The sequence below is a fragment of the Oreochromis niloticus genome, linkage group LG22 (assembly GCF_001858045.2).
Source record: "Oreochromis niloticus isolate F11D_XX linkage group LG22, O_niloticus_UMD_NMBU, whole genome shotgun sequence".
Taxonomy (NCBI): domain Eukaryota; kingdom Metazoa; phylum Chordata; class Actinopteri; order Cichliformes; family Cichlidae; genus Oreochromis; species Oreochromis niloticus.
Window position 1 is genome coordinate 2,460,597 of NC_031985.2, and position 144,179 is coordinate 2,604,775.

Here is a 144,179-nt window from a genome sequence, read left to right on the forward strand (position 1 = left end):
CAAATATCAGAGCTGTAGTTATTGGCAGTGACCTCTGGTAGTGCTGCTGTTATTAACTGTAAAACAAGTAGCACTCACCTCATTGAGGTGAATGTTAGCAAGATTATCTGAATTGAAACTAAACAAAGCTCTTCACTTTTAGTAGGTTCTGAAATATGTCAGTAAAGCTATTGTTTTGTTAAATATCTAGACATTGCAGTGCAGAAAAGATGAACAAAGATGACAATACAGACATTTATTAAAACGGTTTAAAATCTCGAATCACCAGGAGACCACATAATGTCCTGTGTAACTGTGTTGGTTGGTTTGGGATGGTTTTCAAAGACAAAGTATGTAAATCATTGATGAGAGAATGTTTTTAAAATAACTAAACAAAAGACGATTTCAAAAGTACGAAGGCGAAAACTGGACTTAAAGGAAATGATCTGTCCAAGGTCCTGAAACAAAGAAATTAAGTCAGTAGTTTTCATGACATTTCAAGACTGAGACATGTGTGGGATCCACATCATTTCCTCAACTGGATTTATTTCATTTGTTAGGGCATTAGTGACACATAAAACTCGTAAAAACCCCACTGATATTTACTTGACCTTGTGTGAACTTTTTTTTTCTTTTCTGCTGTCTTTGATGGTCTGATTCACATGGAAACACCACACAGACACAATAAAGAGAGAGGCTGACATATCTTTTCCAACACAAGCTACTTGTAACATAAGGTATGAGGTTAATAGTATATGAATAGCCAAAGCAGCCTGCCCTGTGACACACAATGACTGTACATATCAGATAGATTCACACGATCGTTTTCTTCTTCCAGCTGCTAGAAACCACAAACTAGGTGGGATGAGGTTTACACAACATTCAGAATAACGATGTCACTACAAATTCTATAAAAACATTCCAGACACTCTGGGAAGTTTTTATCTTATTCATTTGGCTTAAAGTTGATTCATATTCTATGTCACTTTAAAAAGTACCAGTGCTCCTGGTGCTCTGCTTGTAGTCAAAACAATGCTTACATTTATTTTCTTTTTTATATCCCTAGGTTGCTATTTTTCATTTCGTTGGCTATTTCAGCGAAGACCTACTCAGGTCACAAGTATTTGAACGATGGTTTTCTGCACCCTGTGTTTGACACCGGTTTCAGGATCATAGTAAAACTGCAGATGCACATTTTCAGGGTAGCTGTGGGAAGATTGGTGGGAAGGATATTGAACCTCGAGTTGCCCCTGAGATGCATCCATCAGCATTTGAGTGTGTGAATGGAAAAGAAAGAAAAAAGGTGTGTGTATGACTTAGTCTTATAGGAAGAAAGGCCCAAATTGAGTAGAAAAGCTATCCAAGCACCAGTCTGTTATGATTTACACATGCAAATGGTGAAAATCAGACTTCCAGGGAACAGCCTGAAAATAGCAGCTGCAGATAAGCAGGTGATGCGGAAGCTAGCCGCATTCAAATTAGGAGTGGGTTTCACAATAGCTGAGAACATTATTATTTATTACCTCATAAAAGAACAGTGGACCTCTGTGGGTTTTCAGGTCATCCCTTAACTGCGTTTATTTATTGTTTATTTTTTTCATTTAGTTTTTGGTCATTCCACCATGCTGTTATCCACTGCTTTGCGTAGTCCCGTTATGTTGCCCTGTTGGTCATTTTGAAGTTGGGTGGTCTTCAACTCTTAAGGCGACTTGAAAAGGGTCCAAAATAAGGCAGAATCATTGAAAATACATACAACATAAAACACTTGCTTCACCCAGCATGGATCGTGCCTTCGGCATCTGACAAGGATGTCAGTTGGCTGACTTCAAGGTCAACTTGGAGTTCAGGCTGAATTATATTATTCTCAGTATAAAATCATCATTTCTTTGTATATGTCATAGCAAGTCATCCCAGAGGAATTTCTTTTTGCCTGGAAACTGGAAATTGTAAAACGCTGTCAAAGGAAGTGACAAATAAACCCGATAAACTAAACTCAGAGCTTTCCCATGATCATCCAAAAAGTCATTAGACATTCCAGAGAAAGGATTATGGTTACTGAAGATGAGCTCATGTAATGCATTTGTAGACATGGGGAAAATGTATCCTTATTATTCAATTTCGGAGACAAAAATTGTCGTTTATCTTTAAAATTTTCCTGATAGGCAGAATGAGGCCTGCAGCAGGCACAATTTTGGTTTAGATGATGAAATCACACTTGTGGTTAGAATTATGCACACACTCGTCATGGGCATGAATGTTATGGCAATCTGGACTTTTAACAATTCCTTTCAACTGAGCTTTAGTTAACTGGAAAAAGATCAGTTCAAAAACATCATTATTCCCTCCATAATACCATAACAGTCATTCTAGTGATGAGTGTATGTACCACAACTATATAAGTAATCACGTCAGAAATCCTGGTATTTCTAAAGCCTTCACAGACTTTAACCAAATATTTGTTTTTGAGTGTTTACTAGTCTGATTCAACCCTCTATCAGGAGCAAAGCTGCTCATTATTTTATTGAAATTACTTTCTGTAGTCAATAGAGAGTCATCAGAAAGCACCTGAATAAACTGAGTCATCTTGCATCATTCTGGGTTGCCTTTACACTAAAGGCATAGATGTGCCTGCTGTTTACACAAATGAAGGTACAAAAGCTAAATTCCACACCAGCAATAAAATCTGCGGCTCAGATTGGATTGCCAGCTAACTGAAGGTCTGGGTGTTTAATTCGTGGGCTCTCTATGACTCCTTCCACCATTTGTGTCAGAGAGCAACGTGGGGTTCAGTATTTTGACGAACGATACTTTGGCAAGCAGCCGGGGGTCAAATGACCAACCGTCCAATTAGTAGATGACCTGCTCTACCTCCTCTGCTACAGCTACCCTGATTCAATTCAATTCAATTCAATTTTATTTATATAGCGCCAAATCACAACAAAAGTCGCCTCAAGGCGCTTTATATTGTACAGTAGATAGCACAATAATAAATACAGAGAAAAACCCAACAATCATATGACCCCCTATGAGCAAGCACTTTGGCGACAGTGGGAAGGAAAAACTCCCTTTTAACAGGAAGAAACCTCCGGCAGAACCAGGCTCAGGGAGGGGCGGGGCCATCTGCTGCGACCGGTTGGGGTGAAAGAAGGAAAACAGGATGAAAGACATGCTGTGGAAGAGAGACAGAGATTAATAACAGATATGATTCGATGCAGAGAGGTCTATTAGTACATAGTGAGTGAGAAAGGTGACTGGAAGGGAAAAACTCAATGCATCATGGGAATCCCCGGCAGCCTACGTCTATTGCAGCATAACTAAGGGAGGATTCAGGGTCACCTGGTCCAGCCCTAACTATATGCTTTAGCAAAAAGGAAAGTTTTAAGCCTAATCTTGAAAGTAGAGATAGTGTCTGTCTCCCGAATCCAAACTGGAAGTTGGTTCCACAGAAGAGGGGCCTGAAAACTGAAGGCTCTGCCTCCCATTCTACTTTTAAATACTCTAGGAACAACAAGTAGGCCTGCAGTGCGAGAGCAAAGTGCTCTAATAGGGTGATATGGTACTACAAGGTCATTAAGATAAGATGGGGCCTGATTATTTAAGACCTTGTATGTGAGGAGCAGGATTTTGAAATCAATTCTGGATTTAACAGGAAGCCAATGAAGGGAAGCCAAAACAGGAGAAATATGCTCTCTCTTTCTAGTCCCTGTCAGGACTCTTGCTGCAGCATTTTGGATTAGCTGAAGGCTTCTCAGCGAGTTTTTAGGACTTCCTGATAATAGTGAATTACAGTAGTCCAGCCTGGAAGTAATAAATGCATGAACTAGTTTTTCAGCATCACTCTGAGACAGGATATTTCTAATTTTAGAGATGTTGCGCAAATGGAAGAAAGCAGTCTTACATATTTGTTTAATATGTGCATTGAAGGACATGTCCTGGTCAAAAATGACTCCAAGGTTTCTCACAGTGTTACTGGAGGCCAAGGTAATGCCATCCAGAGTAAGAATCTGCTTAGATACCATATTTCTAAGATTTTCAGGGCCGAGTACAATAACCTCAGTTTTATCTGAATTAAGAAGCAGAAAGTTAGCGGCCATCCAGGTCTTTATGTCTTTAAGACATTCCTGCAGTTTAACTAATTGGTGTGTGTTACCTGGCTTCATGGATAGATAGAGCTGCGTGTCATCTGCATAGCAGTGAAAATTTATGCTATGTCTTCTAATGATGTTGCCTAGGGGAAGCATGTATAATGTAAATAGAATTGGTCCTAGCACTGAACCCTGTGGAACACCATAATTGACCTTAGTGTGTGAAGAGGACTCTCCATTTACATGTACAAACTGGAGTCTATTAGATAGATATGATACAAACCACTGCAGTGCAGTACCTGTAATACCTACAGCATGTTCTAATCGCTCTAATAGGATATTATGGTCAACAGTATCGAACGCAGCACTGAGGTCTAGCAGGACAAGCACAGAGATGAGTCCACTGTCAGAGGCCATAAGAAGATCATTTGTAACCTTCACTAAAGCTGTTTCTGTGCTGTGATGAGCTCTGAAACCTGACTGAAACTCTTCAAATAAGCCATTCCTCTGCAGATGATCTGTTAGCTGTTTGACAACTACTCTTTCAAGGATTTTTGATATGAAAGGAAGGTTGGAGATTGGCCTATAATTAGCTAAGACAGCTGGGTCTAGATATGTCCCAATATACTGTACTCTATGTTAAGTACAGCAGCGAAAAAGTGCAGTTTGCTTCTGATATTCATATTTATGGAATGCTAGAGCCTGTCCCACCTGGAGGTTCTGGGACACACATAGAGACAGATAACCATTCATGCTCACATTCAGCCCTGTGACCAATTTAGCATCACCAAACCACCCAGTGTACGTGTTTTGGACTGTATGAGGAAACCAGAGCTGTAGAGAGGCCACCCAGTGGGAGCCTAGTTAATGGGCGGATTCAAGTGTAGGACCACCACGCTATCCTAGCGAGCCAGCTCACAAAGCTCTTCTTTGCTAATCTGAATGTCTCCAATTTGTTTGCACTGGAGCACTTTTAATATCTCTGTCTAATAGATAGTAGGGCTACTGTGCTTCGACTTTAATGAGTGAGATTTTAAACTTGTTTCTTGGCATCTGTGTCTGGGTGTATCCATCCAGCTTGCTGACCAAGTTTGATAACCTTAAGTGATAAATAAGTTACTAAGTTAATAATTCCAACAGTTGTGGGGGTAGGTTAGGGTTTGGGGCATCTGGAGATTCCCTAGAGACGTTTTCCCTGGAGGGCACTGCCCAGTGCCTGTGGTCATGTCCTGGTTGGGCCTCGGGTGGTTCTTGGGTGGCCTTTTCCTGGTGTAGGCCTGCAGCAGGGCTGGGGGAGGGTTTGTGCTGGCGAACGAGGGTCACTGGCCTGGTAACCTAGCTGCCCCTGGGTGGTCTGGGGCTGGCTTGGGGGCTTGGGATTGTGGGGGTGCTCTGCCCTTGGGCTGGGGCTCTGGCTGGGCCCTGGGGGCTTGGGTCCTGGTAGGAGTGTCGCCGGGCTTATGGGTGCGTGCACGGGTGCCCAGTCCTGGCGCAGGGGGCCTCTGGTGTGCTGGCGGAAATGGAGGCCTCTTCAACTGGCAGGGAGGTTGTCACATCCTTGCAGGAGGTCTCTGCTCTCCAGGAGTCCCCCCTGCAGCTGAGGGAGAGGTACATGAGAGGTGGAGAATGAACTCAACCTGGGTGTCTATTGTCTTATGTAGTCTGGTAGCTGACTGGATGATGGGGTGGGTGTAGTTTCCTCTGCGGCAGGGTTGGGTGGGCTGCCCCGGGCTCTGCAGGGCTTGGGGCTCTGTGCTGCTGCTGTGGGCCCCGGTCTGGATGGGCCTGAGCCCCCTGGCCTTGGTGGATTCCGGGGAGCGGGGGTGCTTACTGGGGCCAGCGGGGTAGCTGGTCTCAGGGAGGGGCTACTTGACCCCCCATTCCTTCCCTCCCTATCCTCAACTGCCTCCCAACTGCAGGCGGAGTGAGGTATGGGGTTGGGGTTGGGGTATGGGGTTCTCTGTAGACCATCGGGGCAGGTGGCTGGGAGGAGTTGGCAGTCTCGCTGGGGTCTGGGACGCTGGGCCTCTCTGCGGCTGCCGGGCCGGGGGCGGTGTGCTTGCCTCCACCCCAGGAAAAAGGGTAACATCTCCTGGGTCTGGGGGCTGATTGCCCCCCTAGGGGCGGTGATAGCTGGACCTGGGAGTATAGTATGTTTGGGGAGTGTGAATGGGTGTATACTGTTCATTTCTGTTTGTCTTCACGTTGGGCGAGTGCTGAGTATTTGTATTTGTGTGAATGAGGGTGGGAATGCATGTTTGTGTCTGTGTCTATGTGTCAGGTCGAGACTCCACCTCCATCTCTGGGAAAATCTCAGGCCCCCCAGGTGTGGAGGCCTGTCTCCACCCACCACACTCCCTGCCAGTGGCTGATGCCCTCGGCCGTCATGTGCATTGGTGGTTCTACCTGGTAGGACTGCCAGTCCAATGTAAACTCAGAAAATATAAACAATTCCAGAAAAACACGACCCCTGGGTCCATGAGAAAAGATCCCAGTGTGTCTCCCTCTGAGAGTCATGACGTAAATGAATATAACATTGGGTTAACTGGTTCAAAGGTGACTGTAGGTGTGAATGTGTGCATCAGTGGTTGTCTGTCTCTTTCATGTCTTTCACCCCATGACAGCTGACGATAACTGGAGAATGGATGACTGAAACATCCTGTATTGTTACCTCGTTCTACCAGGTTGCATTTAATGAAAGGCTGTCAGTATGAAACTGGGCCACCCTTGGTCTGCATTTGAGTGTCACACAGTGAATCACTCACTAGCTTGTTGTGTGACATTTTATTCTTAGATTTGCTGTCTAGTCTAGTCTATCTGGCTGCGTCGTTTAGGTCAGTGTTGACTTTTACTTTTGAGTCATACTTGTTTGGCCTGCTCGCCAGACCTGCTGCTCTGGTAATGTTCTCACATTCATATCTTAGTAAAATGGAAACGAACAAAAAGATGTGTGCAGAGAGGCAAATGAGAGGTTGCTCTGCTGGAAAGATTTAAATAAGGTATAAACAAGCTTAGGCTATAAATTCACAGATTTGTATATTTTCTCAGTAAGAGTACACAGTGATACGTCACTTATTATAAAAGCTGTTAAACTTTAATTATGTTCTGTTTGAGTCAAATAAAACCGACTTTGCTTCTGTGGAAATTTCACATTCATATTGGCTGTGCAACAGAAACCCATTTGGATATCTAATCATGGAGATAATGCTGGTACAGCAGCAGCTCTTCAACCAAACAACGTCAGTATTTAAATATACTTCCTTGTTTTATCTTGACAGGCATTTTTTTTCCATATTTGCAGCAAGTTGAAAAAGTTTTTTTATGAAAGACAAACACTGATTTCAGGAAAGCAAATCTATGAATCCTTAGTTGTGCAAGTTGGCTATAATTATTATTGAATGACATCCTTTCCATCATTATCTTAACCTGATCTTGATATTGAGGTCTAAAAATAGCCCAGCAGCTGAAATAAAGGCAGTTTAGGGAAATGCTGGTGTAAACAGCCGGCCAATGTTGTTGGATTACCTTTCTGGAGAACTGCAGAACAAGAGAATTGGCACATTTTATAAAGCAACCATTAGGATTCTACTTGTATAGTATGAAGCAATTCGTGGCCGTTCTCAGATTTATACTGCTGACTTGCTTTACGAGCTAGAACGTAAACTCAGGCCCTCAGACTCCAGTTTCTGCCAAATGATGCTAAAGGTTAAAAGTTACTGGGCTCCCAAAATTTTTGCATCTTTTGATACATATTTGAATCTTTTTAAATACATTATATACTATAAATAAATATACAACTAGGTGTTTATGGTCATCCATTTGTGTTTTTGTGGAAGAGAGGAAACCCCATAAGAATGGAGCTGGACAAGCTGCAGTCGAGCTAAACGGCTCATACGTACGTCAGAAACACTATTAGATTAGATTCCACTCTCATTACTGACGGAACACAATCATAGACATTGACTGTGGGATTAGCTAAGTGCATAGGCTGCGTCATTCATGCTCAGCTATACCTGACTTATTCATGGCTGTCTGGGAATCACTTAATGCTAATTGCAATGAAATCCGTGTGAGTGCCAAAACTGAGGTCCAGTGCTCTGTTTAGGGTTAAAATTAGGTGCACATCTACTCTTTCCTGTAACATTCATTTCTCCGGCATTCCCAAAGGGAAACTTAATAGCAGAATTTTAATGGCACTGAGAGAATTTCTAGTTTATTTAGCATGTGGTTAAAATGCACAGTAAACCTAAACCATGAGTGATTTGCTGCTGACTCATTGATGTCAAAACAGTTAGTGTTTGCACCAGATGATCACAACCTAACCTGGAATGTTACCAAATCATTCCAGCTGAAAATGTTTTTTCTTTATAGAGTTACTCATACATACAAGGCCTGATTAAAAAGTTCTGGCACTGGGCCTATAAAAATGAGAAGTCATATCTGATTTCAATTTGTCTCCATATCAGGACCGTCCTCTCAGGTGTGCCCATGTGAATTCCGGCTTTTACTTCACTTTCTAAAAACTTCCATTCTGGCCGCTTGCAGTGCGTGCTCTGCCGTTTTGTGATTTCGCTCAGAGAGCAAACATCTGCCGAGGGAGCAACCAAATCAGAAACATGCTCTTCTGGTTTCTTTTTGAAATTTGACTCTTTTATACTGCAAATTCATCCCGCAAGGTGAACCTGTCATTGTGGAGTTCAATTTGTCCCGCGGCGTCTGAGGGAGGATATTGGAAAAAATGTGTGAACTGTGGCGTATGCCTGCATGTCACTGTGGGGCACTTTGAAAACGGGGGAGGTTTGTGGCCACACAAACACATTTTTCACTTACCACCAGGACAACTAGTCGACCTTGCCTTACTGCAACTTTGTTCAGCTGATTAGAAAAAAAATAACATACTAGAGGACAGCCGGAGGGTAATGGCACCAGTACAAAAGATCATCGTGAGAAGATGATCTTGAACACAATATGGACCATATTCAAATCAGGTAGAAGTTTTTGGAACAATTTTGGATCGTTTCGCTCACCTCTTATGCATTACTGTAAAAGTCATACTTTGCTTCGACTTTGATGTATTGTTTTAAATAGGTTTTCCAGGCAGGCCTTTGAAAGTCTTTCTTTTGACATTGGCTGCCTTTCGCTCATTTTCAGTCCAGTCCTTGAACATTTCAGGGGACTCTATTTCTTTGTGTCTTTGTTTTGTTAAACCACTTATGACCTATGAGTCATTTAAGCATAAACAGTACCTATTCAGTTTCACCTCTACAGACAATAAAGTACCTCAAATGCAACTTTGTTACTAGCAGCCTGGCAAAAAACACAATTTGTTCCCATTTCTTTACTTCAGTCTACAAAACAATGCCAAAGTTAACACAGTCTGACAGGCATAAAATAATACGTTTGTATCATTAAGGTGATTTCCAAAGAGCGATTAGCTGAAAACATGATCTGCGGGGTATCTTTAAAAAATGTGAGTAAACTGGACGAGTGAAGGATGATTCAAATTTGAAATGTTTACTTTAAATCAGCGTCAGATCGTATGGAGGTGGAGGTAACTGCAGTAAGAGTCTACAGCCATCTGAAAACCACGGTGGTTGGGGTCTGCGTTTCAGCCAACGGGGTTAGAAATCTTGTCAGAAACCATTGGCATTTGATTTGCAGTGGTTTCATTTTGCAGCAGAGCGATCATCCCAGATCCACTTTCAGTTCAGTAAAAATATACCTGGATAAAATAAAAGCACTATCACTTTCCCAGAGCTCAGGTCTAAACAGTATTGCAGCAGTAGGGTCATCTTGACAGAACATGGAACGAAAGCCAACATCCAAAGAAGGGCTTTCAGTGCTTTATGACAGCTTCAGAAGTGTTGGTGAGGACTACGTAAAGAAATGACAATGACACTTCAGTTGAAGAATAAAGCTATCATACCAAATATTGATCCAACTTGTTAGAACGGTGGAAGCTCTGTTTCTGCTTTATGTATTAGATTTCCACATATGTTTGCACATTTTTCAGTAGTTTGCTTCTCCTATTTCCCATTTTCCTAACAATATATAAAGAAATGAGAGGCGGCTCAAGGCCTTTGCATGCTAATCTGTTATTTGGCACCTATAAGGCTGCCCTGCCAAATTAGGCTGTACGGTTAGAACTGAGGTAGTTAAAAACAGAAAGTAAACAAGAGTTTCCTAATTGCCCAAACATCTGTGGTCATACAAATTGCTCTTATTAGTGAGAACAGAGGGAGGTGGATTCTTTCCAAATGCTTTGAAGTGCATTATGTGTCTACGACTTATCGTGAATTTTGACCTTCTTGGGTTGATTTTAAGGTTACTGATTAACAGTCAAAATCAATAAAAATCAATGACAGGCAGAACTATAAAAATGTGAAGCTATAATAGCAGATTCTTCCAGATTTAACATCACCATTTTTTTTTTGTTCTTTCCACTTTCATTCTGCCTCTAGGTATAAAATCTGGGATTCCCACGTCCTCTGGGAAATGACTGCATATTCATTTGGAGGAAAAATAATGAACTTAACTATTCATGTGGCCTGTTGCTGTTTTGTTGTGTTTCAGAATATCTTGTGATAAACATCAGGTTTTCCAGGGTATATTCCACCTCTTGGTATATTTCCATGTTATGTGTCTCAAAACCAAAGTATTACATTGGGCTTTTACCACCATGTGATATCAACCTTGAGTTATCAAGGGCAATAAAGAGGTATAATTATAGACATGCCAGACATTGTTACAAAAGCAGCTATGTCGATGATATTTGGATCCACAAACCAAAATGAATTAAATTCGCACAAGTTTCAGCTGCAGTGTTGCTGACCTTAAATCGGACTAGAGACACTGCCCCTTTATGTGGATCAGGATGCTTCCAGGGAGCTTTCCCTTAGAGGTTTTCAGGGTACATCTAGCTGAGTGATGGACACCCCAGTGGTTCTGTCAGAACTTGCTGGGGAGATGATATGTCTCATGTGGGCTGGGAGTCCATGAAGCTCCAGGAAGAACCGGAGATTTAGTCTATCCTGCTGTAAAAAGTCTTTTTGCTGCACGGACCAAACATCTGTCATCACACAGGCTCATCCACACAGACACACTTTACTAGAATAATTAACAATGGATTAATTATGATACATTAAGAGTGTGTCTTATATTAATAGACAGTTTTAAGTGAAGATGCGACAGGAAAGCATGGGAGACCTGCAGCAAGGCACCATGGGTCAGAACCAAACTCAGGCTGCTGCATTGTGGCACGTCAGCACCATCGCCCACGTCATTTTGTTGGAGGTAATCAAACACGAGGTTGGTAATGAGACATGGTTAAATTACTGACTGTAGGTTTGAGTTCCCCAGTCTGAGTTTAATTTACAGCTTTTCCCTCTCAAAGCTGCTGACCATAGCTTGAAGTTTTGATTCTGCACGTTTTACTGTAAATGCTTCTATTTTTAGTTTTCTGCTAAAGCATGTGTATTTTTATCATAATGCTTTTATGCAGTCTGAAGAAGGCTATAATCTGATGATGTACCATAACCAACGCCTTTCTTAAGGATGGTTCGAGACATATCATTTAACGTCTCACCCAGCTAAGACAGGTTCAATGATAGATCTCCACCCACACTTCAAACTAAGGTTGGAATGTTCATCTGTTTGCCCACATAGGTGGAGCTCTTAAGGTTATGTCAAGAACAGCTGGTAAAGCTGGTAAAGCAGCTCATTTAAAACAATTCCAGTAACAATAAACTAAATAGTTGTGCTTCACAAGATTTTCCTTCATACCAAAAACCAGCTGATGGGTAGATTTACAAGAATAACCTGCAGCAGCACATTGTTCACAAGGCAACATCGGAAATGTAACAACTTTACAATTTGAAAGTAGAAAACCACTCTTAATGGATGCTGTTATCCAGTGCTAAACATTGATCTATACATCTATAAATATACAACCACATAGTTAATTAGGCTTATGGGTATAGTTCTTAGGAACAAACACAAAAGCCTGGAGTGTTTATCTCAGCTACGTGCCCATGCCCCAGTCAAGTAAAATACCTGCTGAATGCTTAGCATCATGGCATGATCTGTAGCCGAGAATCTGCTTTAGAGCCACAGCATGCTGCCTCTTCAGCACTGAACCGAGCAGCAGTTAGCAGAAACCAAGGCAGAGACACTTTTGATGTCTAGAAAAAATCCAAATAGAGTTGTTGCTCTGACTTTTTGCTAAATAAATAAATAAAATAAGACATTAAGACAGAGCCACTTTTGCTACAGTTTCAGAAAAATAATCAGACGACACTAATGACCTGTTAATAACAGCTGTAGGAGCCTTCCTCTCATGCAATGATAAATCACACACAGTCAAGAGTGGAAACACTAAGTAAGCTTCTGTAGCTAAAATGTTTCTACAAGCTGGCCTGTTCCAGTTAAGGACGTGCTTTTCTCAAGAAAGACTGGTTGGAGTGAACGCTGATAACAGCAGGATTCACAGGAACTAAAGCTTTTCGAAAAACCTGGATGTTCTTCATCCTGCAGTGATGCAAAGCATTCACAAGTGGTGGGAAGACAGGGCTGTTGCTTATGTCCCTGTCCTGAAAAGATCAACAAGAGCACGGCGTGCAGCCCTAAAAGAGATGAAAAAGGTTCATAGTTCATAATATGTTAAAGACTGTCAATATGAATGGCTTTAACGGGAGAGAACGCCATAAAGGAAGTCATAATGCTGCATGCCTCGAGTTGTGAGAGCCCATTCTCTGGCTTTGCTCCCAGGGCCTGGACACAGCAGGCTTTACAAGAGAATTTCAGGTCGGGGGTCAAGAACTTGAAGCTTACTAAGAGTCAGCTGAGCCAACAAGACAGCATCAGAAAGCACACAAGTAACGACAGTGTTTAGGAAGTAGTCAAGTCAACTGACATCCAGGAGAAATTCTTGTGATTTATCAAAAGGAGTTGTATAAAACTCCCCATCGGCAGCTTCAGCTCTTGTCTAAATGACAAGTTACTCAATTCAGGAGTGTGCTTTTTCATCAATATGTAAATAAAGACCAAATAAAATCCATAAATAAATTCAAAGATCCTGGCAAGCCAAAGGGTGCATAAATTTGCAACCTTATGTCAGTGTTAGTAGTTTCCTGCGGCTTTAGAGTAAAGTCGTGGTTAGTTAATATTTATTAGGTGTTTTGCTCGTTTCATTTATAGTTAGATTTTGTGTTCACAGTTTTTTAAAGGAGGGACTAACTGATGGAAATCGGGTGATTCAGTTCTTGTCATTGTTCAGATCTGTTGATTATTGTAAGCCTGCAGTCTGAAGTTCCTGACTGGAAGGATAAAGTACACTGATTATTAAAACACCAGAAAGTGCTTTGTCATTATGAAACCAGCCAATGACTGAGCTTCCTTGCTGGAAGTGTCACAGTGTAGAGAGAGTTCTTCTCATCAGGAAGCAGCACATTACAGCAGTGATGCTGTGAAGCTGTCCCTGGTTTCCCCCGTTAGCCTGTGGATTTCCTTATACAGGCAGGCAGAGCCTTTCCCATGAAATGAAAGAAGCAGTTCTGTCTGTCTGTTTTTTTTACAGACCTTGTGCAATGCAAAACTTTTCCAATTACCACACAGTGTCTAAGAAAACAGGTGTTTTTAAGTGTTGTCCACACTTCCTTTATTTGCATTGTTTGTGTGCTGTTCAACATGACTGTCTAGAACATTTTTGTTTTCATTTCTTCTGTGTTTGTTATTTAGCACAACAGGAATTAGTGATACAGTGGTTGGGTGGCTGGGCTAGGATGAATAAGAAAATGGGTGGAGTGGGTGGAACCGTTTTCTTTATATAAAAAATTAAAACCACTTCATTGTATGCTCTGTGCGCTGACTGAAAATTAAAAATGGAATAAGGAGGTCACTTCACTTGGGAATTTCTGTCAGCTAGTTCCAAGTTTACCTTTATTATCCATCTTGCACCATCAAATACCTTTTAAAGAACAAATATCACTCTGGCCAGATTAGAACCTGATCTTCTCCAGGACGTGAATCCTGATCTCAGGGTTCTTTCAACCAGTGGAATTCTCATTAACCAGTGTTTATAGAGATGCTGCCTTTTGGAGTTGACTGAATACAACAAATATGTTGGTTAATTTCACTGGAAGCATGTCCACTAATTTGTTTCTCTAGTGTTGTTACCAAAGGAAACACAAAGCCAAACAAACGTGGCCACAGTGGTAAAAGGTGAGATTCTAGAGATTATTTCAACAACTATGTCAAACTTAGGCCTGGCTATATTTGTTTTGGTATATATTAAAAACAAGATAAAGCAAAGAAACAAAAAAGTACTCAGCATTCTGTCTGGATTCAGTGAAAAATGTTTCTCATTTTGTTGCTTGTCCTGTTTCACAGTTGATGTGAGATTTTATCAGACGTGTGCGCATCTGTTTTTTTTTTTAATGACTTGAGTATATGAGGAACTTAAGTGTCAAAAGTCACGTCGGCTTTACGTCGTGCACACAGAGAAGTAGACGGTTGAAAACAAATATTCTGACAGTTTTTCCTCTTCAGTGAAATAAAAATGACATTTATAATGTCAGTGGACAGTGAAAGGTTTCCAGGAAGTGATAACAAGGAATAACACAGTAGTAAATGTTTCCTAGAAGCTCACATGTAACCTTTGATCTTTAAAAGTCAAAATGACTCAGTACATGTTTGCTTTGGAAGTGTCACATGTCATGACATGTAAAGATACAAAAAAACAAGGAGGCCTCTGAGAGCTCAAACGTTATTATTTGACCTTAAAGACTTTGGGGGATGTCAGCCACACTTGAATGGATTGCTACCACGACCACACTCTGCACCCCTACAAATATTTTATCAGCATTCACTCGAAACCTTTCGAGCTACATGCTTACAGACAGAATGCGTGCAAAAATGTTCCCTCCTGGCAAAGGTAAAAACCCCATGTGTAATTTATCATTCTTGGCTTTATATATTTCTTTCTCCAAAGTTACAGTAACACTGATTCAACACTGACTCTAGAATCAGTTTGTGTCTGTCAGTCAAGTGTCCGTTCCATCTTACTGTGGTATTGTGGGCCAGAAGAATTTCCCTCAAAGCTCATTACTGTAAACCTTAGAGAGGTTTGCTTATTCAGTACCAATAACTTTTCAACATTTATGGGAATCTTCTTGTTACGATTACTCACAGTGTTGACCACCAGATTCTGTTGTTTTGGTCATGTAACACAGAGTCAAGGTTGGTGTACAGGATGCAACTGAAACAGGAAAGCAAACTTGCTTTCCTGGTATTTGCAAGGTCACCACACAAAGTAACTGAAGACATCAAATAAAAACAAGAGTGCTATTAAAGCCTCTCGAGTAGTATTGTAGATAATAAATATAAGTCTCAGATAAGTCTCGAAACAGATGGACTATTATGAGAAGATAAATTACAATATTGGACTTCCTGCCAGGAACATATTTGATTTTCTTACTGGCACAATTATCATTCACCCAAAAAGGACTTCCTTTATTATGCTGTTTCTTTGACGGGGGAATTCAACCGAGGAGTTTTGGCTCCAGTTCGTGGTGCAATATAAGCTGACAACAGTAAGGAGAAAAGAAATAACTAGAAATCGCAGTTAAGAGACTGGAAGAGTAAAGCATGTTGGTTCAACCAGTTTAACAGTTGCAGTTCTCCAGTCAGGGAGTGATCTCTCTACACCAACCACCTCCTTTGGCACCACTTATACTCCTTTGCTCCTTTCACACAGAGTTCTGTCGTAATCTGAACAGCAGTACACCCAGCCACTGTGGCTGACCAAATGTAAGCATGCATGTTATTTTACCACAGTGTGTGTGCTGTGTGTGTTTGGATTAGTGGAGAAATCTCCTCAGTGGAATTCAAGCTTCTGTTGTGCACCATGACAAAAAAGCCCCAGTGAGCATGAGTGAACCCTTACGATGGACATGCTTTGGTACACTTTTTGTGCTGGGCCAGTGTGTGGTAGTTTTTTGTGCTTTTAGTGTGTGCCTTAGTTAAACTGCTGTAAAACTGTCAGAAAAAAGGAAGTTGGAAGCAGAAATGGGAAATACATTTAAAGGTCACAAGAGAATAATGTTACTGGCTGACAAACATGTGACATGTGCGCATGTGTATCCTCCTGTGGGTTACAATACTCTATAATGAAGCTCAGACCATCTGACAACATCCCCTCCTTTGCTGTGGATTGTAAGCTTGGAGGGCTTTTCCAGTCATTTATCTTCTTTGTAATAAGATACTGTGCAGCAACAGCTCCTGTAATGCTTTACTTCACATTTATCTGATGTCAAATTTAATTGATTGAGAGGAAAAAAATATCCAAGCCTACGTGGCACTCTGTGAAAACATAATTTCCCCCTAAACCTAAAAACTGGTTGTGCCACACTGGGCAGCAAGAGTTGCAATCAAGTGTCTCTAATAACTGTCAGGGAGTCTTTCATTCTAGCAGGGGGAATTTTGGCCAACTCTTTTTGCAGAATGAATATCCTGTTCAAGGTTATCCCAAAGGAGCCTGATCGGATCAACATCCAAAACCTCTTTTGCTTTTGAAACCTTTCACAGGCAGGCTTGCTGGTGTGTTTCAGCTCACTGTCCCGTCACATAATACAACTGTGTTTGAGTGTCAGGCCACAAACTGATGGACGGACATTCTGCGTCAGTATTTCCTGGAAGAATGGAACTTTCCCCAGCCTCTTCCTTTTGTTTGATTCATGAACTCTGACATAAACTGAGACGAGTGAGGACTCCAGTTCCAGTTATCTTTAGATAAACACAGTGTAGAGCGGACAGGAAAGTGGGGGCAGAGACATGACATGCGACAAAAGGCCGCGGGGCAGACTCAAACCCGGGCCGGCCGCTCTCAGCCGTATGGCATGTGATCGCCCACTCAACGCACCAAGCTAAACCGGCGCCCAACTCTGTTACATTTTAAGCGACATTTTCACTTATTTTTTTGTATAACTGGGACAGTAGATGGCCCTGTAAATTTTGAAGGGGTGGGGGTCAGTTTTTTTTCTTACAGTCTCTGAAGCCAGGCTTGCAACAAAAATGACTCTTGGTACTGGAGAGGCCTTGAAAACTAACTAAACAAATAAATTGCCACTTTTTATGTTTGATATATTAATTTTATTTTGCATTACACAAAGCTTCAGGTAGACTAGCATAGCCAACATAGCTAAAAAAAACTGAACTCATTCTTTACATATAAAAATAAAGATGGCAAACAGGCTATACCACCTTGTCTTTCTACTCGTCTCAGTCTTATAAATAGCAAAATAAATTACAAAGTTCACATATCAAGCTGTTATACATTGTTAAAACTTTAAAACCCTTGAAATGAGCAGAACCATTGCAACAAAGGAAGAGGTAGGTCAATTTTTTTCTCTGTAAAGGTTAATACCAGCATTTCTTTATTAAGTCTGGAGGATATTTCTGTTTTCACTTCCAGAAAAAAATATGGGCATTTTTAAATTCAGTCCTTGTTAGTTTAGAAACCCCGGTGCAACATTGTCACTTTGCTGGGAACCGATAACGTGATACCTAACACAAGTAAATACTAACAGTATCAAATATGTCATAAATGTACTGTTAGTATCACATCATTGACAGAGGATTTAAAAAATGTAACATTTTGTAACTAAAGTGAAGTTACTTTTTTTAATTGGTCCAAAAAACAATGAAAAAACTATCTTAATGTTCAAATAAAACCAATGTTTATGGTAAAAAGTGCTAAAGCCTGTCTTCAGTGCATTTAAACTAAGGCAGCAACTTCCTAAAATAAAAAGATTATTTTAATACAATACACAAGGAAAAGTGGTCCTGCAAAAATTATTTGGTGCCTGCGCAAGATACATATAGATTTCTTTTAATCTCAACCTACTTTACGCATCTACGCATCAACCACCTCCACCTCATTCCGTCTACACTCAGTTTTCAGCTGACTGTCGATTCTTTGCAGCTTTTGGTCTAACCTCTCACCAGCGCTGCTTGCTCCAGCGTTCGTCAGTACTGACGGAAGCTTCCGAATTTGCTCTGCTGTCGCGGATGCTATCCAGGCGTTGAGCTGTTGGTGAAGCTCTGAGGAATTCAGCTCTGTGCTTCTTCCCTGTCTCTTCGCATCCTGAGATGGGAGCTTGTGCACAATTCGACGCAGCCGCTTGATATTTATATTATGGTGCACAAAAAAAGCTGGGAGGATTTCTCTGAGGTAGTCAGCGCCATCTGCAAAAAATACAGACAATCAGTAGCTGATAAAGAAATGGAGCAATGCACTGACAGCAAGACGGTAACAAGGCATTCAGATAAAACCTTCTGCTTGGAAGAGCCATTCTTGTTTTTACTAATTATAGAAACTGAAAATAAGCCATCAGGTACTTTTAGACTAATGCACAGTTATGGTTATGGGTAATTTCCACACTTTGAAATATGAAAATGAAACAGTTTGTGTTTATTGGAACTGTTCCAGGTGGAAGGACAGGCTATTTGAACACAGTTGTTTTACTCCCTCTGATAACCAAAAGCCAAGTCTGTGATTACTCACTAAGACCCGACATAAACACCCGTGAAATCTTTTCAGTTTTTTTTTTCAGATTTAATAATTCGTATGCCTCTTTTTGCCTTTTTAAGCTGCCTATCTCACCTTTGAGATCTTCGCAGTTTGCACACACATTGTTGTGCCAGGAGGAGCCCCTCAGTGCCAGCTGCAGTCCTGCACCACTGCAGCTCTTGTGCTCTGTGCAGTTGTGATGAGCAGAGGAAACCTCGGAGAAGGTGCCGTCAGAGCAAGTCTGGCACACGGTGTCCTCATCAGGTGTACCTGGAAAAGGTAGCGAGTACTTCAATGAAGATACCTGAGATCAGTCATGTAACAAATGGAATATTATTTGAGATAGGTTAACAACTAACATACCATTCAAATGGAATAAAACCAAAACCTTTTGAACTAAGTGAAATCGCCCTCAGCTCAATGTGTTTAAAATGCTGTAGGTGTAACAGTGGTCCTGCTAAGACTCTTTAGTGGCGCTCCACCCTGAATGAATAATGTAGTTGCCATCTTTGCCCCTGTGTGGCAGCAAACTACAGTCTTGAAACAAACTCACAAACTGAGGCTCTGTGCACTTGCTTCAGTTCAATGCTGTCAAAAAAACATCTACAGCTTCTTTGTTGCTGTGTTGGCCTTTCAATATAAAAACCTAAAGCTGTAAGATGGCCAAGAAAACCGAATGGTAGCGGTTGCAGGCAAAATTCAAATTACACAGAATGGAAAACAACAAGCCTGTTTGCAGTGTGAGAAGAATGAAAGTGTCATAAAGACTGTCAGTTTGTGTTTGCTTAAATGGTTCAAATGAGTAGAAACTTTATGTTTACTGTTCTGAAGCTGTCATCTGTGTCAAGGAAACCGTATCATTATTGTAATATACCGGTTTAAAAATAGGCACAGAATTCAGGAAGCAGGCTATTGTGAGTTGTTGTTGCCCTTTTACACAGGAGAGCGGCAGCAATTTCGATGCGTCATAGGAGGAAACTTAATAGTACTGCTATGACACCTCAAAATACGTGCTGCAGAAAACACATTTCCCTATGATGAAAAGCTCATGCAGGAGTTCTGCGCACTCTACCTTTTGCCCGCACTCCTTGTCCGGATGGACACGCGCTGTGTGGGAAGCACATATCGTACTGCGGCTTGTAGTAGTACCCCGGTTTGCACTGGCACTGGCAGTCTCTGTCCGCTGTGCACGGGGTCTTCACCACCTGATTGTGACTGCAGACTCCGCAGCGCAGGCACCTCCCGATGTGGTTCCACACCTCAGTGAAGGAGCCCTGCGGACACTTTGCGCAGTCGCTCTTCTTCTCGGATGAGCACCGAGACCGCAGGTATGTCCCAGGGGGACAGCGGTCACAGCTCACCGGCGACCCGGTGATGGGGTCTCTGCTTACAAAGGTCATGTCCACGCTGTCGACTTGAGCGGCGTGCAGTGAGAGCAGCACCACTGGGAGGACCGATAACATCATCTGGAAGGAAACGAGAAAATTAGCAAAGATCAGGGAAACGGTGAGTGCAAGGAAACATCAAAGTCCGGCAAAATCCAAGAAGGAAAAAAGCAGATAACTTTAAGGAAAACAGAAGCGTCCGACTGACACGTGGAACACATGAATATATCTCTTATTGGCTACTCTTAATAGTAATCAAAATAAATGAAAACTGTAGGTCTCCATGCTAAAAACGTCTACCTCACATTTCTATCAAACTCAAACAAAATCTTTACTAAATGAATAAATGCGTCCACGCGTCCTCAGTCTACGATAATTGGCGTGAGGAGGGAATCCCTCTGACTACGTCTGCAGTCTCCACCTACCATTGCAAACAGCTGGGATGTGCGCGCTGCAGCAGGATTCAGCTCTGTCAGGAGGATGGGACTTCAGCTTCCTCTCCTCGCTATTTAAGCTCTTTATTACGCCCCCGTAATCAATAGACACTTAAAGATATGCGTCATCACCGCATGATTCCAGGTAATTTGTATTTTTAAAAAGCTTTTATTTATCCCCAGTTTAATTACTTCTCACAGCCTACATTTAAAAAAAAAATTATATCATCATACAGGTGTGGGATGAATTACATGTCTGTATAAACACTACCTATCCATCCTCCGGGATGCTGCATTGTCCTTACGGGACTCCCACCACAACGAAGAGCCTTTAAATAAAATAAAGCTGCTCTGATTTTCTTTATTTCTTCTTCTCCTTTTTTTTTACTGTTCAGTTGTTACCTCTTTCCGGTTGGTATTGCGTAATACTGCCCCACATGTTTGCTTTGCCTTTACTTCTAAAGGTGCGTTAATGTTGTAGATCCTGAATTGTGATGTGATGAGTTAAGCCCACACGAGGTTTTGGTTTTGCTAACTAATGATGACTAAATCATGCGTTGAAACGATACTAGGGAAGCAGTCCAAACTGTCGCGTATAAAAGTGGGTATAAAATAAAAATTACAAGCTGAGTGGTCGGAACACTCAGTGTGGTGTCTGCGGAGGGGCTGAACGCTGTCCGAGCTGCTGTAGGGCGAGGAGCACCTTGGACACGCTAACACAGAAAGACAAATAACTATCCAAACCCACATTAACACCTATGGGTAATTTAGAGTCACCAATTTAGCTAACGCCACTAACTGCCTGTCTTGGACCGTGTGAAGAAGCCGCAGTATCCGGCGAGAACCCACACAGACACAGGGAATACACGCTAATATGGAAAGTTGCACTCAGATAGTGGATTTGAGCCCAGGACCTTCTTGCTGTGAGTCAAGAGTAACCACCACACCACCGTGTTGCCCCTCACTTTCAGCCAATCCCTCCTCAAGAAAATACAGTTCTCCCTCATTATTTTATATATTGCAACTCCCAGTAACAAGGCCACAAATTCTTTCCTTGAAAATGTTCAAAGTGTCCTTAAAATATAATCCAAGAGTGATGTTGCTGCTGAGACTAGTTATTAGACTGCACGAGGAAAAAAAGAGGCAGTTATTATGAAAAAAATCTACACTTTAACACTTTCAAATCACTCTTTTTACTTTGATCTCATCTCCGGCAGTAAGATGCTGTTCTTTTTTTTGTGAGTGATGACACCTTGTGGACGAAAGATGCTCTGTTTTAAATTTTGCTCCTAAAGGTATGAATCATTTGAGCTTTAATAAAAACCGCAAATAAGTAGAAACTGGAAATTTTTGGATGTCACGGCATGTGAGAGTCCAAGATCATGGTGATACAGACAGAACATTCCAGTGAGTGTACCTAACAGTGACTTAATGAAACTAGAGATAGCAAGACAAGTTTTGTTTGTTTTTTAATTAACTAACAGAGAAAGTGGATGAACTGGAGTCTTGACGGCTAAGAGAGGATTTCTGGTTTAGTTTCAGCAGCACACCTGTCTAGACTTGTAAAAGTAAAACTGAAATACACACACTCACTCAAAAGAGCCTGAGTCAAAGTATCAGACGCCAATAAAGGTAGCACTGCGTGGGGTTGTATCAGGTACTTCCCCCGACAAAAAATATGCTGATGCTAACACTTACCAGGAAGCACTCCTGTGCTGTCGTGCACACCTGAATCTAATTATTTGAAGCAAACATATTAAGTTACAGCAGGTCAAATTAAACCACAAATACATCACAAATAGCTCAAATAAATATAGTTGTACATAGGTCAATAATAAATTAAACACATTATGACAGTAAATCTCTTAATAAGGAAAAACATGAAATCAAAATTAATGCAATAATATGAATTATATGTTTAAATAATCTTGCATTTCTGAATAATCGCACCAACAGTTGTCACCTTCTCACCAAACTTCGTGCAGATGGTCTTGTTGCCCCCTCCAGCTGTGTGCAGCTGTATAATGTTGTCCCTGATGTAACTGATTGACTGTAATATGTGTGCCACATGGCCACACAGCCATTCTGGAGGGGATCAAATAAATCTTTCACTCACTGACATGCAAATTAGTTTATAACTTTCATGTAATGTGTTTTTTCTCTGAAATAAAGAATTTGGGGCTTTGGGGCTGTTTTTCTGCTAAAGGCACAGGATGACTTCCCCACACTGAGGGGCCAGTGGATGGGCCATGTACTGTAAAATCCTGGATGAGAACCTCCTTCCCTCAGTCACAACAATGAAGAGAGTTTTATGTATTTTTTATTTTTTGGTTGATATCCTTTCTCCATAAAAAAAACAAAAAAATCCCCAAAACTCCTCCAGCTAAACTGGGCGAACATTGAGACGTTCCCAGTATTCTCAAATCTCCCAGTTGGCGATGGTGAAAGCAGTAATCACGAGTCTCTGTAACAGGACTTCAGAAATCAGTGGATGATGTCACAGGAGCTCCGTTCATCTTTTATACTATGTTGGTGCTAGACCTGCATAATCCTGCATAAATGAACCACAAATCCCGCATGACTTCAGTAGCCTCCTCGGCCTCCTCTGCAACAATTAATAATCCTGAGAAAATAGATACAATACTTCCCCACTGAATGTTGATTTAGAAACAAATCTGTTTGTCTTCTCCTCCATGGTTTACAATCCACTGCGTACAGCTGCATGCTATCTTATCTCTGTGACTGTCTTCTGAAAAATAAACAAATGAATTTATTCTCTGTGTTTTTGACTACGGCTTGTTCCTAAGGGAAGAATATCCCACATAATCACTGTTTTGCGTTCGCTCACTGAAGATGATTTCTTGTGTTGCCATAGTTGCAACTGTTTCTAACTACACAACTAATCACCAGGGTCCCTGGGCTCTGTAACAGAAAGAAGCCATAGGCTCTGACTCCACTGAGTTTCCCATTTTAGAAAGGCTGATTAGAATTATTTCAATCAACTCAGCCTGTTGAAAAAACCACCAGTGGCACTTTCATCCTAGGATTCATGACGGAAATGGATAAATAAAGAGGAGCGGTTGTTTTTGGTAATCTTCTATTTAGTAATCCATAATTTAATGAATGAACTGATTTACATTTGAGCTCCAAACCACACTGTTCGCCTGTAACCTGACAGAGTAAATGCAGGTTGTAGCAGGTGAAAACAAAGAGATGAGACAGAGATTACTTAATAACATGTGGTATTTAAACCTGCTAAAGGTGATTCGTGTTATTTTGCAGGGGAAATACATTTTCAGAGGAAATAAACTTAAAACTAACTTAAATTAAAGTAGGAAGCCAAAATCTACAGTGAGCAAAAAAAGGGTATTACAAACAAAAAAGAGGAGAATATTAGAAAATAGTAGATATATTAGATAATAGACACTGAAAACATGAAGTGAGATACACAAGCTTAAAGCAAATCCTAAGTAGGAAGGTGACATACAGGAAGGGAAAATGCTAACAAGGACTGAAGAGATCAAAAATGGAGTTATCAGGGAGAAAGGAAACACCTGAAAGACAAGACGCAGCTAAAACAGCTAATTAAGCTAGTGACCACGGAAATAAAGTAGAATACAGAAGACAAGGGAAAATGATGATGGCCGCCCCTGCTCGAGCCTGATTCTGCTGGAGGTTTCTTCCTGTAGAAAAGGAGTTTCTCCTTCCCGCTGTCCCATGAGGTTGAGTGATTGCTGGAGGTTTTTTCTCTCGAGCATTATAGGATCCTTACCCTATAACCTAAAGCACCTTGATGTGACTGTTGCGGTGACAATGCCAAACAAGTTTCTTTGGACCTGTTCTGAATATCCCTGTAATTACTGAGGGTGTGTTGTTGCTTTTTGACTTTGTATAGACTTTTTGTAAGGAAACTTGTAGGGTCTCATGGTGTAATTAGCTAAACAGTACAGTTAAAGTCTAAATTGTATGAGTGGCTTAAAGGTAATGAGATAGAAAACAACCCTTCCCAGAAAGAAACCTAAGAAACACTACTTAAGAAAAATGACTGCGACTGTGAGACATTGTTTATAGGCCACTGAGTCAAAAGGATTCAGTTTCAGCATTTGGTAAAACCTAATACCTCAAGAATTAGAATAGAATAGATAACAATGTGATAAGCATATTTTTCCTATATTAAATCCAGAATTACATTTTAAATCCTGCTTCTTGCATACAAGGTCTTAAATAATCAGGCCCCATCTTATCTTATGACCTTATAGTACCATATCACCCCAGTGGAGCACTCTCAGACTGCTGGCTTGTGGAGCCTATTATATTTAAAAGAAGTATGGGAGGCAGTGCTCAGCTTTCAGGCCCCACTTCTCTGGAACCAGCTCCCAGTTTGAACTTATGAGACAGACACCCAATCTACGTACAAGATTAGGCTTAAAATTTTCCTTTTTGACAAAGCTAATATTTAGAGATGGATCGAGTGACCCTGAATCCTCGCTTAGTTATGCTGCAGTACAATTAGGCTGCTAATGCTTGAGCATTTGTCCTTTTCTCACCACCTTTCACCCACCATGTGCTTAAACAACACTCTGGATTTAATTATTAGTTATTATTAATCTCTGGCTTTCTTCCACAGCATGTCTTTTGCTTCAAAGGAAGTTTTAACACGAAGGGGTTTTTCCTTTCCACTGTCGCCAAAGTGCTTGCTCATAGGAGGTCGTCTGATTGTTGGAGATTCTCTGTATTATATTATTTACCTTACAATTTAGAGCACCATAACATAATTATTGTTGTGATTTGACACTATATACCGTATTTTCCGCACTATAAGGCGCACTTAAAATCCTTTAATTTTCTCCAAAATTGACAGTGCGCCTTATGTATGATTTCTGGTTGTGCTTACTGACGTCGAACCAATTTCATGTGGTACACGCGCTTAGAAACCTTTCAAAAAATGTTTTAGTATGACTTTGGTAAGCTACGAAGCCGCACTGCTTGATGGATTGTTGGAGCATTACGGCTACCGTAGTCAGGAGCCTGGCAGAGTAATCTGGGTCCTAAACTCCGTCAGCTTCAGGTCCCAAAGTCAAACGAACACTGCGGCATCACTGAGAGTCACAAACTGTCTAAATTCTTTCATCTTTAATAAAATGATCAGCGTTGCTGCTTTACCAGGTGTAACAATGAACTTTAACATCCAGGCATCCATGAAAACAGGATTTAATACATTTAACAGAGTTAGAAGTTAGCAGGAAGTTAGCTCGCTAGCTTCCACCTAAACATGATATAGCATGTTCTGACTGAGAGATTTCTGAAACATTCAAACGTACAGCTCTGCTATCACTTCAACATAAATGAAGACAGAAAACTAAACAGCAGTGACGTTTGTAGGATTACTGAAGTTGAGCTAGCTGGTATATAATGATGTGCTGCATTTGTTTATTTGTTTATTTATAAGGAAACCCATTAGCTTCCACAACAGTGGTTGCTAGTCTTCTGGGGCCCTAACCATCAAATACAATCAAATAAAATATTACACAATAAAGTGGATGCAAAATAGACAATTTGTCAGGTCACAACAAACTTATTACTTGAAACTTATTAACTTATTTTGTGCTAAATTAAGCTAGTCTTGGGTTCTAGAAATCGGGCAGTGATTATCTACAAAGTAATTCCATCCAAATACTAAAGACAATCAATTTTGAATGGTACTGTTAAACCTTAGCAGTTAATTCAAAAGAACCTATTTTTGAGAGCTACTTTTAGCAAAAGCAACATATTTAAATTCAAATCATTGCAGCTTAAAATTTGTTTAATATTGCAAAAATCACAAATTTGAAATATTAACAACATTGTAAGAATAATACATAAATATTATGCATAGAGTATTCGATCACTTACATTGGGTTCTCAAATTACGTTTGCATAATGATATGGTGTCTTTACTGACAATAGGCTCTCAGGACTCATTCCTTAGGGCAGTATCATCATGACATCATTTACCTTGTTTCTGTCCACTGTAATGTTCTTTCAAAGGTGCTTGTGCTTTTGTTATGGGGAAATACCAGCTATTTTACAGCACCAGTCATTCAGTGACTACTTTTGCTTTTACTTGCAGTCTTATTCACACATTCGCAGAGCTGTAGAGTAATCCATCTTCCTGAGAAATTCACTGTGATGACAGTAGCAATGCTTCAAAGGCAATAATAATAATGACCAGCACGCTGGTCACTGTTGATGTACGATATACCAGTAAAGGTTATTTCAAGTCACTGTCACCACTGACGTGTGCAACTCCTCCACACATTACTGTCCTTCACTAGAAGACTGTCCTTGTACTTTTGAGAACAGAGGACAGTTTATAAGTCTGTGAGCAGGAAATTACCGTGTGTCAGTACCGATGAAGAGTGGAATTTGGATGACCCACTGTGCCAGTTAGGTAGGAACACCCCTTCATTTTGATGGAGCAGGTGAATAAACATCCAAAACCAAGAGAACTGTACTGTGTCATCAGCAAGGTATCAAGCTCCAGAGTTTTTATCCTGAATGCCATTTTTATAGTTTCTGGCCCACAAATACAGTGAATAACTTTATTTAGTTGTTAGGCCACTAATCACATCCTTGCCCTGAGCCTTACATTTAAAAATGTTATGCGCATCAGCAGCAAAATGTGCATGCTGTGGTTGTGTTTCCTGTAGAATTTATTGCAAGTTGGACATGTGTGGTATTCGAGGTGTGTCACAAAGGTTTTGTCTCTGAATGAAAAATGCTTCAATTCATATTTAATTTTATTTAATTTTCTTTGTTGACTTGGATTTATCGGGAAGAATATTTCATGGTATCAGCATTACAGGTTTGTGCTAGTCATAGACAATGTTTCATCTTCTCCGTCTCTGCTATTCTCTTCCAAACAGTTGAGGTAGACCGTGACCCACCCCCGAAAGGTTACTGAGATGACTTATTCTATGCATGAAAGGAGTGAATGTAAACCCTTGTTGGGTTTTACGCTTTCCAAAATATATGTCTGCTTCTACCCCAGAGCTTAGAGAAAGGAAACACAGAGGTGTCCTGTGTGAAACTTTGCTTTTACCGTCTTTAACTTTAACTGGTCCCTGCAGGTGGCCTAGTGGGACTGTTTACCTAGTGGGTCATTAATTATGGAAAGTAAAATCAGGTGGAAATTTAAAATACTTACCTGACTGTAAATCTTATAGTATGATACACCTACTGATCAGTATTGTGAAAAATGAAGAAATACATACAAATAATGGAAGCCCTTGAGTAAAATCTTCAACATTTATCAGGTTTGTGTGAGCTAAATTAGTTTAAGTCTCATTCCTCATATTTTGCATAGATTGTATACAAAAGTTGGACAGCCACTGTAATAGATTTGAATGTAATGTAATGTAATGAAGCTTTCAACTTGGCAAACTACACTGTAAAAAAAAATTGTTGCGAAAACGTAAAAACTCAAGGCAACCCACTGCATTTACGTTTTTAGGTTCTGATGGATAACTTATAATTTCAAGTTTAGGAGAAAAGTTGCTTCAAGTAATGTTTTTGTGTTTACAAGACTAATAACTGCTTTTTCTCAACTCATATTTTATTGTCCTTTTCCAAAAAGAAAATGAAAGTTAAATTTGTGTAATAAATGTTACTCATCCAATTGTAAAGGTGTGGTATTGTCAGACAGAATACCAAACATATCTTGATTGATAGTCACTAACAAACAGATCAAACCATCAGATGGCAGGATGTGAACTCTTCGAAAAGGAAAGGAAGAGGACTTTATTTGTGGCTGAACGTTGTCAGTATGTTACAAATGGCTGATCTCAAAACATTGTCAGTGGTGCAGTTGTGTTTGAACACAATAAAGTTATTTGAAAATCAACATTGTGTAAACATTCATTAATACAACAGGGAGCACCTCATGAAAACTATAAAGGATACTTTTTCTAGACTTTAGGAAATTGATTGGCAAAACAAAAAAATATATGTTGTGTAAACTTTAGGAATTACATTGGTAGAACGATAAAATATGAGTTGAGAAAAAGCAGTTATTAGTCTTGTAAACACAAAAACATTAATTGAAGCAACTTTTCTCCTAAATTTGAAATCATAAGTTCTCCATCAGAACCTAAAAACGTAAATGCAGTGGGTTGCCTTGAGTTTTTACGTTTTCGCAACAATTTTTTTTTTAACAGTGTATTCCCATCAATAGACAGGATACAGTTTTGAAGCAACTGGATATTTGACCATATTTAGACACTGGAAGCTACACTGTTGGAATGTGCACTTGGAATGTGTTGAAGTCTATATATAAAAGGCGCCTTGACATTACCTTGTAGAGACACATTATTAATTTTTGGCTATGTTTTGTGCCATTTTTACAGGGAAAAAAAACCTTGGGGACGTATTTTCTTTCCTCCTAGAATTATGAGCAAAAGAGTCTTTCAGTCTGCTTCACGAGACAGAACAAGTCACTTGGATGAGCAACGGAAGGTTTCTCGCACTGAAAACTTCCAGATCAACAAAACCAACTTTTTGGGGATTTCCTCACCTGGAAGATTGAACATGTAGTCAGTTTATCCCAATAACAAAACCCCAAATCTCTGCAGGGTAGATAACACTGGTGATAGGAGAGAATACAATACTGTATATTCTAAATGACTCTTCTTTTAGGATCAGTACCGATGTTTTTTTCTGTTTTGAGAAGACCAAATGACAATGTTAATTCATTCAACTTCTACTTTATTTATTGATGAACTGATGAAAGATGAATTTTAAAACTTGGGGAATAATGAATCACAATAGCAACTGGAGTAAAAGACAACTAAATGAAGAGATTACAAATAAAAGTAAATAAATAAGGTTACTTGGAATGTTTACCCTCAGAGCAGTGCTGCCAGTGTCATGACATGATTAAAGGAGTGCTTGTGGGTTATTTTATTGTTTTCTGTAAATGGCTGCTGTGGGGCGGGTCTTCACCCTCAGCAGCTCTGGGACTGGTCGATTGCTACCCTGGTAAAAGTCCAGCCCTGTGAGCCACTCAACGTCCCTGACCCGTGCCTGGTGGAACCACATGTGATCTTCAACCCACTGAGATTCTGCTTCTGTACTCTGTAGAAGTAAAATGGCAAAACAATTAAAATCATAACTTTGTATGGATGCCATTCACCATGTTTATGAACAGTGTAACTGTTTTGAATATTGTTTGCGGTAGTTGTGTACCAACTGTATCAACACAGTGTCTTTGCAGCCATACAAGCTGTCGATTAAAGCTTAGTGAGCCGTGATGACGATGGACATCTTTGACAACAATACCTTATATGTTCATTAATTTATTATGGTAATCCATCAACACTATTTTACTGTATTGAATTAAAAGAAAGTACTTAGTACTTTCAAGCTATTCAGAGGGTTGAGGGCTTTGGACACTTCTGGGTTCTTTCATTCATCAGTCAGTCATTCTTTGTTGCCAACAATCTTAGAGTAGGGTTCTGTGTTCATAGTCCATAGCTAGTGGGCTTTCAAAATAACTCAACATAAATCGAATGAATATGACTTGTCAGTAAAAAGTACATTTACACAACTTGGGAGCATTTCTGCCAGTAAAACAAACAAATTGTTTCTATTATCTTTGGGAGATAAAAGCTTGTAACACATCATGTTACTCCATCACAAAATCACTCACTCCTCTGAGGCACAAGACCTGCTTGAACTCATATTAGCCAGCTAGCAGAGAGCTAGCTATGCTAGCTAACTAGCATAAAGGAATATTTAAGCCAGTTCTTGATATTGAGCTGATTTCGGACTCTGAACAGCTGGAATCAAACATCTTTCAGGTGTTTGTTCTTGTTTCTTCTTTTAGTATATTTGATTAATGTGAGCTACTTCCTGCTTCCCTTTCGCCTCAAGGGGTCACCTCAGAAGGTAGAGCTGCATATTTCACTAGGCAGATTTTTACGTCGAGGCATTTTAGGCTCAAACCACCGATCTTTTGCCCGTTAGGCGAATATGTACACCACTACATTACAGTTTGTCTGACTTATGTAATCCAGTTTACCCTCTTATTCTTCTATCTTTCCTACACATGCACACGTTATGTGAAACACTGTATATGTCACACTTTACATAACAAATCCATGTACAAAACATTAAAAATATACTTATATGTGACTATATTTTAGTTTATCACAGAAACACACATTGAGTGCTATATAAAGGTTATTTTATGGAAAACAATGTGACACTTTGTCCTGTAGCAGGAAACGTGGGAGCCAACGACAGCTTGTCTGCCAACTTAGGCTGATTTTTCCTGGTATCTTGGCCAAGACTGGTAAATGTTTATAAATGGAAATGATTGAAGAAGAACGAAACAAGAAAGAAAAGGGAACTAAAAAAAACGTGACTAAGTTTCAACCAGCTGTAACCATTCACTCATCGTACCAATAAACATGAATTTTATTGCCATAGCAAAGTGTTATCACTATATGGGAACAGAAGACAATGGAGCCTTCTGAATGGGTTGGGTGAGATAGAGTAGACTATCTTTAGGAGTCAGTTTCACATTGAGCAATACAAACAGTTTCAGTCATTTTTCAGGCTGTGGTTGCTTAAAGTGGGTATTGTTTTATCTTTGAAAAACAATGGCATTAGGCCACTTACTTTGCAACTTTCCAGGTTGTCAGCTCTGTGAGGCAGGAGAAAGGACACAGTCTGCAGCTCGCTGTCACAGGAAGTCACGCTTTGAGCAGAGTCTCTGCAGCTGGTCAACACAATAAAGTAGTGTGTGGGGATGGAGATGTTTGTATCAGGAAGAAACCTAGAGTCCCACAGAAATTCACACAGTCATTATCAAGCTGATTTTATAACAACAGTCACTGTTGATCTATGCAGTGTGAGACAGAAGAGCTCTGTTGTGGCGGTCACACAGGATTACCGAATTGCATTTAAATTACGGTTGAAATCTTGGTCTCAGATACAAGCCTGAGCTATGAACAAAAAACACAAAATCCTACTGCAGAACAAGTAGATGATGCCACTTCATGAAAACCTATTAGGTCGTCAGACGCTTACTGTGTGTAGTCCACTGCAAAATACGCTATGTTTGGAGTTTTATCCTAAGTTACCTAAGGTTTTATCTCCTTTAACCTATTTTCCATAAGCAAGGAAAGAAACATTGTTTGAAGAAACATTTTCCCAGCTTCTGACTTACTACCAGCGTGTTATCAATGCCAAGGATCAGTTAACCGACAGAGCAGAGGCTCTGCTCTGTGGTTTCCTTATCAAGCCGTCTTTTTTACATCCATCCTACATGGTGTCGGAGACAAGTCTGTATTTTGTGGTGTCACACTTCTCCACAAGATCACATCACCACATGGTGATTGTCAGGCCTCCTTTGTTACCTGCTTATATTAGTGCTCTTCAGTCTCTAACTGATATTGTCTCTGACCTCTCCAGTTGCGAGTATGGATTTCATCTTGGAACCCTGCTTGTGTGGAACTCATCTAACCGGAGGACCGTGGGATCATCTGGCTGCTATTACCAGCTCCGGTGTGTTTTCCTTGGAAGGAAAGGACTTATTTGTTCACTTCTTAATTGCAGATTCTCTATCTGGATTCCCATTTGGAAATTCACATTCCTCCAAAGTTTTTCCGTGTGCTTCCAACAAATAAGACTGTTGCAGTCAAGAACAACAATCACTGATTCTTCTCACATGGACCTCAGTTAACAGTATCGCTCTTCACTGGCAGAGCTGATGGTTGTCTCCCTCTGTTGAAACCACTCATCCCTTTCAGTTACTACTTGCTTTTGCCTGCCTTTCAATTAACACGTAAACATTGGTAAAAGTTGCTGGAGCCTATTTTTTGAGTCTGCAAGGGAAATTACTGTGTCACAGCATCACCACTGTAAAATACAGTTCATTCATTACCAGGTTTATCAGGTAAGACCCACGCCGAGAGCATTACAGGAACATTTAAAATATTTTATTTAAGTATCTTTGATTCCAGCTGTTCAGCTATTTGGAAACAAAGAAGAAAAACTAACATTGAGACTTTATTTCATTGTTATGTGACTTTAGTTTTACTGCATTTGAAACATCCATCCATCCATCTTCATCCGCTTTATCCGGGGCCAGGTCGCGGGGGCAGCAGCCTAAGCAGAGAAGCCCAGACCTCCCTCCCCCCAGCCACCTCCTCCAGCTTATCCGGGGGAACACCAAATCATTCCCAGGCCAGTCGAGAGATATAATCTCTCCAGCGTGTCCTGGGTCTGCCCCGGGGCCTCCTCCCGGTGGGACATGCCCGGAACACCTCACCCAGGAGGCGCCCCGGAGGCATCCTTGTCAGATGCCCGAACCACCTCAGCTGGCTCCTTTCGATGTGGAGGAGCAGCGGCTCTACTCTGAGCCCCTCCCGGATGGCCGAACTTCTCACCCTATCTCTAAGGGAGAGGCCAGCCACCCTTCGGAGGAAGCTCATTTCCGCCGCTTGTATCCGCGATCTCGTTCCTTCGGTCACTACCCACAGCTCGTGGCCATAGGTGAGGGTAGGGACGTAGATCGACCGGTAAATTGAGAGCTTCACTTTTACACTCAGCTCCCTCTTCACCACGACGGACCTGTGCAGCGTCCGCATCACTGCAGCCGCAGCACCAATCCGTCTGTCGATCTCCGGCTCCCTTCTCCCATCACTCGCCAACAAGACCCCGAGATACTTGAACTCCTCCACTTGGGGCAGGAACTCATCCCCGACCCGGAGTGGGCACTCCACCCTTTTCCGGCTGAGAACCATGGCCTCAGATTTGGAGGTGCTGATCCTCATTCCCGCTGCTTCACACTTGGCTGCAAACCGTTCCAAGGTGAGCTGGAGGCCATCACCTGATGAAGCCAACAGAACCACATAGTCTACAATGCCACCAAAGGGGGATGGACAACTTCGACAAAGTCACAGGGTCCTACAGCACCAATCGAATGACTGCACGCCAGCCATTGGTCATCTTTTACAACATGATTCATGTATCTGCCTACAACGCATTTGTCATTTGGACGGAGAGCTTTCCTGAGTGGAACGTGTCAAAGCTGTAAAAGAGGCGCATCTTCCTCGAGGAGCTGGGGAAGGCGCTTGTGGTACCACATATACAACGGAGGCAGCACACACCAAGGACCCCAGCTGCTGCAGCTACAGTGAGGGAGATCCAGGAGAGGACTTTACCTAGTACACCAGTGCGTGAGGTAAGTATGTGTGTGTGTGTCTGTGTGAGAGTATGTTTCGTGTGTCTTGGGATCAGCAAAAAACATAGTAGTCACCGTCCTCTTCTTTCTAGGTCTATGCTGGGCGGAAGAGAAGGAGGTGACAGGTCTGCAAACCATCTGATGATGTCAAGACAAGCATGACCTGTAAAAATGTGCAAAATTCATTTGCACAAAACACTCTGTGACAACATGTCCCTCATGTGCTGTGTAGACACATACACAAAAATGAATAGGTGGAAATGAACCAGGTGCATTTCTGGTTGTAAAGATTGCATAGTGTGTACTATCACAACATGTGACTACAAGTCACTTGTGTGCTGTGGAGACTCACAGACACACACACACACATTGTGTTCATATTGCTAATCTCTTATTTAGTTCCTTTCTAGATCAAAAACAGCGCTATAATAACGTTTAGTTTCAATACAAATTGTCATGTTTGTGCTGTGGCAGGCAGAACGTAGGACCCAAACGCACGACTTGGAACGCAGAGGGATGAACTAAAAGAGGCAGCTTTTATTGAACTGTGAAAACTCGGACGCCAAAATACAGGAAACAGAGCATAACAACTGGAAACTAAACTTGGAAACAGAGAACAAGGAACTAAGAAGCTAGAGCCGAAGAGTTTAACAAGTTCCAGTATAATCCAGGAACATGGAGGAGACACACAGCACAGACAACACAGGACTTACATACACAAGCACCACTACTGATTAGGAATGGATGGTGTGGATTAGCACAAGGCCAGTTGGTTTCTGTCTTTTTCCTAAGAAGCATTAAGCTATTTGCCTTCCATTCAGTTCAATCACAACTCAGTCTATATTGATGGAATTTTCTGATAAAAGAAGGATAAATAATTTTTAAAAATCAAGACGTGTCTTTCTGTAAAGCTCAAATGTTCAAATGAAAATATTATCATTCGACTAGAAATAAAACTTACTGCTGGATCTGATCCGGGGTGTCAAATTGTCCGTCATAGTTGTAATCAAACACTGGACCCATTACCACATTTATGCCGTTATAAATGGAGGCATATTTCTTAAGCAAAGTGTTGTGGAAGTAGTCCCAGATCTCTGAAAAAGAAGAGAAGATAGAGAACTGAACCGAAGGCACAAAAGGAGAAAATGTAATTTTTTCTTAGTCTCGGTCGTTGTGAGATTTTCTTTTGTTTTTGTTTTTTGTTTATTGGTTTGTTTTTGGATGACTTATGTCTTTGTTTTGGGGTTGGTTTTTTTTGCAATATTTAAAGATTGCTATTTTCCTTTGTCATTATTACTTCCTCCAGCAGTCAGCTTGTAATCTAAGTTAATTTACTGTGGTTACATTCTAGATGTATCCAAGGGTCTTGGTTTTATGTAATATATATTTATCCTGTTTTGTTACCTCAGCCGTATGTTTGTGTCTGCAGTGTTGGGAAGGTTAGCACTACAGATTACAGAATACATGCCCCAAAATGTATTTTGTAACGTATTCTGTTACGTTACTCTGATTGAATAACGTAACGGATTACGTTACAAAATACATTTCGTAACGTAACGTATTGTGAATACTTTGGATTACTTAATATATTATCAAGCTTTTTTTCTCCATACCAATACCAACTAGCTGTTTCAATCTTAATATAAATGAGTAACAGTAGGTGGACATTAGGTAAGGCTGCACTTTTTGCAGCGATCTCGTATAGAAAACTATTCCGTGCGTATAGAAAACAGGTCCGCGGCTCCGAACCGTAGTAAAGGGACCTCTGGCTAATACGTCGGGTTCATGTAGCTGAAAACTAGCTTTACTTTGTTGTCTGGGTCAACTTTGCTAGCGAGAGACAGAGAGAGGCGTTGAAAGGCTCCAACAGAACTCATTGTTTCGGAGGAAAACAGGAACACAGTGTGCAGTCGAGTCTTAATAGCTTACTTACAGCTGGGCTCGTCAGGCACTCTGTTTGGCTGCAGTGGTTATTATTATATTTACATGCTTCCAGCTCCCGTTTCTACTCGGTGACAACTCGCACTTTTCCGCTCTCCTTTCTCTCCCTCCCTCGCTCACAGACACATAACGGGTATGGCAGTCCATTCCCCCTGCAGCACGGACTACACTGCCCACGAGGCTACATTTAGGGCCTGTAACACTCTGCCTATTGCCTTCATATTAAATCATTTTTTGAATCATTTTTAAAAATATTTCTTCACGTCATTAGTAGAGGTGACATTGGTGCAAGATTGAGCCCCAGGCATTAAAGCCTCTTAATGCGTGTTTTGTTTGGGTTTCCACCAGCGTGGAATTACCAAAACTAGAGAGGACAACAGGAAAATACCGCCGTGTAATCCATTTATTTCAACAAAGTAACTGTATTCTGAATACCACCTTTTTAAATGGTAACTGTAACTGAATACAGTTACTCATATTTTAAATACATAACTGCGGTACATGTATTCCATTACTCCCCAACACTGTGTGTCTGTCTGTTCTCTCTGCGTGCTGTCTTCATGTCTTTGTGTCAAGTTTGTGTTTTGGTGTTCTGTTTCCTCCTTGTAACTTGCGCGTTTGTTCGTTTGTCTTATCGTCTGTAATGATCCCCAGCTGTGAACCCGTACAGTCTATACTCTGTTTGTCTGTCCTCTTAGAAGATTTTTATTGATTTCCAGGACTTCATGTGCAGCTACACAAGATCTCGTTAAAGGCTGAATAAAAATAATTGTTTCTTTCGTGCTGTCTATGAGGCAGAAGAGATTAAAGCAGAGACTTTGGTTTCCGACTCCAGAGACTTAAAAGACTCTGTTTTTTGTTCCTGAGACAAGAGGGAGGTTTTGGAGACTGAGATGAACAATAACAAAACTATCAGAGCGCTGTGTCTTGCAGACCCCAAATCAAACATTGTCCGGTGTCCCAGAGATGGCCCGTGATAAAATGCTTTCTGACTGTTCTGTTGCCTGAGTCAGAACAGCGGCACTCTGTCTTCCACGCTGCTGCCTCAACCTGAGCCAGAGGGTCCTTAGAAGATTTTGTCTGTGAAGGTTCTCAGTCATCCAGGTCATCGTAGTCAAAGGAGTTTGCAAAGAAAAGCGTCTGGACTTCTTTGAGTTGCTTGAAGACGTTTCACCTCTCATCCGAGAAGCTTCTTCAGTTCTAAGGTCAGATGGCCGAGAGTCCCAGATTTAAACCCAGTGGGAGTATCCCCCCAAGGAGGGACAAAGGACCCCCTGGTGATCCTCTAATCACATGCGCCAAGGTGTGAAAGCGGGTGTGGGACCTAATCCCAGCAAGCGTAGAAGGCGACGGAGGGAGAGAAAGCAGAAGAGGGGATGCCGGTCGGGCTCAGATGCTAGGCTACGCAAACAACCACACCGGCCAGCACTTCCGAGCCTTTTCCTGTCGAACGCCAGATCTATCACCGACAAATTAGACGAATTGGAGCTACAGATAGCCACCACGAGCTTTGCACGTAACTGCAGCATTATTCTTATTACGGAGTCGTGGCTTCACCCGCTGATTCCCGACGCTGCAGTTGAGTTAGCAGGCCGCACGCTACACCGGCACGACAGAAACAGCAACTCAGGTAAAAGCAGAGGAGGGGGGCTATGTGTTTACGTGCATAACGAGTGGTGTTGTAACAGCAGGATCATTCACACACACTGTTCTCCTGATCTGGAGGTTCTGGCAGTCTCGTGCAGACCTTTTTACATCCCGAGGGAGTTTACTGTAGTTATTGTGATAGCTGTTTACATACCGCCGGATGCGAACGTTGGCACGGCTCTCAGCCTCTTGCTTAACACCATTAACAAACAACAGCTTGCCCACCCCGATGGGGTTTTTATTGTCGCCGGCGACTTTAACAAAGCGTGCCTAAAGACTGTGCTTCCTAAATTTGTCCAGTTTGTGGACTTTGCTACAAGAGGTGAACACACTTTGGATCGTGTCTATTCAAACATCAGGCATGCTTTCAGAGCGACACCCCTCCCCCACCTGGCTGGATCTGACCACCTCTGCATGTCCCTCACCCCACCTACACCCCCTGCTGAGAAAAACAAAGCCCCAGACAAAGACAATAAAAACCTGGCCTGAAGGAGCCCTCTCTCAACTGCAGGACTGCTTCTCATCTACTGTATGGGATTTACTCTCCAGCCACAACCTCCAGGAGTACACGGACACTGTACTCTCCTACATCAGGAACTGTGTTGATAATGTCACCATCAACAAAAGGGTCAGGGTGTTTCCAAATCAAAAACCCTGGATGAATAGCGAAGTGCAATCCCTCCTAAAAAGCCGCAACACTGCCTTCAAGTCAGGGGACAGGGCTGCGTACAGGGCGGCCAGGGCAGACCTGAGTAGAGGCATCAGGAAAGCTAAGGCTGCCTATAGGAGGAGGATTGAAGATCACTTTGCTGACAATGACCCCAGAAAAATGTGGCAGGGGATTAATCACATTACCAACTACAGAAGCAATAACCAGGCGACATCTAGGATTGATGCCTCGCTGGCTGAGGATCTAAATCGTTTCTTCGCCCGCTTTGAGACGACCAGACCCTCAGCTGTCACACCACTTCCACCCGCCCCCAGCACCGGCACACTAACACTTAGGGAGCATCAAGTGAGGTGTGCTCTAAGGTCAGTGAATCCCAGGAAGGCGGCAGGTCCTGATGGAATACGTGGAAAGGTTCTCAGAGCATGTGCTGACGAACTGACCGGAGTCTTCACTAAAATCTTCAACCTTTCTTTGTCATTAAACACCGTCCCGCCCTGCCTCAAAACCTCCACCATCATCCCCATCGCCAAAAAGACAGCTGTGGTCAGCCCAAATGATTACAGGCCTGTTGCACTTACACCTGTAGTGATGAAGTGCTTTGAGAGACTGGTCTGTCAGCACATCAGGGCCAGTCTGCCTCCCACGTTGGACCCCCACCAATTTGCCTACAGGACAAATCGATCCACCGAGGACGCTATCACCATAGCGCTCCACACTGCGCTGAGTCACCTGGAGTACAGAGGAAGCTATGTGAGAATGCTGTTCCTGGACTTCAGCTCAGCATTCAATCACATCATCCCGGAGATCCTGGTCCAGAAACTGTCTCACCTGGGACTCTCCACCCCCATCTGCCTCTGGATTAAGGACTTCCTGACAAATAGACCTCAGTCTGTCAGACTCGGCCCCCACCTGTCCAGCACCATCACACTCAGCACCGGGTCTCCACAAGGATGTGTTCTGAGTCCCCTCCTGTTTACGCTCTACACATCCGACTGCTCCCCTACCCATCTCTCAAACACCATCTTAAAGTTTGCGGATGACACCACCGTGGTTGGACTCATCTCAAGGGGGGATGAGTCGGACTACAGAGATGAGGTCAACAGACTGACTGAGTGGTGTTCAGTTAATAACCTCCAACTGAACACCACGAAAACTAAAGAACTTATCTTCGACTTCAGGAAGGGCAGAGCAGACCCGGCCCCACTGTACATTCACGGGAGCTGTGTGGAGAGGGTACACTCCATGAGGTTTCTGGGCGTGCAGATCTCTGATGATCTCTCCTGGACTGCAAATACCACGGCGGTGGTAAAAAAGGCCCAGCAGCGTCTCCACTTTCTGAGAGTGCTCAGGAGGAACAACCTGGAGGAGAGGCTGCTGGTGACATTCTACAGAGCCACCATAGAGAGCATCCTAACGTACGGCATAACAACATGGTATGCAGGGTGCTCAGTTGCAGACAGGAAAGCACTGCAGAGGGTCATCAACACAGCCCAGAAGATCACTGGCTGCTCTCTGCCCAGCCTGGAGGTCATTGCAAACTCTCGGTACCTCAGCAGAGCTGGCAATATCATCAAGGACCATTCTCACCCCAGCAATCAAGTGTTTGAACTATTACCGTCAGGCCGACGATACAGGTCACATAAAACCAGGACAAACAGATTCCGGGATAGCTTCTTTCCCAGAGCTATCACCGTAGTAAATAAGCATAAAAACAATTGAAACTGCTTAGCTACACCATACTGTCACCGTCATTTATTATGCTGCTATCCATACTGTCATTATATTAATGCTGCTATCCTGTATATATTGTACTTACTATTGTTTGTTTTAATGTACCTTTTATATTCTACATTTATATTTATTATTGTATTTTTGCACCAAGGGAGTGGCACTCCAATTTCGTTGTACCCTGTACAATGACAATAAAGGCTATTCTATTCTATTCTATTCTAATCAGCCGGGGTTTCGGGTGAGCTCATTGTGAAACCTGGCCCCACCTTGTCATGTGAATTCCTGAGGTCAGATGGCCCAGGATGTGAGTGGGCGTTAAGGCGTCTGGGGAGGGAACTCAAACCTGGATTATAGATGGCAGACAGTTGGTGTCGTAAACCACCGCCTCTGTTCAAAGATGGTCGCTCACAGTGGACATAGATGGCCTCTTTCACTCCTCTTTCAAACCATCTGTCCTCTCTGTCCAATATGTGAACATTGGCATCCTCGAAAGAGTGACCTTTGACCTTTAGATGCAGATGGACTGCTGAGTCTTGTCCCGTGGAGGTGGCTCTTCTATGTTGTGCCATGCGCTTGTGAAGTGGCTGTTTGGTCTCTCCAATGTAGAGGTCCGGGCATTCCTCACTGCACTGTACAGCATACACCACGTTGTTCAGTCTGTGTTTTGGAGTTTTGTCTTTCGGGTGAACCAGTTTGTGTCTGAGTGTGTTGCTGGGTCTGAAGTACACTGGGATGTCGTGCTTGGAGAAAACTCTCCTGAGTTTCTCTGATACACCGGCTACATAGGGGATGACAACGTTGTTGCGTCTGTCTTTCTTATCCTCCCTCGCTGGTGTCTGATCTTCTTTTCTGTGCCTCTTTGCTGACTTTATGAACGCCCAGTTAGGATAACCACATGTTTTCAGTGCTTCCTTTACATGTGTGTGTTCCTTCTTTTTCCCTTCAGGCTTAGAGGGAACAAGTTCTGCCCGGTGGTGTAGGGTCCTAATTACTCCAAGTTTGTGTTCCAGAGGGTGATGGGAGTCAAAGAGGAGGTACTGGTCCGTGTGTGTGGGCTTCCGGTAAACTTCAATGTTGAGGTTGCCATTCTCTTCAATGTGCACAGCACAGTCCAGGAAAGGCAAACAGTTATCCTTTGTGTCTTCCCTGGTGAACTTGATGTTTTTATCCACAGCGTTAATGTGCACAGTGAAGGATTCCACTTCTTGTGTCTTGATTTTGACCCAGGTGTCGTCTACATATCTGTACCAGTGGCTGGGTACTCTCCCTTTAAAAGAGCCAAGAGCCTTTCTTTCCACTTCCTCCATGTAAAGGTTGGCTACAATAGGTGACACAGGGGAGCCCATGGCACAGCCATGTTTTTGTCTGTAGAAGCCTTCGTTGTATTTGAAGTATGTGGTGGTGAGGCAGAGGTCTAACAGTGTGCAGATGTGATCGGGTGTGAAGTTGGTCCTGTCTTCCAAGGAGCTGTCTTCTTGTAGTCGTTTTCTGACAGTCTCCACTGCCTCCGTGGTGGGTATGCAAGTGAAGAGAGAGACTACATCAAAGGACACCATGGTTTCATCTGGATCCAGGGTAAGTTTCTGGACCTTGTCGGTGAAGTCGGTGGAGTTCTTGATGTGGTGTGGGGTGTTCCCCACGAGAGGTGCCAGGATGGTAGCAAGGTGTTTCACAATGTTATAAGTGGCTGAGTTTATGCTACTGACTATGGGTCTGAGTGGGACCCCTTCCTTGTGGATCTTAGGAAGTCCATAAATGCAGGGTATGGCATCCCCTGGATAAAGGCGGTGATATTTGAGGCGGTCAATGATTTTGTCCTTTTCAAGGTCTTGAAGGCAAGCTATAACTTTCTTTTTGTAGCTGCTTGTAGGGTCTCGTTTTAAAGCTTCGTAGGTGTTGTTGTCACTGAGGAGAGTAGTGGACAAGGCTCAGCGGGCCCAACACTCTCAAGGAAAAGAAAGACAACGCAGGAAATTTCACACCTTGCTTTCAAAAACCCACACTCCTCAGTCTGAAACCTCACAACTCAGAGAAGAACACACACCTGAAGACAGTCGGGAGAAATGGGTAAAGAACTTTTCAGACCGGAATCTCACTGACCCTGAAAAGAAGGTTTTAGCCAAAGGACTCAATTTCGCCATTTCTCCGCAACAGTTGCCCATAGTGGACCTCATCACAGCCACAGAAACCGCCATACGGATTAATAAATTATCACAGACCGAAGCAGAGCAAATCAGGATGAAAGTCTCAGCCACCCTCTCCAGTGCCAAAGTCCCTCCGTCTAACCTCACACTACAAGAAAAGAAGGCCGTCGCTTCCCTGAGCAAAGACCACAACATCACTATATTACCAGCGGATAAGGGAAGGTGCACTGTGGTCCTAAACACAACAGATTACCACACAAAGATCACTACTCTCCTCAGTGACAACAACACCTACGAAGCTTTAAAACGAGACCCCACAAGCAGCTACAAAAAGAAAGTTATAGCTTGCCTTCAAGACCTTGAAAAGGACAAAATCAATGACCGCCTCAAATATCACCGCCTTTATCCAGGGGATGCCATACCCTGCATTTATGGACTTCCTAAGATCCACAAGGAAGGGGTCCCACTCAGACCCATAGTCAGTAGCATAAACTCAGCCACTTATAACATTGTGAAACACCTTGCTACCATCCTGGCACCTCTCGTGGGGAACACCCCACACCACATCAAGAACTCCACCGACTTCACCGACAAGGTCCAGAAACTTACCCTGGATCCAGATGAAACCATGGTGTCCTTTGATGTAGTCTCTCTCTTCACTTGCATACCCACCACGGAAGCAGTGGAGACTGTCAGAAAACGACTACAAGAAGACAGCTCCTTGGAAGACAGGACCAACTTCACACCCGATCACATCTGCACACTGTTAGACCTCTGCCTTACCACAACATACTTCAAATACAACGAAGGCTTCTACAGACAAAAACATGGCTGTGCCATGGGCTCCCCTGTGTCACCTATTGTAGCCAACCTTTACATGGAGGAAGTGGAAAGAAAGGCTCTTGGCTCTTTTAAAGGGAGAGTACCCAGCCACTGGTACAGATATGTAGACGACACCTGGGTCAAAATCAAGACACAAGAAGTGGAATCCTTCACTGCGCACATTAACGCTGTGGATAAAAACATCAAGTTCACCAGGGAAGACACAAAGGATAACTGTTTGCCTTTCCTGGACTGCGCTGTGCACATTGAAGAGAATGGCAACCTCAACATCGAAGTTTACCGGAAGCCCACACACACGGACCAGTACCTCCTCTTTGACTCCCATCACCCTCTGGAACACAAACTTGGAGTAATTAGGACCCTACACCACCGGGCAGAACTTGTTCCCTCTAAGCCTGAAGGGAAAAAGAAGGAACACACACATGTAAAGGAAGCACTGAAAACATGTGGTTATCCTAACTGGGCGTTCATAAAGTCAGCAAAGAGGCACAGAAAAGAAGATCAGACACCAGCGAGGGAGGATAAGAAAGACAGACGCAACAACGTTGTCATCCCCTATGTAGCCGGTGTATCAGAGAAACTCAGGAGAGTTTTCTCCAAGCACGACATCCCAGTGTACTTCAGACCCAGCAACACACTCAGACACAAACTGGTTCACCCGAAAGACAAAACTCCAAAACACAGACTGAACAACGTGGTGTATGCTGTACAGTGCAGTGAGGAATGCCCGGACCTCTACATCGGAGAGACCAAACAGCCACTTCACAAGCGCATGGCACAACATAGAAGAGCCACCTCCACGGGACAAGACTCAGCAGTCCATCTGCATCTTAAGGACAAAGGTCACTCTTTCGAGGATGCCAATGTTCACATATTGGACAGAGAGGACAGATGGTTTGAAAGAGGAGTGAAAGAGGCCATCTATGTCCACTGTGAGCGACCATCTTTGAACAGAGGCGGTGGTTTACGACACCAACTGTCTGCCATCTATAATCCAGTTTTGAGTTCCCTCCCCAGACGCCTTAACGCCCACTCACATCCTGGGCCATCTGACCTCAGGAATTCACATGACAAGGTGGGGCCAGGTTTCACAATGAGCTCACCTGAAACCCTGGCTGATTAGGTCCCACACCCGCTTTCACACCTTGGCGCATGTGATTAGAGGATCACCAGGGGGTCCTTTGTCCCTCCTTGGGGGGATACTCCCACTGGGTTTAAATCTGGGACTCTCGGCCATTTGACCTTAGAACTGAAGAAGCTTCTCGGATGAGAGGTGAAACGTCTTCAAGCAACTCAAAGAAGTCCAGACGCTTTTCTTTGCAAACTCCTTTGACCTTAGAAGATTTTGTTAACTTCCCTTCCATGTCTTTTTGATCTGCATTATTTTGCAGTAATTTCAAGTTCAGCAATAAAGTTGTTTTTTTGTTGTGTTTTTTAACTTTTGTTTCCAGATCCTGCCGTCCAACCCTGCCTGCTACACAGCCAAACATTTTCTTTATAACCCCCAATAATATTGTGCATTACAGCTTTTTCAGTAACATTTAACGTTGCACTTACTCTTAAACTCAGGGTACATTGGTACCACATTACTCATCAGTAAAGCATCATACTGCTGGTCCACCGTTGTATTAAAATCTGCAAAAACACAATAAGAAATAATTACTTTTAGACCGTAGCAGATGGTGAGAGGCAGTACCACATCATAGACATTATAAATGAGAGTGACATATAATTAAGACAGTCTTAAATAGGAATCCCTGGAGAATGTGATGCATGTAAAACAACATGAGGTTCACTACAGTTTCACACAGCTACCAATTCTCAAAAAGATGTAGGTAAGTGTTCTTAATATTTTTCTTGCCTTTCTGTAATAACATGAATTATCATGTTTACCAAATAGTGAAATCGTGATAATCTTAAGTTGTCCTGTGTACATTAGAAGTATAATATGACATTTTGGGGGAAAGACACCAATGTTTTTAAAGTGATTTTAACAGATTTGATTAGCAAGCCTACACATTCAGCACTATCCACCTTCACTCACAGCTCAGTAGAATAAAGTATACTTACAGCTGGAACCAGGCTGCATTTTGGTACTTTGCTGAATTGCACTTCACTATAGCCACCATGTTGTTGCAAGGCAGCCACATCTGCTAATGCATGTTTATGGAGGCATTTTTATTTCTCATAGATTTTCTGACTTCCTTTTGCTCCTTCTGAGTTTGCAAAATATCCTTTGTTCAAAGGAAAATTCAAACCAAGTCACTTATTCTGACTAAAAAAAACAGTTTACCCTGCAAATGTTTGAGGTTTCATGCTTCTATGATTCACCCAATGCATTTTCTCTGCCGCCATTTATTGATATTTTACAGCAGTGGTTCTCAAACTGTGGTACGTGTACCACTGGTGGTGCGTGGGCTCCCTCTAGTGGTATGCGGGAAGTCTCCCCCAATTTTTTTTAAGATTAAATACATATACTATATTCTGATTGAAGGATTTCTGAAAAGTTAAAACGTACAGCTCTGCTATCACTTTCGACATAAATGACAGGAAACTAAACAGCAGTGACGTTTGTAGGGTTACTGAAGTTGGGCTAGCTGGTATATAATGATGTGCTACATGGTGGCTAGTGACACAGCTATGTTAGCATAACATAAACACAGTGAAGCTGGAGGATGAACGCTAACTTTTTTCCACTCGATAAAAGTTAACGTGAGGGTTCCTGATGGTTAGGGACAAATGCAATCGCATGGCAGGATGCTGTAAACGGACCAAACTTCAGTCAGGAGAACAACTGAGATAATCCATCCACAATACCAGGTTAGTCATTCATGGGCTGGGCTGTAGTTACATCATAACGTTTTCAAACTGAGCTTTAAAATGAACAGTGGTAATAAGACCGAGAGAGGCCGACAGTGATCACTGACTGTTTTTAGGTATTTGTTCAGATTAAATAGAAAAAGATACAAAACATTAAAACATGTTAAAAACACAACAGCCTTAATAAACGCAGAGTAGTTTGGACCCGCAAGCAGGGTTCATCACATCATCACTTAAAGACCGGATAACCCACCTGCTGTGAATGTTTTAATGCAGTACAGTTGTTATTATTATCCCATGTCACATCCTGTTTATGACAGTTAAAATAAATAACATCCAAGATTCATTCAACATTCAGAAAACTGTCTTGTGTAAATTGTATGTGGTATTAAATAGGCCTGTACTACTGTACTTTAATGTCCGTCATAAGGGTGGTACTTCAAGAACCATATATTTTGCGAAAAGTTTGAGAACCACTGTTTTACAGAATTCAATGCTTCTGGCTCTGGAAATGGATAACTCATGTAGTTTCCACTGAAGCCACTGTCTGTTTTTTTTTCTGTCTATCTGTGAAGGTCACATTGACCTAACTAATGTTTGTGGACTGTGTTCTTGGGCCAATTAGAACAAAACAATAAAGCTAAATAGTTCCATGTCATTGTTTCAGCTCCTTTTGTTATCACTTTTAATAAAGTTTGTTGGCATTTTGAGTTTTTGCTGTATTGTAAATAGTTCAGTCTCCTGAAGAATGACAGCTCTGCATTCACTTTGACTGCTTACCTCCATGCAACCAAAGTCTGGGCAAAGGAGAGGAAAAGGAGTCTAAACATATTGCAAACTCTAAATGTAAAGTTTCATATTTCACTAAATATATTGGTAAAGATGTTTCTGATGCAAGTGATGCAGATCTTTTGTGCAAACATTAAGAACAAAACACACCTGATTCAGATGAAGATCTGCATCTTTCATCACTCGAATAAAACACTTATTCTATATTCTATAATAAAACAGCTATTCTCTGGCCTGCAGAGAATGATGATAAGGATGGAAGAGTCACCGTCTCTGCCATTGTTAGAGCAGTTAAACAATTATTAATTCAGTACAGGTGTGCCAAGTTGTCACGCATTGTATCAGATACTGTTTGCCTGAAATTCATGAGATAAACAATGGCCTCTTCCTGCTACACTCAGCTGGACAGAGAAGTACATCTGGTTGGTAGGTGGAAGTAAGACTAGACAAAAAATAATTTCTTTAAATTTTTGCCTGTTGCTTCATCAGCCTGTTTTCCTCCCGTTAGTGCTGGGTTCGCATGCTTTACTGGCTTCCTGTTTTGGAGCCTATGCTAGCTGTCATATCCTTCTGAGAACCAGCCTATTCATTTATGTCCTGTTTAATGGACACTTGTTTTTGGTCGACATCTTTTGACTTATTTGAGCCACCCTACCAAGTCCCGATGTACTAAATAGAAGATATCCTGGGCTCTCCATTGATATCGCATGTGTTTGGGTGGCCTCTTTAATCTCCAAAGAGGAAGGAAATCACAAAGAAGTTCAATGGGAAGATTCTTTTTTCTTTGATCCTCAGGAGGATTTGGTGAGAGGCAGCAGACTAGTGGCCCCGAGTCTGTTGCAGGGCCAACAGAGAGAAACGAACAACCATTGACACTCACATTCACACCTATGGGAAATTTCTAGTCACCAAATAACCTAACCCCACTGACTGCATGTCTTTGGACTGTGGGAGGAAGCTGGAGTACCAGGAGAGAACTCACACAAACATGGGGAGAACATGCAAACTCCACACAGAAGATTGTAAGGTGTTTCCACAGTGTGGAGAACTTTAAACCTTATCTGATGTAACCTCAATGTTGAATGTCATCAATATCAAGATTTTAACCAGTAGGCTGCAGACTGCAGTCAACTGAATTCTTTTTTCTTTAATCCCACAATTCTGTCTGTAAGCTCTGCAGTTTTACTGTTACCCCACATTAGAGCCACTTCAACTTTCTTTGAAATGGATCTAACAGATTCTCACAGGATGTCAGAATGTAATCAAACTGTTTATCAGAGCGAACGTGTGGTTTTTAGAACATAGCATTAGCTGGAATAATGTTGGCTTTCAAACAGCTGTTGTTGTCAAACCAGCTCATGTCAACCGTCTGGAGATGGGAGGGTCACATGTCTAACCTTGTAGCAATAAGTAATTCTGACAATATTCTGAATAAATAAGCATGTTTATACACGTTTTCATGTGTTAGCGACAGGTGAGTGCTGTCTCTATCCTTTGGGTTTTCCTTCCCCGATGATAAAACATAGGTCTGATGCCTCCTACCTTGAGTATGAAGGTGCATCAAGCTGTTGGAAGATGTAACTACACTATTCAGTCTACATTTATGAGTACAGTATCCTTCTTCTCTCTGTTAGATAACCTCAAAAATTACTGGGAACAACTTCACTATCTTGGACATGCAGACTGGAATCACCAACCATCTCATTAGTATTTAGCTTGTTAGGGCTCTGCCGCCTGAGCTACATTGTATCGACAACTATCTATCTATCAACTATCGTATGATCTTTGCAGCATGAAAGCACATATGAGATCACATTAATTTCCAGAAGTTTTTATGTCTTCTCTTATTTTTTATATTTAACTTGACCACGTGTATAATCAATGTGTTACTGGTGTAACAGCAGAGTAAACGATCATTGGACACTGCAGATTTATTATCCACTTCCAATAAAAATAATAGGCTGCATCTTTTTAAGTCTGCATCTATGGACTGTAAGGCTTTTGTCAGGTTCTCCACCAACTACCCTGCACTAAAACATTTAGCATATATAACTGAAGGGATCACTGTTTAAATAAACCTACACTGCTCAAAAAATGTCATGAAATGAAAAACTTTCTAATCAGAGTGTATGAGGCCACCCCAGGACTCACTGTCAGGTTGTAAAACCTCATGGATTTCTCAGACAGTGACATTATTGTATCTGACCAATCAGTGATGGCCTAGAGTATTTCATACGTCAGTGTTTTTCCAGAATATGGGAAATTGTGTTTTTCACTACCACCTAGTCCCATACTTGCGGTCATTACATCAAAACTGTGGTAAGTTGATGAAATTATATTCAGCTCAATTCAAAGTTATTTATATAGCGCCAAGTCACAACAACAGTCGCCTCAAGGCGCTTTATATTGTAAGGTAGACCCTACAATATTACATACAGAGAAAAACCCAACAATAATATAACCCCTATGAGCAAGCACGTTGGCGACATTGTGAAGGAAAAACTCCCTGTAATACCTACAGCATGTTCTAATCGCTCTAATAGGATATTATGATCAACAGTATCGAACGCTGCACTGAGGTCTAGCAGGACAAGCACAGAGATGAGTCCACTGTCAGAGGCCATAAGAAGATCATTTGTAACCTTCACTAAAGCTGTTTCTGTGCTGTGATGAGCTCTGAAACCTGACTGAAACTCTTCAAATAAGCCATTCCTCTGCAGATGATCTGTTAGCTGTTTGACAACTACTCTTTCAAGGATGTTTGATATGAAAGGAAGGTTGGAGATTGGCCTATAATTAGCTAAGACTGCTGGGTCTAGAGATGCTTTTTAAGTAAAGGTTTAACTACAGCCACCTTGAAGGCCTGTGGTACATAGCCGATTATTAGAGATAGGTTGATCATATTTAAGCAGTCCCTGCTCAAAGACAGTTTGTTTCACTGTCTTTGAGCAGTTTTGTAGGAATGGGGTCTAAAAGACACGTTGATGGTTTGTATAGTTCAGCAGTTGTTTTAAATGCTGAGATGAATATTGTTTGTGTTGGATTTCTAGAAATGAGTGAAATTTGTTGCATAAAAATGGTGCTTATATATCCAGTTCACCTAAAAACTGTAGAGCAACTAAAAGTAAGTAAATTTTTAGACATGCAGCAAATGCATCTAGTGAGATCTACTTGTGTTATTTCTAAAAAGTACACATTATCATAAATGTAGCACAAACATAGGAAACAGTATATTGCCACAGTTTTCTGTATCACTATACAGTAATTCAGTTTAAACCATTTCTAGACATTTTCAGACTAGAAATTGTAAAATGTGTTGATTTGTTTGTTTTAAATCTCTAACCCTCAGAAAGCCTCTCTTTTTTGGTCCTATTCCTGCCAGGCACACAGCCGATCCTGATAACTCCGCTCTTTTATGGAATGCAGCCAATCAAGTGCCATGCCGCAGAATAGCACAACTTGTATAACGTGCGTACACATGCTCAGTTTGATGGATTAACTTAGATGAACTTAAATATTTGATGACAAGTATAAATGTTTACCCGCATTATCTTATTGGACATCATCACCATGTTACAGTAGCTTAGCTAAGTAACATGAGCACTGTAAGTACAAAGGGCTACACTTTAATATATGTATTATATTTGCGCCAGTGTCAGAAATGTAACAGTGTCAGTAACAGTTCATAAATGTTTTTTTAAGTTTGTGTTTTCCCTATATTTTTAATATACTTCTAATATGTACACACTTACAAAAATGTAAGCCCTAAATGGGCCAAGAACCATATATGGTGCCTTCATGAAATGAAAAATTTAGAAAAAGTCACACAGGTAAAGTGCTGCTCCCATAATAATTTAGAATTTGCATGTATTTTAATGAGTGCCCTATAAATGCTTAACTTGTGTATTCCACAGTTGCTTTCTTTCATCTGCACATCGCAGTCTACGGTGACACATTTCTCACTCACACGTGATAATAGCATTAAAATGGTCTATAGACTTCATTGTTGTTGGTTCCAGTCATCACTCACGGTGAGCACTGTGTCAGCCTTTCCAGGAACCCCAGGATCCCAGGTGATTTCCAAGAGATTCCAGGATCCCCCGAATATAAAGCGCCTTGAGGCGACTTCTGTTGTGATTTGGCGCTATATAAATAAAATTGAATTGAATTGAATTGAATTGAATTCTTAAACCTTGAGTTAATCAACTCAAGTTTTATGGTTAGACTCAGACTTTGTTGAACCTGGTTTGTAGAACAGGATCCAGATGCTAATGTTGCTTCCATAGTTAGACATGCTCTTACAAAAAAGTATTGTATTGAGTATTGCTATCAGGATTACGTGCCTGGATCCGTAGTGTCTCTGTCCAAACACTGACTCACTCTTGATCTCAGTGTTTGTTCGATCATCGTGTCCAAGTTTAGATGAGTTTGAAAAATGGTCTATAGACACATTTGTGGGGAACTAAGTGTAGGGGAGTGTGGGAAAGTGAGTGTAACTGCTACGGGAATGCCCATCTTATTATAGATCCATGAGGAAACGTTCAGACAGAACATCACTGTGGTAGTGACTTTGCGTGTACTCATGTGGTCCCTCAACACTGACTCCAGGTTGACTGAAGGTCAGTTAGTGTGGTCGTTTGTCAGTTTGGATTTTTGTGAGGCTAGATACGTACTGGGTGGGTACAAGAAGGCTGAACGCAGGTTTCCAGCAGCAGTGTACTGATCACATCTGGGACTCTGAGATGCTGAAATTCTCGCATCTGCCCGCAAACAATCTGGTGTGACTGGAGGCAATGGGTCCAGGTTATTCTACAAGAATATGAAACATGCTTTAGTCATTTCAATTACAATTTCATTTCAAACAATAATTTTTAACAGTCATTTTTAAATATTTCTGCCAAAGGAAAAATAAAACTCATATCTGAAAACTGGTTATCACACACACTTTGCTGCTTCAGTCTTTTATAGCAAATCCAGCACAGGGAGTACAACCACAAAGTGACCCACAAACTTCATCCTCACTGCATTTCTACTGTTGTTTCATCACTCATCACTTTTAAGGTGATGATTTTCACTGTTTAATTTTCTATTTACATTATACATTTTGTATTGTTTCTATAGTGTATAATTTTGTAGCAGTCTGTATTTATATGTGAAGCCCAAAAGGCACCTCTGCATCTGTTATTGATTACAATTACTGCAGTGATGTCGCGTTTCTTGAATATTGCATTAGTTGACTTCATATTTTAAATGCATTTAAATCTTTCAAGATGTGTCTTTGCCCTTTTTGTTTTAAGGTAAGAAATATATCCAAACAAAATAAGCAATAACACTTAAAACAATGTGATTCACACCTTATAACCTGATAGGTAAAGGCTGTGATGATTATTGCTTTCTCATTATAATTTGTCATTGAGTAATAACTAATAAATAGTTACCTGCCAAATTTTGTGTTGAGATGGTAAATACATACTTAAACTCAGATGACTTTAGAGGACTAATAGTGTGCACTTAGCACTTGTTCATAACTAACTGCTCAATAGTTCACATGTTAACAAATTAAATATTTAATTTAGGGCAGTTTCACATTTTAGAAACATCAGCTAAAATCTTAATAATCATAATTCTAAAATGGTGAGTGTTTTACTCGTAGATCCAGATTTTCATTCTACAAAAGTGAACAGATGGGAAAAAATAATCAGACACACTTCCTCTAAAACCCCCTTGTATTGAATCCAATACAAGTGCTTGCATCGGAAATTTTGAATGCTGCAAGTTCATACTTTTCTCATACTTTCACACCATCCATAATTCATATGGAAACTGCATAATTCTTATTCACTGTGAGTCAGTAAATCTCCAAAAGTTGAATCTGTTCATCTGGACGTAGCGTTTTGTGGGAGAAAAGTTTCGTCACTCATCCAAGTGACTTCTTGGATGAGTGACGAAATGTTTCTCCCATTGATAACATTTCGTCCAGATGAACAGAATCAACCTTGTGGGTTTTACTTATCTAGATGATTGAGCATGCATCAAGACGATGAGTCAGTAATTCTTTTTTGTCATATAAGATATTTCCAAATCGATGCAGTTTTATAGAGCTACTGATTATCTCTGTGTCTTCACATTACCAGAACTTTACTTTTATATCAATCTGAAGCCAAAACTTGTGATTAGGCAACTGCCCCCCCCAAAAAAAAACAAAACAAAACAAAACAAAACAACCCAAAACATTACATCCTATCACCGGTCAATGGGCTTACAGGGTTGTCGATGGTGAAGGAGCTCCACAGGGGCATCAGGGCTTTGTGGCTGTAGGCGCTGATGAATCCCTCCTGGTAGAGGATGCAATAACTTTGGTCAGGTTGAAGCATCCGAGGTCGACCAAAAAGTGCATGCTTCTTTTCTGCAGTGGATGCTGAAAAAGAAATGTCCTCTCATTTTTAGAATAATTGTCTTCATGATGTCCACACCAGTAAGGGCATTTTCATTAATATGTGTTTTTCTGTTATTATCCTTTTCCAGTCAGTTAGGGGATTTTGTTTTTGGAGAAATCAGAATTGAAATTAAGGAGCTTGGAAAGAAAAGCTCCTGGACTTCTTTAAGTCCTTTATGTTTTCGAGAAACTTTCAAGTCCAGACACTTTTCTTTCCAAGCTGCTTAGATTACAATGACCTGGGTGACCGAGAACCTTCACAGACACTATTGAGATGCATGGAAATTCAACAAGGCAGAAAATGTGGAGGCATTTCTGAAAGAGCAAAACATGCCAATGTGATTAGTTTGATCAGCTCTCCCTTTAAAAAATTGTAATGTAAATCAAAAATCCAGAAAAAAAGATGTTTAAAGTAGAGAATAGCAGAGAATCGTGGAGTCAGGAGCGAGTAGAAATGTCTCACCCTCCTCTGCACTCAGATTCAGTCGTTTGTTGATATTAGTTTCAACCTGAGGGAAGACAACATTTTTATTTAGTCTAAGCTGTAATGCTGCTACACTTTTTTCTACTTTGACATGATTGGAAGGGAAAAAAGATTCAAATGAAGTCATGATAAAGGGATTGGTTCTTATATAATGCTTTTCTGCTCTATCTGACCACTCAAAGCACTTTACACAATTTGTACATTTGTACATAATCAGTACACTGAGCTGTTGACAGTTGCAAATTGCAGCAATTAGACATTTCTAGTATCTTTGTGATGGACATGTTGATCTGTTGTTAAGCCAGCTTCTTCCAGCTGAGGGCCCTGACTGTAGTAATCTTTATTTTGGTATCAGCCAGGCTCTGCTCTCTCGTCTTCAGCTTGTTCAGAATGCTGCAGCCCGGCTCGTAAGTCTTAAATGGATCAGCTCCCTTGTACCTCTCTGATCTTTTAACATAAAATAGTACAACTCCTAGGTCAGCTGATAAATTGCATCTGGTTGTTCCTAGAAGCAGATTGAAACACAGAGGAGAACAGACCTTTGTGACTGCTAAACTTTGGAGCAGTCTGCCTCTTCAAAGTAGGATTTCTCCAACACTTGACATTTTCAAATCCCGTCTGAAAACACATCTTTACTCGACTGGAGCTGCCTTGCCACCCAAACTTGAAGAGCACGACTGTGATGTCATTGCTGGTTTCTTGTAAAACCCAAAGATTTTTCCACCATATGACTGCTGAGATTCCATTTCTTACTTTTTCCAAACACTTGTCATAGCTCTTTCCAAACAGTAGCAGCTTTTAGTTGTTCTAAGCTAATATTTTTTAAATATGCTCTGCAGATGCTTAGTCAGCAGCATTGAGGTTCCAGCTGGTGAGAGTCCAGCATGACTTCTAGTTTGATCACTGATCCAGAAATCCTCCCTTTAGTCACAGCTTTTTTGTGCAGAAGGTTATTTGAGTCTCACCAACTAACTTGGTGGATGATTTGGCATTTGCACCTCAGAGGAAGTGAAACTGAATTTCACTCTTAGTGGTTCAAGGTGTGGTTGTGGGAACTTTCCATGTTTTCAACAAATAATGCAGACCCTGTGTCCAGAAAGTACATTTGTCACGAGTTGGATATTGGTCTTTTTTCAAAATAAACCACTTCCACCAAAACCACAATAACACATCAAAGATTGAATTTATGGTAACTTCATAGCATTTCAGAAACAAGACTTGTAGGCTGATGACAGTAATCTAGACCTTGGACATGATTCAGTGGTAGGCATAATAGAAAATACAAAAACATAGAGATTTCCATTAAGATAAACGTTTTTTTTAAGAGTTAGCCATGGAGTATATCATGCTTTAGGGGCTGTGTTGCAGCAAGTTTGACTCTAATAATTTGTGAATAACAGATTTTAAATACAAGGAAATTCTAGATGCAAACATCAGAGTAGCCGTAAAAAGGTTGGTGGCTTCTACAAGAGCATAATGCCTTTATATCCACAAAAGGTGAGAATTCTGTGAATAGACTGAATCTCACTGTGTGGGAAACTAAGCCGGAAGAAGGGACAAAAAAAGCAACAAACCATCCAAATGTTTCTCCAGAAGTCTGGATGCTTTTTTCCCCTCTTGTGTTTCTCGAATGCATGAAAGTGCATTGCTAAATAAAGCACACAGCTGATCTGTGAACTGTCACTGTTTTGACTGTTACCATGGAAGTTTGCTTTCATGTTAACAGTCTTGAGCTGGATGCCATCGCTGCAGTCTGTATTTCTTGTCATAGTTTTGAAAATGTTTGGATGCTTTCCACAGACTTAATTCCCACAGAATAAAAATGATCACATTGGGGTGGCTGTAGCTCAGGTGGCAGAGCAGGTCAGCCATTAATCAGAAGGTCGATGGTTCGATCCCAGGCTGCCTCCTGGCTGCATGCCAAATATCCTTGGGCAAGATACTAACCCCATGTTTGCCTACTGGTGGTGGTCAGAGGGCCCGGTGATGCCAGTGTCCAGCAGCCTCGCCTCTGTCAGTGTGCCCCAGGGCAGCTGTGGTGTGGCTACAATGTAGCTTGCCATTGCCAGTTTGTGAATGACTGAATGCAGTGTAAAGCGCTATACAAATGCAGGCCATTTACCATTATTTTATATATATGCTTTTGAGTGACAGTGATGTACCCACCACCTCACCACAGGAGCATCCCAGGTCGTCTTCAGGGTTTAGGTTGACCAGTGGACACTGAGTGGGCTCACTTTGTTCAGCAGGGTGCACCGGTGTGTAGTAGGGCTGCCGTAAGACGTGATTCATGCTGCCGTGGGTTCCATTATTGCTGGAAGGAGAAACCTCGAGGATATCTGCATTAAATAAACATGAATTTATTTTTGTGCCCTTGATTTCGGCTGTTTGTTCAGTACCAGATGTGTGCAATTAGTCAGTCTGTTCTCATTCTCAGGGCAACAAATATTCACTTCTCAACAAAGCTGCTCTCACGTCATATTACACACAAGGCCACATGTTTTATTTCAACACGTATTGCTTAATCAATGGTGCTGTGAAGTGGTGTGGTTTAACCCGAACCACAATCTTTTCCTACCCCTAATAATTTTAAAGGGATAAACCTAACCTGTCTGTGAAAAGTGACATTAGAAAACACACTGAAGCATGGAGCACAACACACTCCTGACTGGGACTACTGGAACTGATATTGTTACCACCTGTTCAACATCCAAACACAGACTTCCAAAATGATCCTGTATCTCAGAAGCCAATATGCCTGTGGCCATAGGATCAGTGTCTGCCATGTAACAGTTAAATTACAACCACCAGCATTTAGCTGTTGTGGTACTGGATGTTAACTGGCACTAATTAACAACTCTTGACTTAATTGATGCTTTTAAAGGTTTTATATGGGAGACTTTGAGTATTACCAGAGCAGCAGACTTGTTATCATTCAAATTCCTGTTGAATTACCATCATCATTATCTTTATTTCTATCTTTAATTATAGGATTTAAACTTCTTCTTTCCAGGTGTGTTTATTGTTATCTACAGTTTCTTACAGTAAAAAAAAATCACCAGAGAAACTAATACACAAAAAAACATAATACTGTGCATTAACTGTGCTAAATCAGCTAAATTTTAGAAATCACAGCCCTGATTTGGAGGCATAAACTTCACATTCCTGTAAGATGTACTGTAGTTCCAAATGAATTAATGAATAACAGCATGCTGAACAAGGTCCCAGTCTGCATGATATTTTGTTCCCTGCACATTCAGGTTGGGGAATGGGTCCTGACTGTCGTCTACGTGTATGGACTGAATGACAATTTAGAGTACCCGGCCTTCTTGGAGTCCCTGGGTGGGGAGTTTGATGGTGCTCCACCTGGGGACTCTGTCCTCCCACTGGGAGACTTCAATGCTCATGTGGGCTCTGATAGTGAGACCTGCAGGGATGTGATTGGGAACCATCTAGATGTAAACCTGAGCAGTGTTCTGCTACTGGACTTCTGTGCAAACCACAGTTTGTCCATAACAAACACCATGTTCAAACATAAGGGTATTCATAAGTGCACGTGGCACCAGGACACCCTAGGCTGCAGGTCAATGATCGAGTTTGTAATTGTATCAACAGATCTGTGGCCATTGATGATGCTCGGGTGAAGAGAGGGGCTGAGCTGTCAACTGATTACAACATGTTGGATCAGGTGGTGGGGGATGACAGATCTGCCGCATCTAAAAGTACGGTGAGTCAAAGTGAGGGTGCGCTGGGAACGTCTGGCAGAGGCCCTGGTCCACAAGATCTTTAACTCACACCTACTAGGCTTGGCTAGCCCAGGATTTTGGAAGCAGTGAATAGGTACGGAAAGCCCAAGTGGAACACAGCTTGAGCAGTGGCTGAAGCAGGCCATGGAAAAAGACTTTCAGACTGCTTCGAAGAGATTCTGGTAAACCATCAGGCAACTCAGAAGGGGAAAGCGGTGCTCTACGTTCACTGTGTATAGTGCGGGTGGAGCGCTGTTGATTTAGATTGAGAACATTGTCGGGCGTTAGAAGGAATACTTCAAGGACCTCCTAATCCCACTGGCACGTCTTCCATGGTGGAAGCAGTCTGGAAGAGTTTCTGCTTCCAGAGTCTGGAAACAAGCAAGACGACTCGTGAGGTCACTGAGGCAGTTAAACAACTCATTGGTGGCAGAGCTGCTGGGGTGGATGAGGTTCACCCTGAGTTGCTGAAGGCTCTGGATGTTGTAGGGCTGTCTTATGTGACTCGCCTCTACAATGTTGCATGGAAATCAGCAGCGGTACCTTTTGAGTGGCAGGGTGTGCTCCAACTATAGGGGGATCACACTCCTTAGCCTCCCCGGGAAAGTCTATGCCAGACTGCTGGAAAGGAGAGTCCATCCATTAGCTGAACCTCGGAAAGAACAATGTGGTTTTCGTCCCAGTCACAGAACACTGGACCAGCCACTATTATATATATAATTATATAGATTATATATAGATTATTATATAGAGAGTACTATAACATTTTGTAGCACTGCAACAGCACCAGACCAACCACAAAAAAGATGATCGATTAACTAAAGATTCTGTGTACAAAAATGGTTTGTCTCAAATTGATTTCAGCTGATTTTACTCTTTGAAAAATCAGCTGAAACTGTTTTTCTTTTCAACTATTTATGGTTTTGCCGCAGCCCAGATTGCTCTTATTTATGTATTTTTATTATTATTTATATGCAGTTATTATGAGTGTCTTATGTTCAGCAGATTGTGAGTGGATATGATCGAGTAGTGTACAGTGGTGGTAATTTGCAGGGGGGAAAAATACTCACCACACATTAGATTGTAAAGTTCAGTATTGGAGAAGGGGTCAATCTCTTTTTCGTTCTGAAACTTGGGGCCATAACTGATAAACATGGCCTACAATAGACATTAAGAAAGAAGTGAGTGCTGTTATTGGGAAAATGGCCAATGTGTTTCCAATTTAGAAACACAGAACAGAGTAATTGTCAGTGCTTACATGCATGCTCTCAAAGTCATTGTCATAGCCGTGGTTACCACCAGAGCAGAACGTGAGAGACCCTGGATCCCTATGAGGAAAGAGATGAGTTTGCCAGTTTTAATTAAATCAATCTTATGAGTTTCTGAATATATACTTAAACGATTACTGAGCACCATGAAGCGATAAGGGCAAAATTACACCCCACTAGAGTTTAGCTCAAGTGCCAGGATGTGATTATGCCTTGAAGCAGTGTACCATAAACCTTTACAGAGTATGACTTCATGTCCAGTAAATGGGGAAAAGCGTTCACACCCTTCTGGAAGAAATTGAACTTAAGGTTTTCGGAGGTAAACAGTATGTGTTTAACACACTATAAAAGTCTGAAACCCAATGACTTTGTGTGTGGCTAACATTATGAATCACTGCACTGTGTTCTAAAACACATGGCTACAACTGTAACAGAGAATGTCTAAAACTGCAGCACCATAAATACCTCTCAAACAGCCATTTAGTGTCAACCAGGATGCTGACATCTTCAATGCGACGACTGTTGGCAAAGTGAAGGCGCTTTGGTAGGTTAGCCTTCAGGTATGGCTTGATTTTTTGGTCTGGTTTCTTACACTGAAATCATGAAAGACACTCATTTGTAATCCAATACTGGAACATTTTTGCTGCATATCTAGTTGTGTTTATATGTTGTAATTGCCAATATGTTACACTATTTTTCCTTTTAAATGCCCCTATTTTTCATGTAAAACTAACCCTTACTCTCAAGAATAAAGAATTTGATGACATACAGAGGGGGAAATCTGATCCCCTGCTGAATTTGTAAATTTTCTCACTTAAAAGAAAAGATTTTTAATGGTAGTTTCGTTTTAATGGAGAGTGACAGAATATCAGAACAGTCCGTTAAAAAAACACACAAAAAACAATAAAGAAATGACATAAAAATTATAACATGATTTGTTCGCCACTGAGTGAAATAAGTATTGGCTTGCCTATAACCCAGCCAGAATTCTGGCTCCCACTAATTAGCTGTGCCAATCACTTACAGGTACTTCTACTCTCAACTTGTTATATGTTTAGAGCACATTTGTCCAGGAAATTAGTTTCTTCCTTTCCAACATCTCCACCAACTTGGGCAGAACCAAAGATATGTCAAAGGGACAAGACTGTCAGCCTGCACAAGAATGGAATAAATGGGCTCTAAGACCATTAAGAAAAAGTTTGGTGAGAACGTAACAACAGTTGGTGTTGAGTTTTAAGAAATGGAAGAAATATAAAATGGCCATCAACGGATGGTGTCATGTACCGTAAAACCTTGACCATGAACCTCTTTCTGTCAGCCAGAACACTGAAGATGGGTCGTAGATGGGTGTCCCAACACGACAGCGACCCAAAACAACAATACAACCAAGGTAACAAAGAAGTGGCTCAAGAAAAAGCTTGTGTTGTTTTCCGGAGTTTTGGTTGACATTCTGCCTCTCCAGTAAAATAAAACTACCATAAAAAGACGGTCCACTTCTTTGAAAGTGAAGAAACTTACAAATTCAGCAGGGGATTAAATCATTGTTTTCCTCACTGTACATTCTGGTAAGAAATAAAAAAAAAATACTCACAGTCATATTAGCAACAAGTCCAGCAGAGTCCCCTTTTGAAAGGGAAACATTTGTGTCATTGCAGAAAGTTCAAAGCCAAGGCATAGCAATTAAATCGTGTTTCATTTAAAATGTAAATTTAAATTGCATTTTGAAGGAATTTTGTACATATGTTTGTTAGTGATATATCACAAATAGCTTTGTAATCGACAGATTTGTGCTTCTTTTCCAGCATTGTGTCCCAACATAACTAAAGAGTCTTAGAGAGACACAATTCATCTGTGCAGAAGTGGAAAAATATTCTATGGTTCTTTATCCATTTGGCATTGTTGCCTCTTTGTCTGTCTTTTAGTAAAGCTCTGAGAGCGTCTACATCTACAATGATGTGGAGTGCATTTTCAATAAAAACCAAAAATCAAGTTATCGCAATCTCCCAAATTTAAGAACTAAAAACAAGCATTTTATCAAGAGTAAATGAGATATGTTGGGTCAGTTATGGACAGGTGAAACTGATAGGCATCCAAGCCTTTTCTGCTTGATGCATCATGCAGTCTTTTGACTGTCTCATGCCTTACTGCCTCTGAAACAGCCACGGCCTGATGACAACATCAGGGCATGATGTGGCTGAAACCCATGAACATTCAAGTACGACCAGGTTCAAACACAAAAGCATTGAGACCTAGGTAATCTCGTAGATTTCACGTGCTTTAGGAACCATATATTTCCTCACAAGCTCAAAAAGCTTGTGAAACCTATCATCAACGACTCACCCCAACTCTTCATTCTTTGTGTGATTAAAAGACAAGCAGCAGACTAATGCACTTTGTTCCTTTGCATTTACTTACACAGTGCGTCTTTGTTCTTGGCTCTGATGCGTCCAATGGGACCCTCAGTTACCACATACATGCTGGTATCGCCCACGAGTTCCTGCAGTGCTTCCTTTCTTTCACAGCTTGTTTCCTCCATACCTGCAGCAGCATTCAGCTGTTACGTTACACCCTTAATTTCTTCAGTGGAACTAAAGACAAAACTAAACTGGAATGCTTTATTCCTTATGTGGAATACTCATGAACCATTATTATCCAGTTCTAGATGATGGTAGTGTTACTGGATTATGAATGTCCAATTGCTGGAACGTGTCTTTGTTTCAACATGTATTTTATTTCTTATGTAGTAGTGAGCATTCAAGTGAGAACCTGTATTGCTCATGCCTCTAACAGAATAAAAAAGGCTAAATGACCTGGAGCTGTCAGCTAATGTGTTTGGACAAAGATAAAGTAAGATCAAAATGAATGATGCCTTCTTATTTCCCAGTACTGTTTTTAATGCTCTGGTCTTTGTAGCCATGACTCTGAATCATGTTGGACTTTCCCCAAAATAAAATTTGTTCAAATCATTAAAATTTTATGAGGCAAGGCCAACGATTGCTGGCATGGTAAAAAAAAAAAAAAAAAAGTAGGAGCACATGCAAACTTTTCTATAGAGATGATTTCTTTGAACACATGTGACAGATGTGTTTTCAGAGCCACGTTACTCTGAGTGGTTTGTTACCATGATCAGCCACAATAACGATGTTGAGACAGCGGTGCAGATTAATTTGCTTCAGTCCATTCATCAGCTGACCAATGATCTTATCCACACCCTGGAGTGATGCAATAATCTGGAGAAAGAAAATTAAATGTTTAAATAAATATGACGCAAATAATGTTGTTGTACTTTAACCCTGTCATGCATGAATTATGACAACCTCAATCAGGATTTATATTTATCTTTAGGAATGAAAACATGAATAAAAATAAGAAAAAAATCCTGATTGAGGTTGTCATAGTTCATGCATGACAGGGTTATATAACAATAGTTACAATGAAACACGTCATACAGCTATAGTAACATCAAACGGCCAGTGTGTGGCAGGATATGGAGTGACACATCAGTGTCTAATGTAGTGGTTTATGTGCAAGTATACCATCAACACTGACACAAATACAGCAAAAGCCTTCGAATAGCTGTCCACCGTAGTACCACTATGCATGAAAGGGTTAAATTACTGAAAACAAATTGATACCAGAATCAAAGAAGCGTATCCATTTTTATTTTGCAAAATATGCAAATGGATTTGTATTCTTTTGCAACTAAGCTTGGGTCTTACAGTAAATTATTCTAGGGGTCTACGGGGATCTAATTTGGTCGTCCATGTATGTAAAATGTCACTCGGACAGGTAATAAAGAGCATGACACATGACAAAAGAATACCTGGAGGCTTCCAAGACACGTGGTTTGAATATGGTTAATTATTATTCTCCATAAACTGGCTTTGCAAGGTCTACAGATCCAGACCTTTAGCATTTTCTTTTGACTGAGCAATGATGAACTTAATTAGAAAAACGTAATTCAAATCTTGGCCATTGATGTGTTTTCCTCTTTTCTATTTTAACCAGTCCTTCCAAGAGGAACTGTATAAAGTCTCTAATATGTCCCTGTTGTTCGTCCTTTTCTTCTCTAATTATTCATTTATGTGTATGTGTAGTTTAACAACGCGAGAGCTGAAAGATAGGGCATGAGTATTGTCTACTGTTTCTTTCCTTTTTACCCCTAACCTATAATGAGTGAAATTATGAATCACTTCTTCACACGTGAGCCTTTTCAGGCATTTCCCCTTTCAGTGAGTCACTCAACTGATTCTTTAATTACCCTGCAAACTGTGTTCAAAATAAAGGTCACAGAGGTGTCAGATGGTGCAGAGCAGATGTCTAGTTGTTTGGATGAGGCCAAGACTTCTACCAAATATTGTCTGGTTACTTTTAATTACTTTCAATGAATTTCAATGCAAATTTCTGGAAATGTATTTTTCTAAAATAAATAAAATAAAGATTCCATTTTAAAATCCGCATGTTGGTATTATTTTGTCATGAAACGAACAACGTCCACATCTAAAGATTACAAGTATTTGAAATGAAATTCAGCTGAACTCTGCTGAGAGTTATCTCCAGACCCCTTATGCAATATGCTTTTTTCATAATTTCCTGCATGGCCAAATCCTATGACAGTCAGAGCTGATTCACTAAATCCGTATTTTTTGATGCTATTGTCATCAGTTGTCTATCTTTGCTGGTTTGTTTTGTTTCATGAACCAGAAGGGCAGAGCAGCTTTTCAACCATTTCAGGGAGCTTTCCCTTCGTCTCTTTCTTATCTAAATGAGTCGAGTGACCTTACCCCTCCACTCACAGGACCATAACTGTGTCCAGATTTATCCGGCTCCTCCAGATATAGTGTAAAGAAATCCGGCCTGGAGGGAAAGAGTTGTTTTACTTAGGATTGAGTCAAAACAAACATAGTTCACATTTATCTTTTTTATCTTCCTTTTATGAAGTCTTTGTTTTAAATCCAAAAATAACCAACCTTTCATTAGCCGGCAGCTGCAGCCACTTAAGCACAGTGAATACTCTTTCTTCAAATGGCACTGTACTAAAACAATGAAGAATAAATAGAAAGTAGAAGGTCAGCGTAAAAATAGTGAATAAGCTTGATATCACTGATGCACAATTTAGAAAAACATGCCCATATCACTGTGGTAAAGCTGACTATCCGAGTTTCCAAATATCCGAATTTCATGAATGTGCTTACAACATTACCAGTGCACTTTAGCACTTTTGAAACTAGGCATGTGCATGTCTGCATCATCAGTGCACTGACTGCATTGACGCTGGTGGCAGTAATATGTAAGAGATTTCATTAGGCAGATACTGTGGTTTGCTTCCCATTGGTATGTTGGTTTCATTAAGTGTTGTTTTTACTCACGCTTTAGTACGTGCTTGGTTAGGTCTTGGTTAAAAATACACCTCTTTGCAACAGTAACTCTGTTAGGTTTTGTATTGTGATTGTCATTTATGCTTAGAAATATTTAACCATATATGCTTAGAGGTGTATAATCGATTGTGTAGTGATAGGAGGTTTGATCCTTAATAGTCTACAACAGCATTGTGTGCATTCCAGAGTGTTCTGGTTTTCACACCCACACTCTGGGAGCATGGGAGAGGTCGTACCTTGTTTTATTGTTCTATGGTAGGATAAACTGTTTTAGTCTAAGTACCTTTTGTTTAGATGGACGGCTCTGGGGAGTCTTCCTGGGGTCACAGTTTGACCCCCCACACACAGATACACACACACACACACACACACACACACACACACACACACACACACACACACACACACACACACACACACAAAGTATTCTTTGTTCACATGCATACCTATGTAAGATGTCATATGTTAATGAACCTATGCATATTCATGTAACCACAATAAAAGAGCAGTGTTACGGGGGAGCGGACGAGAGCAACTGGGGTCAAGCAAAGGAACGGCGCCTGTCCAGTTCTCTCCCGTGCACGTAAAACATAGAGAACTTGCCTACTCGTGTCTTGCTTGCTGTGTAATTAAATTGTCTTCAACGTTCCAGCGAATAGGTTCAAGCTACTAACCTATCAAACTCTCTTATTGAAAAATTATTTATTGGGAATGCCTTCTTACTAAGGCTGTAATGCATTATTGAGATGAAGCATAAGAGGTTTGAATCAAACAGTCAAAGACGGTTACAACCTGGCCTGAAAATGCACTTTCCAAACTGCAGGACTGCTTTACACAGACAGACTGGGACATATTTGAACACCAGGAGCTGGAGGAACATTCAGCTTTTTCCAAACCAGAAACCCTGGATGACCAGCGAGGTCTGCACACTCCTCAAAGCCCGTGCTGCCGCCTTCAGGTCACGCGACAGAGCTCTGTACAGGGCTGCAAAGGTGAATTAAAAAAGCTAAGACAGACCATAAAAGGAGCATAGAGTCCCACCTATCCAGCAACAACACACGGGAGGTGTGGCAGGGCATACAAGACATCATAAACTACAGAGGCTGAGCTGTGAAAACAGAAAACCTGACTGCACCACTGGTGGAGGAGATAAATTGCTTCAAGGCCCACTTTGAAACACCACAACAGCAGCCCTCATCTGTTTCAGCCCTGCTCCCATCCTCATCCTCACCTGGTTCTGCACCACTCACTGTAACTGAACATGATGTCAGACGTGTGCTCCTAGCAGTGAACCCCAGGAAGGCTGCCAGTCCAGACGGAGTACCTGGCAAGGTGATAAGAGCATGTGCCCACCAGCTCACCCTCATCTTCACCAGAATCTTCAATCTCTCACTGGATCAAGCAGCCATCCAATCCTGTCTAAAATCAGCCACAATCTCCCATCACCAGCCTGAACGATTACCACCCTGTTGCGCTCACTCTGGTAATCATGATATGCTTCGAGAGACCATCAAGGACTACCTTCTCCCAAACCTCACCCTAAAGCCGCAAACAGATCCACAGTAGACGCCGTCGCCATAGTCTTCCATCTGTGCTGAGCAACCTGTAGCAGCAGCAAAGCTATGTCCAAACGCCTTTTGTAGACTCCAGCTCAGCCTTCAATACAATCATCCCGGACATCCTCATCACCAAACTGGTCACTCTTGGCCTCCCTCCTCTCACATGTGCCTGGATAAAGGACTTTCTCACCAACCGACCCCCATCTCTCCTCCACTCACATGTTGAGCACCAGCTCCCCACAGGGCCATGTGCTGAGCCCTCTCCTGTATTCTCTCTACACACACAACTGTAGTTCCACCCACAATCATCTCATCATCAAGTTTGCTGATGACACCACGGTAGTCGGACTCATCTCAAAGGGAGACGAGGCAGACTACAGAGAGGAAGTCCTGAAGCTGGCAGCCTGGTGTTCAGAGAACAGCCTGGCACTGAACACTAAGAAAACCAAAGATCATTGTCGACTTCAGGAGGCACAGCACTGACTGACACCAACCTGCTGCTGACCTTCTACTACTTGTCCATTGTCCATTGACTGATGCACCTGTAGCGCTTCCCTGAGGGAAGCAGGTTGAACAGGTCAAACCCAGGGTGGGAGCTGTCCTTGATGAGGCAGCGGGAGGACTGAGTTGAAAAATGTAATCTAAAAATCCGTCACAACAATAATCGAGCCAACATGAAAAGCATTGATGGGCGTTGGGAGCGCACTCTTTGGTCTAAGGGCAACAAGGTAAATTTGATAGGCTCAGGTGTGTTTCAGGTTTTTGTGTAAACTTGGCCAGGACTACCACACCGAATGCATAATACTAATGGTGGGGAATGGTGGTTGGTGTGTGAACCACCATTACTGATGTACTGATGCATAACAATGATCACACAAAGATTTCTAAAGAAGTACAAATGAAAAGCATGACATGGCACAGTTACGTCACCTACCCATTCAACCTTTTTGAAACACGAAGGTACATGAATTGAGATTTATTGCTGAGAACATGCAGTATGTGAGGATCAAGTAGATGAGTGAGCTAGAAGCGGTGATAAAAAGGCTTCAATCTGGAGACAATAGTCATCCAGAGTGTGGAAAATAGCAGGCAAACATTTCACATGTGATGTTTAATTTAGAGCCTGGGCCAATCAGCTCCAACGCCATCTGTTCTCTGTAACCAAAGTCTCCCAGCCAACCATCCCACACAGTGATAAAGTACAGCATGAGATTCTGTTATTGAGTGTTTATGACAATGATTACTTTGATAAGAGCGCATGCAACTTATTGAAACATTTCCAACACACCGCACATTTATTGACATTGCTTCATGGACTCCAGTATTTGATTTGGCTCAAAGATCAACTCCAAGGGTTAAATAATCAGACTAAATAAAAGCCCAATTATAAATTCACAGTTAAATTACTGTAAAATAGCGAGTGTTACCAGCGTGAGGCTGCGGTTTTCCATGGCTTTTAAATGATGAAATATGATTTAGCTCTGATATGGTGTGAACACAAGAGATTTAATCACACTGTAAGATGAGTTACTGCTACTGTCACGGTCCTGAGCCTGCCGACTCAGTGTTTTGTGTTTCCTTATGCTTTTGTTCATTCCGAGTATGTATTCTGTTGTGATTTGCCATTTGTTAGGTTTCTGTTCTTTGCCTGCCTGCCCCCACTTCTGTGTTCCCTCTGTCTGTCTATGGTGTCACACTGTCTGCTTGTGTATCTGTCTGTTTAGTTCAGTGTCTGGTCTGGTTCTGTGTCTGAGTTTCCTGTTTTATTGTGAAGGTCTCTGTCTGATGTGAGTGTGTTCTATTTACGTTTCCCCTGTCCCGTCAGCTCTGAGTTCTCCCAGCTGTGTTGCCCTCCTGTTTCTCATCCCCTGATTACTGGTGTGTGTATTTAAGCCCTGTGTGTTCTCCTGCCTGTTGCCAGTTCGTCTGTGTTCCACGGTGTCCTGTTCCTCGTCTGCGTCTCTCTGCCTCTCATCCCTTTTGGTATCTTCTCAGGTTTGTTATTTAGTTTTCCCAGTTTAGGTTTCTGTAGTTATTGTCCTCCCGCATTGCCTGTTTTGCCACCACTCCACTTTGTAAATAAACGTCACTAGCATTATCATCCACTGCTTGCATTTTGGGTCCTTTCTCCCTCCAACACCACACGGCTCGCCTCGGCAGCCGTGACAGCTACTATATTTTCACACAGTTTAAATGTATTTTTTCAGTTGTTAATACTTAATTTGTTTAAGTCTTATACTCATTAACCTATGTAAGGTATAATTTTGCATTGGCTTTATATGCATAAGTTACTGCACAATCAAAAGGGGTGGCACATCGATTTTCCATGATATGATCCATTGGGAGTCACAACAGCCCAATGAGGAGGCGAAAACACCAAAGCGTTTGACCTTCAGAGGCTGGTTTTGGAGTAGTGGATGAAAAGTAGACTGGGAAGTTTTTACACAGCAAACTTTAAATATCTGTGTCTCAGAAGGCTGAAAAGTGGTTTTGTTAACTGCTCTCCGGGGGGATGCTAGGCTCTCATGCATCACAGTTTGGTTCTTAAATGTTGTTTTTTTTTAACTAGAAATGGTGGTCTCACCCGTCATAAGGTATGTAGATGTCAGGAAAGCTGTCGGCGATTTTCACATCCGATCCGGGCCAGAAGAAAGTCCCAGACTTCAGTCCGTGGTACTTTGCTGTGTGCCAAATCTCCAAAAACAAACAAGACATATGAGCTTGACAGAAACAGCATCAACGCTGATTCTAAAGTTTCTTTTTTGCAATGTTTATAAGAGTTTTATATTATTGTTGTTGCAGTTACTTGCAGTACAGACAGTGTAACGTCTCTATTGACAAGACGCAATCTTTCTAAGTTGCTTCACTAACTGGCATTAAATGAATGTGCTCTGTGTCCTTTATCAGAAGCAGCATGTTAAAATGGAATCTTTATTGTCAAAAAAAATCCTGCGTTGACACTCTTAAACCAACAGAGCTATACAAGCTGCTTCCATATTACACAACTCTTGCATGCAGCAATGCAGAGCAGGAATGTAAAAGTGCCCAGGGACTTTTCCTTCGCTGAAACTGTCAAAAGCAACAAAAAAAAACAACCCCAAAACAAAACAACCCAAAATCTTATTCCAGTTTATAGGCAAAAACTCAAACGTGCCAAGCCTGTAGTCAAAACTGTGAAGAAGTGGACTAACGCAGCAAAGCAGGAACTGCAGGACTGTTTTGACTGCACTGATTGGACTGTTTTTGAAGCTGCATCTGATAACCTGGATGAGCTCACGGACACTGTGACATCATACATCAGTTTTTGTGAAGACGTGAGTGTGCCAACAAAGACCTTCTGCACATACAACAACAATAAACCATGGTTCACCCCTAAACTCCAACATCTTCGTAAGGCTAAGGAGGACGCCTACAGAAGTGGTGACAGGGCCCTGTACAAGCAAGCCAGGAACACACTGACCAAGGAGACCAAAGCAGCTAAAAGGATCTACTCCCAGAAGCTGGAAGAACGGCTCTCAGCCAACGACCCTGCGTCAGTGTGGAGGGGCCTGCAGGAAATCACCAGCTACAGACGCCCCCCACCCACTGTTGAAGCAAACAAAGACCTGGCCAACGAGCTAAACACATTCTACTGCAGGTTTGAGACGGACAGACTCCCACGCCTCACCCTCCCCTCCCCAGAGACACCGCTTCAGACACTGACCCCCAACACACCTTCCACCTCTCCACCTCTCCCCCCTTCACCCTCACCCTCTCCAATCCAGTCTCAACGACCACCCCCACCCTCCCCAATCCAGACTCAACGACCACCACCACCCTCTCCAATCCAGACTCAACGACCTCCATCACTCCTCCCACCCCCCTTTCCTCCTCCCTGAAACTCAGAATACACACTGAGGATGTGAGCCGACTATTCCAGAAACAGAAGCCCAGGAAAGCCCCCGGACCAGACGGTGTCTCACCCTCCTGCCTCAAGACCTGTGCTGAACAGCTGGCTCCCATCTTCACTCGCATCTTCAACAGATCCCTGGAGCTGTGTGAAGTCCCATCCTGCTTCAAACGCTCCACCATCATCCCTGTTCCCAAGAAACCCACCATCACAGGACTGAACGACTACAGACCTGTTGCCTTGACGTCTGTGGTCATGAAATCCTTCGAACGACTGGTGTTAGCCCATCTGAAGGACATTACAGGCCACCAGCTGGACCCTCTGCAGTTTGCCTACCGGGCAAACAGGTCGGTGGATGATGCAGTGAATATGGGGCTGCATTACATCCTGCAACACCTCGACCGCCCGGGAACTTATGCCAGGATCCTGTTTGTGGACTTTAGTTCGGCTTTTAACACCATCGTGCCTGAACTTCTCTCTTCCAAACTCTCCCAGCTCAGCGTGTCTCCAGCTACCTGTCAGTGGATCACCAGCTTCCTGACAGACAGAAAGCAACAAGTGAGGCTGGGGGAGATCACCTCTGAAACTCGGTCCCTCAGTACTGGTGCCCCTCAAGGATGTGTCCTCTCACCACTACTGTTCTCCCTCTACACTAATGACTGCACCTCCAAGAACTCGGCTGTTAAACTCCTAAAGTTTGCAGATGACACCACCGTCATTGGCCTCATTCAGGATGGTGATGAGTCTGTATACCGGCAGGAAGTTGAGCGGCTGGTACTCTGGTGCAGTCAGCACAATCTGGAGCTGAACACTCTTAAAACTGTAGAGATGACAGTGGACTTCAGGAGACATCCCCAACTCTGCCCCCCCTCATCATGTCAGACAGCCCTGTGTCGACTGTGAAGATCTTCAAGTTCCTGGGTACCACCATCTCCCAGGACCTGAAGTGGGAGACCAACATCAACTCCATCCTCAAAAAGACCCAGCAGAGGATGTACTTCCTGAGACAACTGGGGAAGTACAGTCTTCCACAGGAGCTGCTGACCCAGTTCTACACTGCAGTCATTGAGTCTGTCCTGTGCTCCTCCATCACAGTCTGGTATGGTGCAGCCACTAAACAGGACAGGAGCAGACTGCAGCGGACTGTACGGGCAGCAGAAAGGATCATCGGCGCCCCCCTGCCCTCCATCCAGGATCTGTACCTCTCAAGAACCAGGAAACGGGCAGGGAAAATCATCACAGACCCCTCACACCCTGGACACAGACTTTTTGACCTGCTGCCCTCTGGCAGACGGTACAGAAGCCTGCAGACCAGGACCACCCGACACAGGAACAGTTTCTTTCCCCTCACCATCTCCCTTCTAAACAGTTGACCTGTCACACTGCTCCCACTGCCAGACTGCAACTGCACCTTATGTACATTCTGTAGTATTCATCCCACCTCATTTCATTTCTGTATTTTATGTACATAAGTTTAGTTATTTATAGTTGGTTTACACAGCTTTGTGTATGTATGTGTATGCATGTGTAATGTATATATAGACGTGTGTGTGTGTGTGTGTGTGTGTGTGTGTGTGTTTTAAATTGCTGTGCTTGATAGCCTCCATCTACCGGAACCAAATTCCTTGTATTTGTCTGCACATATACTTGGCCAATAAACACGATTCTGATTCTGATTCTGAAACCAAAAACTGTATTTTGGCATTTTTGTATTCAATTACACTGACAGAAATAATGTTTCACTTTTCAGCTTTTTTTTTTAGATTTAACTTTTAAATGTAATTTGACCTAAGGTCACTCAGCTTGTGAGTGTAAATCAAACCTAACAAGACTCACAGGTTGTCCAAGGTACCAGTCGGGGTTATTTTTCTCTGGACTGGACAGAGAGAAGGTGGCATCAAACACCGGGTCATACATGGTATTGTCAATCAGACCATTTGACTCTGGGTAGAGACCCTGAGGGAGGAGGAAGAGGAAGAAAGAGAGGAGACAATTAATAATTCAGTTTAATTGAATACATTGATCCTCTATGAAACCATCCTGCAGAACACTCACGCATTCTTTCATTCATTATAGAGAGTAGTAATCCTTATGACTGGGTCAAGTGTCTTCATACCACAAGTATGTGCTTTGTATCCACCTTGAAAGGAAGCTTCTAGTGAGTGGGAGTCGGGATTCCCTTACGTGATTTCTAAGAAGCTGAACGGCTTGTTTTGAAAGGGAACTCCTTGTAGGAATGAGTTTCAGCAAGAACTGGGTGTGTATTATCATATGAGATATGGATCAGGCTCTGCGGTGTTGTTCACTGGCCTGACTTGGTTACTGCAGAAATCCCAGTGACCTTTATCTGAAAGGAAGAGATGAAAACGGGATATTCTGGAAACTCTGGTCATGCATGCTATCTCTTGTAACTTTCTTCTCCTTAATGTCAAGTATCATCTTCATAAATGCTTCTAAATTTCTAGTTTTATTACTCTTAGATGAACTGGCACTTAAGAAACTTGAACTTCGCACGTTTCTTAAACTACACACTATTCTGAGTCAGTACAAACCCTTTATTACTACAACAGAATACCTGCAAACAAGCCTGTTATCTTTTTTTACACTGTGACTGTTTTTATTCATTTATTATGTTGAAGGTGTCACAAAGAGGCTTTTATTTTCCCAGCGCCAAGTCACCAAATAAGCCTGCATGACAGACTTCCAAGACAAAAACCCACTGCTGAGCAAAAAGAACAAAGGCTTGTCTCAGTTTTGCCCCAAGATTTTTGTAAAAATGCTCTGTGGACTGACAAGACTAAAGTTCAACTTTTTGGAACACTTCAGTTCAGAAATGAAACATCATACCAACAGTAAAATGTGGTGGTGGCAAGGACCCAAATGCAGGACTTGTAGATGACTCAAACTCAAACAGCAGCTTTAGTGCTGAAACTCCACAACTTAGGGAATACAAAACTTAGGCATGAACTGAAACTCAAAATCACAGAGATGAGGATAGGCTAGGAAACACTGGACTCTGGGAGCCCAGACACAGCCAGGGAAACAGCAACGAGGTGACAAATAACAAAGGGAAACGAAGGACTTACATACATGTAAAGGATACCGAGCAGATGGGCAACAGGTGGGAACACAGCTGGAATATACAGACAGAAGAGGAAGCAAAACTGAACACAGGACGAGAGACAATCAAAAATAACAGGAAGTAACACACACACACTGGGACAGAGGAAAAACAGACATGAAGACAGAACACAGAGAACAGACAGACAGGTACATGACAGGGGACACAGCTGGGGAGACTGGATATAGAAAGGAAGCACAAGGGATGGTAACACTCAGAGATAAGAACATACGCAGAAGCTAACCCCCCAACCCCCACCCCGCATTATTACTAAGAAAATAACAAACTCAGAACCCAGACATCATTATCTTACACCTTCAAAAACACAAGCCCAGAACAAACCTCAAAACAACCATGACATTATGACCTCAAGCTGAAGCCAAAACACAAGACAATGATCCAAAACACAGCAGCAAGTCCACCTCTGAAAGGCTTTGGAGTGCCCGAGTCACAGTTCTGACTTGAATCTGACAGACATGCTGTGGCAGGACTTCAAAAAGGCAGTTCATGCTTGAAAACCTTCCAATTTGGTTGAATTATAACAATTCTGCAAAGATGAATGGGCCAAAATTCCTCCACAGCTGTAAAGGAGTCACTGCCAGGTATCGTAAACGCTTGATTGCAGTTGTTGCTGCTAACCGTGGCCCAACCCGTTACAAACTCTTTTCCACACAGGACCTTTAATAATAAACCTCTTTATTTAGAATCTGCATTTTGTGCTTACTTGTGTTATCTGTCTAACAAACACAAAGATCAAGTACAAGAGATGTATCAGATTTCACTAGAGTGTGTGAGAAATTCTAACGTGGCAGTTAATGTATGCAGCAGTGTGAGTGCTGTGCGTCTGTACCGTAACAATGGAGTAGTGATTGGGAAAAGTCTTTGTCGGAAATGCAGACTGCATGAATGGAGCTGAAGTTCCACACTTTCCTGTGAATAAACAAGTTTGGAATGGTGCCAAATTAATTCCTCCACATGACTTCCTTGTAATATGACCAAGTGAGTCATTGCCCTGCCTGCAGGCTGAATAAATTCATTAAGCATAACGCTTCAACAGATGCAACCCTGAGCACACACTAATTTGTATTTGATAAGCAGGAAATTCAGTGGAAGAACCTGCGTTTGTGTGCAACCATTTATTTATTTATCTATTTTGGTAAGATAACTGACTGTAAAGTCACCTGGACTTGTTTCATCTTGAAGTTTTGATTTCTTATGAATGATGATGCTAGCTTTCAATTTGTCACCCAACAGCCCCAAAGGCAGCCTAAAGGCAGGCAATTTATAGGCTCACATTTCTTACAATAAACAGACATGTAAGAGGTTTTGTTCATGTATGAGGGTAATCATGTTTCTTTAAAAATATAAGGTTGACACTGACTGAGTTTATCCAGGACAGGGATGAGTGCACTCCATGTCTGCAGGTACTCCGCCCTCAGGCCATCCAAAGACACAAGGAGCAGTGGTTGCTTATAGCTGTGAGGACAGAAAACAACCATCAAACGTAGCAGAAAGGCTGAATTATTAAATACTGACATAAACATACCAAGCTGGATAAAGATGGGCTGATTTATGAGTAGGAATACTTTTGTGTGAAAGCTGCTGTTGTCCACCACAACATATTTGCATTTAACATATGCAAAGCTTTCTCTCATTTCACTCTGCTTACAGCCATACTGTCTATGCATACACCTGTATAGGTATGCTAGCTTGTGTTTCTTTTGTTAGCTTGATACTCCACCCTATCATCCAAAGATGGTAGCTACTTTTACTTTTCTACATGCAATCTGCAATTATAAGAAATATCCAGGACTGATTTAAAAAAAATAAGAATAATTATAATAATAGAAAGGCTATGTTACGGTTGGCTGCAGCTGTTTGGTAGATCTAGGGAAGATGTCATGATCCTGGGCCCTTTTGACTCCGCCTTTTGAGTTTTAGTTTATTTTTTATGTTTAAGTCCTTTAGATTTTCTAAGTTCATTTCTATCATGCCCAGGTTGTTATTATAGTTCTTTGTTATTAGATTCCCCTTGTGTCTTCCTGACCCTGTGTTAAGTCTCCCTTGCCCTTTATGTTGTCATGTCTGCATCTCATTATGTTTCCTGTTTTATTTTTGAAGAGGTCTTGTGTTCTTTGGTCAGTGTGTTTAGTGTCACTTTTCCCCTGTGACATCGTTATGTTCATTTGTTTTAGCTGTTTCCAATGTGTTGCCACTTTCCCTGATCACCTCCTGTGTGTATTTAGTCTGTGTGTTTTCAGTCATTCTTTGTCGCATCGTCTGTGTTGTTTCCATGCCATGTCTCCAGGATTATGAATTCACGCCCGGTTTCTATGTCCATGTCCATGTTCCATGGTTTTGTTCACCCAGCTCACCCAGTTTAGGTTATGATAGTTTTGCCTTTGCCCTTTGTTTTGTATTCTAAGATCAGACTTTAATAAACAGCTTGTTTCAGTTAATATAAAGTTTTGCTTATTTTGCGTGTCTGCATTTGGGTTCTCTTCTTCACTGCACACAGTCTGCCTTTGCCAGACTGTTACAGAAGAAGGCATGCATGGAAACAGAGTTGCTCTTTTGTGCATGAAAGATCATTTCAATCAGTTTTTCAATCAATCTTCAGTTTATTGACTTTCCAAAGGAATTATGATATCTTTGGTATAAATTCTTACCCTGCTGGACACGTGGGGGTTGACAGATTGTCGCACGTATCTTCGACCCACTGTTTCTCTCCTGTAGCGAGACCATAATGTTTATGTCACCAGTGACATCTGATCTTTTGAATACACTTTGTAACATCTGTTATTTTTGCCATTTTTGCTGCCAGCTGTAAGTAGGGTACTAGAGATGTAATGAGAGTTTTAATGAGAATAAAATGCCCTGTAAATACAGCTAAAATGTTTTTGTTAGAGTTATATTTGTTCAGATAAATATCTGTGGGTTATGGTTTAAACTAGAATGCAATTATTTACAAGAAAAAGCTACAGAACTGTGTCAGCTTTAATGTACTGTATATACCCCTGCTTTCAAACTCTTAGACCACCACTCCAGTTAAGAGGTCCTTAAGATGAACCTTTCAAGTATACAGAGTGGTTTACCACTGCAAGAGCCACTCGTACCCTAAGAGGAAATTCTATCAATAAACCAGTTTTAGAAATCGCCTTCTCTCATCAATCTTCTCTGTTTATTCAAAGTAAGATCTACAAGTAGCTAAACAGGTCTCCTTAAACTGTTACTGGCTTTTACAGATCTTTCTTTTGTGTCTGCAGCCTCTGCGATGTTCCCGCAGCCTCACCTTGGCAGACGTGTTTGTAGTTGGTGCAGCAGTCTCCAGCAGAAAGACAGTCATCTGAACAGTGGCACTTGCTCTGCGTCAGCCTCTTCTCACCACAGCGCACCTTTGTGCATTCCCACTGCTCAGCTGAAGGAGACGGTCATGGAGTTAAGTACAGAAGTACACTCAGTTCAGCTGTTGAGCAGTGAAGGACGTGTAAGGAACAGCGCGGGGCTTTGAGTTAAACCTTCAACCTTTAAACACTGGTTTGTAGGTGATGTTTTCACTGATTTATTTTCCACATGTGAAAAACTAAAAAGAAAAACACAGTGAAGAAAAGTTCCACAGTGTAGCATTAGACATATCTTTGGTATCTTTGGCCACTGTTTTAGCACAATTCTACTCGATAAATCATCTCTCCATTTGCTTCCATGCACTTTGCTTTGCAAGCAGTTGGAAGCTCACTTATAATGTGAACAGGCTTCTGTGACTTAAATGTTTATTAAGTCCACAATGATGTGAAATGAAGGAACTGAGGTAGAGGTGGAATGCAAAGTGGCTTGCAGAGACAGCAATAACTATGAAAGAGCTTAAATAACATGCTACATGTTGCTGGCCAGCCTCACTCAGTTTACAATTGCTATGTCACAAACAAAGTCTCACTAGGAGCAGTGCAGATGTCATGGTAGTCAAAGCAGCAGCTGTTGGCGGCTACGCAGTTTTCATCACATCTGCAGCCAGGTTTCTCGTTGTCAAAAGGCTCATAACATCTATTCCTGCAGGATGTGTGGGGCGTGACTGTAACAGAGAGACAAAACCGGAGCGGAGAGTGCTGAGTTAGTCGATTAATGAAGATGAAAAGAAACATTTAAGGAAACAAAGAGAGCTGCAAAAACAAAAAAAACTGATAAGCTGAACACAAACCTTTGTTGTTTCCAACTTTATAAAGAAGATGTTATTTTCTTCTTCTTCATTCTAACAAATGGAACATGTTCAGGTCTTAAACTGGTGATTAAACATTGCAAAAACAACCAGGGGAAGGCTTTCCCATCATGGATTTCCTGTCATGGATTAGTCAGACATATATTGGGCTCAATGTACTGAACATTTTCTACCACAGTAAGGGAAAAACATCTGTCTACATATAAGATCGGTCCTGAGAGGAATGAGTCTGGATCTAGTAAGCACTTTGAAGTGCCTCAGCAGTGCTCATCTATACAGTCATCAAACAAATGAGCCCCAAATGAGCAGCTGAGACTGCATAACCCCAGGTGAAAATGAATGGGACAGCAGCCAGACAAATTCAGCCAAAGCCAGTGAAACGTGGTCTCTTCTCAGGTTTACAGAAAATATGTGAAATAAACAAGATTTTCATGGAAATGTGTTTATGTTATGCTAACATGGCTGCGTCGCTGGCGATCACGCAGCACATCATTATATACCAGCTAGCTCAACTTCAGTAACCCTACAAACGTCACAGCTGTTTAGTTTTCTGTCTTCATTTATGTTGGAAGTGATAGCAGAGCTGTACGTTTGAATGTTTCAGACATCTCTCAGTCAGAACATGCTATATCATGTTTAGGTGGAAGCTAGCGAGCTAACTTCCTGCTAACTTCTAACTCAGTTAAATTTAATAAATCCTGTTTTCATGGATGCCTGGATGTTAAACTTCATTGTTACACCTGGTAAAGCAGCAACATTGATCATTTTATTAAAGATGAAAGAATTTAGACAGTTTAAACTCTCAGTGATGCTGCAGTGTTCGTTTGACTTTGGGACCTGAAGCTGACTGAGTTTAGGACCCAGATTACTCCACGAGGCTCCTGACTACGGTAACCGTAATGCTCCGACAATCCATCAAGCAGTGCGGCTTCGTAGCTTACCAAAGTCATACTAACATCTTTGACAGATTTTTGAGCGCTGTGTAGCACATAAAATCGGTTCGAGGTCAGTAAGCACAACCCGAATTTATACATAAGGCGCACTGTTGATGTTTGAGAAAATTAAAGGATTTTAAGTGCGCCTTATAGTGCGGAAAATATGGCAGGTATGTTTTCTTATAATTTCTTCAAGTATCTTCAGGAATCGTTCTCCAGGCTTCTTGAGGGATGCTGGCTGCCTTTTGTTCTGTCCTGTCAGGATGGTCGGGAGGCCCACGCACCACTCTTAGTGTTGCACTGTGTCTCTATTCTACTGAAGTATACTTTTACTGTTTGAGATCATTGTCATGGTGAAAAATAAAAATGATAGCAATCAGGCTCTTTCCAAATCGTACTACGTGGTGGATCAAGGGTGCAGTATGGTATCCATTTATAATTTCATTAATTTTGACCCTGACACCGCTGCAGCTCAGACCATGACGGCGCTTCCACCATGTTTTACAGATGGCTGTTCTCGTCTGGTCTCCAACATATGAACAATAAAGCAAAGGAATGTTTTGCCCTCATTGTTTACTCTGTTTTGCGTCTAGAGGAGGCAGCATCATGATGAATCAGAGTGCACCTGGTTCTGATACACATGTTAATTAAAGGGAAGAAAAAAACATTTCACATGAAATTTCAGACCAGACGATGCTACGTTTTCACAGCATAATGACGCCTATAAGCTGGTAGACAGTTCTTTGTTGGCACACCGTTCTGACCTTTAAATCTGGGAATACACAGGCAACACTTCTTCAAATCTTCCAGCACTACGATAAGTAATGTTTGCAAATATCACAGCTTTTTTCTTGAAATTCAACTCCTTACATCAGGTGACTTTAAACCCCATTACATTGAGATGTCTTCCAAACATCAGTTAATGTTAATAATCATCCAGTGGTCCATGGACACGAGATCTCAGTGTGACCCACACATTTTAGTGGGCTGACTTATTTTCGATTAAACAGACCTTTCTCCAGTAAGTTAAGCTTTCCGTCTGTTCTTGTTTTTACTTGTCAGGCAGATTTTCTAAGAATCACATGAGAAATTGTTGATTTCCTGATCTTTTGAGTCAGTTTCTTCACATGCTGATGAGTATTAAAGCTTGAAAAGCTGAAACAGTGACATGTACCAGATTGGTCATCGATTTGGTCTATTCTTTTTCTTTAGACATTTATTTATTTTTTGCAAATCTTTTCCTTTTTTTCTGCATTTCTATGGGATTTGGAAATTGACATCACATGATTCATGTTAGATATACTCATATGTCACACTGTCAGCTGTACATTTTACTTGTGACACTAAATGTGATTTCTTTTAGACATCAACACAAAAATTCCCCACACAACACAAATAGAAATAGACCTAATGTCTACAGGAAGATTCAAATGAAACTATTTGAGTGTTTTGGCTGTGTTCTTTTATTTTAGCCATGCTGGGATACAGCAACACAGATATTCTGTTTTAAATGTAATAATTCCCACCAACTTTACATAAAAATAGAAATAAACTGAAGGTTTTTCACTATGAGCATGGCTTTAATACAAAACAACCACAGTCTTATGAACCTGTGTGGTTCATTTACCACTCGTGCATTGTTTGTTGTGAATTATGATGACTTTTAGAATACTAATGTGTCCTGCAGTGCTAATGAAATGCTGTGCATGTGTTTCCAGGCCCAGATCTGTAATGCTATGTTGGGTGGGCTGCTAGAAATATTAGGTTAGCACCTTTGGTTAGACAACATGTTACTGGTTTGAACTCCAAGAGACATTTCTGAGATTGTTTCTACAGGCTTAAAAGCAGCCTGCTTATTCAGGTATCTAACCAAAAACCATGCATAAACATAACTGTAGAACGGACCAAGCAGTTTGCAGCCTTTAAATCTTTTTTGTGGGTGAAAAAGAATATTAGCTGGATTCACCACTGGTGACATTTTCCAGCGACTGAGTCATTCGGAAAAAAAGTGTTACAGACTAAAACTCTGACCCTGAGGAAACAGCCTGCTGTTTTTATGAATCAGCACCTTCTTTGACAAAGGAACAGAACCGAGTGTAAGATACCGACTGAAATTAGTCATTGGGCTTCACCATTTCTGTCTGTAAAGCTTTCAGCATTATTTGCCCGCACAAGCATCTCAGACCAGAATGTTAGTTGACAGATGAACACTTCAGTTCATTGTTCATCTTCATTTCTAAAGGTTATTTGACCGTTAGAAGTACAATCAGGTGCCCTCTAAGATGCTGCTGTTATACTTTTAAGAGGGGGTAAAATAAGCACCACTGGTAAATCAGTTTAAGAGTGCCAAAGTTACCATTTTGTTTTTAATGGGTTGTGCACAGAGGAATTGATGTTATGTATTTGTATGAAATGAAAAATGTCAAAGTTGCTCGACCTTGTAATAAATGTTCACTTGATCTTTAAGTAATTGAGATTTATGGTAAAGACACAAAATAAGTCACTGCCAGCTCTTTAGTGGTAAAAATTAACTTTAAACAGGAAATCTTGTGAATCACTTCTGGTACAACTCAATCAGTTGTGAGGAACAGAAATGTCTTTTGTATCCAAAGGAAAACATTTGTAGGAGGACACACTCCTTTTTGAATGACATTTTTAAAATAAGCGGAGGAAGTTAATTCGCTCTGACATGAGATGCTGATTTGACGCCTGACTCACTCTGACAATTCTAAATTAACCTAATTTCTGAGTCATCAGAATTAGGCTGCCCTGAGTCATGAAGATCAAGTCATATGGAAAAATAATGTAATTTATTAAGAAAGTTTTTGTTGTATATAAGTATTGGAAGTTTCTGAGCCTGCAGAGACATGTTTGCATGTTAACATTTTTGTGTGGGGGTGTTTGTGAATGTACCTTGGTTTTGACATCTCTGCAAATCCAGTCCGAGACCGAGTCCAAGACCAAGGATTAGAGTCACAATCGACACAGCCAAGACACCAATCTGTGAGAAAGAAATACAAACATAATGCGAACCTTGCAACAAATCCTTTCTTATGAAGTCAAACACAAACCAAAAGGACAGAAAGTTCAGGCTCTATCTGTGAGTGGAAGCACGTTCTACAGTTTGTTGTTGCCAAACGAGTTGTAAAATAAGGAACAAAGGGTTTAATGACAGCAACGAGGTCACGAGAGTGCAACAGAAACTTTTAAACCTGCAGTACACTGTGGTGTTTTTTATTAGCGTCTACTTACAAAATGCCACTGCTGTTTCTTCTTTATGACTGAAAAGTACCAGTTTATTTTATAGCTGCTCTTATCAGCTGTATTTATTTAGTGCCTTAGAGCAACAAGTTTATAACATTAAATTGAGGAGACGTGGCTTGAACAACTATGATTAGTGCAATTTTACAGACTATGGCTTCTGGACTGATTGTTGAAATAATTACTATCAATCAGACTTGTATTCACTGTTTCTAATATCAGTAGAACCACACCGACTTTACACAGGGGTGCTTATCATGAGGTGAACAGCTGGATCTCGTAATTGCCCATTCAAAACTTTCCCAGACGATATGTGTACGCAAACTTAAATGTCTGGAAATTGCTGTAATCTTTTACGACAAACATGCATGATAGGAACAGCTGTTTGTTATTGTTCAGTTACTCACGTATGAAGTTGTGACAGGTTTTTGGGTAGATGCCTGTTTAATGCAAGCTTTGGAAATGTTCAAATGTTGACGTAGAGCAGAGCAGAGAGGCTGATCGGAGGCCCGCTCACTGTTGTTATTCCATCCATTGGTAAGAATTCAGTATCATAAACTTTCATTTACATTTTGAGTAAAAATGAAACAAAGGCCTTCAATGTGTCTCATTACATTCCCCAATTATCACTTAATTAAAACAAAAATCAGTACTCACTATGATCTTCTTCTTGTTTCTCTTTGCTTCGCTTATCCAATCCATGGCTGCTGGAATATGTCTCTTACTGCACAGAGACGGGCAGACGTCCGGCAGACAGACAAAAAGAGACGCATGTTACTTTATGCGGATAAAAGAAAGATATCTCTGCAGTGACCTCTGGACCAAGTACGAGAACTGGGCAAGCAAATGATTGTCAGAATGAAAGATAACCCCATGTTCATGTGTTTTCCCTTTGTCGAGCCACAGCTGCTCCTTTGCTCACATTTTAACTTCAAAAACTTATTGGAGTGCATGTGAGATAAAAAGATAAAGCCACGGAGTAAAGATCAGAGTCTGGATGCAAACTTTCAGTGTCAGACCTTTTGATTTCTCTTGTTATCAATAAATGATAACAGCTTGAAACAATATATTGGTTTATTTGACATGTATCAAAATGAATTACTACTTTTACAACTAGAGCTGTTAATTGACTTTTAAAGACGTTTGTAGTGATGCGAAATGCTGACTCACATTTCGCCGACAGTTTTATCAAAGCTGTCGGGAAGACACTGATTGGTGTGTGTCACTAAAAAACTGTGGCAAAGCTTCACTTGATAAGGTCTTATTATAGTTTGAACTAATGAAAGAGACCTTTGAACTAGGCTGGTTTTTTTAACTGGCAGTGTGATAAAGTAACGGTATAACTATTGCCACCTTGGAGGGCCCAAGTGCAGACATGGAAGGAGACGGAACTGAGTTTAAACAAAAAGCGAGCCGTTTATTATGGCTGAAAAACACATGAATACAAAATAAAACTAAAAGTAAATGGAGCGTAAACTAAGCTAAAACCCCAAATTGAAAAACTAGACTATGATAACTGTGACAAAAAGGACATGAACATGAAATATGAGCGTGACCCGAGCTTGACATGACATGGTGGCAAAAAGACGACCTGACAAAGACTGAATGAAAACACACAGACTTAATACACACAGGAGGTGATCAGGGGGAGTGGAAAGACAGGGAGAAACAGCTGACTCAAATAATCATGACGACACAGGGAAAAGTAAAACTAAGCACAATGAAAGTAGACACAAGGCTTTCAAAATAAAACAGGAAACATGGAGAGACATGAACTGGGACAAGCAAGCTTGACACAAGCAGTGTTGGGGAGTAATGGAGTACATGTACCGCCGTTATGTATTTAAAATACAAAATATGAGTAACTGTATTCAGTTACAGTTACCGTTTAAAAAGGTGGTATTCAGAATACAGTTACTTTGTTGAAATAAATGGATTACACGGCGGTCTTTTCCTGTTTCACATGTTAGGCTATGTCCTCTCTATTTTTGGTAATTCCGCGCTGGTGGAAACCCAAACAAAACACACATTAAGAGGCTCTAATGCCTGTGTCTCAATCTCACGGCCCATGTCACTTCTACTTGTGGCCTGCATAATGATGTGAAGAAATCATTCAAAAAATGATTTAATATGAAGGCAATAGGCAGAGCGTTACAGGCATCGCCCTAAAGATCGTAGCCTCATGGGCAGTGTAGTCCGTGCTGCAGGGGGAATGGACTGCCATACCCGTTATGTGTCTGTGAGCGAGGGAGGGAGAAAAAAGAGAGCGGAAAAGTACGAGTTTTCACTGAGCAAAAACAGGAGCTGGAAGCATGTAAATATAATAATAACCACTGCAGCCAAGAAGAGTGCCTGACGAGCCCAGCTGTAAGTAAGCTATTAAGACTCGACTGTACACTGTGTTCGTGTTTTCCTCCGAAAACAATAAGTTCCGTTGGAGCAGCCTTTCAACGCCTCTCTCTGTCTCTCACTAGCAAAGTTGACCCAGACAACAGAGTAAAGCTAGTTTTCAGCTACGAGCCCGACACGAACCCGACGTATTAGTCAGAGGTCCCTTTACTATGGTTCGGAGCCGCGGACCTGTTTTATATACACGTGGAATAGTTTTCTAGTTTTCTATGCGAGATCGCTGCAAAAAGTGCAGCCTTACCTAATGTCCACCTACTGTTACTCATTTATATTAAGATTTTAAAATCCAGTTGATATTGGTATGGAGAGTAGCCTTCAGTAATAGTAATAAATCACAGAGCAATAGTGCATTCATGTAGATGTAACAAGCTTGATAATATATTAAGTAATCCAAAGTATTCAGAATACGTTACTCTGATTGAGTAACGTAACAGAATATGTTGCAAAATACATTTTGGGGCATGTAATCTGTAATCTGTAATCTGTAGTGGAATCCATTTTAAAAGTAACCTTCCCAACACTACAGACACAACAGACACAGGCAGTGAGACACAGAGGAGAGAGACACAAGGGGAACCTACGTAGACGAGGAAGCATAGAAAAAAACATAAACCAGACTAAAACTCAACCAATACAAACTAATAATACCAACAGAACTTAATGTTATCTCAAAACTAATACAAAATACAGAATAACTCAACTCTGCCCTTAATTTAAGAATAGCACATGATTTTAACATAATACTAAAACATAAGAAATCAACAATACAAAATAACACCAAACACTGGGTCACTGCCCCTGACACAATAGAGACTGAAGCATTCATTAATGGCAGGACTTCTTTGAGCAGTCTTGTAGGAATGGGGTCTAAAAGTCACATTGATGGTTTGGAGGAAGCAACTACTGGGCAGGCATACCTCAGTAGGTAGAGTGGTGGCCCCATGATCGGAAGGTTGAGGGTTCAAATCCACTGAACAGCTACCCTGAGGAACCCCTGAGCAAGGTACCGTCCCTACATACGCTCCCTGGGTGTCCAATGGCTGCCCACTGCTTCACTGAGTGAATGGATTAAATGCAGAGAGGAGTTTCCCCACAGGGATCAATGAAGTATACATTATTACTGAAGTTAACTCAGAAATGATTCATTATTTGAATTTTGTTTTAAAATTTAGAGACTTACAATTGATCAGGAAAAATTAACATTAAATCATACAGACTAATATCTCTTTATAAATCAAATATCTTGTGGGTTAAAGTGTATTTTTTAATCTTACTGCAGAAAAAAATTACCTACACTGACTGTTAAAGGTCTACTTTTTCGTACTCTTCCACTCAGTTGTACACGTACATGAGTGCACACAAACCTTGAAACATTTGTTTTTTGTGAAGTAATTTTAATTACTTTAATTACTTAATTTAATTTTTTTCCCCTCTGAACATTATCATATAGGATTTCTTCCCATTTCTAATAGTGCATAACCTTTGCCTTTTAAGGCCTTTAAAACAAAACAAAAGCTCTTTCAGTGAAATCTAAAACCAGTTCAACTAGTGACAGAGGAACACACGAGGCTTCTGCAGAAAGGTCAAATATAATGACACGCATTACCATTAAAATTATCTCTAATCAAAGGAAAAGGAAATTCTTTCACACAGTTTTCCTTTAACAATATTCTTCTTTTGTGGTGCCAGACGTCTCAGGTCATTGTATTTCCCGCAGCAGGAATTTCATTTTGATTTTTTTTATTTAATTTTCAGTGTGAAACAGCAGATTTTACCAGAAACCATGGGAGTGAAACACAATGCAAAACAGAACTGAACAAAAGGGGCGATCGCGGCTCAAGAGTTGGGCGTTCACCTTGTAATCGGAAGGTTGTCGGTTCGAGCCCCGGCTCGGACAGTCTCGGTCGTTGTGTCCTTGGGCAAGACACTTCACCCGTTGCCTACTGGTGGTGGTCAGAGGCCCGGTGGCGCCAGTGTCCGGCAGCCTCGCCTCTGTCAGTGCGCCCCAGGGTGGCTGTGGCTACAACGTAGCTGCCATCACCAGTGTGTGAATGTGTGTGTGAATGGGTGGATGACTGGATGTAGTATAAAGTGCTTTGGGGTCCTTAGGGACTAGTAAAGCGCTATACAAATACAGGCCATTTACCAAAAGTGTTAGTGCAAACTTCTGACATCATTAGAGCACTCTTTGAAAAAAAACAAAAACCTATAAATGACAGTTTCATTTAACTTTATTTTAAACCACTGCTCTATTCTATCCAACCAGAGCTAGGATGGTAGAGAAAAGGAGTCAACCTAACTGAGAGGCATTTCTACATAAGTGTCCCTGTTTATGTATCACTCTTAAAACTATGATGTAGCGTGATAACTGGACTCAGCTGATCCACAGGCAGTTTTATGTGCGTCATCGCTCCGGTTTACCACGAAGAAAAACATGAAGATCAGTAGAAAAAATACCTTATCTGAAGGGAGGAATAAACACAGACTGAAGCAAAAATGATAAAAATGCTCCCACCCACAGAAGAAGGTGAGATTTGTAATTTCCCTGGCACCAACACCTTCTATGAAACTCTTTCTCTTTTCTCTTTATTTGCGACTCTCTTAAAGTAATTCATATACCTGTGTTCAGAATCAGGAAATTAGGAAATTATGTGGTTACAGCTTCTCCGACACAATAAGACCAGTAACAGACTGAACAAAATTAAATAATACAATATATCACAAAGTTACAACATATTGGAAATAGCTCTAATATATACAAATCACTCAATTATAAATATCAAGAATGTTACAGATTAAATATGACTTACATTTGAGTCTAAACTGTAACAGGTCATCAGGCTTTGGAGGCTCTTGATTGAGCAGAAGCTAGGCTGTTCCCTGCACAGGATGTGCAAAAGGTTCTAACTATTTCAGTGTGGTCTGTGCTTTAGATGGAGGAGTAAGGGCAGCAATTATTTCCTGTTTCGTTCTGTGGTGCATTATGAGAAAGCTTAGTTTCTCACTGAACGTTCTCCTGTGACTGGCGAGCAGGTCATGGAGTGGGTGGGAGGTGTTATCCAGCATTGTCCTTATCTTGGACGACATCCTCTCCAACAACACCCTAAGGGAGTCCAGCTTCTACTAACTCACTTTGTGAGATTTGCTATCGTATTGGCTTTAAGTAGCAGTATTGCTGGAGCTCATATTTCATATTTAACTGGGACTGACTAATGTTAACACTTGAATATTGTCATGGTCTGGGTCATGCAACCCATGGTTTTGAGTTTCACTGTATTTTGTTATTTGTTTATGTTCTAGCTTAGCTTATCCAGTTATTTCTGTTATGACTAGGTAGCTGTTATTGTTCATTGTTTAGTAGATTCCTGTTATGTTTTCACCGTGTTTTGGTCTCCCTAACCCTTCATGTTGCCATGTCTGTGTCATTATGTTTCCTGTTTCGTTTTGAAAGAGTCTGGTGTTCTTTGTTTATTGTATTTAGTTTCACCTGCCCTGTCCCGTCATCAGGTTCATGTGTGTCCTCATGTCTCTCCACTCCTGATCACCTAATGTGTGTATTTAATTCCTCTGCCTCCCTTGTTTATTGTTGTGTTTCTGTGTATCTTCCCCCATGTTATGTCTGGTTTCAGGTGTGCTGGTCGTGGTCATGTTGCTCATTCATGTATATGTCTCAAAATTCTTTCATGTTCCAGCTCAGAGTCCTGTTCATAGTTGTTTAGTCATAGTTGTCATAGTCACCTATTCATAGCCTTCCCAGTTGTCTTAGTTAAGTCTCAGTTTCTAGTTTAGTTTTGCCAAAATAAAGGCTCGCTTTTCGTTTCAAGATCAGTGCTGTCTCCTCGTCTGTGTCTGCACCCGGGTCCTCACACTCCCACACACTGTCTGCCCTCATGCCCACTCTGCAAATGTATGGTACTAGAAACAGCTGACCTGTGTCCTAATTACATAGAACAATGAGTAATTTCCAGAAATGCTAGTTGGGAAAAATGAAGACACACTACTACACTTACATTAAGGAGATGAAGATCAAGAAATTATTGTGTGTAGCAATAAAACTACTGAATGAAACTACTTCTGTAAAATCAAAATACATCCTGTTGTCATCACATAATTTTTTTTAGGTGTTCACACCAGCTGTAAAACAGTGACTCAGATTATAGGGTCTGACATGTTGCCTTTGTTCATAAAATCACCTCCTCTTGGGTTTAAAAGAGACTCATATTTTTATTTGGGTCTAAATTTATTCACTGTGGTTTTTCTTTATGAGGCAGAGCGCTTTGGTGGAGAGATGAGATGAAAAACAGGTCCGATGGCTTAACAGCTCTCAAATGTAAGGATATAAACTCCTTATAAACAGGAGTATCCTTTGTGTGCTCGGTGCCAAAGACTCTGGCTTTATCATGCAGGCTTAAGCTTGCCTCATAAATGCTGCTTCTACTTTGGATGGTTTTTAGCACAGCATGAAAGTCTTATGCAACATCTTTGGTTTAAATTTCCACAAGTTATAATGAATATTATAACTTGTGTTACATGTGCCTGAAATTTTACAGTGTGGCAAAGAAAAAATAAATATCGGTATAACTTCATCAAACTTGCTCTTTGACCACACAAAGTATCTGTTAATCTGACATAAGTGCTGACATAGCAATGGTGACAAAGTAAGCTTGCTGATTTCCTCTTTTGAAATACTGTCATTAGTAGCAGAGGTGATACTGAGAGTTATACTGCTTACTTTTGCCAGAAGTTATTTTCAAATATTAAGTAATCCATCAAAACTATTATTCATCCATTTTCTTCTGTTGATTGAATTCAGGGTCAGGGTGACTGGAGCAGAAGGCAGGGTACACCCCAGACAGGTCACCATCTGCTGCAAGAGACAGACAACAATTCACTTTCACACCCACAGGAAATTCAGAACCACTAATTAACTCAAGCCCACTAACTACGTCTTTCTACTGTGGAAGGAAGCCAGAGTAGCAGAAAGAACCGACACATACACAGAGAGCGCAAACTCATCACAGAGCGGCCTCGGCCAGGTGGTGGATTCAAAGCCAGGACTTCTTTGAATGTTTTGGCAACAGCGCTAACATTGTTGCCAAAACATGGTTCCAGATTTGATTTGTGATACCACAAATACCTCAATTTTCTATCACGAATTATTCAACCTCACGTCAAACTTGAAGAAATTGCCCAAAGACCTCACATTCACAAGTAAGGAACATAAAGCCCAGCCTTCAGCTGGGGTTACTGCAGAGGCATAAACACACCTAGCGTGATCTAAGTCATGATTATGCAGCTTATGTAATCTGTGAAAAACTCCCCCTTTCAGCAGAAAACAAGACCGTCATTCTGCTAAAAAAAAACATACCACTGAGCCAATTAAGCAAAGAGTGAAAGAAGCTGTGTGCCAATTATGCGCCAACCATGAGCCAAACGCCCACACTGCCAATTATATTCCATTAACTACATTATAAAAACAAATATCCAGTCATGCAATAAAATATGATAAATGTATAGTAAATACAATATTTATAACATTTGAGAGACACAAGAGACACAAATTTCTTGACATTAAAGCATTCCTGACTGTAACCAAAGTACCTTTGCTGCCTTGGTGTAACTGCAGATGGGAAGCTGGATGTAAACCCTTGTCTCTGTTGTAAGAGGTACACACTTTATACACCAACCCTGAGAACCTAAAACTGATTCTACCGTTAATGGAGCTACAAGTTATTCCCTTCACCGGCCTAACTGAAGACCAGAACCAGGGAGGTGCTACTTTTTGGAGCCTCCGCAGACACCGGAGTTTCCTCTGCAGGTGTTGCTGTGAAGACTGAACAGAAGTTGCAGGCTTTGGAGGCTTTTGAGTGAGCACATATTTTTGAGTTGCTCCCCTAAAGCCCTGGTAGAGAGGAGAAATACATGGTGCCATGCTGAGGTGTTGAACACAGTAGCTGATGTGATCTCTACAGGGAAACAACAGGCCAATGGCCAGATTCACCAGATACTGGCTTTTTCCGGCCATGATTAAAACCTCAGAACCAGCTGAAGACCTTTACAGGCTTTACAGGCTTGTTGCTCTTTGAACTCGCAATCCCCTTGGAGGACAATTTTGAGGACACCCACGAACTAAAGGTGGCAAAATATCAGCAGCTTGTAGAATTTTTTCAGGTGGAAGGTCTGCTTTGAACCCTTGAGATGGGCTACAGGAGGTTCCTGGGTCAGTCTCCGCACCACACACTTACAGTTGTTGGCATCAGAGGGCTGCAGGAGTGGAAAGCCACCAAATACATCCGCAAAGCTGCAGAGAGAGATTCCAGTTGGCTGTGAATCAAGAAAAGGGAACTGTGGTGTAACGCACTGCTTGGACACAAGCTGGGGCCCTATCACATCCAGCTGAGTCACCCAGGGGAGAGTGTCCAAAGATGAAAGAACGCCAGAGAACCCTGGGCTCTTCATTGATAATGTGACCCAGGTCCTCACCTGCACAGGTGATGTTTCTTTAAACTTAGTTGTGCAGCAAAATCTTTTAGGGCACAAAGTAAAGTAAAGTAAAGTAAAGTAAAGTGTGTTGTGTTAGTCCCCGAAGGGAAATTACTCCTCTGCATTTAACCCATTCACCCAGTGAAGCAGTGGGCAGCCACCAGTGCAGCGCCCGGGGAGCAGTGTGTAGGGGCGGTACCTTGCTCAGGGGTACCTCAGGGTAGCCGTTCAGTGGGGTCGAACCCCCGACCTTCCGATCATGGGGCAGACACTCTACCTACTGAGCTATCCCTGCATGTAGGTGCATGTAAAAACATAATCTGTGACGGTATACTGACTGGCTGTCCTGCTCATCACAACAGGTAACATGAACCATGAGCAATAAGTTACAAGGAAATCTGTTTTGCAAAATAAAGTTGACGTTGAGCCATCACAGAAACCTTGATGCTTTCTTAAAATCAAAAAATGTTTTTTTCAGGTTTTCAGGAATCATCATCTTCCAGTCCAGTGGTTGCAGAAGACAACGCAATAAAAAACAACTCAGTTACTGAAAGTTTTCCACTACTCTACAGATTTTATTTGAAAGACTACAAGAATAAACATGTCTTCATACACATCTTGACAGGTCTATTAACTGACTTTTTATTGATCATCTTACTTATTACCATGACTATGGCTAAGCACTCATGAGCAATTAGGTATGGTAATAATGAGCTAACGTTACAAAATACCAAACATGGACAAATGCAGGCTCTGACTTATCAGTGTAGAAATAAAGGTGTGGAAGCAAAGTTGAAGTTGAATAAAGAGACAATATCAGACAGATGAAATCAGTGTTGCCTCTCCACAGTTTAAACAGAACTAAAGGACACTTAGGTCTCATTTTAGGCTATCATGTTGTAACTCTGGTTCAAAATCGAAGTGAAGGTCAAACGATATTCATCTTAATTTGTGTTTTCAGTATCTCAGCTATACTACAGAGAAACATGGTTTTACAACAGCCTCTTTGCACACCTAATTTCTGCTTTCAGTTTGCAAAATAGTAACCATTTGGACTGAGACGACTGCATTAGAGTTATGAGTGTATAGCTTTCCCATTCCCCTTTTCCCCACTTAGGCCATTTCTCTTTTAAATGTTCTAAAAGAGGTGGTGACATTAAGTTCTTCTTTTTAAACTGGACATGGTCCAAGCCACACTTCTTTGTTGTGATTGTGAGTACATTGTTAGAATGGGAAAAGCAAGAGAACAAGACTGGAATTGGCATGCTGTCCTTGTGCTGGCATGGGCTCCCTGCAGGTACTCCAGCTTCCTCCCAAAGGTGTGAAAGTGAATGCACGTCTTAGATGTTAGAGCTGTGGAGGATTGGAATCCTCTATAGGGTGTACCCCACCTTTCACCCTATGATCGCTGGGTTTCAGCTGTCCTGCCCAAGACACTGAACAGAATCAGAGAAGCGATGGCTAGCAGGATGGATGAGTGCCAAACTTATTATAAATATGATAAATTGTATAAAAATTCACACCTTTTGACAGAGTTAGCTAAAGAGATAACAAGCAGGTGCTTATGAAATCACCAAGACAGTTTTTCACTTTATGTGCAGGACTATGGTAGGTTAGGCCTGTTGGATTCACTATCACACAAGTGTTGGTTAAATCATCAGGGAATCAAAAAACTAAACACCTCACGAAACACCAGCAAATTTGTACATTTTAGCCTTTAAACTCTTAACATCTGCTAGGTCACCATCAAGTGGTTTATGGACAAAGGGATAAAGTTGGGTTTCATAAAAGAAGTGTTACATTTTCAGAAATTAAAAGATAAGAAAATATGCGTTCACGTTTTTCTTCCATTTGGGAAAACCCTGCCCATAATCAAAGACTTATACTTAGTGGCACAGGCAGTATAAAACAGGGAAGTACTTTTGGAAAAGTTAAGCCAGTGCAGATGTGCCTTAAAGCTGCATTCTGTTTGAAGACCAGTTGAAGACCAAGAGTTCTGGACCTATAGAAGTCTGTCTTGATCTTGATCAACTTTTGTGATGAGTTTACGGACTCAGTAACTAATTTGGGAGTATGCTGAAATTTTAAAAGTTTGTGATTCCACCTGCTATACTGGCTGCGGTGAACAGGTTAAACTACAAGATTAAAGAGATTAAAGCCTGGTTGAGATGTTGTCATTTTTCTTGTAATTTGTTAACCACTTTAATCTTATTTGCGTGTTATTTTCTCACAGTTTGCAATAAAAAATTCTCACTGTGTCAGTTCACAACGATTATGTTCCTTCATCGAATAAATGAACTAAACACATTTAACTTTAAATATTAAATTTCGTAGCATGCAGTGCATATGCCAGTAGAAATGTGAAGGTCAAATCACTTTTAGGCACAGATAAAACACTGGCGTGGTTCTTGATGTGTGCGTTAGAATGCGTACTGTACCCGTCTTGCATCATTCCTGTGCTAGCTTATTCCTAAACAGATTTTGTAGCTAGGGTTGAATATTCCTGTCATAACAAACCATTCTTGTAATTTTCAAATATGTGTTCCCTTTCCAAGCACTTCTTGGGCGGTTCTTCAGCAGTGGAACAGCATTATGTTGTCTGTCCAAAGAGCATGCAATAAAAATGCAGGAATTTTACAAAGGGTTACATCCTATATGTGCATCTCTGTCTCTGGCTCCTAATCATCCCTCTCAAAGGTCTCCAGGTAGGTTTTGAGAATTAGGGTGTTGGTGTAAGTGAGGTTTGTGGATCTATAGAGGTCCAGGCCCGTAAGGATCTCCACATCTCGTACTCGGGCTGTATGGAGCTTCAGCATGTCTTCGACCCACTTCGATTCATCCTCAGCGCTCTGCAGAAGCACAAGCATGCTGTTATTCAGCAGCGGACACCATCATCAATCAGCATTCTTTTTTTTTTCTAATATTTTCCACAATATATAAAAACATTTCACCCCAGAAGCTGTGCAATTGCAGTGTGACTGAAGTGATTTACTGTCTGACTAACAGTAAAAAAGAGCAATGTCTTTGTGACTGTCTCTTGTTTCCTGTTTTACTTTGATAGTCTCATGTGCTATGTTAGTGTACCTAGTTTTGCTTCCCCTTGTCTCTTTATGTGTTTCCACCTGTTTTCCATCCTGTTGTTATCCTGCTTGCGTATTTCAGTCCTCAGTCTTGCCCTGTTTGTTGTCACGTTGTTAACCATCAAACCTCCTCAGTGCTGTGTGTGTTTCCTCCATACTCGTAGTATTTTCCTAGTTCTCTATGCCAGTTTAGTTCCCTAGTTGTCATGTTTCTAGTAGTACTGTCAGCGTTAATCTCGTTAAAATTACATTAACGCCATAACTGCATTAAGGCGGCAAATCTCCGTTAACGAGTTACCGCGGATCGCCCCGTGCGTGGGGCTGGACGGCGTCAATGCGTTAGCGCAGTTAGCTCGTTAGCACGGTTAGCTCGTTAGCACGGTTAGCTCATTAACGCGTTGACGCAGTCTATTTTAACCAAAATAACGCTGACAGCACTAGTTTCTGGTTTTGTTTTCTTGTATTCAGTGTAGAGTTTTTCCAGCAAATAAAGCCGCCGTTTTAAGTCTACCTTTCCATGTTCCAAGTCCTGCGTTTGGGTCCTCATCCTGCTTGCCACACAGTGAAACATGACACATGATTATTTCTAGGATTTTAAATATTTGTAGAGAAATATCTAACAAAACCTCTACACACTGCCCTGCTTCCCATTATTTTTATTCAGGACTAACGTTTCAGTTTGTGCAACCTTTGTCAACCTTTGGCCTTGTACTTTATTTAGTTTACATTACATTTTCTTTTCCTTTTTTTCTGTTTTTCCTGTTAAGGCATCTGTGAACTGGATGGAGCCGCCTTTTTGTTAGGGCTTGCTGAAGTTTCACATTGCTAAAAACAAATCCCACCATGCTGTATCTCTGCCTCTGTATATATTAATGTTGTGAAAGCAGCCAGAATGTGTTGGCAGACCACATATATTAAATATTACACATGCTCCAACAAGCTGCAAAAAGAGTCCATAAACCTTACTCATATCAAACAGCAAAAATGCCAGTCCTTGGGCTATTTATGTGGGCTGCTTTGGTGTTAGCAATATGTGAAACTATGAAAACTCATTGTTGAATATCCAAGGTGAAAAAAACCCCTCTTTAGCGGAGAAGTACACTTTAAAAAGTTCCAAACATTTGGAACCAATAAGTTGTTTTCTCTCAATTTATGTCTCAGTCATTTGTAACTAAAGCTAGATTGTGTTGGTTCTGCACAATATCATTTTACCAAGATTGAAGATTATGTGAGACAAAATGAAATCTCTACAACAAGTTAAAATACTGACCACATAACTATGCTTCAAAGCCAGCACACCATTGTTCATGGGAGAACGGAAACACACATGCCAGCACTTGTGCTGCCAACAGACTTTGGTTTACTTATTGCTATTTTGTTGACTCACTGTCAGTACTTTGCAGATTAACAGGAACTTCAATATCAAACAATAAAATGTTTTGTTTCAAACAGCTTTTGATGCTTCCTCAAAGGAAACTGACAATTTTAGCAAGGCCATATGACACATGACACAGAGCAGCTCACTGATCCTAATATTGCAATGACTTTAGAGCTGGTGAATGTGACTTTCATTAGAGCTAGATTGTGACACCAGTAATGCTAAACCTCTGAATCCCCAGCTTTCTAGAAATTAGATTTTTTTAATCTTCTGATCTGAAAGTGACTCATAATTTTTTAATATCAATATTTGCTCACGGCCTGAGTCATCGGTTCCTGTAAAGTTTATAATCAAAATGCCAGTTACCAGAAATTATATAAGCTCTTCGTGTTTTTGTTGTTGTTTTTGTATCTTAATTAGCTATTGTAAGGTAGCAGCATTAAGTGGGTATTGGATTTAGGAGAAATTGAGTATTGCAAGGTTTCATTTTGTTTCCCTTCTGAACCCACATTTACTTAGTTTTACAGATGAAATACTGGCTCTGTACTCTGAGGATTTACCAGCCTTATTTGCTACAGCCTCCAAGATTAACCCACAACTCACAGACACAGATGACATGCTGGTGAACACAGCAGAAGATCAATCGGCTAACAGACCACATATGTTTACAGAGTTGATCTAATTTGCACACAACTTGTCTTTTGCCTTCGGTGGCCCGGTTTTCTGGGTTATGGCATAAGACAGGTCTGCCACTCCCAACTTTTAGTTTTAAAAGTGCAAATTACTGTTGTAGTAGGGTATATTATATGCCAAACTACAATCTTTTACAAACTGTACACCCTGGTGTGGGAATAAATCTACTTAGTTCAATAGATGGTGGTTCCGCAGCTTAACATGGAGTTAAAAAGGAATTCAGAAGCTTTCAGTACTAAACATTTTGTCCCTTGCCCACAGATTCTGGACAACCGTACTTAAAACTTGCTGAAAGTAATTAGTAACTATTTCAAACCATTTTGGACTGTTCAAGACCGTTCTTGTGTTCACAAACTAATATACAAAACATCAACAATGGAATCAAACCAGCAACCTCGAACCAATACACTACGTTGATGACAAGATTGACAATAAAATGCAAGATGCATAAACGGATGGAAAGAATGTGAAATTTAGATTGTATAATGCCACTGCTAGGAGTATGACTAATGGCACATCAGTGATCTTGATTATTGGCAGTTATGAGCAGTCTACTGTCATGCCCCTGGGTGTCGGTGGTCCACCTGCAGCATCATCACATCACATAGATTTGTGCTGTATGTTTGATTGTACTGTTTTATGTTTATCTGTTTTATATTATTGTGAAGCACTTTGTGGTTTTTATCCTGTGAAGAGTGCTATATAAATCAATAAAGTAAAGTAAGTAAGTAAAGTAATCACCAATAATCAAGTGCAGCAGCTTTTGGAGTGGCACAGAGCGTCATTCTTCACCAAATCGACTACTAATAGAGGAGGTAAATCGGCTTGAAGCAAGATAATAATAATAATAATGATAATGATAATAATAATAAACTTTATTTATAAAGCACACTTAAAACCAAGGGTATACCAAGGTGCTTAACAAGTAACATAGAGAATAAAAGGAAGATAATAAAAATAGAAACAGGACCAAAGCAAGTACTAGGTATGCAAGCAGATAACTGTCACTGATACATAGGAAAAGCAGCAGATACAGAACAAACCAGGAATTAAAATGAGCATAAAAGTGCATAATGTAAAATCATAAGTGAAATGTTAACTACAAGGAAAGGCAAGATTGAATAAGTGGGTCTTTAGTCGCGATTTAAATAGTGCAATAGAATCAGAGGCGCGGATAGCGAGAGGGAGGTTTTTCCTCAGTACCGGGGCAGCCAGAGCAAATGCAGAGACTTCAGCCGAGATCTAGGTTGCGTCACACATAACTCTTCCCCAAACCACTCCGGTGGAATGGCCCGATGAGATCTATACCAATGCGTTCAAACGGGATCTCCGTCAGTAGCAATGGGTGCAATGGCGCCTTTGGGAGGGCTAGCTGGTTAACCAGCTGGCATTCTGGGCACGATGCGCACCAGCGGCGTACATCGGCCCACATCGGCCCAAACGCCTGGCCAATAGAATTGGGTTATTATACGCTCCAGAGTTTTCTCACATCCTCAGTGCCCTGCCATGGGGTTCGAATGAGCTGCCTGGAAAATTGTTTCCTGGCGGCATTGCGGCACCAACATCTGGGTGTGGATCTTTTTTGTGCAAGTGTTATGAGTCACTCGATAAAGCCGATAGTTTCGTAATTGGAAGTGGGGGTAAGTCCGCGCGGCTTTAGGGCGCACCAAGCGACCATCAATATCTATCACCTGGTCATAGGCTGAGCGTAGGGTGTCGTCCCGAGATTGCTGTAGTGGAAAATCTTCCGTGGGTGCATAACGGGAGGCACTGGGATCTCTTTAGAGGTCCCCGCCGCCTCCTCCCCCCAGAGTTAGTATCGGTTGACCCCGCGTCACCACTGAGTGCCACGCGGACATTACATAAATTTGTAGGTCGCGATCGCATCCCCACGTATTGCCCCAGCAAGCTGTGAAACCCCAGCCAATTCGTGCCAAAAATTAGGGGATGCGACAGGCGCGAACTAACCACCGCCTTTACTCTGTGAGTTTTGCCCCTAAATTTTAACAGCAGTGAGACTACCGGATACTTGTGAAGATCCCTGTGTACACCTTTCACCTCCACCAAGGCAAGGCACAACACCTTACCAGTATGTGGTATGTCCCTCCCGGACTGGGGGCGGGTGCCGGAGCCCTGGCGACGTGGAACACCTGGCCCACTTCCATCATCAGACACTCTCGCCGTAGGTAGGTGCACCAGCCGCCCGCACTTCCAGCATCCTGGCCCTGGCATCTGTGCAGCTCCCCGTGGCTCGGGGCTGGCGTTGGGTGTCTCCGCGCCCCTGGCTGGAAGCATCGAGACGAAAGGGTTCATATGCCGGAGCGCGCTCCGCTCTGCTACCTCGGGTCCAGCAGCCAGATGATCCTCCGCTAGCGTTACTGCCACGATGAGATCGGCCGGACAGTGGCAGCGAACCCAGTGGGCAGTGAGGACCCAGGATGCAGCCACCTCACCGCGGCGTCCTCCAGTTGTGGGGCCCAAGTGGAGGGACGGTCCCCTCCCACCATCCGGCTGATGCAGAAACGCCGCCGGTAATCCTCCGGGAATAGGGTCCCTGTGACGCCGGAGGCCAACTCAGTGCCGGTGTCTGCGCATCTCCAGACAGCAGCGGCAACAGCCGTGGCACCCACTCTTCCTTCAGCCAGTGGCAGGACACCGCCGTGGCCTGAAAGGTTTCTATAAAAGTCAGCGGGTCCTCTCCCTCCACCATCCAGCGTAGCGTCACTGCCAGTGGGGCCCTCACCGGCGCAGCTTTGATCCACATCAGCTGCTCGAGCACCGCCGTATGTCACTCTGCCTGCTCATGAAGCACCACCAGTTGTTCCTCCTGAGCTGCCACCTGCCGAGTTGTCAATGCTGCCAAGTCCCACATCATCTGACCAAGGATCAGAAGCGGCTGGGCAGGTTCCTGGGCCTGCGGGAGGTCGACTGGGACCTTGGGCTGAGGGTCCGACATTCCGGCATCCTGGGTTTCAGCACCACTTGTCACACGTAACTCTTCCCCAAAGTATACGCCACACAGGATGGTCGATTTGGGCAGCAACCCTTTTATTTGCCACACACAAATACACTGTGGTTTTTGCTCCTTCAGCCTGGGACACAGACACTCCCCTAGTGGCTCACTGCTGCCTTCTGTCTCTCTGCTCCTCATTGACAACATAAAACACAACCCCTGTTAATCACCTGCCCTGGCACACCGGCTCTTCGCTCCGCCCCACGAGCGCACTGTGTCACCGCTCCTCTGCAGCAGGCCAGAGACCACGCCCCCACCACAAAGATATTTAAAAAAATTAAAATTTTAAAAAAGGATAAATAACTCGTCTTGTATTTTAGATTCCTCAAAGTAGTCACCCTTTGCTTTGTTGACAGCGCTGCAGACCCTCGGCTTTCTCTCAATGAGCTTCATGATGTAGTCACCTGAAATGGTTTCACCTCACAGGTGTGCCTTGTCAGGGTTCATTCGTAGAATTTCTTGCCTTCTTAATGGGGTTGGGACCATCAGTTGTGTTGTGCAGAGGTCAGGTGGGTACACAGCTGACAGTCCTATTTGACAACTGTTAGAATTCATATTATGGCAAGAACCAATCAGCTAAGTAAAGAGAAACAACAGTCCATCATTACTTTAAGAACTGAGGGTCAGTCAGTCCAGAAACATGCTAAAACGTGTCCCCAAGTGCAGTCGCAAAAACCATCAAGCAACAACACTGGCTCACATGCTCACGTGCAGGTACACTGTACCAGTGTATCTGCACATGTGACGTGACAATAAAAGTGATTTGATTTGATTTGACCGCCCCCGGAAATGAAGACTATGAAGACCTCTGCTGAGGATAAATTCATCCAAGTAACCAGCCTCAGAAATTGCACCTCAGATTATAGCCCATACAGAGTTCCAGTAGCAGAGACATCTCTACATCAAGGAGACTGGCTTTATGGTCAAATAGCTGCTAAGAAACCACGACTAAGGAAAAGCAACAAGCAGAAGAGATTTGTCTGAAAAAGACAAAGTGAACGGATGGTGATGCATGGTTCCCACCGTGAAGCCTGGAGGAGGAGGTGTGATGGTGTGGGAGGCTTTGCTGGTGACACTGTTGGGGATTTATTCAAAACTGAAGTCACACTGAACCAGCATGGCTACCACAGCATCCTGCAGCGACATGCCATCCCATCCAGTTTGCGTTCATTTATTTTTCCAGACTTCCAGAAAGCAAAGGACAGACACCCTATTCTTTCGGAAGATGAAACATTCCAGGCAGGAAGTACGCTATTTCTAACAAAACTGAAAAGATTTCAGGCTGTTCTCAACACATTCTGTGAATAGTATCGAGCTCCGTCATTGGGAAAGGGATCCAACCACACCTGATACTCCTCCACATCTACAGAAACCAGTCGAGCTGGTTCATGCATGTGACTCTCCCACAGATTCCTCCTAGGTGAGGTGTTTCTGGAATTTTCGATTGGGAGAAGGGCTCAGTACATACCTGGGACACACGTGAGAGATTACGCTTCCTGACTGGCTTGTACATGCCCGAGTACCTCCCTGAGAACAGGTGAAGGAAGTAGCTGGGCTGGGGTTCCATGACCAAGACCCAGATAACACCCATAAATGCAAGAAAATTGATGTTACAATTACTATATTATGGTGTATTGATAAAGGTAGGTAATTATCCCTTTCTAAATAATTAAAATCAACTGTATGTAACTATGTGTATGTTTGAAAAATGTCAGATTTTTAGTTTTTACATAATCCTCCTGACAGACTGTAAACACATTTCTTTAGCTCCACCTAAAGCTAACAGAAACTCAAACATTGTCATTACAAGATGTCAAAACAATATGACTCACAAGCAAAAGGTTGACAAAGAATAATATTTTGTCATTCCACGACACAAGAGCTGAGGCGGTGTGTGTGACTGGGCGCACACACAACGAATGGAAAAAGTTAAAGAGCACAAACAATTCAGGTACACAAAGGGAACCACATATCCCAAAACTATTTCTCTTCACGATGCTTCTCACGCACATGCCCACACAGAGTGAGGGAAACTGAGAGACAGACTGAAAGAATATAACACATGGAGCCCAGGCACAGACTTAGAGAAGAATTAACATCAAACTAAACTCATGACCAGAACCAAACTGAAACCTAGAATAATAATAAGCAAAACAGCACATCTCAAGAATCAGAACATAAATCATAATCTAGAAAAACACCAAAATATAAGAAACAGAAAATGCTGGGTCAAAATGACCCAGAACCGTGACAATGTTTTATTTTGATGGTCTTGTGTCTCTTGTGCTTTGCGCAAAATAACATGTTGCAAAAAACATGAAGTAACTATGCTTTTTGTAACAACTAGATGACTAATTTTAGAACTTAGAGTGTTTCTCCTTAAGGGTCAAGAGTTTACATTCGATAACGTGATTTCATTTTATTGGTTGGTTTTTCAGTGCAATTCGTATTTAAATGACCAAACATGCTGAATGTTTGGTCATGCTTCAGTGCACACAGGCTGTTCCTTGGTTTGGTGCCTAGATTGGCACTGAGGTTATTCTGAGGTTATTCCCTGGAAAGCACATTACATTAAAACATCTTCCCATTTAGCCATTCAGGGAGTTTGCCAGGAAACCAGCTGTTTCCTCCATATTAAATATCTTTGCTAGTTTCCCAACTATAGATTTTATCAGACTCTCCAAAGCAATCAGTCGAGTGCAATCATTTCCCAGAAACAATATTCAGAGTAAGATGACAGGAAAGCACAGACAGTGTTTCCTTGTCCAGGGGAATATGTGTTTGTCAGGACTGATTAACTGTTCCATTACGAAGAGCGATAAATACTTCCAACAAATAACTACAGCCTCTCTTCCACACTGACCTGTTTCTTATTAAGGCCATAACCAGAACATTACTTTCATTCTTTCTTTTCTTAGAAATTTGCCATGAAAGATTGCAAATGGGCCACTGTGGCTCCGCCAGTTTGCTTCAGGCCCTTCGTCCCTCCACACCTTTGTCCCTTCTAAAGAAGGTATTTTGTCTGCCTACATCTTCGTGATATCTTGTTCTTCGTCCCGTTTCTTTGCTCCTTGCATATTGTTAAAGAATATTTCCTTACAGTTTTCTGTTTTTACTCCCTCTTTCACTCCTTTTTCATTCTCTTGTTATTTTCTTGAGCCCTAATTTCTCAGTCTGCACCTTCTCTTATGCAGATTCTTAATGGCTCATATGTTTTTCCAATTGCACACAGATACACTGATCCCAGATGCTCTGTACTCTGTGTTCTCTGAAAAGAATTGTTTTTATCATTTAGGACATTTGGAGTAAAACAGAGCAACGTGAGAGAGTAGCTCAGTAATGTCTAAACATCTATTCTACCATTTCACAAGTGACAATGGGCTGATTTTTAACCTTAAAACACACAAACAGAAATGCACCAAAACACAATTTTTATTGCAGCTGTTAGATAAGACATGATTTATATATTTGCTGATGCCTTAAAAATTTAATCCAAGGAGCTGCCTCTGTGTCACACATGCTGACTCATTGTTTATGCAGAGGCACATTTTTCAGTTACACTAACACATATTTCATTACATATTTAGACAATGAAAAAAGCCAGATATTACAGCGATGCGTAATATCATTATTTAGTAATGTGTCCCAACACTTAAGTTTTGGCATCATTTGCCTTCACAGAGAAGAGGAATTCAAGTGGATCCAAACACTACGAGTCTAATATGGATTTTGGATTTCCTTTGTCTATAATCAAATATTTATTGAGGGTGCCGTGATCTGAGATTGGTGGGACTCTTTATACTCTGGTGAATTCATGTGGTTTGAAAATATCATATCATTTCAAATTTGTCTCTGAATCACAGACAGATGGGTCGAGTTCTATGCTGTCTTTACTTTATGGATAAAGATTTAACTGTCGTGGTCTCCGTGCCTGCCCGGCCGGCCCCACAAGGCTACATTTGCTGTTTCGGTTCTCTCTCTCTCTCCCTCTCTGCCTGGGCGGAGCTAACAGTGGGCCCCCGCCCTTGGCCCACACACCGGACAACAATCAGCTGTCATCACCGGGAGCACTATTTGAGGCTGGAACACAGATCCTCTCGTCGCTGGATGATTGTACTACTGACGTTCGTGTTCTCACAGCTCCTGTGAACTTGTGCTTCGTGATTTGTGATTAGCTTGTGACTTCCCTTCTCTCCTGCTTCAGACCCCCCCCCCCGGACCTGTGACCTCCCTGCCGTGTGAACGTGAGCGAGTGTGAGAGAGCTACCCTGTGATTCCCTGGAGTTTTGGATTCCCTTCACTGTATATATTGTGCACTGGTGCCGTAAATAAACTGTTTTTTGGAGACATCTAACCGCTCTGTGCTTGAGTCCCTACAACCAGATCGTGACATTAACAAACAATAAAGAAAAAAAGAGTGCAGACAAAGAATAGCTGGCCTCTTGTCCTCACTTCTATTTGCTGTATTGCCAGCTTCCATGTCACCTCACGGCATCACGCACAACAGGACTGCAAAATATTGATTGATTGGTGGTTTGTGTAATCTAAGCATTATTATTATAGGATCATTTGTGGCTCCTTGAACTGCCCAGCTGGCTCTGAACTAGCAGTTTTGCATAAACAGGCAGTCAGGGTGGTAATAAGTTTACATGTTATGTTGCTGTACTATAGATACATTGTTTGCCGCCATTTCTTTGTATGTTCGTCACACTTAAATTTTTCAGACCATCAAACAACCATCAAACAGGTAAACACAAAGGTGTTTATTAGTAAAGGAAAATCTTATAGCCAGTTAAGGCTGGCCCAACCAGATATTAGGTTTACGGGCCAAATACTTTCACACAGGGCCAGGCAGGTTTGGATTTTTCCCCTTAATAAAACACCTTCATTTAAATTCTTTTAATGATCTGAAATATTTAAGTGTATCAGAAAATCATCAAACATGTTCTATGTGTTCTATATGTTTAGGAGACGAGGGCAATCTTTGTTGGGAGTTGCTGATATGGCTGATGCCAGATAACTATCCATAGCAACAGTATTGTTACAATCATGACACCACAGCATGTAAATCTAAACTAGTGAGCGTGTTCAGAAGCATGTCGTAATAGGTTCTTTGTGCAGGGAGTGAGCAAAGAACCAGTCAGTGACGCACAAAGTCAACGGTTCTGTGAGCACATACGATGACACTGGATCAGTGTTAGTATTACATTCATCATGACTCTTTCTTCCAGTGCCTCCCAAAGCACATAGCATGAGTCAGAGTGTAAGAATTATCACTCTGCTTAAAGTTGCTTATTATTACAATCTCTCAAAATAATTTTTTCCTGAAATTCAGTTGAATTTCACAAAACAATTCATGGTCAGCACGTCATGTTGTTTCGGGAGCAGCTATTACGGCCTTTGGAATTAATGGAGCAATAAATTCTGAAAATCCAGGAGGGCAATGTCCAAACGTTAGTTCAAGCCCTGAAGCTTAGTTGCACTCGGGTTATGCGGCAGGTTAATGATCTGAAACAGCAAGTCCACTTCTGATTGGCTCAAAAAAAATGGTTTTAGACTGGCCTAGTCAAAGTCTAGAGTCAAATCAGATTGAGGTGCTTTGACGTGATGTTAAACATGATCATTTTCTTCCTGGAAACCCTCAAGTGTTGCTGAATTTAAGAAAAAAAGACTAAAGGGAGGAATGTAAGGAAGAGTGAGCCAAAGTCTAACTTTACAAATGTCATAAGTTTTCTCATTGATGCTGCTTTCTTCTTCTTCTTCTTCTTCTTCTTCTTCTTCTTCTTCTTGGATGTTGAACTACTTTTATGAACTTGTTTGAAAGACACAGTTGTTCAGCTTTACTCCGTCCAACCCAACAGAAGACAAAAAGACCAAGTTTGGTGCCTATAAACAAAAGCTCATTCTTTATAAATGACTCAATGGTGCATTTGCAGCACAGGTTTGTTGTCTGTTTAGGTTAATAAAAACTCAATAACAGCATGGCACGAGAATGGATGTAGTTTAACCTATACTGAGTATATATTTATAGGGTCTGCATAAACATGAGCAGTGTGTTTATCACACGGATTTCCCACCACACAAACTAATCGCTGTTTTATATTTAGAGCTGTTTGTAAAAGCATCGTGTAAGCTCCATCATTCAATCTGACCGCTCCATTCATTCTACTCACCACTGGAGCTGAAGAGTCCCAGGAAAGTTTGGAGATGTTTACAGAGCTGCCCATTAACAAGCGCGCAGGACAGCAGACTGTTCATTAATCACCTTTCATGTAAGATTGTTACTGAGCTTGGACGCAGAATAAGAAAATGGACTAGAAATAGAAAGTGAATTAAAAGAAATGCTGCGCATGGCTTTGTGGTTATTTTATTTATTTCATTTGGATGTATAAAATACTTCCAAATTACACTGAGCCTTTATAATCATTTGAGAAAGCGTGGGTAAGTCATGCTTATTAAAGCACCAGTCATGCTTATTAAAGCATGACTGGTGCCTTAATCAAATGTCAGTGTTGCAACACATCCCCTCACAGATATTAGATGATCAACTGCAACTTATTACAACATGCAAGTATTTCAGAACAGCATGCATTTAATTCCTTCCATAACAGTCACGTGACTGTCTTTTGATAAGACTTTTATCCATCTCTGTGGTAACGCTCTTAACTGAAAAACATCATCTTAAAACTTCACTGAAAGATTAATGAGTTGTTTGTAAGGATGTATTATAGCTCCTTACTGTATCATTACTGTCACCTGAACTACAAAAGCAGATACAAAGACATGATGCAGTGAGGCTTTGGACCAACAACAATCGCTGGATTTCAGCTCATGCAGGAGAAAGCAGACATGTTGATTGCTTTTATTTTACTGCAATCCAGTGCTGCCGACACAAAATCAAAGTTCTACTGAAATATGGTACAGAATAGCATCGTTACGGTTTACGATCACGATGTTCATTTTGTTCTTCTTTTTCTTAGTAAATGATCTTTTTTTGTAAGAATTTCTGATTTAATTGCACACATATACAGTTTTAGTGTTAGGCAGGTGCTCTCAGTCTTTCCATGTTCTGTGCAATATTTTTGGCTCAAGTGCAATTATTTTGGTCCCAGTCTGTTTCAATGTTTCCTACACATACACCATGTGTATAGTTCCACTCACACATGTATATATACACACTGCTTTTTATTTTATTCTATTTATTTATTTATTTTTTCCACCTTCGATGTATATTGGTTTCTCTTTTTCTTACTTTAGCACCTTTGTGGTTCAGCTACCCAATTTCGCTGTGCAAGAAACTGCACAATGACACTAAAAAGCTCTAAGTCTCTAAGTGCTAACAAAGAAGACGAACATGGACAATAAACATGCTGTTTGCTCACATAGCCCCGCAGAGTCGTGGATTCAAATGTAAAACATGGAGCTGAACCCAAGCCCATTATATCCACCTCAATTTGGCTGCAATGAAAAAAAAAGCATTACAAAAGGACTAGCTACACTCATCTTTGTCAGTTTAGTTTCACTGAATCATTCCTCCTGACACGTACTTCCAATATCCACCTCACCCAGACGCGGGAAAGACTCATGTTTGACTCGAGGTCATCATAAATCTAGGTCAGAGGTTATTAGTGACAAACCCACTGTTAATGGAAAATTGTACTGAGTAATTAGTATAAGCTTTTAATGATATAAGTTTACTTGTGATAGAATACTGCATGATGACCTTTTCCTGGCTTAGAACTGATTGTTTTTTATAAAACGTGTTCTGATATTTCTATCTGACTGTCATGGTGAGTCATCATATAACACAAGGTTATAATACCAGTGGTATTATTATTATTATTATTGCAATTAAAACAATGGTTTCCAAATAGCTTGAGGCCAGTCAAGACAATCCATCGGATTTTGTAGTAACTGACTGGAATGTGCAGCTGCACAAAAGCCTGTGTTTCTTTAATTTTCTCCTTTATTTCTACTCTCAGTGTAGATGGATCATCTGTTGGGAGACAAGACGTCATAAGTGCCTCCAGCTAATAATAATACTACCCAAAGACAAAAGACGAAATGTTAACAATAATGATAATAATAATAATAATAATAATAATGATAATAAAATGCAGAATTTCAAAGAGGTAAGCCTTGAAATTTTGGTTTGGTCTCTGATCCTCTGATGTGCCCGAGGCAGGTCATTAATGATTATGATTAGTACAAAGATACAGCAGAATTTTTATCCTGCCTCTTTTTACGATACTACATCAGGCTGCACCTACAAATGTTTTTAAGAAATATGGTCAAAGTGACAAATTTGTGACAAAACCCAGCTGAAGGTGAGTTCTTCAACCCCAAAATGATTTTACTGCAGTTTGAGTTATTACATAAAGTATCTGACATTTACTCTTTAAAAAAAGGAAAAAGATAAATGGCAATCAAGAGAAGTAAATGTTTATCTATCGGCGATCCTTTACTCCCTGGGAATTCAAATTCAAAGCACCATCCTTCAAATCTTTTGATTGTTTTTCATGTTTTCATCTTTTTAATCTTTAAAGATCAAATGAAAACCTACAGCTTAATAAAAAATGGTTAAAGGTCATTTTTTTCCCATGCTGCTGCTCACGCTGTGCAAATGAATTCACTACAAAGATATGGAGGTACTGCCACCTGCTGGAATGATTGGAGGGTCTTTACCTTACAAAATAAAGCTCCATTAGGCCACGAATTCATTCTTACTCACATTGCATGCCTCACTGTTGTCTGGCTTGTTAGGAAGAAGGAAGGAGAAAACCTTTAGCGCTCCCTCACACTCATCAACCGTCTGGTTCACCTCCTGGCAGCTTGTAATCACAGTGTAGAAGTGGGTGGGAACGGGGAAGCCATCAGCTGAGAACCTGGACCGAGGAGGGGGATCGGAGACACGTGCAAAATGTGAAAGAGTGAGAAGCTCGGGTCTGGTATACTTCATCACTTACACTGCTGTGACTGCTTACGTTAGGAGCTAAGTTGCATCTGAAGTCTAGTAAAACATTAAATAACCTCCACAACCAGAGCCAGTAGTAATGAACTTAACACTTGTGCCTTTGGACCATTGGTGGAACATGCAGGCTTCTGAGAATATGTAAGCTCCACAAAGTGAAAACCACAGCATGCTGTTTAGTTATTAATCACTTAGAAATGATTCCTCACATGGAGACGACATGCTCACCATATATTTATAGTGCATTTATGACACAGGCAGAGACGACGGCTCTGCAAAGGGTCATAAAGACTGCAGAGAGCATCGGAGGGACAAATGGACTCTATGTACACACAGCGCTGAGGGAATTATCAGGGACTCACTCCTACCTCAGAAATGTGCATATCCTATCTGCAATATAATCAGACTCCTGTGTACATACTGCCACCCCTCTTGTACTTATTCTTGTCTTTTCTAACACGCCTACTATGACTAAGAGAGCTCTACGCTGGTTTATGCACAAATGGCAACAAAAGAACCTTGAACCTTGTGTTGATGTGTTTTGACACATATGTGCACATGCACGCTTACTTTAGTTGTTATCAGCTAGCTGACCGAGCGCCATCATCGCACGCCGCCGCAGTAAACTTACTCTATTATCTTCTCGGTGGTGTCTCGAAGGCCGTCGTAGTTATAATCAAAAACAGGGCCGCAGAGAACGTTGATTCCATTGTTTTCCTCTGCATATCGCCGCAGCAGCGTCCCTTGTAGGTAACTCCACACTCCTGCACACCCACAGAAAAATAGGACATGCTGTTTATACTCTCACTTTTTATAAACATCAGTAATAAGAAACACTCCAAGAGCACAAACACCTGCCAAGGCAGCTCACTCTCTGTCCGGTATCTGAATTTTTATATATTCATTTTGTTTTCTTTTTGAGTAGATTTTTCACTTCAAAGAAAGAAATAATAAAAACAGGACAAGTGAGGTTTTACTGGTGGAGTGAAACATCTGTAAATCTACTGACCATAACAAGACTTAAGGCGTCACATCCTAACCCAGTGCTAAATAAGGAAACATATCCTGCTCTTGCGGTTTCCCTTTTATTCCTGCAACCTTTTATAGCCTTAATATAGAACCTATTAGCCGAGCAGACGCAAACAGAGACACAGCTGACGCACACAGAGTATAATGGGTGCATGCATGCGACAGGTATCCAGAGACTGAGCGTCTGTTTTCTCCTGATAAGCCTCTCTCTCTGTATAAACAATGGGTATCAGGCCATTCACACTCAGACCTGACATCACCACATTTCTGTGCTGTGTCTCATGGAGCACAAATCAATTTCCCTCTCCACAAGGACAGTTAAACTAACCGAGGAAAATGTGCTCCACATGATGTCAGACTTATTATTTAACTCTGAAACTATTCTTAAGTCACAATTTACTGTAAATGCAAAGGGAGGGGGTGAAAAAGTAAAATAGTAAGACTGTCACCAAAGGGCGTGTTGTTGCAGCAGCTTCAGTGCTGATAAGTATTCACAAATAGAGATGCAGTCATTTCAGACAGTCTGACATAAAAAGATGCTACGGTTAAGGTTCTAAGTTCTAGTCCAGGGGTGGGGAACTCCAGGCGTCAAGGGCTGGTCTCCTGCAGGATTTAGATGTGTCCTTGATCCAACACAGCGTATTTAAATGTCTAAATGACCTCCCCAATATGCCTTAAAGTTCTCCAGAAGCCTGCTAATGGACTAATCATCTGATTCAGGTGTGTTGACCCAGGGTGAGATATAAAACCTGCAGGACCCTTGAGGCCTGGCGTTCGACACCCCTGTTCTAGTCCATTGTAGGATTTTCGGAGCAAGAAGAGGAATTTGCTAACTACCAGCTAACAGTGGCACATTTTTATTTTACAGACAAAGATAATAGTGCTCAATGAGTAAAGTCTTAATGTTTCACTAGCCTGTTACTGAGACTGAAGCACAAACATCTTGTATGGGAATGTAACATATTTTGTGGAATGCAGCAAAGACCAGACTTCCCACATTCCCAGTCCCTGGTATAATTACAAGACCTTGAGACAACTGTTAGCGTGTTGCTACAGTTCCGTACAGCTGAAGTGAAAATGAGAATTTTTGACTTTTATTGAGGTGACTTACTCTTGAAGGCAGGATACATGGGGACAGTGTTGGTGATGAGCGAAGCGTCATATCTGGACTCGGGAGATGTTGCCAGCTCTGTCAACACAAACATGTGAGTCACACCTGTCTTATCATCCACTGTTTGCACATATCCAGACAAGCTCATATGAGATGTTGACATCGCAGAAACGTCGCTCAGAAGTGGTGAGAGTCAAAGTTAACCCAGTGAAATGTCTGGTTATTGTAATGATGTAATATTTTCCCGACACTCCGCTGGAATTCCAGTGTTTTCCTCCACAAATATCATTTTAAATGTAACTATATTATGTTAAATAACATAAGCTATGGTGCTAACAATACATGCAAAGTTTTGACAAATGAACTCCCCCATTATATGCAACAAGGTGGTCTGGTCCACTTCCTGTCGTTCTCTAACTTCCTTGGAAAGGTGAACTTCTGGTTCCTGGGCCCCTGATTGCCATCCTTATTTAAGAAATCTCCTGGTGTCACAAGACTTTTTTTTACATAATCGATACATGTTATTTTCTATAATGTTCCTCTATGACTACATCAGTTAAACTGTCAAGAATTAAAGCTCAACAAAGCCTAAACAACTTTTTCAATTACAATTAATTACAATTAATATCTGCATTACAAATAAGTCAATATAATATAGTTTAATCTCATTTATACTAAGATCCGGTTTTGTACATGTATGATTTTTGTACAGTGTGTATTAACATGAATGTTTCTGCACAGAGGGTCCTGAGTTCACCCTGTGGTGCTACCTGGGGGGAAGAGGAAGCCATACGTGAGGTGGGTGTTCTGGCTGTAGGCGCTGCAGCTCTGACTGTGATCAGCTGACACTCTGGCATCGACTCGGATGCACTTAGCACTCGGAGAAGCATCTGGTATAGGAGTCATGTCCTCCTGTGAGACAGACATGTGACAACATACAGTGAAACTGAACTGAAAATGTGGTTAATCACAGTTCATTCATGATTTAACAACAGGGAGATGACTTTTTTCCTACATAGGGCGAGGTTGGTTTAATATTTTCTTCCTTTAATAAATCATTTAATTGTATCGTCTTTAATGGTATCCAGGAAATATCAGTTGCAATTTGGTGCAGCTTAAAGAATCTAAGATAAAAGATAAAAAGCAGTTAAAGTGAGAGTGAAACTCAGATGCAATGCTGGGTGTTAATATAATGTTTACTTCCACTCATGTCTGCGTGTTGTTTTGGCATTCATGCATGATGATGTATTTGCAAAGAGCAGGTGTGCCATATGTGAGCAGCTGCACAACATAAACCCGCGACGAGTTCAAGTCAAACATGCACGTTCACCGAATCACAGACCGAGTGTGTTTACTGCAGTGGCTGTTTGAGATTTCATGTTTGCATGTTTTCAGAGCTCTGTCACATCCTGCTGTGACACAAACACAGTCACTCACTGCAAACAACACCACGTACAGAGTGCCTCTAATATGGTTGCATCAGAGTTTTTAACCTCATTTATATGAACAAAGGTCTGAGAGTAAAGGGAGGAAGAAGAAGTCTGTTTACTGTGTGGACATGCTATTCGTGCAAGCACAGGAAAGGGTTCAAAAAGCAGAGATGCAAGAGTTACTCTTGTACTCTTACAGTCACTGTAGTTTTGACCATAAATGCTACATTTCAAACTTTTTTTAACTAATGACCTGAGTAAAGACTTTTGTAATAGTCTTTACTCAGGTGTCAGGCTGTCATCAGTTAGTTACCACATTTCCCCCGTACTAACATCCTTACACTGGCTGCCAGTCACTTTTCTGAAAACCCACTTTTATTCCTTGGCTTTTAAATCAGAATGAGTTTGTACTACTTTTATTTGTCTTATTTCTTACTCAAATCTTCTCATTTTATGCCTTTTTCATACATTTTCTTTTTTGTTTTTATCTCTTTTAATTATTTCTATGTTAAATGCACAGCACTTTGCTCAACAGTTGTTGTTTTAAATGTGCTATATAAATACATTTGACTTTGACTAATCATCATAAAGTACCGTGATTGCACCAGGGTTAGTAACACCAGCATGTCCCTGAAGTGCATTCAAACATGCTGATATAGCAGGACTTCTGAGAAGATAAGAAAAGCTTCGAAACATTGCACAGAAAGGCTTCTTCCTCTTCTTCTTCTATCCCAAGCGCCCTCTTGTGTCTTGCAGGCACCTCTGCATATCCTCCTTGACCACAACCATGGACGTCGTCTGAGGTCTTCTTCTTTCCTCCAACATATCCACTCTCCCTCCTCTGAACATGTCCAAACTGCCTCAGCCTCGTCTCGCTAACGTTATCTCCAAACTCCTCGACCTGAGCTTTGCCTCTGATGTACTCATTTATAATCCTGTCAATTCTGGATACTCCCAAATGAAAAAGTTTGCAAAAGGTGTGTTAAAGTGCTTTTCACAGACAAGATTATAAATTCAAGAATTAGACTTTCCACAGGAAGAGGGCGGTGATGACCTGCAGACTCTTCAGGTTAAGTTTCTTGATATGAACAGCAGCTAATTGTAAGCAAACAACTGGCCTGAAATATCCTGGTAACAGGATACACTTCATATCATGGAAGTGTATCTATAAAATTATCCTGTGAAGTTTTTATAATTGTAATGAAATTCCAACAAGAGAAATAAACCTTAAACTTAAATAAAGTTTAAGGTGACTTTCAAGGGACAATCAATGGCTCGTAGAACGCCGCTGACCGATATACGAGGCAGTGAGAAATGTATATGTTTCTGTGTGTGTGTACCGGTGGTGGCAGTGTGTATGATGTCCACAGGGGCATGGCTCGCTCTTTGCTGTATCCACTGATGAACTCCACATGATGAAGAAGACTGTACTGAGTGTCAAACATCACCGCTGGTCGACCAAACGGCAGCTGGGTGCTGTCTGCAAAAACAACATGTTGTACCTCGATGCCAAATTATTTGATCATAATTAAACGTGATTCTGTTGGTGTCCTCTGCAGTTCCTACTGATCAATAAAATGGCAAAAAATAAAAGCAGAAACAGGAGGCATTGCTTTTTTAAGAATCATGATGAAGAAAATCTAGATTTACTGTCAAATAATCATGTTTCCTCAGATGCTTCCTGAATGCAGCTGTGTGTATGTGGATAACAACACTTACTATAACTGTAGAGCCCGTCTGATGCGCGAGTGAAGGGTCCACTGATCTCCACTTTGTTCTGAAAATGATAAAATGTGTTTTTTTCCCTCATCTTTGTTTGTTACAGAAGAAAGTGACAAACACACTGAAATCAGCTGAATTCCACCTGATGTTAGAAATGATTTCTGTGGCATTACTGCCTCCCACAGACCTCATCGTCACAGCTGCAGCCCAGGTCGTGGCTGATTTCGGCGTCGGACGGCGGCGATGGTGGCGTGACTTCCTCGGACATGCTGGGTTGGAAAGGTGGATCTTTCAGCATATCGTTCAGGCTGCCGTGGGTCCCATTGTTTGGAACTGGCTTCAAACCCAACAAGTCTGAAGCACAAACAATCAGAGGACTATTATTGTTAATAGTAACAATAACATTAATATAATTATCTAGGCCAGGGGTGTCCAACTCCACCTTTTAGACGCATCCTTGTTCCAACACACCTGAATCAAATGAATGACTTCTTACTGGGACTTTGCCAAACTTGATGGCATGCCGAAGAGGTATCCAACCATTTGATTCAGCGGTGCTGGAGTAGGGATGCATCTAAAAGCTGCAGGACAGTCGCTCTCGAGGACTGGAGTTGGACACCCCTGATCTAGGCCATATTTTCTGTCATTCAAAACAAGAAAAAAGAATTCTTACCACACATGACATTGTATAACTCTATATTCTCAAACTCTGGCACCATCTTCTGAAATTTAAAACTCGGCCCATGGCCAATAAAGATTGTCTGCATGCAAAAAAGAAGGAAAATGTAAAAAAATCAAACAGCGAAATCAACTCATGGAGTTTTCAAACAAACTTTATGAAAAACTATTGTGTAGACATCAGATCAGACAGATGTATTCCTCATAATGAATTATAATAATAATAATAGTAATAGTAATAGTCAGCCATGTTTCTTGTCCTTCTCTGAAATTCTACTTTTCTCGAAACAAAACTCTGTGTGGAACAAGAAGTAACCTCTGGGGCTGAAAATGAAGCCGAATGAACCTTAAATTCCAAAACCTGCAGTTCCTTCAGCCACCACTTGATGTCATCGTCAAGGGTCAGTCACTTTACAGTAGATGGTCTTAAAAATGGTACAAAGTCTTTTATGTTCTTTAACAATCACATCTGTACTGACAACACATCTGTCCTTAACTATTTAAATTCTGTTTACCTATAACTGCTACGTGTCAGGCTTTAACTCACCTGGTCCAGCCACTGAGCTAGCCCTCGTGCCTGTAGTGCTGCAGGTGGGTTTTTTAAAATATTAAAATACTATGGCTTGCTTTGTGATTTAAAATATGCTACGTGGTAAGATTTGGCTCAGAAAGCCCAGGATGGCAGTACTCATAACGCCAAAATTGGTCCATCCCTCTTTTATATGCCATAGTAATCTGAAAACACCAGTAGGTTACTGCATCACCTCATAAGCATTCAAACAAAGTATCCAAGCTTGACGCACGATGCCTTTAACATATAAATACGGAAGGAGCAAACAGCAGATATAACACATGAGTACCCTCATGCTGGTTATCTTGTTGTCAAAGCCGTGATCACCAAAGAAACCACATCGAGTCCTCGGTTTTTCTGGCATTTTCCTGAAACAAAAAGAGAAACGTTTTTAAATCCATAAAACTGCAAACCTGAAACAAACATGGAGTATGCAGGAACTAACTCAGTTTGTGATTTTTGTAGCTCAGTGTGACAAAATTCAAAAATCCCTTCTTCAACTCACTTTCTTGAAGAGCACTGAACCACTGAATTCAACACTAAATATCAGTCAACTGGATAACTTAAAGTCCTCAAATTTAACCAGACATAAATCAAAAAATAAAATGGGGAGTAGGGGTCTAGCAGGCTGCTAGTTTCCTTTGTACTCGTCCTGTTTTTTCCTCAGACTTGATAAGATCTCAATTTATTGGTAGTTAAAACACCGTTTATGACAGATTAGAATCACAGGCTACCTGGCAATGTGCCACTTCCTCTCCATCAGCAGATGGACATCCTCAATCCGTCTGTTGTTGGCGTAGTGAAGCCTCTTGGGTAAATCCCGTTTCAGGTATGGCTTGAAGTGCTGAGCTGGCATTTTGCACTGAAACAGTAAATACAAAGGTGAACGACCTGACCCCTGCAAACACAGCAAACCGCTGTGCGTCTCAGTTTGTTTTAGGCTGTATCGTGATCTTATACATTTGTTACTTACAGTGAGGTTTGCAACCACAACTTTTGGGTCATCTGGAAATGGAAATTTGAGAAATATAAAGCAGGTTTTGCATCTAAAAAACATCTGTCACTGTGTGCTATTTAAATGTGCGGGCTTACACGTGGTCGATTTTGGCTCACGGGGTCGTATTCTGCCCAGTGAGCCAGGGATCAGCATGATCTCGTCTATGTTGAGTGGGTAGCTGCTGAGAAACTCTGTCCTGTCACAGTGGGCCTCCTCCATCCCTGAGACATAGAAATGACATTGGTAACTTCTGGTTCTCGGTGCTGACACTGAGAGTACACTCCAAGTGAAGGAACCTGTGTGTCTTTTAAAAGAACCATGTGATTTTCAACAGTTTTAATAGAGACTATGAAAACCAGATGCAACTCTTGATGGCATTTCTGTGGACTAGAAGAGGTCAGATCTAGTGTTTCTTCAGTCCTGGTTTTCTCCCCTCACCCTCAACCGGTCACAGCAGATGGCCCCGCCCCTCACTGAGCCTGGTTCTGCCGGAGGTTTCTTCCTCTTAATAGGGAGTTTTTCCTTCCCACTGTCGCCAAGTGCCTGCTCATAGGGGGTCATCTGGTGTTTTCTCTGTAATATTGTAGCGTCTCCATTCATACTAAAAAGCAGCACGAGGTGTTTGCTCTTGTGATTTGGTGCTATAGAAATAAAAGTGAACTGAATTAAACTATTGTGAAGAAATGTTGAGTCATTTTTGACCTATCCTTTTTTCTGTAGCCCTCATATAAAAAGTCTATGTGTAACTTCTTCCTTCCATTGCGAAAATTAGGAACATCCCATCTCAGAGTCATGCTGAAAAACTAGTCCATGCATGTGTTGTTTCTGGATTGGACTATTGCAATTGCTCATTTCCAGGCTGTCCGAAAAAGTTCAGTGAAACCCCAAAGTTGATCCCAAATTGTTGCACCGAGAGTAGTAAATAGAGATCGTATTTCTCCAATAACATTGGCTCCCTGTAATATTCAGAACTGAATTTAAAAGTCTCTCTGGGACGATAAAGCACCATAAAATTTTAAAGGTCTCGTAATATTATATTATCCCACTAGAGTACTTCCATCTCAGGCTGTAACCTTACTTGTTGTTCCTGAAGTTTCTAAAAGTAGAAGTAGAAGAAGCTTCAGCTATCAGGGCTCTCTCCTCTGGAACCAGTTCACATACCTGGATCAGGTGACCCTGAAACATTATTTAGTTATGCTGCTACAGATCCGGCTGCTGGGGGACTTCCTGAGCACTTTTCCTTCCTCCCAGTGAAGGAGTGAAGGTTCTAAAGAAGGTCTCTTACTCTGAAAAGGAGTTCTTCCTTCCAAGCACAACACATAGAGGACTGTCTAATCATTGAGGTTTGCAGTTGCAAACTAGTGCTGTATTTACAAGAACCTTAATAAAAGGGTTAATTAGACAAAATCCTCAGAATTCAACAGGTTTCTGTGGAGCTCATACCGTGATCTCCTACAATGATGAGATTGATACAGCGGTGCAGGTTCATCTGCTTCAGTCCATTCATTAGCTGACCAATGATGTTGTCAATTTCCCTCAGAGGGTTGTCCAGCTGTGGACAATATTTAAATTTAAACCAAAATGATTGATTATTGCACATTATTAATCGCACCTCCAGTGAAGAACTCTTAGACCATCTTCAGGCCTAGCTCACCTCACTGCTGAGTGGACCCATTCGATGCCCGTAGGCATCGGGCTGCTCTGAGTGGATAGCATAAACATACGGCCTGAAAAGACATGACAAAGAAAACTCTGTGCTGTGAGACTTTTCATGGAACAGTGATGACTAAACAAGGTAGAAAAAACAACCTTGACTGGTTTTGTTGTTTCAGTGTGAGTTCAAGTATCTCACGTCACTACCAAGCACTTATCTGCAGCATCACACACCTTCAGACACCAAGCTACTTTTTGCACAATACAACAGTATTTTGCACATTTCCTTTGCACTGTCTTGTGTCTGTATCGTCCTGTTCGGTCTGGTGTTGCACTGTCTTGTCTTGGTTGTTTTGCTATTTACAATGTACATGGCTGAAAAAGCCACTTGACACTTGTCTGGTCCCATCGCTGACGCCAAACTAGCTCTACATAAACATAAATCAGCAGTCTCTTAAACAGACACACCTACAATATCACTGTCACTATCATTCTTGAGTAATTTTACACATTATTTTGTGTGTGAAAGCTACATGCTAATTTACTGTCACAGTTCAAGAGACAAGACTGTATATGTTATTTAGAATGACACACAGTGCTGTGGAGTAATGAAACTTTCAAAGATTGCTAATAAGTTGAGTCACATTTACTGCATGTCTGTATAATTCTACCCTCTCATAGTTGTTCCCCACTGAACCACAAACAGCTACATGTATCTTTGTTTTAATATTATTTCTAACTGTAATTTCACACATTTTGACAATCCTCGTCCCGTTTTTTACTATTCTGATCCTGACTGCTGTAAATGCTTGCACAGGCCATCTACCAGATAATCATCAACAATCAACACACAAACTTTGACATGAGAGAAACTTTACACGAGTGCTGCAGTTTTTGCTCGGTAGCTCGGGTTGTTTGGTGAGTAAAAAAATATGGACACACCTTACATCATCGGGCAAGTGCAGCCAGTGCAGGATGGTCAAAATCCTCCTTTCAAGAGGAATCACCCTGAAAACAAAAATCAGCTGATGATTAAAATGTTAATATGACAAAATTTTTATTCCATCACCAAATAACTGAGGCTGATGGTTTGAATGTAAATCAGCAGATCTCTGCGCCTTGAACACGCTGTTTTGTTCTGACTCCTTTGACTCTTCAATGGCCTCTGTTGTGACTGGCTGTGTAGGGGCATTGTCCCATTGTCTGTCTGTCTCAGGATGTGACTAGTGCACGTCTTCATGTGTAGCCCTCGTGATCATTGAGTCATGGACATGCAAATACTCGCTGACATGAATCTGTCTGCTTCGTGTCTGCCGGTCGAGCTCGGCTGAAGGTCATCGGGTGAAATCAAAATCAAAAGCTCCTCTTTTACTTCAGACTTAATAACAGTTTGTAGTTAATGACACAAAGCATCACAGAAGCACTGTTACTCAATGATGTCACACATTTTAATACTTTAACTAAAACCTTTGACTCTGCCCAGTATCCCATTATCACTTCTCTTCTCCTCACTGCTTCAGACTCAATCTTCACGAGTTTTTCAGCTACAGTATTGTATTTGTTGTTGTTTTTGCCCTGAAGTTCTCTCGTTATTTCTCCTGAAAGAAAGAGTTTTATTTATTATAGTACATTATTGTGTTATTTGAAAAGTAGAAAGATTTCACCACAATGAACAACAGCTCCACCAGCATCCACATCATATCTCCTTTCTGCACTGTTTCCCTAAACTGGCAGTGTCCTAGGCAACATGCACACCTAAGCCACTCCCCCAACGCATTGGTACTTTTGCAATTTAACGGATGCTAAAAGAAGGCTTCAGCATAACGTCAACGAGTTTTATTTATTTTGTTTTTGTAATGTTGTCAAAGGTTGAAAGATCTTCAAATCTGCACTCACTGTCAGCCAGTCAGTCACAGTGGAGGAGTGATGGAGTGGGACCTAACACTACATTCACCAAATGGTAAGTGGCCTGTATTTATATAGCGCTTTCTAGTCCCTAAGGACCCCAAAGCGCTTTACATATCCAGTCATCCACACATTCACACACTGGTGATGGCAGCTACGTTGTAGCCACAGCCACCCTGGGGCGCACTGACAGAGGCGAGGCTGCTGGACACTGGCACCACCGGGCCCTCTGACCACCACCAGTAGGCAACGGGTGAAGTGTCTTGCCCAAGGACACAACGACCGAGACTGTCCGAGCCGGGGCTCGAACCGGCAACCTTCCGATTACAAGGCGAACTCCCAACTCTTGAGCCACCAACGATCACATCTCATTTGTACAAGCACTAAACTACAGTAAGGAGGAACATAATACTGCCAGGCAGATACAATAGCCAAAATATCAAATGCAGAAATAATGTTTTGGATGATCATGCTTGGTGTTAGGCCAGCCACAGACTGGCGTCCACGGTGTACCCTGCTGTTTGGCCTATGAGTCATAGGCTCCAGCCCCACTTAACCCTGAGGGGGCATTTTATTAAGAGAGATCCGGGGATCCCTCTAAAAAGTGCATTTAACTGACTGAGGACATCAAACATTTAATGAAAATCAAACAAAATAAATATAAGTAGTCCTGAAAAAGTGGAAGTGACTCCTGGAAGGCTCAGTAAAGTCTGATATCTAAAGCTATTGAAAAACATTCCAGTACTAACTTAAGTACCAAGGCCAGAAGAACGTGCCTGGTTTCACTCCTTGTTTCTCAGCGGTGATCCAGATCTGCAAAACAGAAACAAAAGGAGATGAAATCCAGAAATCCAACGTTCCTCTTAAACACTGTTATAAGTGACCATAACACATTACATAAGCTCTTCAACTCTATGGAGAGAAAATGTTGACAAAACGGTCACAAATGTGTTAAATATTCTCAGGATTTTGTGTCACTTTGGGTACTTACAAAGGTACGCACACGTACAAATACCAATATTTACAGAAGCGCACTTTTTTTTTAATTTGTATTTTATGTTTTAAGAGTTACACCTGCTTTTTAGTCAGCTCCTACACTGGACTCTAGACTGTACTCACAGGCTGTCCGCCCCACCAGCGGTGGTTCAGTTTCTCTCTGGAACGCAGGGTGAACGTGGCGTTAAAGTCTGGGTCATACATGGTATTCCCCACGATCCCGTGGGACTCTGGGTACAGACCCTGCAGACGGATGGCACATTTAGTGTTTTAAAAATGAGTCCTACACTTGAGTAGCAACACGAGCAGAGTGTAAGGGGATTTTGAACATACTGGCAAACATTTGTGTTTGCTCAGCTTTCAGACAGAGTACTCATTAACAGACTAGCTTTACTGTAACTTCTAACATGAAACATCCATTAAATATGCTGGCTCACTTACTGTGGCTAGGGTGTACAAATTTGGAAATGTTTTTGAGGGGTAGACTGGTCGCATGTACGGCGTGGACGTACCACATCCTCCTGAGGGCAAACAAAAGGTCATGTTTTTAAGAATTTTAAAGAGTAAAATCTAGTTGAGAAAGCTGCATTTTACAGGATGACACAAGCAACCAAGGTATATTTTAACTTCTCAAAAGGTATATAATGGACATACAGAAATTATTGTCTCTAGAAAAATCACTTAAATACAGATAAAGTTAAAAAAAAAAGACATACTAAGTTTATGAAGGTTTGGGATGACAGATTGGTCCTTCTTCAGGTAGGAGGCTCTGAACCCATCGAGTGAGAGCATGATGAGAGGAGGACGGATGAAGCTGAGAAGCACAAGAATGACAAAGTTGGTTGATCTGGTAACATCACCAAACTGCAGTTATCCTCCAAAATGGTGCTTCAGGTTTCTACAGGAGGCGTGGAGCCATTATGCTTTTTTTAGAGACACGGTTGGTCAATCTTACCCTGCAGGGCATTCAGGACTCTTGATGTCCTCGCATTCTTCTTGCAGCCATGAAGTCTCACCTTGTGAGGAAACCACAGTACATCACGTACTTGAAAGCAAATTTAATCTTCATGTCACTTTGTTAAAAATGATGATATGTACCTTTGCAAATGGACTTGTAATTTGAGCAGCAGTCTCCTTTTTCCAGGCAGTCCTCTGAGCAGTGGCAGGCATGGTCTTCGTTCCTCTCCTCCCCACACCGATCCGGTTTGCACTCAAAGCCTCCCTCTGAAGCACAGACAGGAAGTCAGTTCATTGATTATTTACGTGTGTGAAAAATAACATTTTCACAGGATTCTCTGCAGTTCTTTGGAAATCTAAGCACATGCAATGATTCAACAGCTTGTAGAAGCAACTTTAGCAGCAATAACTTAAGCAGGTCTAGTCCACTGGTCCACTCGTCTTTGCAACGTTGCTCCAGTTGATTGAGGTTGATGGATATTTGTTTGTGCACAGCTCTCTTAATAATTTGCAACAGCAGTTTAATCTACATGATTTCTTGACTTTGACTGGGTCATTGTGCATTATGGCCAAACATGTCCACTCAGGGTTTGTCTCTCCAAAGGACATTGTTCCAGAAGTTGGGTTTTTTTTCTTCGATATATTCAGACACAACTTTGCAAACCTGATCTGTGCTGCCATGCTCGTTCTTAAAGATTAGAGTTCTATCCTGGCACCCTGTAATATCATGAAGTGTAAAATTTAACATGTGAATGAATTGAGGCCTCTCAGCCCTAGCTCTTGTTTTTGGGGGAATTTTTTTACAGTTAGCCTGAGCAGAGGTCTGACATCCTCTCCTGGGAAGACTGTGACATTGTGATTAGATATGCATACATAGATGCATTTGATTAGCTGCTTCCTACCCTATTAATTCAGATGAAACCAGGAAGGGTTTCATATCTCAAAACACAACACATCAGTGTGCTGCATCATGACAAACTCAATCTGATTACATCATAGCGTTACTCTTACTGGCTCCGTGTAAGACTTGTGAAGTTTCCTGGGACACTAAACTGATGCTGAACCTTCACACAGCCTGGTTAGTAGGTGTGAACCCACTTCCATTAATAAATGACTTTCAGCTGTTCCCTTATTCACAGCAGATAGTGCTCTGTGTTGGATTTGGCATCTCAAAGGATTTTTGTCTCCTTCTGAGAATGAACTCTTTTGATTCTTAAGCAAAATCACTACCCAATCGAACCAGAGGAGGCCCTTCCTCTTAAGGGAGTAAGTCTTAAAACATGTGGGAAAAGGACCCATGGGTCACACTGCACAGTGGAATTGGACAGTGTGACTGGTACAAGTCCTCAGAGTCTCCTTCTTGTGTAGAAACCCATCCAGCAATCAAACTCCTGGACAGCATGTTCACTCCATTCACTGATTGTTGAGTTTTCTCATGTGGTACAAACTCTACAGAGCTTGTTGATTAAACCATTGTGTTACTGAGCCTTGAAAGTAATGCAGTGTCTCTGTGGGTCCATGACCATCTTCCAAGTCCCATGTTAGACAAGCTCAGGCTGCACATACGCCTTGCCTCCAGCAGCCTCGACAGCTTGTTCAACTTTAGCTAAATTCTGCCGAGTTCAGCTGCCTCCGAGTCCCCAATTAACCCTGTTCGACTATTTAACTGTCTTCTCCCAACCGACGTTTTAAGATCTCAGATCTCTGTTGCATAACAGAGGGTCCTAAAATGTGTTACAGATTATCCATACCCAAGCAATGCTGACTTTTTATTATACATTTTAAAAAGAAGACCCACAAGAAGCTCATGGTGGCTGAATTCATTTGAAGATTTTTTTTAAATGTTCCACAGTTGTTTACTTCATGTTTTCAAGATGAACCTACAGTTATATGTGATTTATGCAACCAAGATTTAAATTAGCATCAGATGAAAATGAGCATTTTGGCTTTTGTTAAATTTCCCTGTGTTACAAGAGAAAGTACTCATCCCGAGCTTTCTATGCAGTTCATCAGATGTTCGACACTATATGAAGCATATGCAGTAGTAAATATCTATACTTTTAATATTAGGTTTTTTTCAGACAGATATGTAGATACATTCATTCACTGGGCTGTTACACATCTCTAAACTGCTTTTAAGGGTTTACATAGTCAGTTAGATGCAGTTAGTTCTGGACCACGAGCCACAGACTGGGTAAGAAAACAGGAAGCAAAGAAAAGAAGAGAGACGTGAACAAGGGTGTAGAAGACTGACCTGTTTTCAGGCAGTGCTCATCAAAGTCAGAGCAGCAGCTGTAGTAGGTTTTGCAGAGATTGTCACATCTGCATCCTGGAGGGCTGGCCACCTCCAGCTCAAAGCACCTCCCCTTACAGGAGCCTGCTGAGCTGACCCACTCTGAAATGACTACAGGGAGGGGAAGGGCACAGTGAGACACACATGCTGCAAACATGCCCAGATACAATGTTTACCAAGTATAATGGTGTACAGCTCTGATATAAAATGTGTTTTTATGTCTTTAAGCAAGATCGAGAAGTCACAGTACACAAGTTCTAGTTCGGTTTTCCACCATAACAGTCATTCAAGGTAAATTCAATTAATTTCCTATACCATTTTTTTGTCATCTAGATCTTCGATGTCAAAACTCATGAATAAAACATTCCTGATGATGTGAAGTTAAAGTTAAGTAAGTGCACCGCACTCATTCCTGTTTGAAGCTGCAGAGTTGCACAATGATCACCTGAATAGTTTTTATAAAACCTTAGATTTTCAGCAGATGTACCTTAACTTTATTAATGATATTATCCAAATATAAAGGTGAATAAACTAAATCTGTATTAAACAAGCAGCAACTTTGCAGGCTGACAAATGAGTCCATGGTGAAAGTAAAATGCAGTTCCTGAAACGTCCACACGGAAAGCGAAACAATCCCATCAGTCTCCCAGACTCTCACGTGAATATGCTCAAAGATGGAATTAGAGTTACTATTTTCACTGTGTGAATATTTCCTTCCAGCCGATGGTGCGTTTCACATTCTTCGCAGAAACTTCTGGGTGACATCACACATGAATCAAACATGGAGAATGTAACATTGCATTTGCAGGTGGTGACGAGCACGAAAATCTAAATAACTGCGATTGATAATGAATCATATAGATGTTAATTATTGCTGTATGGCTAACGATGTTTATGGAAAGTTTTGTTCACATTGGCTCAACCATTAAGGGGGAAATATGATACATACAGATATATATTCACATATATCCTGCTATGATTAGAGTGAGATAACTCAGTAAGAAACCAAACACTTTGAATGCAAACACGGTATGCCTGTAGCTACTAGCTCGGTGCTAGGCTTCACCTCAGCTACATGAAGGCACTGAAGTGAACCTCCGTGTCTGTGTTGCTCCTGCCTTTTATAACATTTCATTTTTTGTGTGCTTGATGGGTTTTTTCTAGCCTTGATGCGTCTTAGCTAGTTGGTAACTTGGCACTACACATTTTAAACATCAATGTCATTTTGGTCAAAATGCAGAAATAAAGGTTTCCACCACATTTGATCAGATCAGTCTTCAGCTCACTTATAAGACTTTTCTTTTTGAACTCAACAGCCCAGAATAAGCATTGCTAAGATATCAAGTGTGTTCTCACTTTTAGTATGAGATGGCGGGTTGTCTCCTCCCTCTGAAGGTCGGCTGGCTTGAAACACATAAGCTCTGCTGACATCAATGCCCCACAGACAGAACACAACCACTACCTGCAGAAAACCAGAGAGCATTACTTTTTAACACATTTCCACTCATAAAGGTCAAAGGTCAGGCTTGGAGCATCTCTAGAGCTGGTTCAGCTTTAGAGTCTTGCTCAGCAACACTTTACAAGTATTGATGTTTTCCAAAGTACAATTTAAAACATAGATTTCAGGTGGAAGCTAAGCAGCAAAGAATTGTAACTGGAGCTTTGTTTTATGTAGCTCCAAATGCTTTTAATAGGTTTAATTACACAATCATGCAGTTGGACATTTTCTTGCTTAAATAAGTAAGACTTTCCCTGAAGAATCAACTAGATGGCAACTTTGTTGCTCGAAAATCTGTTAATGATGGAGCGTACACAGCTGTGCAAGTTACCGTGCCATGTGCACCAGGTGCACTTTTACATCCACATACAGTCGCAGATGTTGAATCTCCTCACAAGCCTGATGGTCTCTCTTCTCTTTTACCCAAATAATAATAAAAAAGATTGACACAGATTTACATATTCAGAGTTCCCCTCTGCTACTACATGATGTCCACTGGGTGAAAGCATTTCTTGATTTTTTGGAATATTTCCATTATGATATTTATTACTCTTCAATATTTTAGATGACAAAAACACTCTAATTAGTTGAAACCTTACATGAAGTAATATAAGTCAAACCATAAGTTAGACCATGACCTAAACACTGAGTTTAGAAACAAATGTTTGATCTAAAATGTGACTCACATCGGCGGTTCTCTCACGGACCACATTTGGCCTTGACAGACAGTTTGGACGCAGGGTGACCCTGGTCACCCCAACTCTGCAACAGGTCAACCTCATATGTGTCATATGTCAGCTGTGGTAACATTTCTGTGCCATAACTGAGTTATAAAATCCCAAAGTAGCCCGATTAGGTCCAGATGTGTCTGGTAACTGGATATTTTTTGTTGACTCAGCATGTATTGGCCAGATGTTAGATGTATTGTGACTTCTCCTCCACACTACAGCTGTCATAACCTATGTCAATACAGCGTCATGACTTGTGGATCATGTCTGCCCCTCAGAGAGCTCAAGGTTGCCAGTATCAGTATGTTATCCGGGTATTTGGATGTTAACTCAGTGTGGACTGGTGTGTTCTTTAAACTATGACGATCCAATGACTGATGACTAATTCAGGTATTATTCATTTTTAATATATTGCAATACCTCGCACACTATACAAGTAATACAAAACACTTATCAAAACATTGCTAACTTCAATTCATTCTAAAATTAATGATAATAATAGTGATGATGGTGATCAGACCCACGTCCTGACGTGAGTGATCCATAGTGGAACCGTTAACCTACAGCTTTCTGCTTACCTTTACCTCCCACAGGTAAACAAATCTGCGACATTGTTGACAATGAGCTGTTCCAGGCTATCCATCATCATCATCATCATCATCTGTCCCGGTGTGAGTCAGACCAAAAATAACAGCAGCAGTCATCGCTGCTGCATAATCGATACTTCTCCTCAGAGTTATGCAATCCCTTCTTTCTTAAGGTAAAGCTTCCAGGTTTGCGCTTTGCGCGGATGTAAGGCACAGAGCGATTGTCTCGCTCTCAGGTCGATACATCAGATCTGCAGCCGTGCAATCTTTGTTTAGAGGGCAGGCGGGGCGGAGCTGGGAAACACTTTAAATGAAGCTAAAACTACACAACGCTGAAATCAAACCAACAAAACTGTCACAGTCTTACCGTACCAAATTTTCCAGAAGCATTTTCCAAAGAGCGACTCTACTTCTGGCATTCCCTTAATAAAAACTGAAAGATCAGATGTGTCCGACAGAAGGTCCTCGGTGCACCTCTGCAGATCGATGAAGCACAGCGCTGGCTTCCAACTCTCTCTCTCTCTCTCCACTTGTTTGCCTTTGCTCTCTCTCTCTCTCTCTCGCCCTCTCTCTGCCTCTCTCGGTCTTGATCCAATAAGAGATGAAGTAATGGTAACAGCTGCGCTGTGGTACAAGAGAGCGTCAGGTCGGGGTGACGCTCCGGAGTCCAACACAGTCAGCAGCATTGAACTGATCACAGAGAGAGGGGGGAGGGGGAGGAGGGGGGTGTATGGGGGCACTCACGGGGAAAAGAAAATTGTATAATCTCTGATCCTCAGCCGTTTTCTGTCTTAAAGGAATATGGTGGTTTCATTGATCTGCTGGACAGAATAATTGGCCCTGATTTATGTGAGGTTGATGAAACTTTGTCATAATGAGCACAGACAGCTGGGATTTAAAGGTCTCTTTAGTAAGCTGCTGTGATTTTTTCAAAACAAATAAGAAAAGTGTGCATGGACACATATTGCATAACAAAGCAGTTTTGAATTTTCCTGAGAAATGTTGCACTAGTCTGAGTCAAAGTCCCAAACTGACCGCAAAGAACTGTACGTTGTCTTATCAAATGCTTAGCATTGCCTAATGACTGGTGGTGAAATCTGAGCAATGCACAGTAACTGTGAGCTGATGTTTCAGAAAAACAGAAAGCAGCCTCGCCCCAGTTTCACCCCATTTTGAGTCTTTATTCCTGCCAGTGTAATACTGAAGATCATCTGAAAATACCAGCAAACTGTGGAAAATCCACAGGACGGGGTTTGTGAACACTGTAAGCTCTGTTAAACTTAAAAAGTTCACATTTCCTTATAACTCAAACAGTAGGTTGAGCTAAACATTGGGCCTGTTATTTCACTAATCTTAAAATGAATTTTGGCTAAAGCAGTAAAACAGAACTGTTTAGACCAAGGTCTGCCACGTCGCTCAGTGACTACAGTGAGGATACTCCCTGCATGAATACACTTTGTGTTCTGTTTGCAAATGTTCCAAAACAGAGGGACCAGTGAGCCAATGCCCATGACTTTCAACAGGAAAGTACTGCAGTGCATAAGGATGGGCTTTCCACGGGCATCTATGTAAAGATGTGGGCAGTGAGGGCTTTTAAAGTAAACCTGTTGGTCTCTGCTTTGAGGTGTTTTTTTGTTTTTTTTTTACTGTTTCTATGAAATTCACATACCTCAGGAATAATTCACCAGTGCACAATCATCCCCCAGGCTGTGTTCCTCTTTGTTCACAGAAGAAGGTAGAGTTTCATCCAGGATGAAGGAGGAGTTCATGTCAGATGCAAATAGTTCAACTAAGAAAAGCACAATTATGGTTACTGTTTGTTTGGTTTTCACAGAGCCAGCAAAGAAGGCCCTGACGCTGCTGTTCAAGCATAAAGTAAAGCTAATACTGTGGTTATGGAGTAGCAAACATGGGCTGTAATTTGCTGAAGCTTTACTTATAAATTCATTTATTTAAGTTTATACTGAACATGGCTTTACCCTATTCTGAGATCTGCTTGTTGTCATGGAGATAGCCCACAGCAGCCCCACCCACCTGCTGTCCACATCTTCTGTGAGGGGGAGCAAATCAGAAACAAAAGATCGATGAGCTGAAACAGCATGCTTCAGACAGGATGAACCAAAGTTTGGTATTAAAGCAAAGAACAGGTAAAAAAAATAAATAAATAAATGAGGAAAATTGATGGGGGGGGGGTAACATACCAAATAAGTAAAGTGCTGATACCAGCTGAGGAAATGAGCTCATACACCATAGGGTGTCTAGGATCTGAGGGTGGCGTGCTGGAGAGATTCTCAGTGTACCGCCTGGAGTGGAAGAGGCAGCCTGGGGCATGGGGGTCTGGATATCTCTGCTTAGAGAAGCAGCAGAAATTTGATGGATGAAAGGATGGATTCAGTTCGAACCGTGAATCGCGCAGGTCTACTCCAGTAGAGATCAAGAAGAAAAAATATGGTTGTAAACGTGTCCACTAATATTCCCGCCTGCTACAACACAACAGCAGGCTATTAAAGGCTATCCAGAAGCCGTGTGTACAGGACCACCCACATAGCCATTCTGCCCCGTAAGCCTCCGCCTCAGACAACGACGACAAACTTTTGGATTTGTGTTCGTGAGACACCTCAGAGGTGACACAGATGCACCTCAGAGGGCTCCATTAAAGCTCGGTAGAATTGAAGACGTTTCATACGTTTCCTTTACTTTAGACACACATGCTCAAATTTCAGTGGAGAGGTCAGAGGTCATGTGCTGCAGGTCGGCATTTATTGACTTGTTCAAGGACATCAAACACATCAGCTTACTCGCCTGTTTTTTTTTTACTGAAGCAATCAAAGTCTGTTGTATTTCAATGCATGTGAACCTACTTGAAATTCATGGCATAGCGAAATAACCAAATCATTAAATAAATGATTAATGGCCAACACTTGTAAACACATGTAAACATTTAAGGGACTTTGTATACATGTCAGGTCCCATGAACGGAGAGAAAAGGCTGATCCACAAGCATCAGAAGCCGTTTAGCTCAGCCTCGGTCTTTCTGACTGAAATGACTGAAAGCGCAAAGATACCTGAAACCTGCAGTGCAGCCAAATCAGCATGTGAACGTCTCACATTTCTCACTGTGCAAACAGCGAGACGGAGACACAACACTACGAAGAGAACGCTATTAGTCAAAGCTATCTCGTCTCTGCACTCTCTCTGATGGCGCCCTGTGTACGGCGGGCGTGAGCCTTCAAAAGATGTTTATCTGTTCTGTACGGTTGGATGATGACCGCAGAAAGTCAGAGCTTAGCCATGTTTAACAGCACATGCAGGCTTTTAAAAGGCTCTGCTCTCACTGACAGTCTGCACTCTGCTGGGAATACTATGTTGGGGGGGTTACTGGGGGAAGGGAGCTCTCTGGGCTTTGAAATTGATCTGTACATCCATCACCTCAGGGAGAAACATCCTCGTCTTACAAAGACCACACACAGGCATAAACAGTCACATATGCATGGGCACGCATTATACAGAGGCACGGCCCACGGCTGCATCCCAGAAGCACACACAGTGATTTTCATGGACAAGAACACAAAAGCCAAAACATTTGAAAGCATTTTAAGAAACAGGGCCTGATTCGTGGTTGTTTCTGAGCCTCTGGAAGCTTTGATGCAAATACAAAGATTACACGTTCCTACCAGCTGGTGTGTTCACATGTCTCACCTGAGGCTTTGGCTGGCTGATCCCACGAGGTGCTCAGGCCACAGCTTGAATTTCAAAGCACCTGGACAAACCACAGCAGCAAAACCGGTGAGATATGGAGGTGCATGAAGCGCAAAAACATCCAGACTTAAAATGTTGTGTACAGGCATTTTATTTCATTCTTCAGGGTCACCAGGGGCCTGCTGCCACCGGGTGAGGATGGCTGGGTGGATATTTAGTTACCTTGTTTATCTCAGTATCTGAGTGCAAGAGGAAAATTCAAAAGACTTTGCAGACATGCAAATATAAACACATGCATATGAAAACTTTGCAGGGTTTTTTTTTTTATTCAAATCTTCAAACTTCAAACACGAGATGAAATAACAGTTTGCGACCGAATCTTTATGTTCATCAGCCTGAACTGAACACTGACTCATGAACGTTGTGGACAGAAGTGCTGACTTTACAGAATCTGAACTTCCTTCTCTCGTGGCTCACAGTGCCGTTGTCAGCTCAGCCTAACCGGAGAGGCAGGAAGGAGTGTGACACAACCAGAAGGGCGGATGCTTCCTAAACAGTGCTTACACATGCACAGTCTGCACTGAGCCAGCAGCTTACTTACTAGGTGATGGTTATGTGATTGCATTAAGGTGCCAACGACACCACTTAACTTTAACACATAAAAAGACAGTTAGCGAGAACAGCTGTTTGCGTTTGTGTTATTATCAGTTGCAGGTCAGCTCCATTTTTAAAACTACAAATACATTTCTGACAGATTTAATGTTAAACTTCAGCTTTGTTACATCACTTTTATGATGTTTGGGTCATTTTTTGCTGGTTTTTCCTGCTTCATTCTAAAAGCTTATAAACTTACTGTCATAGGCCCGGCTCTGGGGACCCAGGGTTCATGAATAAGTGGACTTGTTTATATTTCTTGGGCTGGCAGTCCTCACTGGTCGCCCTGCCTGTGTGTCTGTTTAACATGTATGTGCTGTTGTTGTTGTTGGCGGTGTCCTGGTTTCCCTGGGACACCAGGCCTGGAGTGTGTTTCCCACCGTGAGGCCAGCCACACCTGATGAGGGATAATTACACGCATCTATCGCTGATCAGCCTCGTCTGAGGGACTGTTTAACAGAGTAGCTGAGCTGCAGTGGATTGTTGTGAGAATCCCAGTCAGTTCCCAGCTAGTTTGCAACAGTATCTTGGTTCTCAGCTCTCGGCATGTACTAACAGCTGCCTGTTGTTGTTTCCACAGGGTTGCAGAAACGAGTAGGAGTGGAGCACTGTTGTACATCAGGATAAGATTACTCACCACAGACACCAGGAGAAGCCACGGCACGGGAGCGAGGAACGAGCACAGGAAGAAACCCCGTGGAGAGGATTATTTGGACCTTTGTTATTTGATTCACTGTAAATAAACGCACTGACCTCCACACAGGAAGTCCCGGCCCTACTTTCTCCATCTCTGACACTTACTCTGGTTTTCTTTGCCTGTGCTTCTTTCCCAGCTTGTGTGATTGTTGTAATAGTACATATGAAAGAAAATAAAGAGGAGCATAATAGTCCCTTTTAAAACAATCACACTTAACATCTTCTTTCTTTATAAACTTGCTACAGTTAACACATTAACGCATGGCTGCAGTTCCCACCACTGAACAGCTTCCACATGTCTGAAGCAAAACGTGGAAATGTTATCATTACACATTTAAATGTGTGTTTAGAGCGACATGTGCTCCTGAATGCAGTTTGAAGTTCAGATAGCATCGCACTGAGATACATGAACTCTTTGCTCATCGTAATTCTGGAACAGTAATGTACTTTGGACAGGGTTAATATTTGCCTCACTACGCTCAAACACACACCCACACAAACAGCCGGGTCCAGTGTTCATGTGTAACATCAGATATTTTATACATAAACTGCTTTTTGTGTCACTCAATTTCATTTCATTTCTATTGTCCCAAATCATCCAGCCCAATGCACTTCATTAAGACCACAAGCCAACAGTGTCATTGAAAACAGAGACAACGAGTCAAAAATCGAACTCAGAAGCTTTTAACAGTTTTCAGAAAGAAAAAACTATCAGAACACCAAGGATGTGACAGGCAGAGACAAGTGCTGACTCTGCTGGAGCTGGTCAGAGACTTCTGTCAGAGAGGAGAACAGGGATTAATTAAGATCCAGGATTTAAGTTCTTGATTGGTTTTATTTGGCAGGTGAGTGTGCAGGCAGCCAACCGAGCCCAGAGAGATGAAGGAGTGGTGGAGAGCACGCAGGCAGGTGAGCAAGGTAAGCATTCTTCCTACAGGTGAACAACTCAAGTAAACCAGGTAAGGGTGACGGTGAGAAGAACAAGGGGACTAGCTGGTTATCATAGGCAACACTAATCCAGCAAGAAATTGCAGACGGTCCTTAAATGCCACAGGACTTCTTTACTGGGATTAGCAACAGCTGAGGCACAGGAACAAAAAACCTCCACCAAAGGGGAGAAAACCCAGCTCATTACCCCCCCTGAGGGCACGGGCCAGCAGAGAAAGGAGGAAAACCCTCCATCCCAGCAGGGACCCTGACAAAGAAAGAAACTTTAGTTAAGGTGAAGGCATCATAACCAACTCCACCCTGCAGTTTCTGTGCAGGCTTTGGGGAGGACGTGAAACTTGTTTCCAATCAGCAATACTGTCAACAGCTGGGCCCAGTGTGGCTCTCCACCCTCAGGTGTCCTCTTTGGGTTTTGGTTGTGTCTTGGTTTAGTTGCAACACTGCACTTAGAACATTTAGTCAATAATGGTGCTAAATGCCAGCAAGGCAAAAAATAATTAGCAATCACTTCATTCTATATTTGAATATGTTCACGTCACAAACTCATTCTCACAAAGCAACACAGCAGATTTGAATAAAGCAGCACAACATTTATTGATTAACTGTTAAGAAGAAAATTTAGCAGCGACGGTGTGAGTGAAGCTTTTGTCCAGCAGAGGGCAGCAGTGGCTCTTTTACAAAGGAGGTGAGGCGGTACCTGCAGAAAACAGGCAGAAGGTCGGAAATATTAAAGTTTACTCATAGTCCTGTAAAGATGAACAAAAATAAACCATGCCAAACATTTTGTGCCGTACTATAAGTCAAAGTCAGATCTTTACAGCCCCAAAGCTGCAGCTTCATATTTGTATCTGCACGCAGCACTGATGATGAGGCGCTTTTAATGGATGATCTTTCCAAGAGTCAGGATTTACAGCTGAGAAAAGCGCCGTATATTTAAATAAAGACAGTGGATCAATAGTTAAACACGTTAACAGTTCTGTAAAACATTATGTGTATTGACTGTGCTGCTCTGTGTCCTGTAGTCTGGGAGCTCATTGATCCGTGTAATCAATGAGACACGACAGCGTTAGATCACCGCTGCTGAGGACAATGTTCCATTATTAACGAGGAAGTGCACAGCGAGTGATACTTAATCAGTGGATTTTACATCCACGAAGCTTCCAGCAGTCAGTTATTCAAACGACCTCAAAACATGTCCAAATCTCATCGTGAGCAAGACGCTCACAAACGGAGGCCTCACATGCTTTGCTCAAGGGCACTTCTACTGAATATGCAGTGAGAAAGAGAAGTGATTAGTCTTTTTATAGTCTACTTTTTAACCTTTATGTTTTCCCTCACTGGGAATTTAATTACTTTGTGATTAAAGAACTAAAAACGGACATTATAATAAGCCCATCAAGACAAAGAACCTCATTAGCGGCTCTTATTGCTCGTTCTTGTGTCACGTGTGCTTTAATGTAACCGCTGTCTCGGGTGATTGATTTTAAATGAAGCCCAATTGTGAAATAAGCTTTTAAATTTAGGACAAACATTTCCCATACAAAGGTTATTAATGAGCTGCTATTTTCTACATTCTCAGAAAGATTAATGAAATTATATTGTGAACGTCAGCTGCTTTAGATCTACTTAGATCTACAGACACAAATCAGTAGATATGAAGCCAAACAAACAAACGGTATGTTTGTTTGTTTGGCTTCATATCTACTGATTTGTGTCCATGCACATCAAATTTTCCAATTTTTCCAAGTCGATGAGGTTGGTGTGGTTTCACCACTCACACAGAGACCAGTTTGATAAAAAGTGAACCACACTCTTTGGTATCAATGAATCACTCACCTGCTGGGTAAAAGCACCAGTTCTTCCTGTTCCTTGTCATATTGCTCTGCCAGCCTATATGACAGCATTACTCCAGCTTTGGAGTTGTCTGACTTACTCATCTGAATCTTCTTCTCTCAGCCCCAGATCCTCCTCCCAGACTCCAGCCTGCATCTCTGTGTTAGGAAGATGGGCCGGGGGGACCCAGCTCCATCTAACTTATTCAGAATATGTTGCAACTTTTATTTGAGTCACTTGCATTTGTGAGTTTTGGTTCAGTTTTGAACAGCTTGGTTAGCTTTAATTAGAGTTACCATTTATTTATTTTTTTGCTATCAGTGGTGAAGACAAGAAACAAAAGTGAGCTCCAGAAAGAAAGAAAATAATGTGGCTGACAGAGCTGGCTCTGTTTTAACATGTAGACAAAGGAGCAACATGTAACACGAACACTTAATTCAACTGAGACAGAAGATTGTTTTTACACTTGGATCTTTGGGAATCAGCTTTACTCAGCACTCAAAACAAACTCAGAACTGCTGTAACCTGCTGTAACCTGCTGTAACCTGCCCGTCCTGGTTTACTTCACATTATAAGTTTGTAGCTTGCCATTCACACATCACATGCAGTGAGATGCTCAGAAAAGACATAGAACTCCGACGTCCTGCAGGTTTTAGATGTGTCCTTGATCCAACACAGCTGATTTAAACGGCTAAATGACGTCCTCGACATGTCTTGAAGTTCTCCAGAGGCCTGGGAATGAACTAGTCATTTGATTCAGGTCTGTTGGCCCAGGGTGAGATCTAAAACCTGCAGGACACCAGCCCTCGAGGCCTGGAGTTCCTCCACCCCTGCTTTAAACTGTGAACAAAGAACACTTCAAATAGTCTAAAACACACTGAAATTCAGTGGTTTTCCATTTTCTACTTGTATGAAATCAAGGAACTTCACTGGGGCCCCACTACACACACACACACACACACACACACACACACACACACACAGATACAGACACACACACACACACACAGACACAGACACACACACACACACACACACACACACACACACACACAGACAGACAGACACACACACACACACAGACACACACACACACACACACACACACACACACACACACACACACACACACACACAGACAGTTTGCCACATGGAGTGGAACAGCGTAAACGCTGCGTGTTCGTTTCATGATGAAAGCACCTTTGCAAGTCTTCAAATGTCACTGTGGAGAAAAATGTTAACCAGCAGCTTGACGCAGGTACTGAATGGTAACAGCTCACACCTTTAACACTTCTCAACACTTTAATAATAACTCTGAGCTGTTATTAAACTGCTGCAGAGATCCAGGCTTTAATCCAAGGATATTGCCTTTGAGGAAACATCTGCTGACCATGTTAGTCCTGCGGCAGGTTGCCATCCTGCCCAGAGTGTACCCTGCATCTCGCTCCAGCGCCCCTCCCAGCCATGAACCGAAGTGGAAGAAAATAAATGAATGGAACCACTAACACAATCTGCTCACTGTTACTTCTGGTTAAATTTGGAAATAACTGGAAAAGTCACCATATAAACAAAACAGTGTGAGTCACAATGTGTCCAGTGAAAAAGCCCAAGATGGAAGCTGACTATAAAACTCCTTTATGGATGAGCAGTTACAGAGCTGACGCCCACATATGCCCTAAACTGCTTTGAAGTCATATACTTTACAACCACAGATCCTTGCTTAATTTGAATGTTTCCAGGTAAATAAAAGAAACATATGAGACGTGTTGTGTTATAGGAGTTCGTGACCTGTGGGTCACTGTGTCAAAGGTTAAGAGCTTGTTTTGTTTTGCAGGGCTGAACTTTAGCTGATGGCAGGAAATCGCACCATATCATCCGTTCCCAGTACAGTGTTCCCAGTACAGTGTCACATCTGCTCTCAACAGCAACAACTTCATAATTAAGAAAACTGTTAAGTCCAAGATCTTCCAGAAATTCCCATAATTAAATTCACCTTTCTAGCTGAAAGAAATATTAAAACCTACATCAAAATGTAGAAGAAGGAAGTCACATAAAACAATTAACATTTGTGTCCATCTTAATAAAATGAAATATTTGACAGGAAAAGTAAATAAATGATCATCGTTTGATCCTGATACCAGAGTCCTGAGAAATGACTAAATATTATCTCCAAGGTGACACGACGCACAGACTTTGTACTTTTATTTATTGTTTGTTTTGTAATAAATTCATCAAATGCAAATCTTGCTCCTGGATTCTTTTTGATGCATTTAAAAGAGCTTTACTTATTTATTTATTACTTAATGATTAGTTATTTATTCATTTTGTTCCTCCAGAAACAAACATCGAGTCTCTTGGTATAAATGAAATGGCACAAATGTCTTCTGGTTTGTTTACACTGTCACCTTCATATCACTCCAGGATTAAATCACTTTTTATTCTAACTGGTATTATTGGCAAAAATGTAGTTTAGACCAAGATAATGTTAACGGTGTGAAACCGGATATTACCTGATTCTATTGATCTGTTTTTCAAGGCAACAGCTGTCCGTGTATCTTTGTAGTTTTATCTTCAGTTTAACGAGCTCTGTTGGCTGTTAGCCTCATGACCAACTCACTGATGAGTAATCTGAACTCAAGATTTTACCTCCAGACATTAGAGAGGAATGTGGACGTATCTGTGGAATGTGGATTTATCTCCCACATGCTGTTGTTGTTGTAGTATAACAATGATTACGACCACATGTCTCCTCCTTCCGTGTGACTCAATTGACAAGTTTAAACCAAGTGACAACCTCAGGGCTGAAACAGAAGTGGCAAATGCTGCAGTTCCTCTGATGGCCACTTGAAGCTACCTATAAAGGTGTAACAAGGAAGTCAAGAACCCTCATTACATGAGGCTCAGAGAAAATACTTCACACAGCACATGTTTTAGGGCATTTCATGCTCCAAAGGGGATTGAATAATATGGACAAAAACTCAGTGGTCACTGCTCTGTGCTGACTGGTGGAAATCTCCACTGCTCTGTCCATCAGAGCAGAAATGATCGTTGTGTTTCCCCTTCCTCTCCACCTGCAGCTGCTCCTCCAGTCTGCATGGCAACCAGGCTGAAGCTCAGTCCCATTTACAAGCAAAAACCTTGCTAAATCCTTCACGTCGCCGCTCGCTTCCTTATAATGTCGCCAAGAGCTGCCAAATGATTGAGTGTTTTTTTTCTTCTGAAACTACACGGTGCAAAACTGTTAATGCAGAAATCACCTGTATTATCACACAGTAACTTTCAGTGGTACAAAAGCTGAAACTGAAAGCTCATAGATCCTCAGGAACAGTGAGTTCTGTTTGAGGTGATGGCAACACAAAGCTTGATATCTTCCTCCAGCGCAGGAGCACAAGCTTTGTTTTCTGCTCTCCAAACAAAGTGCATGCAAGCAAAGTCTGCCAGCAGGTAAACATGCATGCAGAGTGTGCATGATGCCACTGTGTCTACAGACAGAAAGCACAAGGTTTACAGTACTAAAAATCTAGCACCGCAATGCAGATTCATCTATGTGCAACAGTCTGTTTATAGAGATTAGTGCAATAATGAAATCCCCTCTTGCTATGGGATATAGAAGAGCTCCCATGCACTATTTGATTTTTTGTGACAATAATTGTTTAACAGCTCATGAATAAGAAATAAAAATGTACTGTGAGATTTCTACAGTTTGGAGTATCACTGTTATTTTTCATTTTTTACATTTTACTACATGTCGCCTCTTGTCTCCTGCTGATGGCTGGTTTGTTTGTTTGAGGGTTTAATATTTAACTCGGTCACGCACGTCTATTTCTAACCAGCTGACTACCCTCCCTTTCAGATCACAGGTCCAATAACTGAGTACTGAAGTGAGAAAACTGATAGGTGTCATCAAGCCTGTGCAGAGTCTCACTTGAAGCCAGACAACACTCAGAGTCTGATGGTCTGTTGGTGTGCACCTTTGAAGGTTGTCGTCTTCTGCATTCATCTTCTGCATTTTGCTTTTGTTGGACTTGAACAGAGATGGGACCTCGTACAGGAGGTAAGAACATCTCGCTTACAGCAGAGACATGACTGTCAGCAACGTCACAAACAACAAATAAGATACAAGAAATTTAAAAAGTTGTAAGAAAGTCAAAGGTCAGAGTTTTAGTATTTTATTTATTTATTTTTAGTCTCAGAGCTGTTCGTATCAAGTCAATAACAGTAATCTTCTTAGTTTCTCCCACAAGAGCTGGTTTTCCATCAGTGGCTGGCAGATGGTACTCCTGCATGTGTCACTGATGCAGCATAATTAGAGTTAATAGAGAGCAGCTTGTGTGGTTAATTTGTATTATGACCTTTAAAAATAATGTTTCTTTTACATTTTTATTAAAAAATAATTGTCTTGTTATGACACAACTGCATGTACTGATGCTCGCGTGGATACTTCTCACGTTTACTTCACTACATGAGGAAGACAGTAAATTATTATCGTGCAGAGGAAGTACTGTGATGATTCAAAGACAACCATTTCCTTCATGAAGCAAATAAACACACTTTATTGTTTTACTGTCATTTTCTTATCCAGGTGAATCTTCACTGAGTCAGCTGTTCTTAATAAAACGACCTAACCGTGGATCTCTGTGTGATGGAGTGGAGAGTCCACAAACACTGAGCCTATAGCATCGCATTGTGTTCTAATACATTTATGGAAATAAATAAACGGAGATGACCAGATTTAAAAAGTGACCCAGAGGTTTCGGGCAGAATCAGTTTTATCACAAATTATTACATATGTCACCACATTTGCTTCAACACATTAACAGAGTTTTACACTTCAAGTCCCCTCAGATTTATTTTCTGTGTGGAAGTTTGATCTTTGAAGCATCTGCAACACTCGCAGCGTTCCTGTAGCGCTGGTTTGGGCTCATCCTTCATCATCACTGTGAGAGTTCATATTTTTACAGACACAATGTTTCAAAGACTGTAAGGATGAGGGAGCAGAGCGTCCTACACTTTCTCACGCTCAGCTAATCGTGTAATGATTACGACCCCCGGGCCTCACATGTTAATGGTTTAACCTCTTAACTCATAGCAACCTCAAGAAACCTTGTTTCTTCTTTATACTAAGTATATAGTTTCTACTAAGTTTTTTATGTTTTTAATGTTACTGTTACAACTTTAACCACTTCTTCAGTCTAAAACTGCTTCTCCGTTTTCATGACAACTGCACCAGAGCAAACATGGTTTCAGACTTATGCGCTAAAAAAAGGATGAAATGAATGAATCTGTGTTAAACTCATCAGAAACTAAGACGGGTTTCATCTCGTGGTCTGGGGTGAATGCAGCAGCGAGGCGCTCATCACACTGCCTCGTCTCACAGCAGAAGGAACAACTCCATCAGCACCATGAACTCTGTTAGCCCCGCTTATCTCTGCTATTTAAAGAAGCTTCTTATCAAAGCATGTTTGAACTGAATTGTTGGAAGTTAAATTAAGGAAGTCAAACACAGAACTGGGTCAGCTTTATTATTGAAAACATGGAAGTCTCCATCTCATCACTTCAACACTTACCTTCTGTCCTGGGCCAGGTTTCCCTGAGGGGTGGGGCAGTGAGGGGACAAGCAAAAAAATATGCATACATATCCATTATTGCTACAATATGTATATTTTAATTCATTTAAAGGTGACTTATTGTGAATAATCTGCCTCTGTATAATATCTCTAATGTGGTCATGTTAGGCACACAGCTCTGACTCAGAAAGCTCGCCTGCTGTTCAGACCTGTTTGTGACCTGCAGATGGTCAGAGCAGCGCTGCCTAAACGGAGAGTCGGCTCAGAGGGCAAAGAACTAAAATAACTTGTTTCAGGGAGCAAACTATGAGATTCAACCAAACACAAGTAAAAAAATAAATACTGATTATTTTGTACTGGGAATCATGCAGAGCTGCTCTAGTAAATCAGAGCAGGAACTCAAGATGTTCATGTCAATATTCATTTGGTAAATAACTCAAATTTTTTTGCTGAAATGTGAAATATAATCAACAGAATATTAAGGTTATAGAAACCTGTCTGTCTCCATCAGTCACGTCATCCAAGGATGTGAAAGCTGTCACAGGTGGATGTGGTGGAGGTTGCGGTGGAGGTCAGGGAGAAGCCCGGATGAGAAGCTGCAGTGATGGAAACATATACACCAGAGGACTAGTCGGTCTCCCCAGCACCTCCTCCTCCACCTCCCTGGTGCTCTCCAACCCCAAATCTGGTAATAAAAATGCTCAACAACTGTAGAGATGAAGGAACTGCTTTAGACCTCCACACGTCTTCTTTTCTTCACCAAAAATAGAAACTAAACTGTTTATAGTGATAAAAATCTGCCAGATCAAACATGGAAAGTGACCCACTGTGGCGACTCCTCGTGAATAAGGGAGCAGCCAAAAGCAGCTTGCATTAAATATAAAATGTCTTTTACTTTTGTCTCAGTTCTCAAGAGACCAGTGAGCACAGAGGAGCTACAAGAACCAGGAGGACCCTACATCAGGAAAACCTTCACGGTAAATTCATTTTACACACTTGAAAGACTTTTCTATTAATCTGAGGGAAAAACTTGTAATATTTTTTTTACAGTACAAGAGAAAAATGACCGAATGGGACACCTTGTTTCTTTAAAAATGCTGTTCTATTATTTGAATGTGAACATGTTTCAAAGATGATTGTAAATGGTGTTCGTGCTGGAGTGAGTGTAACAGGTGTCAGGAAAGACAAATGCTTCACAGGCTTCATGAATAAAACACTGGATGAGAAAGACGATGTCTTTTTCTCACTTTCTGTGTAAACGACTTTTTTCCATAGCACATGCACTGCAGATAAATGCATGACTGTCATCTGTATGTCTGCAGATTGTGGGTGATGCAGTGGGCTGGGGGTTCGTGGTCAGAGGAAACAGGCCGTGTCACATCCAGGCCGTGGAGCCTCAGGGTCCAGCTGCTCTCGCAGGGATGAAGGTAAGCGTGACAGGGTATGTGGCTACTAAAGGAAGCCCGGTCACAGCCAAAGCAGTTAGAAGTACAGGAAGAAGCTACTGCTGTGAATTTATGCACAAAATATCTTTATATTGTGCTGAAGAGATGCCAACTGAAGCTGAACTAGGATTGGACTGTTCTGTTGTTTGTACCTCAACATGGTGATGGGCTGGCAAAAAGCCAACTCTTTTAAGGAAATGATGCTGATTTCAGCAGAGAACACTTGAAAAAGTTCTTACTTCCTGTCTCGTGTCCTGATCCGCAGGTTCGCCAGTTTGTGGTTTCAGTCAACGGCCTCAGCGTTCTCGATCTGGACTACCGGACAGTCAGCTATCTGATCCTAACGGGACCCAGAACTGTGGTGATGGAAGTAATGGAAGAGGCTGAAAACTGAGATTGGAGTTATGTGACCTACACGTGCCCTGTTTGAGTTTTTCCTACAAAGACTGCAAAGATGCATTAATGAAAGAGGAGAACCGTTTGTTAGGGATAACACGGGAAGTCTTTTGTTTTTAAACTGTCGCTGAACTGATGATGGGTACGGTTGTTTTCAGAAGGGACACTTTTGTATATTTGAAAGATGATTTTGCAACATCTGAGTAGCTTCATCAGGAATGAGTCTGGCTCCGATCCAGAGAGTAGAATTTATCAGTGATGTGCGATCAGTTAAAGTGGTGAAATGTTTCTATTGAAATAAATGTTCAGCCATGAAATATTTTTTCATACATGCACTGTGGACAGGATATTTTCCACAGTTATTTCCCCATGTAGCATGCATGCTGCAGGAAATAATGATGCAAAGCTGCTGAATGCAGTGTGTAGGAGGCGGCACACATGATGCCAGCTTTCCTCCGGTACAGCTGTGCTGTTCAGACATCGTCACGACCAGTGTTGGTCAAGTTACTTGAAAAAAGTAATCAGTAACTAATTACTGATTACTTCCCCCAAAAGTAATCCCGTTACTTTACTGATTACTTATTTTCAATAGTAATTAATTACTTAGTTACTTAGTTACTTTTGAAAAACACGATTTACAACCTGAATAGGTGATAAAGCGATAGATCTTTCAGCCCAATTCTACTTTTTCTGCATAATCCATCATACAAAATGTAATCAAATGGAAACGTCTCTTTTTAAAACTTGTTTTATTAGTTTTAATCTTTTAACTTTATGCATCAAGCAAAAATTTAATTATATGCAACATTCTCTGACTGGAAGAAATTTGTTTAACATTTAAACCTATTTTCTGCACATTCCAGCACATAAAATAAAATATGTTTTTGTGTTTACACTCACTCTTTCAAATAGATGCAAGTAAAACACAGCAGAAAATAAATAAAATCAAAGACTAGCGGTCCTGTTGCTCTATTTTCACCTGTAAAGCAGGAGTGGGGTAGGCGGAGGAGGTTTACCCTGGTGCAGGTGTGCTGCAGCGGTCAGTGGAAGAATCCGCGAGTTTCTCTGTGAATTTCACATTACAGTCGTAGCGCACTCGCTGCTTGCTTGGAAGTTTAGGGGTTTTTTCGCTGTAAAAAGAAGTTTTCTTCCCACGCAGTGAACAGTGAACACTAATGTTTTTGTTACTTTTTATGGAATCAAACTCAAAATAAGGTCAGTACTTCCACGCTTTAAACGCTGCACGCTCATACTCTCTCTGCACTTGATATATTATCCATTGTTGATCTGCAGACAGCTGTTGTCACGAACGTCGCACTCGCTTACGTCACTGTCATGAGACGTTCTGGCAAAAAATCACGGTTTTAGTAACGCAGTAACGCAGCGTTCCTACGGGAAAGTAATGGTAATCTAATTACCGTTTTTGCAATGGTAATCCCTTACATTACTCGTTACTTGAAAAAAGTAATCAAATTATAGTAACGCGTTACAAGTAACGCGTTACTGCCCGTCTCTGGTCACCACAAGTTACTAGCAACAATGTCTTTCCCCTAAAACTAGTAATTTGTATTATTAATTAATATATTGTCTTTGTCTAACGATAGCAGGCCCTTTTATTATATTAACTAAATGCACTCTGGCTCAGTGAGTCCAATGAGAATAACAGTGGACAGGAGAAAACGTTGGTTTATATCACAATGTTGAACGCGTTTATTTCCAGGCGTTTTGAGACACGCCTGCATGCTGTCGACTTACACAGAGTCTCCTGAAGTGACATGATGTTGACAACAGTTGTTGTTTTTTTTTACTGTGACGGGTTGGACTTTTAACCCCACGCGCCACCTCACTTCCTCGTCCACACACAAATACATTACTTACGTCCATCACAAGAGTGCTTACACACACCTGAATTACCCCCCATCTACCCACCCACCCACTGACACACACACACACACACACAGGAAAAAGCACGCCTGGAAACGCACACTCTTCCTGCTCTTTAGCCCTTCAATGTGTTTACCTTTCCATCTACTCGTGTCTGATTCCCAGAAAAGAAGCTTCGAGTATAAAGAAGAAGTGTGAAGTAGATCAAGTTGAACTTACTGACGGAGTAACTGCACTGCTTAGTGTCTCTTATTCTTTTATCTTTTTATACCTGTTTTTATAACGTGCCTGTGAGAGAGCGAGTCTGTGGGATATTCCTCTATTAATATGTAAAGCCTCTCGGCAGGCAGCATTTTGCTCTCTGCGGGAGGATCCTGGAGACTCGGTGAGTCTTTTGGTTCCTCTTATGTCGTTAACGCCGGTTTTCATGCAGACAGTTTGAAGGATCATTGTTTAAAATGATTGATTGAGAAACTGAATTTTTTAAATGTGTTTAACTTTTTCATTTTCCAACAGAAGCAATCAATATTTAATGTGTAACTGTATATATTACCCTTTTGCTTAATTATTTTTAATTTGCTTCAAATTACTGTTTCCTTTCTTTTGTTTGTGCATGTTTAATTGCTTGTATTTCAGTTTCGTTGTGACTGTAAATAAGCTTTGATTTTTTTTAATGCTGAATACAAATAAAACCCTTCAGAGAGAAAGACACGCTCTCCTGTTGTATTCTTTATAGTAATTAAAGCTCATTAGCATCAGTTGGAAGACGTGTTTTTGTTTTTGTAACAGAAATGTTACAAAAATGTTCTAAGAACTACAAATGTCATACAAATAGTATAAGCCAATCAGATTTATGCAAAGCAAAATAAAATAAAATATATTGATCGATTTATGCTTAACTGTTTGTTTCCAGTAACTTTCAGTCTAACTAAAGTCATTACAGATAATCTCATCCTCCCACTGATGACTAATAATTAACTGTTCATCTCAAGAGTTTCTTGGTTAAACGAAAGTTAGAAAAAACAGCCAGTTCATAAAAACAGGCTTTAATGATCTCAGAGCTGCTGTTCCAAGAAGAAGTGATATTACAGTCGACCCGAGGAGCAAAGGTCACTATCTTCTGTTTCACTGCACTTTTAACCCTTTATCCCTGCGGCTGCTGACAGGGGCGAGTGTGAGAGCTTTGTTTCACCTTTTCAGCGTCACTTTCATTCTCCCCCGCGCCCTCTCATCACTACCACAGCTTTTACCTCAAGTGTTCACACTTCACTAATGGCAGATCTTTCTCATATTGTCATATTCAGGTTCTTGCCCTTGTCTCAAGAATGGCATCCTATCCTAAAATGTTCCAGGGAGTTTCAGAAAACTCAGAGTTTTCACTCTGAGCTTGTTGCACACATTCAACACAAACACACAAGTCTGCCAACATGATGTAATACTGTACAGCTCTGGCTGTGAGCACAGGAGCACCTGCTCACTTTAAAACCTTTTGTTTGTGAGAGGAAGATCATTCAGACAAACTTTGTCTTAAAGGAGCTAAAGTGGCTTATTTCAGACAGAGGATGAATCGAAGGGCTCGTGAATTATGCAAAGCTACCTCAGGGCAGATAAATAGTGACATGTATCATCAGGATGAGATTAAAAAAGCCTATTACCAGCCAGTAGGAAGGAAAATAAACCTTAGTAAATACCAAAGCAATAGAGTTTGTTATAAACTACTGCAAGTGATTATAATCAGGTCACAGAGACCGGTGGACAAAGTTAATGACTTCTACAGAAACTGCAGCATCTGATGATGACAGAAACATTCAAGGTTATTAACAAATGGTATCTTAAACAGGCTGACATATTAAAACAAAACACTTGAACACTACAGGACATCAGACCAGCTCAAGTCTGACCGAAGGCTCAGAAGCTACTCGAGTCTACCCAGCATTACAGCAGGCTGTGGTCATATCTAATGTTTTCAATGTCTTGAAAGCATCTGCTTGGCATAATAGTGATTGTTGTATAATAAATTCACTGTCATTATGAAGACTACATGAATGTACTGTCAGAAGAAGCAGCATAGCAATGCTAGAACAGAGTCACATTGGATCCTAGTCAGGATATGATTTCAGAATATTTTACTCTTAATCCCCTGGATCATGTCAGATGTGCTGACAGCTACAGTGGCAGTGATAAAGTGGTGGATAGTATTGCATTTACAGCTGCGTGGCTCTGTTTCAACAACGATCGTGGTTACTGTGATATCTACACCAACAGCAACGTGTTGGATAGTTGGAATAATAACGAGCTGCTAACAGTAAGTGTGTGCAGGCCA

General features: G+C 41.3%; 4 protein-coding genes and 3 long non-coding RNA genes across 8 annotated transcripts; 3 read left to right on the plus strand and 4 right to left on the minus strand.

The window, feature by feature from the left end:
* Positions 1-17,195: 17,195 nt before the first annotated feature.
* tnfrsf11b (tumor necrosis factor receptor superfamily, member 11b) lies at positions 17,196-20,737 on the minus strand. Its single transcript, XM_003458589.5, has 4 exons — positions 20,441-20,737; positions 19,703-20,096; positions 18,724-18,900; positions 17,196-18,305 (listed from the first exon to the last, which is right to left on the minus strand). The coding sequence occupies exons 1-4, from the start codon at positions 20,441-20,443 to the stop codon at positions 17,974-17,976; spliced, it is 906 nt and encodes a 301-aa protein (XP_003458637.2). The 5' UTR covers positions 20,444-20,737; the 3' UTR covers positions 17,196-17,973.
* Positions 20,738-29,174: 8,437 nt separating this feature from the next.
* On the minus strand, positions 29,175-83,919 carry LOC100709923 (venom phosphodiesterase 1). Its single transcript, XM_013266403.3, has 26 exons — positions 83,879-83,919; positions 81,210-81,276; positions 80,205-80,292; positions 76,078-76,212; positions 75,436-75,561; positions 74,813-74,873; positions 73,525-73,619; positions 72,994-73,073; positions 70,859-70,978; positions 67,718-67,827; positions 63,167-63,232; positions 62,981-63,053; positions 61,318-61,426; positions 60,612-60,734; positions 59,788-59,819; positions 58,662-58,789; positions 58,187-58,256; positions 57,999-58,086; positions 55,349-55,521; positions 53,162-53,207; positions 52,526-52,680; positions 50,936-51,071; positions 44,211-44,288; positions 34,639-34,771; positions 31,109-31,265; positions 29,175-29,560 (listed from the first exon to the last, which is right to left on the minus strand). Exons 1-26 carry the CDS (start codon positions 83,902-83,904, stop codon positions 29,387-29,389), a joined length of 2,649 nt encoding a protein of 882 aa, XP_013121857.2. The 5' UTR covers positions 83,905-83,919; the 3' UTR covers positions 29,175-29,386.
* Positions 83,920-89,398: 5,479 nt separating this feature from the next.
* Positions 89,399-90,588, plus strand: LOC112843427 (uncharacterized). Its single transcript, XR_003215749.1, has 2 exons — positions 89,399-89,452; positions 89,923-90,588. It is a non-coding gene; the product is annotated as an uncharacterized LOC112843427 (long non-coding RNA).
* Positions 90,589-91,003: 415 nt separating this feature from the next.
* Positions 91,004-125,335, minus strand: enpp2l (ectonucleotide pyrophosphatase/phosphodiesterase 2-like). Its single transcript, XM_013266400.3, has 25 exons — positions 125,107-125,335; positions 123,278-123,383; positions 121,883-122,032; positions 119,770-119,895; positions 119,627-119,687; positions 119,388-119,485; positions 119,113-119,192; positions 118,795-118,914; positions 118,433-118,488; positions 116,713-116,778; positions 115,772-115,844; positions 115,561-115,669; positions 114,213-114,338; positions 114,094-114,125; positions 113,855-113,982; positions 113,410-113,488; positions 112,545-112,632; positions 112,059-112,225; positions 111,869-111,926; positions 111,490-111,629; positions 109,490-109,631; positions 108,720-108,797; positions 107,211-107,343; positions 106,340-106,493; positions 91,004-92,293 (listed from the first exon to the last, which is right to left on the minus strand). The coding sequence occupies exons 1-25, from the start codon at positions 125,122-125,124 to the stop codon at positions 92,123-92,125; spliced, it is 2,559 nt and encodes an 852-aa protein (XP_013121854.1). The 5' UTR covers positions 125,125-125,335; the 3' UTR covers positions 91,004-92,122.
* Positions 107,389-109,624, plus strand: LOC112843429 (uncharacterized). Its single transcript, XR_003215752.1, has 2 exons — positions 107,389-108,813; positions 109,461-109,624. It is a non-coding gene; the product is annotated as an uncharacterized LOC112843429 (long non-coding RNA).
* A 159-nt stretch (positions 125,336-125,494) lies between the features above and the next one.
* Positions 125,495-130,780, minus strand: LOC112843428 (uncharacterized). Of its 2 annotated transcripts, none has more exons than XR_003215751.1 (3): positions 129,725-130,780; positions 128,434-128,494; positions 125,495-126,784 (listed from the first exon to the last, which is right to left on the minus strand). It is a non-coding gene; the product is annotated as an uncharacterized LOC112843428 (long non-coding RNA). The 2 variants fall into 2 exon arrangements; XR_003215750.1 differs by having other exon boundaries at positions 125,495-126,523; positions 126,714-126,784; positions 128,434-130,780.
* Positions 130,781-136,416: 5,636 nt separating this feature from the next.
* LOC100709381 (DEP domain-containing mTOR-interacting protein) lies at positions 136,417-140,407 on the plus strand. The gene is made up of 5 exons (XM_005463682.3): positions 136,417-136,618; positions 138,643-138,819; positions 139,038-139,108; positions 139,454-139,558; positions 139,842-140,407. Exons 1-5 carry the CDS (start codon positions 136,600-136,602, stop codon positions 139,968-139,970), a joined length of 501 nt encoding a protein of 166 aa, XP_005463739.1. The 5' UTR covers positions 136,417-136,599; the 3' UTR covers positions 139,971-140,407.
* The last annotated feature ends 3,772 nt before the right edge of the window (positions 140,408-144,179 follow it).

Coding starts and splice junctions, on each gene's coding strand:
- tnfrsf11b (XM_003458589.5), bottom strand. Junction 18,901..19,702: donor ACAAGGAGTGCGGGCAAAAG/GTAGAGTGCGCA, acceptor TACCTTTTCCAG/GTACACCTGATGAGGACACC. Junction 18,306..18,723: donor AAACTGCGAAGATCTCAAAG/GTGAGATAGGCA, acceptor TATTTTTTGCAG/ATGGCGCTGACTACCTCAGA.
- LOC100709923 (XM_013266403.3), bottom strand. CDS start 83,904: ATGGGGCCACCACTCTACCTACTGAG. Junction 76,213..80,204: donor GCAGAGATGTCAAAACCAAG/GTACATTCACAA, acceptor TCTCTGTTACAG/TCACGCCCCACACATCCTGC. Junction 58,257..58,661: donor ACTAAATGGCTGTTTGAGAG/GTATTTATGGTG, acceptor CTTTCCTCATAG/GGATCCAGGGTCTCTCACGT.
- enpp2l (XM_013266400.3), bottom strand. Junction 122,033..123,277: donor CCCGCCATCTCATACTAAAA/GTGAGAACACAC, acceptor CCCTCCCTGTAG/TCATTTCAGAGTGGGTCAGC. Junction 109,632..111,489: donor CATACACACTGCCACCACCG/GTACACACACAC, acceptor TCTGTCTCACAG/GAGGACATGACTCCTATACC.
- LOC100709381 (XM_005463682.3), top strand. Junction 139,109..139,453: donor ACATCAGGAAAACCTTCACG/GTAAATTCATTT, acceptor GTATGTCTGCAG/ATTGTGGGTGATGCAGTGGG. Junction 139,559..139,841: donor CTGCTCTCGCAGGGATGAAG/GTAAGCGTGACA, acceptor CCTGATCCGCAG/GTTCGCCAGTTTGTGGTTTC.